This window comes from Sceloporus occidentalis, unplaced genomic scaffold, assembly GCF_023333645.1.
Source record: "Sceloporus occidentalis isolate IW3139 unplaced genomic scaffold, rSceOcc1.0.p SCAF_11, whole genome shotgun sequence".
In the NCBI taxonomy this organism is placed as follows: Eukaryota; Metazoa; Chordata; class Lepidosauria; order Squamata; family Phrynosomatidae; genus Sceloporus; species Sceloporus occidentalis.
In genome coordinates, this window is record NW_028316991.1 from 182,010 (window position 1) to 324,197 (window position 142,188).

Below are 142,188 nucleotides of genomic sequence, written 5' to 3' on the forward strand. Positions count from 1 at the left end.
ACATTCTTAGAACATATGGGATGTATAAATCAGAAATTGTTTCTGGGTACTGGATAAAATGGCCAACACTAACTTGGGTATTAAAAAACAGGATTTCTGGTTTCTCAAAATATGAATGCCTTGAATGTGGAGAAAAAGCTATTGATATAAAATAAAGATTGTATTTGTACTAAACTTATCACATTAAACACTGTTAGGAGAAGGGGAAAACTTGAAATGAACTGAAATGAAAAGTATTAAAGAAATGCTAAAATATTTTATTCTATTTAGGAGAGGTTGTAGAGATAGTAATGCAGGTTTTTTGTTAATCTTAAAATTCTTTAAGGTTGGTTCTGAGGGTTTTCAAAATTATTTTTTGCATATATGGTGGCAAGCTCATTTGAACATGGCCCTCCGCACCTGTTTCTGTGAGTCTAATTGAAGGGGTTAATTCCCGTTTTGTAGTGGGCTCTGCTGCTGGTGGTCTGCCTGGAAGCCCAGGCAGACCAGCAACAGCAAAAACGAGCCCCCAGAAGTCCTTTGATCAGTCCTGTAGGACTGATCAAAGAGACTCCTCCCCTACAATCTCCAGTCTATGGGAGATTGTGTCCCAGCTGCCAGAGGCAGCTTCAGGGACAGGGAGACAGGGTTCTTTGGTCTCCACATGAGTGTGGAGACCAGCCCCCCCACCCCCTCCCTTGCTAACCATGCATGAACCATGCATGTGAGGCCTTGTTGGAACCGGGGGATGTTGGTGAACACAATTTGGTGTTTTTTTCTGCAGTTGCACATATTCTATACAAAATATAATATCAAATCTAAAGCAACATTGCAACATATGCAAAAAAAACAAAAAATATAAAAATACCTCAAAATTTGGCAGCAATTGGTGATAAAATCCCTGTTTGAAAAGTGTCAAAATGACCCTAGTTGTACACCTTGACTTATCTACTGTTCATAAACATATAATTTTGGGGGGATAATCAGTATCTGTGACAACTATTGCAGTTATTAGACTACCATGCCAAATTTGAAAAAAATTACATTTCAAAAACGTGATGCATGCCTTGCAATATTTGCCCTATACTGGTCAAAATAGATAAAAATCCTGGCCATGTTGGGTGGTTTCCAAATCAGGACAACTTATTGAATATATTTGGGATAATTTTTTCCCATTGGTTCAATGTGTGTACAATTTGTATGTATACAAAACTGTAAAAAAATGCGTTTTTTCATTTCCCCCCTCTTTTTCCAGTTTATTTCAAACAAAACAATGTACTACCCAGCTTAATATGAAAGCCCTACTTGTGCTGAAAAAAACAATATATGATTTGTGTGGGTGCACCAATTGATAAGAGAGAAATTACAGTTGAAGAAAGACATGGCAAAAACACAAAAACAGCTCCGGTCCTTTAGCGACACCCTAGTTTAAAAATCCCGGTCCTGAAGGGGTTAAAAGTAAAAAATATCTTGCCATACAATTTTTTCTGGCTATGAAATTGGAAGTCAGAGAAAAAAATGTTTTTGTACGATGGAACATACTTACTATATGGCAAATAAAAAAAGTTTACCAATATACCAATTACATTTACCAATGTATTATTACCAAAATGTCTCTGTTTTTGAAAGAAATTTTGTCAATGAACCTCTCACACATGCTCTATGGGATGAATGGGCAAAATTTCCTACAGAAACATTCCAAAATATTGTGGAACATCTTCCCATAAAAGTAAAAGCTGTTATAGCTGCAAAAGAGGGACCAACTACATATTAATGTCTATGCAATGTCATAAAAGTCCTTGGTGTAATGGTCAGGTGTCCCAATACTTCTAATTAGACCATCTCGAGAAATTCGGGTTTAAAATATTATTTTGTAGAACTTATATAGGGTTGTGTGATCTTCTCTTTCAACTCTGACAGCTGTCTAAAATGTATCCAGAACTATAAAACACTACCAATAATCTTGATATAACAATATTTTATGATATTTTGAGCTTCTCTATGATTAAGCTATAAAATAGTTTCTAGATTCTTCAGCCCAAAAGATGCTTTCTCCACCAAGAATCAGCCCTCATCCATAGATGAAGGAGATTTGTGTGGATGCCTAAGCGTGCTGGCCTGGACATAGTGTTTCAAATTGGGAAACCCCAAATTTTATTTCTATATAGGAAATTTCTGGCTATTCTAGGCTTTTCAAGCCAATTTCCCCTTTTTCTTGGAACTGTTTAATCCATAACTTATGCTGTCTGATTGGAGTCAGCTTTGGAGTGCTGCACCATTATTTTGGTTTTGTTTGCTGTTTGATGTGTGCCTCTCCATAATATATATTATTTGATTCATAAATTAGGTAAACCTGGTGCAGATTATATAAAAAGGCAGGGGGCAAGTACACTGAACTATACATCCCTAATTCACCATTGGTAAAAGTATAGCAAAAACAGCTGGGATTAATAACAAACATGTTCCTACTACCATTTCTGACACATTTTAAAGTAGCTGTATCTAGGGTAGTAAAATATCAGGGGTTCAAGTCCACACCAGCTTCAATAGAAATATGGATGAAGATGAGCAGATTGTTTATGATTTTGCCCTCTTAACTTCGTTTCTGAAATAGAAATATACTTTGATATATCATCTTAAAATTTACTATATAGAATTCAGAATGCTGAAAGGATGTTACATTGCCACTGTATAGTTGTATTCATCATACTTATATAATTCATACCATACAGACAGCACTCTTACGCTATTATCTTGTAAATCACTGACAGCAAAATCAACATTTCAAGAATATTAAATGCACTTCAGAAAAACTATTTTTAATATTGGCAAAGGCCGATTCAACTTTATCCTTCTATTTATTACTTTATCTTTTTTGTAGATGATAGTCCTTGGTAAGAAATGTGTCTCCCTCCTATTCCTTTAGTAAAGCTTTGACAACAAAAACAGAAATAGTAAAAATAGTAAAATCATCAGTCAACATAGAAAAAAGTTTAATATAACAGAATGAAGGAAGGGTGGCAAAATGTTATTTTAATGTTTATATATAACCTTTTTAGGTTGTTAATAGTAAACTACAACCATTATTATCATCACAAACATTACCATTATAAATTATTTATTTATTTATGTTTATTTATTGAATTTAGGTGAGTGCTGTATGATCGGATGTCGGTATGTTGGGGATAAGTACAGGGCCGGCCCGACAATGGAGCCGAGTGGGGCAGCCGCTCCAGGTGGCACTTTTGAAGGGGCGGCACTTTGCCGCCCCAAACCCTTTTTTTTTCCTTTCTTTGTAAAGCGAAAGAGAGAGAAAGGGGCGCCGAGTGGTTTTCGCTTACCAAGCTGTCAGTACCCGCTCGGCGCCCTTCTCTCTCCTCTGCGGCGAGTCTTCCTGTTCGGTCTCGGTGCTGGCTTGTAATGCTGAGTGCCGGAAGATTTCCGGCGCTCAGCATTACAAGCCGGCACCGAGACTGAACAGGGAGATTCGCCGCAGGACTGCTGAAAGGTAAGTACAAGGGGGGGAGGAAGGGTAGATAATATGGGGGGGGATAGATAATGGGGGGGGCGGCAGGGACGGAGGGAGAGGAAGGGTAAAAAAGGGGGGGGGCGGCATTTTAAAATTCGCCCCAGGCGGCATTTTGCCTTGGGCCGGCCCTGGATAAGTATGTGCCATTTTAAAAAGCACACTAGCATCATCTTACCCATCTGCCACAAGGAATTGTGAGCACTGACCTGAGCAGGTTTTATCAACCATGTCGCACTTTTTCATATTCCTAGCTATTTAATAGCAGCACGTACCTTATAATGCACATGTATAGTGTTTCTGAGGGGATTTGTCAGTTCAGAATTGTATTTGTCACATTTCAGCATGAGTTAAACAATATTCTTACATACTGCTAGCCATATGGGAATGCAGGTTTTAAGTAATGGGATAAACCAACTTAATGTTATGTGTATTGCATAGTGGACAATCTGCTGCAAATGGCTGGGGTATGATTACTGTGATGCAGGATCTTTGGGCAGAGGACTGACTTATATACATACAGTATTAATACATTGTTATTTGCTCAGTGGCAGAGACTCTAACATGTGCTATAGTGAGGAATACTATACATTGCCCTTGGGTAACACTCTTGTTACAGGGAATCATTCTATTCCCTTTCAGCCCAAAATAGCAATAGTATGAATAAACTGTCAAAATACATTACGCTTAAACACACATATACAGTACACTGCTTTTACACACACATGTACACTGCCCATGCACACACACAAACACTGCCCATTAAGACATGCCGGCCCTCACACACACACAGGTATGCACTGCCCTTACACATGCTTGCCAGTACAGACACATGTACACTTCCGTTACACACACCTACCCACATGCATACATATGCACTGCCTTTACACACCTGCCAATACACACATACGCATATACACTGCACTTACACAATGCCTATATACACATATACACTGCCTGTACTCACCTGCCAATACACACACATATATACACTTCCCTTACACATGCCTGCCTATACACACATATATACTGCCTTTACACACTAGTGTATACACCTTTTACACTGCCCTTACACACGCCTGCCCATACACACATACATACACTACTCATAAACACACATATACACGGTCCATACACATATATACTGCCTGCACATACACGCCTGCCCACACATACACATATACACTGCACTTACACACCTGCATATGCACAAAAATTTCCCCGGGGCTCCCCAACTTCAACAGCTGGGCTGCACCATCATTGTCCCTTTGTTACATGTGCTGCGTGAACTAAGGTCACCATGGTGACCATAGTGTATATAGGCTTTTTATAAGGGAGATTACTGATCCCAAGGAAAGTGGCACTTATGGCACAATAGGGTGATCTGCCCCCCGTTATGCAGCAGAGGAACTGCCACCCTAGGTCTAGTTGGCCTAGCCAAGAATACACCACTGGGTATAGGGTGTACTTTCAAATTTTGGGTCCCCCAAATATTGAGTTTAATAGAGCACACATGGCATGGCGATGCTTGCACATAAATAACAATAAAAGTTTAAGAATATTCCCTATATTACATAGATGCTGGAAATTAGCTCTTCCATAGATATAATCGTATTGCATTGCATCTGAACTACTTTCAGGTCTGTGGATTTAAACAACAGTAAAACAGACCATACCTTGTATGTCACTTTTAATTCAGAATTGCAAGCTGAAGTGTACAAAGCCCTTCATCTGTTTCCATGTATTTAAGTTGCTTAACTGTTTTATTGTTTAGCTTTCAGTCATGTGACTTGGACTTATGACTTCATCTTTGGGTTTTTCTACATATGTCATTTGTTACCATTTATATAACTTGGTTTCTGCATGTGAATTTTATTTTGGTGTATTTTTGAAATTCATGTAGGAAAATGTCAGTGGTCATAGATTGGTATTCTCAAATACCTACAGGCTTCTTGCCCTATTCCCTCAAATGTCAAAAATATTTGGTTCCAGTATCAATCAAGTAAATCTATACAATGGGAAATAAAATCACACCAGCACCAGAGGTGTAAAAATAGAAAATTAAATTTAAAAAGAGAAGGATTAATGAAGGTAAAATAAAAAAAAGTTAATAAGTAGATAATAGGTGTATAACAAAACACTTGGCATAAAAATATCAAAAGTGAACCTGATACCCACAGAACCCATTCTTCCTCCTAAATCCCTATCCAATTCCCAGAGAGATGGAGGGGGTTACAACTAAAATCATTGAGAATATAAGCCTGACTCTGCCCCTCACCCCCTGCTAACTGGGGTGAGGGGGGTTTTAAAACCATTTGGAGAAGTATGGTATACCTCTTACTGTACTGTAGGGTACAATGGCTTGGATAATGATTATAGTAAAAAAAATAGTAATAATTCTAAGAAGCCCTAACTGCCCCCAACCTTTAGCGCCCAAGGGTAATGTAAGACTTCCATCCATGTATTAGGACCACTGGGGATTGAACCAGCAACTCTACTTTTCGTAGGGTGCTATACCCAATTACTAGACCAGTAGCTGGCTTTGGGGCTGCTGGTCTTTGCCTCCCTATTGACATTGACTTCTGCTTGTTATTTTGGATTTGACCCTTTGGCATGGACTTTGACTCTGAACTAGCTTTGCCCCTTTTTTGATTTTGATCACCTGGATTTTGACCTGTTTGACATGTACTTTGACATCTCTTCATCCCCATGCTCCAGACCCCACCTGCAGTCTGCACTCTCTCCAGATGCCACCTACAGTCTGCACTCGCTGCAGACCCCACCTGCACTGCAGACCCCTTGGTGTCCCAAAGCTAGTGGCTACAGATGGTGCCAAAGAGAAAGCCAAAGTCTAAGGCAGACAGCCATTTGCCACTGGACATAGCAACACCCATCTGTCTTGAGCACAGTCCCAAGGCCTATCCTGCACATAGACCCCCACCTGACCTGGCACCTGGGCCCCTGACACCATACACACTTTGGAAAGTAAAAATTGTCGCTCAGGAGCATGTATAAATACTCTGGTCAACCAGTAGCCTCAAATGTTTGAAGGAATTACTGTATACTCCTAGGACTTGAATGTGCACTTAAGGCTGTGGGGCTCATTCAAGTCAAAGATGACTTATACTTCATTATATTAGATAAATATATGTGATTTACCCTGTATTATTTCATTTTTGTATAAATTGTGAGGATTAATGGCTTCATAGATTATCCCTGGATGGACCATCAAAAGGTAAGGGGCAGGAGGACGTAAATGGGTTTGCATGGTAAGGGGGAGGCATTTTCTACATTTGCCTATTGGCGGTAGAGTTAAGCTAAATTGAGCCAAAATGTTGAAAGACATTAAGGCGTCGCATGTAATATTAGACCATGTTTCCTTCTGTGTGAGCTATAGTGCACATGTAACTAAGACATTGAAAATCAAAAGAATTTTATGTAGTTAAAATGTCCCTCAGCAAAATTCGACATATAATCTGCTGGATTTATCAAAATCCTTCAACGTTATCAAAAAAGTTTGTAGTTGTGCCAGAATGGTTTTAAGAAAAAAAATAAAATTGTTGAGATTGCTCTAAGGTGGATTAATCTACTTAAAATGCAAAACAAGAAGGTTAATTATTAACAAATGGAAGTCTTCTTTGATACCATCCTGGTATATATCCATTTTTGTTTTTCCAATATCACAAAATCAGGTTTTTAGAACATTTTATACGCTGGAGCCACATTCGGTCTCTGGGGCCGGTTATAAAATAAAACACTTTATAAAATATTACAGAGTCATGATATCAAAAACAGCACACAGACACGCTCCGTGACCCGGCTAAACTGCACAGGAACCTTCAATAAAGATCTCCAAAACATTTTCACATAACAGAATACTTTGTATAAATTGCCCTCAGACAACCCGACCCAGAGTTTCACGAAAAATGTCTGCCTCTGCCCGGGGACAGGAGGTCCGGGGCAACTCCAGTTAACCTGGCCCTGTCACAGTTGCCCTGTCACACTGGCCACATTAATAACTTTAATTTGGTGGTTTCCATAACCTGTAGCATTGAGTGACTGTCTGTTTCTCTACCCCTTCCCTGTTCCATATATATACATAAAGAACAAAAATACATAATGTTTTTAAATTACAAAAAAGGTACACTTTAGTTTAAAGGGGTGGTGTTAGAAGCATGACGATGGGAATATTTTTAAAACTACTTTTTATGCTTTGTTGTAATCTAATGATGGTTGTTTACAAGTTTGTAAGAAGTATATTGTAATTACTTAAATGATTTTATGTATTAACATGTTCTATGTTTGTTATATATCATAGTAAATTTTAGGGCTTTAGAACTCTGACACACACTAATACCAACTAAACATTATTAACAGGGACTGTCTCTCCAAAAGAGTGACACTTGAGAGGTATGTATAAATGACCTTAACATTTGTCCTGAGCGCTTGTTAGCCTATTTTAACCCTCTGGCGACAATTGATGTCACGTCACGAAAAAACAGTTAATGACAATTGATGTGCCTGGCACGTCATGACTTTAAACAGATGGCGAGGCATTCAGCAACACCAAACACTCACCCCAGGACACTCTGGAGAACAACCGCCACTGTGAGAGATTTTGCCACTCGCAAGATGGTGGCGTCCTTTAAAAAAATAAACAAGTTTCCAAGAGGGTCTCTCCTGACCCTCCTAGGAGCTCTGTGGCAGGATGACCACATGTCAAATTTACAATTTGAAAAATGCACACAAATGTGGCCTTTTAGCCCCCAAACAACCCAACAAACCCATGTATGTGTGGTATCACTGTAGTCTGTACAGTACACTGTACTGTACTGAAGATGTTGCTGAACACATATTGGGGTATTGTTTGACAGTGACATACAAAGAACTGTAAATTCATACCTACAATGTACCTACATTGTACAATAAGTACAATATGTGTGGGAAAAATACACACAAAAAATACTACTGCAAATTTCAACAAAGGCTGGTGGTAAAATGTGTGCATGGAAAGAGTTAAAACACCAGCTTTTGAAATGCCATGGGGTGTCTAGTTTTCAAGAATATGTTGTTTTATTAGGCACATTGAATTGGCCAGGCTAAAATAAGTACCAAATAGGGCATGGGCACAGGATCACCAAATGTCAAAGTTCAACATTGAAAATGCACATGCTCCAAATGTGGCCCTTTTGCCCCAAAATTGCCAGGTAAACCCATGAATGGGTGGTATCACTGTTCTCAGGAGATGTTGCTGACAGTGGCGACTCTAGAAACAATATATAGGGGGGGCACACAAGATACCACAGTCAAACTGGGGGGGCATTAATAATTTCCAAAAGTAATGTGCTATGGAATTATACTTTTGTTATTGGGCTAAAATAATACTTGATCATTCAACATGGGAAGCCTGAAGCCACAATTGAGTGCGACTAATCCTTGAAATAAATATTATAACACAATAAATAACTTTTCCACTAAATGATTTCAGGGCCTTGTAATGTTTTGTCCCCTGAAGTCACTACAACTTCAGGAGGGCATTTTATCTCTGGATAAATCTAAATTAAATAATTCCTACTGTAAATTAAGTGCCAGGAAGCAGATGACCAAACACAAACACCAACACAGGCTCTGTCACACCGACACCCAGACACACACACCAGGACAGGCTCTGCCACACCGACAACCAAACACACACACCAGGACAGGCTCTGACACACTGACACCCAAACACACACACCAGGACAGGCTCTGACACACTGACAACTGAACACACACACCAGGACAGACTCTACCACACAGACACACACATCAGGACAGGCTCTGTCACACCGACACCCAGACACACATACCAGGACAGGCTCTGCCACACTGACAACTGAACACACACACCAGGACAGGCTCTGTCACACCGACACCCAGACACACACACCAGGACAGGCTCTGTGACACAGACACACACACCAGGACAGGCTCTGCCACACCGACAACCAAACACACACACACACCAGGACAGGCTCTGCCACACAGACACACACACAACAGGACAGGCTCTGTCACACCGACACCCAGACACACACACCAGGACAGGCTCTGCCACACTGACAACTGAACACACACACCAGGACAGGCTCTGTCACACCGACACCCAGACACACACACCAGGACAGGCTCTGTCAAAAACACACAAACAGCAGGACACAATCTACGTCACAGACGTCTACATCAGGATGGATTTTTTCACACTGCATTGTCGTTTATACCCCCCTTAGTGTTTTTGCCCCTTGTGTATTGATGCCCCTGCTGCCCATATATATTAACATTAGCCCCAGTTGCCGATAGCAGGTATAGATCAACACATTAACACACAAACCAAGCTTTGCATGTATAGATCAACTGAAATTCACTTGTGATCTCACATAAACAGAATCAGAAATACAAATCCTGTATTTGCTGGTATACAATAGTATATGAAACGTAGCATTGCAGGTATAGATCAAATAAATACATGGAAACAGCATTGCAGGTATTAATCAACTGAATAAGACATATTAACCCTGTATTTGCAGGTATACATAAATAATGTTTGGAAACATAGCATAGCAGATATGGATCTACAGAATAACACACAACCCCAGCTTTGCAGGTATAGATCAATTGGAATTCACAAAAAAACACGTAATTAAAAGGTATATTTAAAACCCCCTAAATTACACGCATAGATCACAGGTTGCATACCCCAAAGCCAGCCCTGGCGTCCACACTGCAATCACACTCCTATCATACTCAGGCAACCAGTAAATGCTGGTACCTAGGCATGATGGGACTGTGCTTGCTGTTAGCAAGTCAGCCAGTACATGCTGGTACAGGGTGGCTGTAAGTGATGTGTAGACCCCATACTGCTGGCAGCATCAATACACAAGGGGGGCAGCTAGCTAGGTTTCAGCATGTACTGGCTGACTTGGCATGATAGGAGTGTGATTGTTAACAACAATCAAAGTCCCATCATGCCTAGGTTCCAGCACTTACACATCCAACCAGTAAATGCTGGAACCTAGGCATGATGGGATTGTGATTGCTGTTAGCAATCACACTCCTATCATGCCAAGTCAGCCATTACATGCTGGTACAGGGTGGCTGTAAGTGATGTGCAGACCCCATACTGCTGGCAGCATCAATACACAAGGGGGGCAGCTAGCTAGGTTTCAGCATGTACTGGCTGACTTGGCATGATAGGAGTGTGATTGCTAACAGCAATCACAGTCCCATCATGCTTAGGTTCCAGCATTTACTGGTCGGATGTGTAAGTGCTGGAACCTATGCATGACGGGACTTTGATTGCTGTTAGCAATCACACTCCTATCATGCCAAGTCAGCCAGTACATGCTCGAGGCCCGCGGGCCGCATGTTGGACGCCCCTGCCTTATCACTTTCTAACCCCCTCTCCCTCCCTTATCACTTTCTAACTCCCTCTCCCTCCCTTATCACTTTCTAACCCCTCTCCCTACTCACTATCTACCCTCCCCCTTTGTAGTTCTCTCACCTTTTGGTCCAGCTACGGGAGCACGAGGCTTCTGTCTTCGTTCTCTGCTGCGGTGGCCGCTGCTTCACTGCTGAGCGCCGAAATATGACGTCATATTTCGGCGCTCAGGATGAAATGCCGGCACCGCGACGGGGGTAGAGGCCTCGTGGAGGAGAATGGGGGGCGCCGAGCGCCAATTGCCCCCCCTTGCCCCCCTGTAGCGACGCCACTGGTTGCTGAACACATATTGAAGTGTTTGGCAGTGTCATATACCAGGAGCTGCAAATTCACATCTGAAGTAAAATGTGTATGGAACAAAAAAAACACAAAAAAAAATTACTACCACAAAGCTTGACAAAGACTAGGATACTAAGATTTGAAATACCCTTGCGTGTCTAGTCTTCAAAAATATATGATTTGATAGGGTAAATTGCATTGGCCGGCTTCAAAGATGTCCCAAATAGCAAATGGTTTTGAAATAGCAATGCTACTTGTATTTATTGCCCTGTAATGTGGGGGGAAAAAATAAAAACATAAAAAGACTGGGTATTTCTAAATTATTTTTTTATAGTAAATGACAAGCTAAAACAATTGACAAAATACAATCTAAAAAAAAGCCCTCCTTGTCCTGAAAAAAACAATATATAACTTGTGTGGGTTCAGTAAACAGGAAAGAAGAAGAGTACAGCTAAACATGAGCACTGCAGAAATGTTAAAACAGCCATTGTCACAAAGGGTACAAAAAATAAAATCAGCCATTGTCATGAAGGGGTTAATTATCACCAAAAGGTTGTGCAATACTCTGCAAAGACCATTCAAAGACTGCAAAAAAGCTGGCTTCAAGAATGTTCAACTACTTGGTCTGACCCTTACAGAAACACAGTAGCCAGAAGTATTAAATTTTTACTAAAAGAAAGAAAATATGAACCATGTTATCATATGATAATCACATGTCATGTAAACCACATGTTATTGTAATAGTTTAGTTCACTAAAACATTATATGGAGCATTCAAGCAGTTCAACTTAGATAGGTATCATTTAAAAATATTACAATTAGATATATTAAATATTTTTAAAAAACCTATTATACATCCACATTTAGAAACACTTTCTTGAAGTGTTGTAAAATAATCATTAACCCTCTGCTAAAGCCAGTCGAGCCACCTGCTGCCATTTGAGTACATATTTTTAACTTGGCATGTGGAGGGAACATACTTTTGTAATGACAGAGGTTTCTCTCCCAGTGCTTCATTTCCGACCATGAAATAGATGCTTGAGAGGACTGGTGAATAAAGAGACGCAGATGGGGGATACCAATGCAAAATAAAGCTAAGGCGAGGGACAGAATAAAGCTGGAGAGAATGGTAAGGAGGACAAGGCAAATGCCATCTAGCTGAGGGATAAACAGTCATAGTTTGATACACCATAGGTCAGCTGACCATTTTTTACATATACCAAAGACAGGGCACTCTGGTCAATTACCATTGTCATTTGTCAGAGGAAGCTACTTATAAATGCTTAAATTAACATGTTTCTAGTATCTATACCATTTTATTTAGCATGGCATAAAACTGACAGGTACAAGCTCATAAAAAAAATTCAGACAAGTTGCAAGAAACACCAATAATTCTGTATTTAGAGATTACCCAATCACATTCCAGTTGGGATACAGATCAAACCCCCTATTGGTGCTTTAGGAAGACGGGATTGAAAAAACTAGAGGTTTGAGGTTTGTCAAAGTTGACCCTAGTTTGAATGGTACATACACCATGCTAGAAGATGTTCATGTTACATAATGAATGTACTTTCAATGTTCATAAAAGGGAAGGACATACATGGTAAATCCTGGAAAGGTATGGTTTCCAAGCATATTATTCATATAAATGCGACTGTACAGAAACATTTTTATCATTTGATATTTAGAACATGATTTTTATAATTTATGGTTTTAATTACCGTATAAAACAGGGGTTCTCAAACTGCGGCCCTCCAGCTGCTGCAGGACTACATCTCCCATAATGCTCCTTCAGCTAAGGGGCTGGCTGAGGAGTATGGGAGATGTAGTCCTGCAGCAGCTGGAGGGCCGCAGTTTGAGAACCCCTGGTATAAAATGTCTACAAGATGGTGGTTCCATTTAATCCAAATACACACAAAAGAAGAGGGCTGCATCAGTCTTGAAGCAGAAAGGTGATACCAGGACCAAAATAAAAATAAAAAAGTGGGGCTCCACTACAATAAATAAAATACAAAATTGTAGTGCAACTATTTCAAAATAGTGCTGACGTGATTTAGTTCTAAAGAACATTCTTAAATTACCATTAGTGTATACTAGCTAAGGCTGAGTAGCAGGTCTAGGTAGGAAACAACCCTCAGCCACAGTCGCAGCGTTATGGGCTGGTTACAAGAACATTGGTTGCAGAAGTAGGTCCTTGTGGGGTGGCTGCAGGTACTGCACTCTGTCAGGCCTAGGACAGCATCCAACCTTAAGTACAAAGGTATTTTTTCAGTAACATACTGTAGCTCTACTGCTATGTTTATATGATGAGTGGAATAAAAATGTCACAAACTCTGAAGCAAGAATCAATTATAAAAGCAAGGCATTTCTAGTTGGTAATAGATGCTTACACACACCTATGTAGTAGCTCTATAGAGATTTAAAAAAAAAATCACGTCTGAAAGGGCTGCATTTGAAATCCACTTGACTTTTGGTAAAGTTTTTAATACATATACTGTAAATCCACCTTGGTTCACATTTTTTGAAAACAGATTAGAGTAAATTCCTTCCATTTGGAAACAGTTACTATTTAATGACTTGACATTTCACAGGATCCTTGTATGTTTCTGATTAAGAAAATATTTCACTGCTAAATGATAAGAGCGTTAACCCATATATGTTATAATAAAGGTAATTTGGGCATGCATTCTATGTAAAACTATTAATAAATGGTCAAATATCCATGATCTCATTTGTACAATTACTTGCTCTATATCTTATTGTATAAAAACGTATTAATAAATTGAACAGCGAGTCATAGGCGTGTTGCACTAAGATGAAACAAGTCATCAAGAAGTGGCAATTCTAGCAAATGTTAATGTTTTATTTGTAAAATTAACTATTTGAATACCCCAGCATGACAACTTGTATAGCTTCACAATTATTATTTAAGGGGAAAACATTACAAATTGCTTACACCTGAATGAGGGGTTGCATGTATATTTCCTAGTATATGACACACTGCATAAAATTTTAAAAACTAATTTTGCCAAGTATATGTACCCCTTGGTAATCATCAAGTTGGATTGTGTAATCAGGAAAATTATTTTTTTTTTAAAAAAGTGTCCCTCTTTCACATTTTGAAATGTTGGAAGGTATGTATATGTGTGTATATACATACAAACCCATAAATATACATCCCGCCTGCCCCCGCTTACCTCCCATTGCTCCTGCAGCTTCCTCTCCGGCTGCTCACACACTGTGACGTCACGTGACGGCACGTAACCCCAATACACTCCTGTTGCCCCGTGCCGGTTCAAAATAGTTTACAAAGGACCACACCGATTCAGGTCAGAAGGGCCCTTTCTAAACAATTTTGAAAAGGCAGGGGAAGAAAGGAAGAAGGGGTCACAGCAGTTTCGCCAGTGATTTATACCTGTTTTCTAGATTACATGATTTTTGGCAAATCTATGTTATTAAATACGTACATTTTAATGTGGAATACCAAAAGGTGTGTACATTTAAAGAGAATATGAATTTAAACCCTCTAACAATCTTCTGAAACAAAAATATCTTTGATTACAATTATACATATTTAGCTATAATCTCAGCACATATTTGAACTTAATTTATCATGTGAGTATAGTATGTCAGGAATTTTTTTTGCAGAGCCTTCTTAAATACACCATGACAACGATTCCTCTGGAATTCTAAGAAGCTATTTTGATCTCTTTGAAATAAACGTATAGAGAAATTAACATGAAAAGCACATTATATAAAGCAGAGATGACACGCTTACTTGGGAGAAAATGTCAAATTGCGTTTGCAGACACCTACTGAGGACAGGATATTTTTCCAGATGAAAATAAAATGCATACAATGTACAGTATTATACACTACAGGGAGTAACTAAAAACCACAGTGCCTTGTGTGAAAATTGCCCTCCAATTTTACCAAGCAACATTTCCTACAATGCCACCTTTGCCCTAAACTGCTTGTGAGCGCCACCTATGCCCAAAACAACTTGTGAGTTCCTTTGCCCCAAACAGCTGTTCTGTGCCATCATTGCCCTCAAATAGCTTTACTGTGCCATCATTGACCCCAAACAACTTGTCTATGCCTTCTTTGCCTGCCCTTTCAAAATACACTGAGACACACAAATAACACACTTACTCATACTCACTAACACACAAGTACACATTAATTCTAACACATACTCCATCTCACCCCACATACACATCCATGCTCACACACAATTATACATCCACGCTCGCACACACAATTACAGATTTATGTTCAAACACACAATTACACATCCATGTTCACACACACAATAACACAGATGCTCACATACCCCCTCCTTCTTGCTCCCGCCCCCTTTACCTTTCACTGCTCCTGCAGCTTTCTGTCCGGCTTTTCGCACACTATCTCCCCATGCCTGTTCAAAATAGTTTAGAAAGGGCCCTTTCAACCTCTATAAAATTTTGAACTGGTAAGAGGAGACAGGAACAAGGATTTGCCCAGGGTCCCCCAAGACACGGGACCCCTGTAGTTACGCCATTGATACACAACATGCATACACTCTTGTAACTCACAGACGTATACTAACCCAAGCATTTCAAGGGCTCACAAACAGAACTTTCTGAGGCTGACCAGAGAAGGAGGTATAAACAGCCCTTGGGCCGCATGTTTGACAACACTTATTTAAGGCAAAAATAAACTTAATCTTTCTGCTTCATTTGACATGGTTGACCACACCATTCTACATTTTCTTGGCATCTGTGCTCTGACTCACTCATGGTTTCTGTCCTCCTCTTTCCAACTTTCATGGCGTTCCATGTCATCATGAAAAATTGGCTGCAAAGCCCATCATGTTTACATTGAACATCATAAAGAAAGTATCAGTCCGCAGTGCAGGGGACTTGCATGGATGGATGCCTCATCTCTGATGTCATGCATGGGATCGGACATTATTGAACAGCCAGCCACTCCTCCACCTGCAAATAAAGTCAATAATATTTAGACACAAAAAATATACAAATAAAAAATGCACTGCTCCCACATATTTTTTGAGAAATGCCAGCCTTTTGCTTTCCTTGTGCGCCCGGTTTTGTGGATTTCAACTCGCATCACCCTCAAACAAGCTGATGGTAAAGGTGATGGGAGTTTTGGCCCACAAAAACGAGTGCACAAGAAAAGCGAAAGACTGGCACACTTGTGAAAATATATGTTTTGTTATCTAAACTATGTATAGTGTATTATCATTATCATTTTATTTTCTGTATGTGTGCCATGAAGTGCACCCTGTAGATTTAAAAATATATACAAAAACCTATGAATGTGGGGTATTGCTATAATATGGTAATCCAGCTAAATACATGTAATATGTGAAAATAAAACTAAGAAACATGGAGAGGTTGGTAACTGACTTGTTGTATGATAAGTGTCATATAACGGAAAAGCGGTCCATTAACCAATTACCTGTCTGGCACGTTATGGCATTAAATACATTTAGAATGTGATCAAAGGTCACTTTCTTCGCTTAAACGTTGTTGTTGCAATGCCTCAATGTCGAGGCATTTAGCAACATCGAAATCTGCAGCAAGGGCCCTTTGTGGCCCCTACCTGGGGCAACAACATCCCCCACATATACACTATGATGGTGGGTGACTAGTTTAAAGAACTTAGGAGGCGATCAACGATTGAAGCTTAAATGATAGCGCCCCTTAAAAATTAAAGTAGTTTCCAAGAGGGTCTTTAATCTGGGCTCCCCTGCAGGTTGAATACAGGTACTGCATTCAACCATGCAAGTCAATCTAGCTTAGCTTTCTAATCATAATGTGATTAGTAAAATAGAAACAAAAATAGAAAAAAAATAAAAAAATTAGAAATAAAAAGTCAAAAATTAAATAAAAATGTGTCACCATCAGTGGAACCATCCAGTTCCCCTGATGTCATTTTTTTGTACCCTTCGTGACAATGGCTGTTTTAACATTTCTGTCGTGCTTGTGTAATTTTCTTCTTTCCCGTTTACTGAACCCACACAAGTTATATATTGGGTTTTTTTCGAGACAAGAAGGGCTTTCTTTAGATAGATTCTGCTATTTGTCCTGATTTTAGAAATACCCAATGATTTTATGTTTTTTTTGTTTTTTTGGGGGTTTTTTTGCACGTTATGGAGCAATAAGTATAAGTAGTGTTTTGCTATTTCAAAACCATTTTTTTCCAAATCTGGTAATTCTTCCACCAAGTGCTATTTTGGGTATCTTTGAAGCTGGCCAATGCAATTTACCCCATCAAACCATATATTTTAGAAAACTAGACACCCCAGGGTATTTCAAATTCTAGTATTTTAAATCTTTCCATGCATACACTAACATACATACTCAAACAGACACTAGAGAGAGAGACTCATACAACATGCATACCCAAGCAGACACACACTAAAAGAAAACACACATGCATTTACTAACATGCATACCCACACAGACAATAACATACATACAGCTCACTTATACTACAAAGCCTCAGCGTGTACGTGATGCTACCCCATGGAAGTTAGAGACTAACTAGGCATGTCTCTGTCAATTGCCTAGTTGCTCCCCCCTGGATCCACCCATGACAGACCCCAGGGGACGGCAAAATTATGTTTTGCCTAGGGTGGCAAAAATCCTTGCACCAGCCCTGGGTGTAGGTGAGGTGGTACATAGAAGGGAGTTGAAGGTGGAAAAAATGCATCATGAGTTGGAAGAAAGGGAGGATATGAGAATGGAACAGTAGGTTTGTTTCGCAAGAGAGAGGGTAGAGTTGTAGCATAGCCTAAATTTGTACTGAATAAACTCTTCACTACATTTTGAATACCAATGTTGCATTCAGCAACATTCTGCATTCTGAAGAAAGCCGGTGTTCTTAGTATGTCGATGTTGCAGGACAAGACAGGGTTAACATTGAAGGTAGGAATGAATTGTGCAACATGGCTGGTCTTCACTGATCTGGGGACTGAAGATATGAAGGATTTCATCCCTGAAGCTGCCTAATGCGTCTGACTTCAAGCAGTGCAGTGTTTCCAGCTGCAGAAAGCCACTGATGAGGGAGGGGTGCCACAGCATACAATGTATGTGGCTGGCTGTAGAGATACACTTTTCCAGCTACAATTGCAGGAAGTATGTTAACTCTCTGGAAATACCTGGATTTCTGCAAAAAAGCAGTCATTAAATTTGATATGATTTTAAGCTATAGACACATAGTTTCAGCTGCTTCAAATTGTCTTTATTTAACATGCTTTGTAAACAGTCATAGTGCAGGGTGGAAAAATTCTGTGAACACTTGGATTTAACCTCAACAAAACTGTCCTGTAGATCAGATGTACACAACAATCAGGGACATTTTTGAAACATTCCTCTTTACAAAACTTTTTTGGTTCAGAAATAGTACTGGGATGTCTGGCATGAATTGTTCTCTTGAGGTTATGCCACAACATCTCTATTGGGCTGTGGTCAGGTAGTGACTGGGCCACTGCCAACTCCTTATTTTCTTCTGTTGAAACCATATTATTGTTGAATTCTTCTGGTAGTTTGGGTTGTTGTCCTGTTTCATCACCCAAGTTCTGTTGAGCTTTAATTGGTAAACAAAAGGGCTTGTCTTGTATTCATTTTTGTAGGAGGCCTGCTTTTTTGCGAAAATTAACAGTGCTGAAATGTTTCCATTGATAAACAATTTTCTAATGGACATCAATGCTTTTAGATATACTTTTGTAAATCTCAGTGTTGTGCTTTGTGCAAGTCACTATTTGTTTTAGAGATCTCTTTAGAGAAAAAATGTTTTTATAGGGCAGGACAGCTCTCACCAAAACTGCCAATTTCTTCTCATTGATTGAACTTTTGTAAAAGTCATTATGCTAGGGTTTCTCATACATTTTCTACCCTTCACTGTGAAAGTTTACTTGGTGTGTTCAACAAACAAAATAAAAATGTATAATTTTTGGTGTGTTAGTAATAGTTGAAGCAGACTGTGTGCCTATTGTTGTGACTTGAGTTGAAGATGCAATGAAATGTAATGATCAATATACACTATATGGACAAAAGTACTGAGACATACCTCTTAATTTTTTAATTCAGGTTTTAATCAGACCCATTATAACAGGTGTGTAAAAGAAAGCACCTAGCCATGCAGTCTGCATTTGCAAACATTTGTGAAAAAATGGACTTTGCAATAAGTCAGTTCGTGAAATTTCATCAATTTTCAGCAACTCACACCCGAAGCAGAAGACCACACACAGTCCCAGAGCAGGGTCACGAGTACTGAGGCACACAGTGCCTAAAAGTTTCCAACGCTCTGCTGATTCCATAGCCGAAGAGTTTCAAACTTCCACTGGCATTATCATCTGTTTGGTGGGAGCTTCATGGAATGGGTTCCCATGACCGAGCAGCTGCATGCAAACCTCACATCATTAAGTGGTGTAAAGCATGCCGCCACTGGACTCTGGAGCAGTGGAAGCATATTCTGTGGATTGATGAATCATGTTTCTCTGTTTGGCAGTGTGATGGGCAGATGCCAGGAGAATGTTACCTGTTTGACTCTATTGTGCCAACTGTAAAGTTTGGTGGAAGAGGGATAATGGTATGGGGCTGTTTTTCAGGGTTAGGCTAGGCTACCCAGAGGGCTTACCTCAACCCCATCAAACACCTTTGAGATGAACTGGAACAGATTGCAAGCCAAGAATTCTCGTCCAACATGGTGCTTTATTTTTTAGTACTTTTGAAGCTAAATGTAGCATTAAAAAACAGATCTGTTTGATTTTTTTAACTAGAGAGAGAGAGTAAAACTAGAGAGTAAAATCAATGTTTTGTATAATTGGAATATTTCCTTTTAAGAGGAAACCTGGAAACCCTGCTATAGTACCTTTTGAGTGTCTCAAGCAGGAACACATGTGAAACCTATCTGTTAAAATACAGTAGTACATACTGTAAGGATTCATAAGTATACAACTTTAATGGATTGTATTGTTGGCCAGGGGCATAACTGGAAACCACGGGGCTCTGGTGTGAAAATTCCCCCCAGGCCCCCCAACTTCAACAGCTGGTCTGTGCCATCATTGCCCCTTTCCAACATACAAATTACACACACTTACTCATACTCACTAACGCACACTCCATTCCCATACACACACAAGTACACCTCCATGCTCACACGCACACAAGTACACACCCATGTTAACACACACACACACACAAGTACACATCCATGCTAACACACACATGTACACATCCATGCTTGCATATATATATATATATATATATATATATATATATAAACACATATAAATACATCCCACCTCCCGCCCCGGCTTACCTCTCACCGTTGCTGCACCTTACTGTCCGGCTGCTCAAACACTGTGCGAGCAGCCTCTGTTTCAACGTGGTCACGTGACCCTGATATGCTCCTGTATGTCTGTGCAGGTTCAAAATAGTTTAGAAAGGGCCATTCTGACGTAAATTTTGAACAGGTACTAGGATACAGAAGAAGGATTAACAGGGGTCGCACGAGGCCGCCTAGAGGTGACCCCTGTAGTTACGCCAGTGTTATTGGCTATTATCAAGAGAACCATTCGATTTCGCACTGGAATCTTCCCTTTCTCACACCAAGGAAAATAAATCAGCACTGGAGTTGATCGTGGCCACCACTGCAGCTGGTTCATTCTCTAGGTTCTTCATATATTTTACTCTCACAATCAGTTTTGCTGCTTATTTTGGAAGATGTGATTTCCCAGCAGTTCCCATGAAAAAATGATATATTTACAATCACATTATGCCCTGTAAATTAAACTTTTCATGGAAGCACAATATTTTGAATATTTGTTTGACTCTGCTTCCAATGTGCATACTATGTTAGCACAACACTAATTGATTTGACAGTTTTGACAATATTTCTTTGTAAGATTTTAAATTATGTTTTAAAATAGTATTGTTTTTAAATATCAGAAGAAACTAGATATGGGGGTTGACTAGGGTCATTGAACTGAAAACAGAGTACAAAGAGTCTTCATATCATGATTTTGCTCAAGAACTTGCGCATGCTTTGCATGAACAAAAGCAGCATTCTTTTATTTGCTTTTAGCTACTAATTTATCGTAACGCCATATATACTTATTAGCATTTTAGGAGAGTATTAATTCTGGAGTTTGTGGGAAATCTGGTTCACTTCACCTCTCCCCAATTTGCATTTGTATAATAGAGAGACAGTCTCCATGAGCTGAGCTCATGCTCCATCATATCTGGATAAGAGAGCCCAATGATGTTCAAGTAAACTCCTAATACATTATACAAGCACGTTGCTTCTCTATTATACTATATAGTGAAAAGACAAAGAATTGAAATTATTAATATATGGAAAATAATAGGCAACTAGTGATCTGCACATGGCTAAGTGTTGTACAAATAATAGGGTGCAATGATATCACTAAATTGTAATTTGCAACAACCATTATTAAAACAATGCCTATTGACATCAGCGTGAAGTTCTGTGATTAATATACTTTAATTAACGATAACCCCCTCAAGAACAGTGGCATACCAGGTACGTCATGGTTATAAAATGCCATGCACAATCGTGGAGATAGCAAGGTTGCTGCTGCTGTCTGCCCAGACTGTTTCTTCAGTTCACATAGGAGTGTGGAAACCAGCCCCAACCTTCCCCTGTTGCCCAATCGCTCTCAGGGAGCATTAACCCCTTCAATGCTGAGATTGTGTCTATAATACAAATAAAGAGTACTGACCTGAAAGTCAAACGTGCTTCCAGGTCAAATGCTGTCAGTTAAGGTTCTGCTGCAGTTCAAACAGCTGCACAACCAATCAAGGGTGGACTGAGGATGATCATAACAATTGGAGTGATCTAATCCTTTATAACTGGATGCCACTGGATGATAGGGTGACCATGTTTTTTTCCGGCCATTCAAGGACACAGTATGAAGCAGATGAGATCACACATATAGGTGTATATATATATATATATATATATATATATATACTGATTCACATACGCACACCGTCACATACACATAAAATACATTGTATATATGTATCTCGCATACACCCTGATTTACATATACTATTATATAGTAATTAAGAAGCCTTGGGAGTCATGTTGATTTCAGATTTAATAATATACATACACTCATTAGACATGAGTAGATCTAGAATGTTAACCCCTCTAATACCAGGCATGAGTGCATTCAGAGTATTAACTCCTCTATTACCAGACATTACACACAGTCACACAAACAGACAAACACAGTGACAAACACAGTCACACAAACAGACAAACAAGGTCACACAAACAAACACTGTGACAAACTGACAAACAGTCAAACACACATACCTGGTGCTGGCTGCAGCTTACTCTGAGTTGGTGTGAAGGAGGGGCTTCTGAACTCTCAGGCAATCAGGGTATTGTCCTGGATTGAGGCTGCCCGGGACCCGGGACTTAAAGTCCCATTGCGGGACTGTCCTGGGCAATCCAAGAAATGTGGTCACCCCACTGGATGACCCCTGCCCTAGAGAGAGAGGGGCCACACACAAATTATAAGTAAAAAATAAAAAATATATTATTTTAACACATAATTATTACTACCTGATCACTTATCAGTGACACTTTATTGGTCTCACTGATCAATGTCAGTGGCTTAAACTTTTGATCAATTTTCTTTTAATTTTACAATTTAGATTTGTGGTCGTGGTGCCCCACTTAGTGAAGTAAGAGTTTTTAAGATCCTGTAAAAAAAAGTTGAAACCTCTTTGCATTCTCATGATTTGAGGTTATCTTGTTACCGTTTAACTCACATATGTCGTATCTACGTGCTCAAATTATTAAATAAAAAGTGTTAAAATATCCTTAGTAGTCTGATGTAAATCTGATGGATTGTAACTTGCATTGGCATTTTTGATGGATGTAACCTTTTGTTGTATATTGCTCAAATGGGATTTGACGTCCCCTGTCAAAAATTTATGAATGCCCTTAGTAAAATACTTTGGGATATCAACTTTCAAAAAAATCTACTGTATATACTTTTATATTTGGCATGAGAAAAATCCTGTAGTAGGATTGAAACATTGCCTTAGTTCAGGGGCGTCCAACCTGCAGCCCTCCAGCTGCTGCAGGACTACATCACCCATAATGCTCTTTCAACTAAGGAGCTGGCTGAGGAGGATGGGAAATGTAGTCCTGCAGCAGCTGGAGGGCCACAGGTTGGTTGCCCTTGCCTTAGTTGGAGAAATAAATAAACCACTATAACCAAGTCCTGAGTTTAATCATTATTTTTTTCCCATTGTGGTTGGATTGGGTGGACTCTACCTTTTTCTGATACTTTATTATGTTACCTGCTTACCTTTAGGTCCCTCTCTTCTGTTGTCATGGACAGAACAGTGTCTCAAACGCTATTTCCTACCTTGGGATTTTTACATTTTTCCAAGTGCATTATTTTACATTTAGCAATATTAAACTGCCACTGCAACATTCTTATCCATTCTTTTAATTTACCATATGGATTGTTCCATCAGGAATGCCTACCCTGTTGCAGAGTTTTGTATCGCCTACAAAAATTATACCTCACCATCTTGCCTTCATCTCATCTGCCCTTGATGTATTTGAACTTTTTTCTAGGCTTTTATTGGTTATGGCTATGTGGGCAGAATGTACAAGCAGTACTAGGAGTCTCCATTGTACATCAGGATATGTAAAGGGAACATAACATATAAATAAGAAAAGTATCACTCAGCTCATGACAATGTTCCTTAATTCTCAAAAAATATGTTAGAGGAAAAGACATGGAAAGTCTAGAAAACATGGAGTCTGTAAGCATCATTGGCTAACTTAAGTGTATCATTTACAAAATTTGCTCTAGCTCTCTGGTAAGGAGAGTGTGACTAAAGCTGATACTTCTTTACCGAGTTTAAGATGATTTCTGTTACATGTGCTATCAGTGGACTATTATTCTTTGTCAGATTATTGAGTTATGTAAAATTTTACATTTTCTACTCACTGCTCTTACTCTAATACGTAAATGTTTTGTTAATCTATGCCCCCCATCTCATTTAATTCACATATTTTAACAACCTGCATCTCTCATAATGCCACAGCAGAGACTAATGTTATTTATTATAACGGATATGTTTTATATACGCTCAGCAATAATAAAATTATGTGAGGTTTACATTATATATGTAGTATCATGGGTGGCAGACAACAATGATAAAGTGAAGGAATAAATATGTTGTCAAAGACATAACGTACCTGTAGCCCTTTATGATCAATTAAATCTTAGATTGTTCCCTGATCCGAAGATCTATGTCTCACGTTGAAATATATCATGCTATATATACTTCACTGCATTGTTCAAAATGCTGTCTTGCGTGTACACTCATCACACTTACCATATGTTAACTGTTTTAGGTTCTGCATTACGGTAATATTAAATAGATACAGTATGTCTACTGTTTTAGCAAAGTAAAAACGAAATGTTATAGCAAAATCAATACTTTCATGCCTATAGCCTGTATAGCCTTTTCCATTAAACTAATAATTAAGTGGAATTTCATTTTAAGACTATAGACAATGTGTAGCTAAATTGAGAGCTGTTTGTTTGTTGTAACTATATTCTGTCATCAAAGATGCCTTTGTGTTATAAAATTGTTTAATTGATGGTATCCATAAATATCTAAGGTTTTAGTCTAAACTGGTTTGAATAAAAAGAAGAAGAAAAAAGAAAACGTTAAATAATTTGTTAGAGTGATTCATTTGAACTAAAGGCCAGATCCAGCCAACTGTGTGTCTTGAGGGCTTCAGAATTTTTCTTTTTTAAATAATATGCAAAGTTGTGTTGCTAAAAGCATTTAAGAAAAATACTTATTAAACCGTTAAAACTCTGCCAGAATAGCAGCTGAATGTGAGAATCCTGTTTTAGAACAAACATTCAACATAATAGTAACAACATAACATAAGGCAATTTCAGGTCATAACAAAGAAGAACATTGTTCACTTAACAAGTCTTAATCATATACAGTCATGCCACCCCTATATATTTGCATACATAGTTAAGTATATCTTATGTATCTTCTTGGCCTTTTGGCTAAGATCAAGTGTAGTTCCTCTTTGGGAAGGGGGGGGACTATGCTGATCCTCTGGCCTTAGGGTTCGGGATAGCAAATGGAGCCCGAGGTGGAATTGCCCCGGCAGAAATGCTGGAGTCACCGTGTGTGGTATTGCACGCCACTGCACACGGTGAGCGCACGTTCTCACTGGCGGCCTACCAGCACTACCTTTTCCCCAGGTACCTTCTGGTCCTGGGGTTAAGTCTTTATTTTTGAATCTGGCAGGCCAGCAATGGCCTGTCCCTAAATTATTTTTCTTAATTTATATATTCACTTCGTTTTTACACGAGTGCCAATTAATTTACCCCCCTTTTGGAATTCACGGCTTTCAAATTCACGGCTCGGCCCTCACTATTCTATGGCACACGATTTTGTACTCACGTTTTGGACACTATTTTCTTTTTAAGAGGCAGTGAAGCCTGGACTTTGCTGGAGGAGGATTGGGTGCCTTTTGGCCCCTTACTCCCTTCCAAAAAAGCCAGCAAGGAGTCTCACTCTTCGGGGTGAGACTCAAGATCCGACCCTCCCATTGGGGGGGGGTTGGAATTTGTCCGAGTTCTCCATGAGGGAACTCGGTATCGTAGTCTGGCTTCTGCTGCCTTGTGCACAGAATGTGGCACCCAAAGGAGCACGCACCTCGGGCTTCCAAAAAAAAAAAAAAAAAATTATGTATCTTTCTTAAACCTACAACATTTTAATTTTAAACATGACGTGCCCTGATAAGGTAGTCTAACAAGAAAGATGGAACATCATATTTCTATTCAAGGTTTGGGAATTCTGAGCCATCAAACAAATATGTAAACCAAATTTTCTTTCAGTGACTTCATAGAGTCCTTACAGAACTTGTAATAGCTTTGTTTGACAGAATTTCCATTTTAAATATACAAAGGTTATAAAATGAATGTATGACAAGTGATCTAAAAAAGTTACTGTAGTGTGTTCATTCTAAAAGGATGAGTATAATCCTAGCAGTCTGGCATATTCTGTAACACATTTGTTATGGAAATTCAAAGCACTTGACTCCCCTTACTTTTAAATGCCATTTAAATAATACCACCCAGATATTGTGAAACATTTCATTCTATGTTTTTACAGTAGCAAAATTCAATGGTGCTTTTTAAGTTTAGAATTAAAATGACATTATTTATCAAGAGCAGTGATTATCAAACAAATTAGGCACGGAGTCTTCTTTTGCTACAAGCTGTGGATGTCATAATCACAATATAATATGCATGTGTGTATTTTTTGTTGGAGCTTAATATCGCAGATGCACTTTACTATCCCTATGAACCTGTGACTTGGTGACTCAGAATTATCTTGTATTCATACAGAAGCATGGGGAGTGCTTTCCTTGAGTTTTCCTCTTCATCATGTCCTCTAATTACACTTTTATGGTCCATACCTGCTTCGAAACTTTTTTGTCTTAGGCAATAATGAAGGCCTATTAAACCCGAAGCATTCTCAGGCTCTTTATTTCTCAGTTCACAGTCCACTCAATGGGGTTTACACTAAAATGAGAATTGGCAGGAGAGTTATTAGCACCTGCTGCCTGGTGCTCTGACTCTCATTTATACATCTGTAAGCATCAGTAAGTCCTTCTGTCGCCAAATGGAAAGGTTTAAGCACTAGGGAAAAGTCGTAGGATTGAATAACCCCTTTAAATGGTGGAGGTCATCTGTCCAACTGTGTTGGGCCTCATACAAGACTATCGGTCTCCATCTTGTAAACCCTTCACAAAGCCATCGCCACAAGATCTAGCGTATTTCCAGAACAACCTCCTTTTCCACTAAATTCCAGCTTTACCTCAGAGCTATACTACACTAGAGAATCCTTCATACAAAACAACACCTGGGATATTTGGTATGCCAGGCAATGAACAATACTGTCTCTGGAAAGCCAAAAGACAAGATGATTTCAAATTGCAGAAAATAAATTAAGGTCAATGTAATGTAATTATGTTTTTGAATTATTGCTGCCATTGCAACACTGTGTCATAAGAAAATGTAATTTAATTAATCCTTAAATGTTCACCATTATCACTTTCGGTAGTTAAGGCATTGTTCTCAAACTGCATTTTCAAATTATGTTCCATAACTTACGCTGCAATGTCTGCTTCAGTTAGTTAAAATTTGCCACTGGTGTTTGATCCTATATTCTATGTATTTATATATAAAAAAGGAAAGCCTGTTTGGTTTCTCTCTGTTCCTTAGCAGGTCGAAAACTTAGGTAAACACAACATCAGATGAACAACAACCATGTCATGATTTATTCAACACAATTAAAGGCAACATTGAGAAGTAATGTGTGAAAAACTAAGTACACCTTATGATTCAACAGTTGGTAAAACCACCTTTAGCAGCAATAACTTGAAGTAATCGTTTTCTGTATGACCTTATCAGTCTCTCACATCGTTATGGAGGAATTTTGGCCCACTCTTCTTTACAATGTTACGTCAGTTCATTGATCTTTGGGGGCATTTATTTATGCACAGCTCTCTTAAGGTCCCGCCACAGCATTTCAATCGGGTTGAGGTCTGGACTTTGAAAACACCTTGACTGGACCATTGTAACACCTTGATTCTTTTCTTTTCCAGCCATTCTGTTCTAGATTTGCTGGTGTGCTTTGGATCATTGCTATGCTGCATGACCCAATTTCAGCCAAGCTTTAGATGTCGGACAGATGGCCTCACATTTGACTCCAGAATACTTTGGTATACAAAGAAGTTCATTGTAGACTCAATGACTACAAGTCTCCCAGGTCCTGTAGCTGCAAACCAAGCCCAGATCATCACTCCTCCACCACAGTTGTTATGAAGTGTTTGTGCTAATATGCTGTGTTTGGTTTTCGCCAACGTGGCCCTGTGCGTTATGGCCAAACATCTCTCCTTTGGTCTCGAAGTCATGTGGTTTGTTCAGATGCAACTTTGCAAACCTAAGATGTGCTGCTGTTTTTTAGAGAGAAGAAGCTTTCTCCTGGCAACCCTTCCAAACAAACCATGGTTGTTCAGTCTTTTTTTCTAATTCTACTGTCATGAACTTTAACTCTTAACACAGGGACGTCCAACGTGCGGCTCTCCAGCTGCTGCAGGACTACATCTCCCATAATGCTTGTTAACTGAGGCCTTTAGAGTCTGAGATGTAACTCTAGGGTGTTTTTTGCAATTTCTCTGAGCATTGCACGTTTGGCCTTCGGGTGAATTTACTGGGATGTCCGGTCCTGAGAATATTGGCATCTGTCTTGGAAGTTGCCAGTCACTCTTGAATAATCTTTCTCATTGTAGAATGATGGATTTTAAATTGTTTGGAAATGGATTTATAACCCTTCCCAGATTGATGGGGAGCAACAATTGCTTCTCTAAAATCATTGCTGGTGCAGATTCTCCTTGGTATTGTGTTAACAGACACACCTGAATGCTCCAGACCAGCAAACTGCTAAAACCTCGGATTTCATAGAAGTGCTCACAATTAATCAAGGACATTTGATTAGCAGCACTTAGCATACTTAGCATCTTAATTCCTACGGAAGCAGTAAGGGTATACTTAGTTTTTCACACATGGCTTTATGTTTGTTGAATAAATCATGACACCCTGTAATATGTCATATGTTGTTCATCTGAAGTTGAATTTACCATTTTTTGTAGACCTGCTAAGAAACAGATGATTGTTATTATGTCATGATATGTAAAACCATAGAATTCCAAGAGGGTGTGCTTTTTTTCCACACAAGTATAATACTGTATTAGTCATGAAGAAGAGCTCAACGACTTTAAATGTGCCACTGTCATAGGATGCCATCTTTAGCATAGTTTATTACATTTCTGACCTGCCAGATGTGCCCTAGTCAACTGTAATTGATATTATTGTAAAGTGGAACCATGTAGGAGTTACAATTCCAAAATAATGCGCCAGCGGGGACAAGGGTAAGTTACAACTAAAAACAAACCAATCCCGTTCCCGGTATCAAAAATACCCTTATAATAACCCCACCCTAAAACATAACTTTTATTAATATGTTTGTTAAAAGGTATAACCAAAAAAAGATTTTTAAAAACACCAGTGTCACCAGTCCTACCATGAAAGGTATACGTCACTGTAACATAAGGGCATATGCCCACAGTTGTGTAACACTAATAATATCAGATCATATATACTGTTGATGGCTGCAGTCCTAACAACAGAAATAATTGAATTATGACCAGTGACACAGGCTTATTAAAAACTCAGACGAATACCCCCCCCCTGACATGTTTCGCTCCTCAGAGCTTCATCAGAGGTCTGGGCTAATGGCTCTAGGAGTTACTCACTGTAACTTGCTGTGGGATCACTCATTACAGAGTTACAAACTGCACACAAGCCATAGATCAATAGATACAATGCCAAGCACACCACCATTGCATTCTGCAGCAGGGGGAACGTCTTCTTTGGAGTGATAAATCACGCTTCAATATCTGGAAGTCTGATGGACAAATCTGGAGCCGACTACCTATTGGAATGCATAGAGCCTACTGTAAAGTTTAGTTGGGGGGGGTAAAAAGGGTAGCTTTTCAGGGTTTGGCATAGGCCCTTTAGTTCCAGTGAAGGGTAATGTTAATGTTACAGTATATAAAGACACTTTAGACAATTGTATGCTTCCAACTTTGCGACAACAGTTTGTGGAGGCACTTTCCTGGTTTAGCATGACTGTGCTCCCCCCCCCCCCCCCCCCCCGTGCAAAGCCAGAAATACATGGTTTGTGATGTTTAATCCCTTAACCTCATTGAACACCTTTGGGGTGAATGAACGTTGGTCACAAGCCAGGCCTCATCCAACATTAGTGCCTGATCTTACAAATGCTGTTTTGGCTGAATAGGCACACATTCCTACAGACAAACGAAAAAATATTGTGGAGGTTGATATAGCTGCAAAGGAGGGTTTGCAAACCCATATTAATGCCCTTAGGTTTGGAATGGGATGTCTAACATACTCATATAAATATGATGACCAACTTATACAAGTTAATTTCAAGTGTCCATATGCTTTTGGACATATTTTGTATGTTTCACATGTAGTCCTGTAGCTGGAGAACAATTTTCTTATTCTACAATAATTCCCCTTATGTATATCTTTGTCATGAGGCATGTACATTACAATTTCCAAGAACTTATTTTCGGCAGAAAAAGGGTAGAAGATTTGAAAGTGATGACAAGAGGTTCAATTGTATTCAAATTGGGGTCAGGGATACAAATGAAGCAGAACAATTCATGACAGCATTTTTTTTTGGTGGAGTAGAAATGAAGACATAGGAAATTTAACATTAAATATGCACTTTTTTATATGTGATCCTCTTTTCCGTGTTACCAGTGGATATCACAACCGTATTCTCGTAAATAGAGCAGCAGAAAAAGTCAAAGAGAAAGGTGAAACAAAGCACCCTTGGAAATTAGGCGATTACCCTTCTGATTTAAGAAAGTTTAAAAACACATTTTTTAATTTAGGAAGCCAGTGGCAATTACAACTTTTCTTCACTGAAGAAGCTCTGTTCAATACAGCTGTCTACACTCCTCTGCCTAAGTTTGGGACTTTGGCATTCAGACGCGTTCAGTCCTATACAGGAAGCCCATCCATTATAACAAAATTCAGCACATACATTGTGCAAAAAGTTTCTTTTTTTTGGAACAAATGTTCCCTCTCTCCCATTACTACCCTTTACATACCAATAGTAGCTTGTACTCTGCGGGGACCCTCTGAGGAAGCCTGATGGTGAAAGGCGTCAGGTTTCCTGTTGCGTACAAGGGCTCCACCCATTTGGTGTATTTGGTTATATACATTATATTTTAACACTGTCTTATATATTTATTATTATATTAAGTCACCCTTTTATTGCATCTACCTGCCTCTTTTGTATTATATTGTACTATAGCAGTATCATCATCTTTTCCTTTTAAGCGCTTTCACCAATAGTACTCCAGTGGTAATTACAAAGCTGACATTATTCCATGGTATTATAAAAAAGCAAAAACAGAGCCTTCTACTAATGAAGGACAAACATGAGTTTTATGTTATTGAGAAATGTCAACATGCACAGGGACAAAGGATATAAAGATATTAAATGTTTTTCAATAATTTGATGAACACATAAAATTAATCCAATTCAGACATCATACAATGTTTCTTGAATTCATATGGAAGATACTTTTGGATCACTTTTTTCATTTGTCAGCTATTTGTATTCAATTAATTGGCACACATATGGCAGTGTGTAGCATAAAGCAAACAAATTGCAACTTTAGTGAATGTTGCCAACTTCATCGATACGTACAAAGTCACTGAAATGAGGCCAGAGCCTGCATACAAAGCAGATGAAAATGAAGAAAAATGCTGAGATCTTTCCGAAATTTGCGGGCCTCTTCACTCACACTCATTCTTGCTCACTCTCCCTAATGCTCTCTGCCTAAGGTGAACTTCCTGATTGGAGGATGAGGGGGAGAGCATGTCAGCAGAAAATCCGCCATTTTAGCAGAAGTTTGCACCAGGTTATGTCCGCGGAGATGCAGACAAAGGTATAACAAAGAAGATGAAAGAGAGAAAAGTGAAAATAAAGAACAGTAAGATGTAGGAAGTGGAAGGTAGGGAAACATTTAGAGTGAACCAGAATGAGCATGTGTCATGATTAACTCATATAATGTAGTGGATGCATGGAAGGGTAATCCAGCAGAGGTGGTTAGTTTCTTTGTTTAAGCATTCAATGAGTTAATCTGAGGTTGATTTAATGTGTTTCTTTGTGCATGCCCTCTGTATCTGTTCTGGCTAGAGGTGTCATCTTCCCAAAGGACTCTGTGGTGATTCAGGGCCTAACACATAAGGATCCTCAGTTATAGGAATTCCATTCCTATCTTAAGTGGAGGGGTTTCCATCACCTTTACTCCACCATAACTTATTGGCACATCAAAGATGGGACCTAATTCTTGGGGATGGTGTCATATAATTGGACATGTGGTCAGAGGGGTGTTTTCTTGAAACAGAATCTGATTTAGGGGCAATGTAACGACCTCAAAGCAGAACTCCACGATATTCTGTGATCAGAACAACATCATAAGAAACCATCTGGATTTAAGGAGTTCCCACAGGCCTACTTTTTGAAGATACTTGTGAGTGAGGGTCCTGTGTTTTAGTCCCTTTGTTTTTAAGAACTGTTTGCCTGTTTTATTTTTCTTTTGTATGTCTTGTTTTTTATGTAATTGTGGCACTGTGTAATCTTTGTCTTTTTGTTATTAAGTTCTACAGGATATATATATATATATATATATATATATATATATATATATATATATTGTTTGCCCGGGGTGGGTTGATATATATATAGAGATAAATGTTCTAATTCGGATTTCTCACGAATCCGGTATCAAAATCGTGAGTGGTGGCAGACTACCTGGGGGGATACAGGCAGGATTTGGGGGTTAATTTGGTGTAATTTATGCCTTGTTAAGGGGTAAAGTTAGTAAATCCAGAGGCCTGGTGCTATTAACCCCTTCATGCCCACGCCCTCCACACAGACATGGCTTGGCAAGTAGTCCTGACCGTGACAGCATGTAAGAGTGTGAGCGAATGAGAGTGAATGTGAGCACCGGGCAACAAATTTAGTTCCTGAATTAATGGAACTAAATGAATGGGCAGGGAATATAGTTCAGTGTCTAAAAATGAATGAGCCAAAAATGAACCAAAGAAATTTACGCTATTTATATTTTTCTTATTAATTATAACAATGATACAAGGGGCCAGTTAATCAATTAGCACACTCATCTCAAGTACACATTTACATACCTATATAAATTGTAAAGTGCATATAATTATTACTATTTTAGATATAAAAGAGAATAATAAAGAATAATCTACGAACATACAAATTTTGGAAGAAATGGCACAAGCACCAGTACTAATGGTAAATTCGGTTGGCTGTACATAATTCCGAAGATTTCAAATAGCTGGAGGACACTTTATTTTTAAGTAGTGGCTTTATAAAAAGTATTTACGTGTTGTTGTGACCTACTGATGGTAGTTTTAAAGAATATTGTATGTTACTTATATAATCCCCACCAAACATACTAGGTTGCTAGGAAAGAGGGACATCAGGAGAGGAAAGAGGGATTAAGTCCCAAAAGAAGGACTGCCTTAACATGAAGAGGGACACTTGAGAGATACGAGTCTAGTTAGATCTGTTACACTGAAAAGTACACTAAAAGGAATAACAAGTTAAACAGAGATAGCATATTGTAACATCACTTACACTACAGAAGAATAATAATAATACATGTGTACTTAAGGCGGAAGACCAGACATGTCGGAATTTAGAAACATGAATAAAGATGGGATGTTAAGATGCATACCAGAGCAAGTCTATGCATTGTCCCAAATTTTCATAGACATCTGCTGGGCGTAAATACCACCTAGATTGCGTTAACTTTATGGGGCGTACATAAAGCCTACTGCTGTTAAGATAAAATGTTTAATCTTACCTCCCTTTATGGTTTAGTGAATAAACATCATAGTCAAGTAAGGATGCAGAAACACCAGTGCTATGTTAATGGATTACAAGCTTGGACGCCATTTAGTCTGTTTTATGTGGTTATTGTCTTTGGTTATATTAAACAAAATTGTAATAACATACAGTTGATACATAATTTGTTTTCCTGCTTTACACGGAGCTTGTTTTATTTTGAGACATACTCTTCTAATTTCATTCATCTGGTCAAATGTTGTTTATGCAATTAAAACATGTGCCATATACTCCCAGGCATATTCAACATTAAATAGAGATTGTAACATATTTAGATGGAAAAGTGGTCAGGACTATATATGTGTACCCAAATAATTCAATTTTGAAGTTTATGATCATTTAAGATATTCATTTTATCACAACAAGACTTTGAGGTCTATTCCCTACAGTTTGGTGGAGATTTTGCAGGAGAGTTTTGTTCCTTGACTTTACTACACCTTACGAACGGCCAACCCCTGTGAGCTTTTGCTGCAGGAAGAGCTTCTTTGGCCCTGTATAATATATATTTAAATTAGTTACATGATGCATTATATGGGACCAGTTCAAACTGATCACATAATGAATAATCAAGTTAGGCCCATCAAACCATCATCAACTCCATAGTCAACACAAGCTAAATGGGCTGTATTGATGTATATTAGGTGTTTCAAATACTTACATTGACAGCCATTATATATTCTTTTGTTCACATGTTTTACTTGATGAGTCACATCACAACTTATTAATTACTCATTGAAAGTAAAATGTAGATACAATGATTCAAATCTCATTTATTTCCCAAATATTTGCATTAGGCCTACTATTTTTATTAAAGTTAAACTAAAATTTGTAGGCATTACAACTTTTACACGCCAAACTCAATGACAATATCAGAGACATTACCTCCCTTCATTTTCAGTTTTGCTAACTGGGCCTGGAATGGTTCAACTAGTGTAGATTTGCTGCTGATATTACAATTACAAATCTGTAGTGTACTGTCGAATTAAACAATTCGATAAAATAATTGCCTTTGAGTAACAAGACACATATTTTGCTTTGACCTACCATTTATTATTTAACAAGGAGCAAGATGTCCAAGCTTAATAAGTACTTAAACCAGGACTGAAAATTAACAAAAGGTACAGTATGCTAGTCTTGTGTGCTACCTAGAATATACTGCTTTTAATATATGACTAGCAATTATTTACTATTTTAGCAGCTATTTCTGGTTGCCCAGATTACATTTGAAATATATTATATACAGCATATATATGCAACATTAATAAGTGTGCCTCAATTAAAATGTGACATGTGCACACCCAATAACTTCCTGAAATAGATTTGAGGGGTAGGGCTATACAGGGTGGAAATGGTCAAATACCATTCACTTGTTTGTTGAAAGAAAAGGGAGAGATGCATGTGTGATGTATAAAGTAAAATATGGACAATAAAATTGTTTTATTATATCTACAGATTACATGTATTTTTTTCTTTAAAACACAGATTTTCCAACATTTACAGGTTTAAATCTTTATTGTTTTAAAATTCTACATGTCTTTTGCAATACAATAATTTGTTACTTAAATACGGTTATTGTACAATGCATTTTTTTTTTGTTTTTTGCATTAAAACTCAACCATAAAATACAAGTTCATCAGTATGATTTGTATAACATAATAAAAGACCATTACATGTAGTCTGGTGCTCTATACATTCTTCCCTTCAGAATGTCCTAAATAAATCATTCAAAAGTGCATTGGAAATTTGCATTAAACAGCCAGTCAAATGAAATATATATTTTCCATTTTTGTAGTTTTTATTTTATTTTTATACATCAAACAAGCCTTTTTTAAATTAATGAGACAAGTTCCAATAGATATCTTAGTTCTTCAGTCTGCCAAACTCATATTTAAGAAATTATGATTATCAGCATGCCATGAACACTCCCCTTCAAATAGTTGTCAAATTTATACATATTATAAAGGATGTGTTGAAGAGTGCAAGTACTTTTTAATGTTTCACAAAGAGACTAATGCTGGTAATAATGGCAGCTAACATTTAACATCTAAATACAAGCTAATTTATATTTAACAGGCATTATGCATGACAAAAAACCTAAAGCATTATGCACATCATATGTCTTTTGGAAAATGAACTCATCTTGTTCCACGTGTTAGAAGTTGGGGTTTTAAAAAAACAAAACGGGGCAGATATGCAGAATCCTTTGATTAAATTTACAGTCCTAAGACATAACCTTTAAAAAAAGTAAATGTACAAGACCAGTGAGAACAGCTAATCAAGACATGGTATAAAAAGATGTCCTGTTTTTCTTGAGCTATGAACAGGTATTGAAGAACAGGCCAAAAAATACATATGTCACAGGGTAAAATGAGGGCAAATTATACTTTTTTATTCCATGGCACTGCTTTCACTCGGTAGAACTTTGTACCCAGAGGAACTTTAAATCTGTTTTGTGCCTAAAGGAAAAGAATAAATTAACTTTAATTAGAATGAGTTTCATAGCTACATAAATTATAATCTAATAAGTAAACAAGTCTAAAAAATAATCTAGATACATACAATTATATAATTTTTTTATGCACTTAAATATACTGGTAATGATAAAAAGAGGTATTAATTAAAAATCTCATTTAACAGTAAAATAACCATTCAAGGAGAGAATTTATGTGGGTACAGAAAATAAGAATAATTTATATTTTCTAACCAACACCTTGTAAGACCATTAATTTTCGAAATATATTTCAAGGGACAGTTTAATCTATCTGGTGTCCCCATTAAGTACTGGGATTACATTAATATAATCTACTGTTTTATGTAGCACCATCATACATTGTAATATGGATTCTATAACACAAGAAAAAAAGGAGCCTAACCTGACCTAGAGGTTGCAGCCCTGGTACCACAGCTGCCCTCCACCTGCATGGTGTAGCTATACATGTCACTAATTGGCAATAAAATCAGCCATTATCACGAAGGGGTTAAAGAATTTACTTTGTGCATGGCATACTCATCCCAAAAGGCAAAAACATGTTAAAGGGTAGGGGTTATATTGCTGAAGAGGACTGCATCATTATTTTATTATATACCTTTTTAGCTTGACAATATTCTTTTTCCATCACCTTTCCAAGGACCCACGGTCTTCTAGTTGTGCCAGAAGCTGCAGTTGCAACAAAAGAAACAAACGTTTAGAGTTGTGTGACTCCCTTTGACATTGCAAACATTTTTATTCTTTTTTTTCCCTTCTACAGGCTTTCTCCCCATTTAAGATTTCTAGTTAACAACTTAACAGATATTTTTTAATTCCCTAAACTATGGTAAAGAAGCACATTCTAAATCAATCAATCTTTGATAATCAAGCATTAAAAGTAATCCTTGTAACAGTAAATCTTGTTTAATCATTACCTTATCAATTTTAATATATTTTACAGTAATCCTTATCTAATCTTTAATCTAATCTTATCTAATCTTTAACTATACAAACAGCATTAGGAAATACTACTCAAGTGCTGATCAATACATAGCCAAGGCAGGTAAATTACCAATATAGACTTAAATGAATACTTAAGTTTAACATATGTCAGTTGATTATGTTTTACGTGCTTAATATGTTCCCTTCTGAAACATGTAGTTCTGAAACTAGGGGTTAAGCTTTCCAGTGTCATTCTATTGTGAAAGGTCAATGCTTGTGGGCTTCTACAAGAAGTACTGAGGTAGACAATATGATTTAACTATGCATTATGCAAGGCCAGCTTTAAAGGAGACACTCAATATGGTTGGCCTTTTATAATTCACAGTAAAGTCAGGTAGTTAAAATGTTCAACTCTCCTTTATAGTTCCATTGGGGATAATGGGGATAAAGGAATTTCAATCTTTTTACTGGAAAAATGAAAATATAAATACACTCACTGGCCACTTTATTAGGTACTCCTTGCTAGTATCAAATTGGACCCCCTTTTGCCTTCAGAACTGCCTTAATTTTTAGTGGCATACTTTCTACAAGGTGTTGGAAACATTCCTCAGAGATTTTGGTCCATATGGACATGATGGCATCACCCAGTGGCTGCAGATTTATTGGCTGCACATCAATGATACGAATCTCCCATTCCGGCACATCCCAAAGGTGTTCTATTGGATTGAGATCAGGTGACTGTGGAGGCCACTGGAGTACAGTGAACTCATGTTCAAGAAACTAGTTTGAGATGATGTGAGCTTTGTGGCATGGTGCATTATCCTGCTGGAAGTAGCCATCAGAAGAGGGGTACACTGTGGTCATAAAGGGATGGACATGGTCAGCAACAGTACTCAGTTAGGCTGTCATGTTTAAATGATGCTCAATTGGTATTAAGGGGCCCAAAGTATGCCAAGAAAATGTCCCCCACACCATTACACCACCACCAGCCTGAACCATTGATACAGGGAAGGATAGAGTCATGCTTTCATATTGTTTATGCCAAACAAAATCTGAATGTCACAGCTGGAATCGAGACTCAACAGACCAGGCAATGTTCTTCCAGTCTTCCATTGTCCAATTCTGGTGAGCGTGGGCAAATTGTAGCCTCAGTTTCCTGTTCTTAGCTGACAGGAGCAGCACCCGGTGTGGTCTTCTACTGCTGTAGCCCATCTGCTTCAAGGTTCGACGTGTTGTGCGTTCAGAGATGATATTCTGCATACCTTAGTTGTAATGAGTAGTTATTTGAGTTATTGTTGCCTGTCATCTCGAACAAGTCTGCAAGTTCTCCTTTGACCTTTGACAACAAGACATTTTCGTCCACACAACTGCTGCTCACTGGCTATTTCTTCCCCATTCTGATGCTTGGTTTGAACTTCAGCAAGTTGTCTTTACCATGTTTACATGCTTAAATGCATTGGGTTGCTGCCATGTGATTTGCTGGTTAGCTATTTGTGTTAACAAGCAATTGAACAGGTGTACCTAATAAAGTGGCCAGTGAGTGTATAGGTGATGTACAAAACGAAGATTGTGAACAAAATGCTGTAAAGTAAAAATGCTTTCAAAATAGAAACAGCGTCCACTCCAGCATTTTGAAGTGTTTCTGTGGGAATCGTATGCCCATTCATCCAGTAGAGCATCTGTACAGTTTCCTATTTATTCCAAAGGTGTTTGATGGGGTTGAGGTCAGGGCCCTGTGCAGGCCAGTCAAGTTCTTGCAGAACAAACTTATCCAACCATGTCTTATGGACCTTGCTTTGTGCACTGGGTCACAATCATGCTGTAATAGAAAACGGCCTTCTCCAAACTATTCCCAAGAAGTTGGAAGCTTAGTATTCGTATGTTGAAGCATTAAGATTTCCCTTCACTGGAAGTAAATGGACCAAACACTCAACGGTCTGTAACTTTACACGGTCTTCCGCTCCCAGCCAGACCCAGCTAAGCCAGGCTCTGGAAACCTCCCCCAGACAACATACAAAGGTCCAGTCAGGTATTGCCTCAATTGTCTCAAGGATAGTCTTCTTCGGGGCCTCTGCTTGCCCTGGGAGCACAATAGAACTTCCTCTTTCCAGGCTCCAGGGGGGTTGAACACACAACATATACATATGTACATATACATATACACACACACATATATCATGCAAATTCAATTATAAATAAAACTTTTTTTTATTAAAAACACAGCTTGTCTGAAAAAGTTACAAACTGCTTTCTTTTTTAATAACCTTAAGTACCACGTTACTTTTTAATATACATTGTTAGCAGCATGAAATTATTTTACAACTAACTAGTACAGCTTTGGAATAGATTCTATGTTGTTGCACCTATTTTCACAGTAGTTGCATTCGACAACATAGACCTTACTAACACATATCTCTATCCATAACGTCCTATTATAGGGCAAATAAGGACATACAGTTGATTAAGTTTTACCTACAGGACATTTACATTTTATCTTCCTGTATATCTTAAACCCCCTAAGATGCTGTATGTAAAATATCATAGGTGGTAACCCAGAAACTACGAGTTTGTATGACTCATAATCACCAAAAGTCAGAGAATTATGAGCATTAGCAATTGACCACACTAATTTTAAGCCAGCAGCATTTTTGTCTTGTGAAATGATACATCAATTTCAACTGAAAGTATTCTGTACAGTTCCAGTTTATTAACAAAAACAGATGAAGAAAATGGGTAGTGCAATTTACAACATGAAGAGATGCGAGCGTGAGAACAAGACTCCTCTTTCTTCACTGGTTTTCATTACCCATTACAAACTATATTCTGTATCTTTATGTAAGAGGAGAGGATCATTAGGTATATTACATACTGAGAATTGCAGGGTAAAACCCTAAATTCCAGACTGTTACCTTGTAAAAGTGCTCATCCATATGCCAGATCAATTACTTAAATTATTAGTTTGTGGAATTCCTACAAATTACTTTAGCGCTTTTTAGTTCAGTGTATATCATGTTGCAAGACATCTGCTGTTACACAATACGACTTTACTGGACTAAGAAATCTCTGAGTTTTCTATGATGATTGTTATGTAAATTAATAATTTTAGCTAAAATAATGAATTCAATGATTTCTGTCCATGAAACAATGAAGCATGTTTTGATGATGTTTTGATGTTTTCACATAAAACAACAGGCAAATCCCCTACAGGAATATTCAAAATAATTTACTTCTGTAATTGCACAAAACGGAAATAAGTTCAAACAAAATATTGCTAAATTATTTAGTTGTGTGTTATATTGTGTATGTATACACACAGTATATACACACAGATCAGCCATTATGACCACTTGCCTAATATTGAGTAGGTCCCCCTGTTGCCACCCAAACAGTCCTGACCTGTCAAGACCTCTGAAGTTGTGCTGTGGTCCGAGACAGCACAGAGACGTTAGCACCAGATCCTTTAAGTCCTGTAAGTTGTGAAGTGGGACCTCCATGTATATATACCGGTGCCATGTGTTCTCCAGGTAAGCGACGCACATGCACCCAGCCATCCATGTGATGTAAAAGAAAACATGATTCATCAGACCAGGCCATCTTACGCGATTGCTCGGTGGTCCAGTTCTTATGCTAACATGCCCATTGTAGGTGCTTTCAGCAGTGGCCAGGGTCAGCATGGGCACCCTGACTGGTTTGTGGCTACGCAGCCCCAAAAACAACCAACTGCAATACACTGTGTGTTCTGACACCTTTCTATCAGAACCAGCATTAACGTTTTCAGCAATTTGAGCTACAGCAGCTTGTCTGTGTCTCTGCCCCACATGCATCAATGAGCCTTGGCCACCCATGATCCCATGGCCAGTTCACTGCTTTTCCTTCCTTTGGACCACTTTTGGTACGGACCACTGCAGACTGGGAACACACCACAAGAGCAGTTTTGGAGATGCTCTGAACCAGTTGTCTAGCCATCACAATCTGGCGCTTGACAAAGACACACACTTACTTACACTTGCCCGTTTACACTTGTGCTTTCTGTTTCTAACACATCAACTTCGAGGACCAAATGTTCACTTGCTGCCTAATATATCCCCACCCACTGACCGGTGCCATTGTAACACGATTATCAGTGCTATTCACTTCACCTGCCAGTGGTCATAATGTTATAGCTGATCGGTGTATATATGAGATTATTGGACATCACATTTCTAAACCATGGGCATTTATATGGATTTGACCCCACACACACAAAATCTTCTGGCTTTCCAGATTTTAGAGTGTGTCTGTGGAAATTTGCACCCATTCAGCTGAAAGACTATTTGTGAGGTCAGGCACTGATTTTGGACAAGAAGGTCTGGCTTGCAAAAGGATTTCAAGAATTCTACTGGTATCTGCCAAATCCAGACTTGTCAATCAGACTTCCAGGTAGTAAAGCCTGATTCATCACTTTCCTCAATTTCTATTGTCAGAATTCAGTGGCAGTGTGCTTTACACCACTCGATGCTTGGCACAGCACATAATGATCTTAGGCTTGTGTGCAGCTGTTCGGCCACAGGAACATATGTTTTTGAAGCTCCCAACAAAGCTTGTGCTGATGCCGCTTCCAAGAGCAGTATGGAACTCATTGGACAGGTGATTTTTATGCATTATTATTATTATGTGCTTCAGTGCTCTACAGCCCCGCTCGGTGAATGTGTGTGGTCTACCATTTCATGGCTGAGCAGGTGTTACTCCTAGATACTTCCACTTCACAATAGCTTGTTGCAAAGGTAGCATCCTATGACGGTGCCATGTTTGAAGGCTTCAGTAAAACCCATGCTACTGCCAATGTTTGACTGTGGAGATGCCATGCCTATCTGCTGTATAAAATACAGCAGATGCCATGCCTATCTGCTGTATTTTATACACCCAGTAGCAATGGGTGTGGCTGAAACACTTAAATTCAATAATTAGGAGGGATCTGTGCTGGTCCACCGTAAGTGCCATTATTGTTAAGTTAAAGCGGTAACAACCACTTGGTTACAAAGCAGTAGCCCACACACACTGACAGTGGACTCTGTCCATGGTCAGTGGGGCTGCCAAGCAGTGTATAAAAATCGCCTGTCCTCTGAACCATCACTGACTACAGAATTCAAAACTGGTTCTTGAAGCAATTTCAGCACAAACACTGTACATTGAGAGCTTAATAAAATGGCCCATGGCTGAGCAACTGCACACAAGCAGAAGGTCACTATGCTCAACATCAAGGGACAAGTGGTGTAAATCATACTGCCACTGGACTCTGGAGCTGTTGAACCGCATTATCTGGAGTGATCAATCTCAGTTTAATATCTGGAAGTCTAACTCTGGGTTTGGCAGATTTCAGGAGGATGTAATCTTTTGGAATGCATAGAACCTACTGTAAAGTTTGATGGAGGGATAATGGTCTGGGTTGTTTTTCAGGGTTTGGGCTAGGCCCCTTAGTTCTAATTAATAATAGAGCATACGTTTGTACTATAGACAATCGTATGCTTAAAGTTTGGGGCACCAGTTTGGAGAAAGCCTGCAAAAAGCAAGGTCCATAACGATTTGGTTTAACAAGTATGGTGTGGCCCGGCCTTAACGCAAAGTTTAGGTACTTTGACGTAGTGCCAGGCTAAGCTATATGGTATAACGGAATGCACAATACTTAGGTTTAGGTGTTTTTTCAATGGTATTCACTGGGTATGCACTGATTGCTTGCATTGTTTTGTGTACATATTGGTCATTATTATTTAAGTAGAAACCCAGGAATATTTATGTATATACCTTTTATGCTCTTTAGGCTTTGCTCCCCTTCTGTATAATTTTGTGTGTGCACATTTGCAGGTTCTGACAAAATCTTAGGGTTTAGGACCTTACCTTGTCTCACTAATGATGAACATTTATTTTTTTTTTGCCCATTGTAAATTTTGTTTAAGGCAGTAAAAAAAATCAAAAAAAAAATCAGCCCACACAAAGGTAACACATATGTTTTATGGCCGACACTTACCACACTCACCTGGTTTAAGATCCAGTGCAGAAAGTGACTCTGAATGCAGAAAATACAATGTTGGGCTGACTGTAAATAACACATAATTGTCATGGCGTTCATCCAAGATAATAAGAACCAAATCGCCAACCTGGAAGCTGAAAGGCAATGCATATATTCAAATCTTAAGACTGGCATCATAACCAAATGTATGTTCATATTTTCAAAAGCATTTAATATTGGTACATTTTATCTCTATAAAAAAAGTTTGTATTAAATTTAGCCCCTTTTTTGAAGGGGTACAAGAGAGAAGATAGCGTAAATTGTACAGAAACCAAACCAGATGTTACTTAATAGTCTCTATCAATCATACAATTTGAAGATAAAATGTAGATAAAATGGTAACACGTGTTAAACAGCCATGTTATAAGGTTCTGAAGAAAAAATGGGCATAAAGAAAATAAATTGCTTGCACAGTAACAAATTTTTTTTTATTCTAATCTGGTAGAAAAAAAAAATTCCTTTAAATTTGGAAATACTATGGAATTTTTCCTACACACACCAAGTGTATTTAAAGAAAGAAACCCCCCCCCAAAAAAAAAACCCCACATCAGCACACTTTCAGACACAGACTAGTATACACAAAATTCTATTTATATATATATATATTTTTTTTTTAATGTCCACCTTCTGCAATTTAACATACAATTATTGATCCTTAGTTCCTGATCCTTATTATACAAACAAAATACACTAATACAGTTTGCTACATTTCTCTTCTGCGTATAAATGATTTCATACTATTTCAAACCTCAGATTTAAGACTCAACAATCTAAACCAGGTACACATATTTTATTGGTGTGTGATGGTTTCCGATACACAAGTAATTTATTATTCTAATAAAAACTTCAGGTCTTGTATGCAGTTTAATGGTTTATTTAGAATGTGCCACTGACGCAAAACTGTACACATTTGTTTTTAAAGCTCCTTCGGCATGTTGTTACACAACATGCACTGGCACATTTCACTGCGTTAATCTACCAGCTAAAATTACTGTAGCAGAACTATCAATTCACTATACATCTGTGTTTTATGCATTATGACATAGTTAAATGTTGGTAAAATCTTTAAACCATTTTTACAAAACTATGTAAAATTAAATTTACTTTTTTTTTAATGGAAAGAGAACTCTGATTATACCTCAACAGTTACTTACTAGTATGAGTCTTTTAGGGTCAGGCTTTAACATTGCTTTGTACAGATTTTTGTCTATTTGAAGTGTAAACATTTTGGGGTTTTGTTTGGGGTCCAGCAATAAACTACAGCCAAGGTCAGAATTTAGGACTAAACTAGGCATTAATCATGTGGTTGGGTGCGCAAGTCATTTTCTGGACTTAATCTCTTACTATGCTACACAATGCAGCTTAAAATAACAAACATATACTTTAATATATACTATACTGTCTGCATTCCACTATAAGTCTCTGCATTTCAATTAATTCACCTTGTAAAGAGTGCATACATGGACATTTTTATTTCTTTTGGCAATGGCCTCTGGTACCAGTACTGGAGCAGTATTAGGAAAAAAATACTAAGCACTACAAACTTGCTATGAAACACGGAAAAACTGTTGAAAACTGGATCGTAACACTGGGTTTTCGAAATGACCAGCGTCTGCTTTGTTCAGAGTAATCGTATTCACCATTATCCAATGGCCATCGCGTATTTAGGGAGGGTGCCTTCATCTGGGCAATGTCTAGATGACCTGGGTAAACTACTGAATAATAAAAGTACATGGCTCTAAGAAAAATAATTAGTATTCTGTCTCATTGCTAATTTCTTATCAAAGCTCCTTCGTCTTAATGGTTGCTTTGTTGCATAACCATGTAAGGTGCAACATAAACGCCTTTAACTTGTGGGTAATCTTCTTCAGGCATACAAACAATTTTGAATGCACATTAAGAACATTAAACTAATTCTGAGATTTTTCAAATACATATTTTGCATCCTAAAGAGTCAAATGATTGATTATCAAAAGGGATTATAGAGTTTTATGATTGATACTTTATCAATTTTAATACCATCCTGAAATGCATTTGAAACTTTTTGGTTTAGTGACTACAAGTAAAAAATCTGATTTGAAAGGATTTAGTAGTAATGAAGAGTGTATATGTTACCATAAAGCAGACTGCCGGAAGACCTTGTGGTAAATACTTTTTGCTGCTAAGTAGTCACTGCACGATCAGTCTCATGACCAAGAGATCAGTCACAAAGGAGTTCAGGGCAAGGCTTCAGACATTAGAATATGTCATAAACAACACAAAGATGCTAGAGGTGGTCTTTTGCGTGATGCATCAGAATACAAGATATCTTTATTTTTTTTAAATGCTTTACACATTTACTAGCATCATCAAATATTGACTTCCTCTAAGGGAAGAGCCCCAGGGAAACTCTAGCGGGAAAAAAAACAGCTTTTATACCTCACATGCTTGCGATGTCATACCACAAAAAACATTCCTGCTATGCTTGCATGCTTAATAGGCAGACCAAGAGGTTCATAGTGAGTCTGCAAGTGACAACCCCAAACTATATATGGGTCCCTAGGTGCTGGCCTAGCTGTCTGGTAAAGGTCCTGTCAAATATGCACATGCTTTTAAACAGTTAAATGGCACCAAGGAAAACTTACTCTCGGATTGCAATTTTTTCCGAATTTCGTGGAGAAACTGAAGACATACTTTGAGACATCTGAAACAAGAAACAAAAGTTTTCAGGATATTGTTATATATTGTTATACCGTATTTGTAAATGCTCTGAAAAATACCCCTCGTCTTATATTCGAAGTTGTCTTATAATCCAACCTCAAATAAAGGTCTGACTATAAGACTAGGATCTAGATCCCCTGCAGGGGACCTGGATCCTCCTCTTTGGCAGCTGTTAGACGTCTGTGTGATGTGTGACATGACCTTATGTTGCTCCATCACAGAAACCCCAGTGGAAGTGCTGGGTAGCAGCGGAGGTTGTCTCCACGCATCGCACATATGTTCAATGGCTGCCAGAGAGGAGGAATCCCCGCAGAGCTGCCAGGGACCTGGCAGACAACCTCCGCTTCTGCCCGGCACTTCTGCTGGGGCTTCTATGACGGAGCGCCGACATCACATGACCTTTCCGGTGCTCAGTCAATGAGGCCCTAGAGTAAGTGCTAGGCAGAAGTGGAGGTTATCTACGTGGGGGAGGGTCAAGTCTGGGAATTCTTTGGTAAGTCTGGGGGGGCAGAGTGGCAAATAGAGGGCTATAAGACATTTCTGAGGGGCAGATGCATATCAGGGATGCAGAGTGGCACATATAGGGGGTATAAGGCTTATCTGGGAGGAGTGGCAAGTAAAAGGAGCTAAAAACAAAAACTGCATTTTTCTCAATCATAGTTTTTATTAAACATGAAAAAAGTTTACATGTGAATAATAATATACTAGTTAAACAGTTTTTCTATAAGGTAGTCATATATATTCAGGCCTTTTCTTTTTTTTCCTAAATTAATATTCAAATTTTGAGGGGTCGTCTTATAATCGAGCAAACACGCTATATTTTATGTTCACTTGTAACATTTACATTTTAGTGTCACACAGGTTATTCCTTGCAGAAGGTTTTTCTTGAAAGCATAAAAAAAACTTGTGTTGACTATCTTAAATGATTACATAGTAAAATTGAATTCTTAATACTGACACATTTTAACCAAACACACTTTAATAACATAATACCTATTTGACATATGTGTAACATGTCTTACTGGCCATCATATCCCTTTTCTATCAACATAAAAATGAATCATATGATTTGGCTAAAGTGTTATAGAAATATACAATCTTAATGCCTAAACAGGCATACTGCTTCAGTCACTTAGCTCTATATATCTCAAATTTATATACAAGCTGATGGTTTAATGGTTGCAAAAACCCTTGAGTTTCTCCAGTATTAGAGACTATGGATCTGGTGTGTCAAAGGAAATGAATCATTAGCAGTCGTGTAGTTATGTTTAAGCTGGAATCAATGGAACCACAAGTTAGTAAGTATAACAATTGTTGACTTGCTACCCAGCTGAGCATTATACACCAGCTATTTTTTTTTTAAGTACCCTAAGATTACTCAAAGATGTTTGGAAACTGTATGGCCAGCTATCAAAAACTGACTGCTGGTCACATAGCCGAAGACATATTTACAATTAATCTGTCATGTTTTTTTTTAGAAAGTTCTGAGGTTGAGGCACACAGAACACATTTTTTCTACCTACTTGTCCTTGGTCTTATGAGAAGGATAGGCTTATCTCTATGCATGTGACATTTTTTGTTTTTCACTATTATCCAGATTAATACACCTTTTGCATCCAGTAATTTCCTTTGAGAGAAGCTGCAGCTTCCCGCCCCTCTGTGCTCTCACGTTTTGTGCCAGTGATTGAGGTGTGGAAATGGTCACTAAAATTCTTGGCACCAATTTCACACTCATTCGTGGCACAATACACTTAATAGCCAACACTCTATATGATTGGTCTAATGATCCACACTACTCGCTATATTGGAGGGCAAAAACGCATTTACAATATACATTTTTGTTTAATTCTCCTTCTCGTCTTTGTCTGTTTTGGGGTATCGTATTTGAAGTATGTTTTGTTTAGAACCACAGGAAACCTGATTAAAGACAGCAATGTTTTCTATCCATTCATTGTTCATGGTCATTGTTCTTATTCATCATTCTCACAGGAATAGTGGAACATGATCACTAAAGAAGATGTCTAGTTCATTAAAGTATAATATAAAATGGTTTTCTGATAAGAGAAGGTATCACTCACAGGTTAGAGTACCATGTGTATGTATAGATGTTTTAGAAGTGATATAATCATTTTATTTTTTTGTAATTATTATTATTTATATAGTGCCATCATATTCCGCAGGGCTGTACAATGGGTAGACAGGACGTAATAAGTAGTGCATAACATAACAATTTGACTTAAAGAAGCAAGAGGCAAGGAAGGCTCTGCTAAAAACAGTTTACACAAGCCAGTTAGTGACACAAGCTTCCTGTCACTAGAATGGTTGAAGTATCTTTAGACAAACAATTTCTTGGACCATTCTTTCCCTTATATCGCTTTGTGACTCCCGAGCCCTAGTCACTAGTCATAATCTTACATCCCTCCCTTGGACTCCCTTGTCCTAACCTCTAAAGAATTAAAGGAAAAAAGACTGATAAAATTGATGTCTCTAAAGCACAGTAAATGCAAAAAAATATGATTTTTATATTAAAAGTATTTTTATAGTGCTACAAAATTCTAAATTTTCAAAAAGAAAACTGAAACAACCTCTTCATTTTCATTCCCACCCAGCTATCATGCAGTCCTGGTTCTTTTCAAGACATGCACCATATGATGGTTGTTACTGTCTTGAGCAATAAACTGTTCTGCCACTATTTTCTTGTTTATGTAATGTGAAATGGCCATCTGCTCCCAGAACTAAACTTTTTGAAAGAAATATAACATCATACCACCTTTTACAGATCATATATAGACAAGAACAGTCACGGTAATTTTAAATATTTTAGCTGTTTTGAAAAAATATGAAATCCCAAAACCATTTTAAGACAAACTAAAATGTTAGCTCCTCAAGGAGCTTTTTTAAGGATCAGTTTACAGATCATGGGACTTGCAAATAGTATTATTTAAGAAAGAATACATAAAAAAAGCTTGTAGATCATCGTGCAGAATCTGTCAGAAGCAGATGTGCATATTGCTTTTGAAGGAAATCCAAGCGGGACTTATATAGGGTGGGGAAAGTTGAAGTATCTCTAGATTATACAGAGGCCACTATTTGTTTAAAAACCACAGCATCATAAGATGTTGAAATGATTGTTCAGTAACATGACAAAATCAAAACAAACAATTTCTATGTAAGTAGTTGTGCTATCCACTAAATACATGGGTATCCTTTTATTTTAATTGCAATATACCACGCCTCTCAAATAACTATTATTTTTGTTGATCTTGTTTATTGCCATCAAGATCTTAAGAATGTGTGATTTTACATAATAAAAAGCCATTATGTTTGTCCACCTATAAAAATGAGTGTTTAATAGAGAACATTTGCTACGAGGAAAGTTAAAGACCAGAAAGAAAACCAGCAGATTTTACAACTTAACAGGGCTCTAAAAGTCTCTCTTATTTCTTAAGGCTATAAACTCAGCAGTGGATTTGACCTTATCTACGGTAATTTCACAGACTGTTTGCATTTTGACAGTAACCTTGTGCCGTGTGTAGCAAAGCAGTTATTTGTAAAGTACATGCTACACAGGGCCAGTTGTTCGCATCCCGCAAGATAATCGAACCTTGGTCATCCTTGCATCACAACTAAGTTTACTGCACAAAAGTTTGTGTCTGTCACTTACATACATTTTTATTTTGTTCTCATTTTGGTATCAAATGATATGTGCAAACCTTGGAATTGCACTGCTTGCAATAGGTCTATGGGTTACTACTATCTTTATGTGTGCAGGGGGAGCATTCTATAGCCATGCCCACTCCCTGCCTAATTTCACTACTATGCAATACTGTCTGGGGCTAACGCAACTACAAGGTTGGCTAGGTGATTTCTATAAACTTTACAAATGTCTTCTGCATTTCCATCTGTTGCTCAGATCACTATGTGTTGTCTTAAGCACTTCTTCTTTGCATATTTAGAACACTGAACATGTTAAAATGATGGAATACCTTTTGCATTTTCATCCATCTTTTGGCACACTACCAACAGTACATAATTTAACCAAAATATCTTGCTGCATGTTTAAATAATGTACCCCATTTTAGGAAAGAGAGGAACACCAGAAGACGACCTTCATTTTGCCATAAGGTATGCTAGCAATAGAGATGCGATTTGGAAAAGTATAATATTTCTAGTAGACTTGGGCGCCGGCCAACTCTTCGTCTTTGTGTGTGGGGGGGAAATCTTTGTATTCCATGAATATTCGCCCATTTCTGTGTTCGGTTCGGGCGAATATTCATGTAAATTCTTCGTGTTCGTTTTTTTTCCCACTGGTCTCCCCGCTCCAATAGATTCACTCGTACGGACCTTTAACACCTGACGGCGAAACTCCGCCTCTCCCTCTTCCAGGAGTTAAAGGTCCATGCAAGCAACTCTATTGGTCGCGGGCAGGGAGCTCCTCTGGCATCAATCAATGAAGGAGCTCATACAGACATTTAACCCACGGTGGCGAAAATCCGCCTCGGGAGACCATTGGTCTCCCTGATCCAAGAGTTAAATGTCCGTATGAGCAACCAATAGAGTTTAAAAGTTGATGCCAGAGGAGGCCCCTGCAGGGGACCAATAGAGTCACTTGCAGGGACCTTTAACTCTGTGTGCGATCCTATGGATTCCCGCTCCTGTTAACCCCTGCTATGCCACGTAGACAAGGTAGGCTAGAAGAGGAAGGAACCAGGAAGATTAGTTAGGAGATACTAACGAAGACAACGTTTTGCCGCCGCCATGTTCGTTTCTTCGGTATTCAGCCTTGGTGTTCGTTTTCATGTTCGCCTAAACATGAATGCACAAGTCTAATTTCTAGTACACATTATAGCTGACAGGACTGGTTTGTGGTTTTAAAATATACATTTTATTTATAATGGTGCCAGACTGTATCTTTGAGTTTCTGTGACATGAAATACACAGATTCATCATGTTGGTCTCACTGGCAGCTAAATAAAGATAAAGCAAATCTAAATGTGTGACATTTCTAATTGTGGGACTACTCATCTAAAAGTTATTTTGGCTATTTGACAGATTTTATAATTTCAGAGGCTTTTTTTATGTATGCATTTCAATTCACTTGCTACATATCAAAGCTATATGATTATATTTCCAGTTTATTTTTCTGTCTTACCAGTCTCTGATTTAATCGTTTATTCTCTTCTTCCTTCAGTTGTAAAGTCTGAAACATAAAATATTTCTCATTTAGTCATATTTTCTTTAATATTTACACATTTATTACAGGCTTATTTGCAGTGGGATCAGAAAATAAACCAGTAACTTTGATAGACAAACTGGCAAGGACTGCAAATTAAGGACCTATGTCTGTAGGTGTGACCCACCTACAGACATAGCCTAAGAACATCAGTGATTAAAAGGGCAGTAATACCCTGAATTTTGTCTCCAAGCAAGGTAAATGCCCTTTTTATTCACCCAAAGAGTAACATTTACTCAAAAATGCTGCTCTCTTATTTTTTTCCAATGTCTGCCGTTTACGGACTGCCAGTGTTTTTTGTTGGGTTCAGGACTCAACACAAATGAGCTTGCTTAAAAAAAAAAAAAATACTCACTCTTTCAAGCAATATTATCTTCTGTTTTTCTTCTGATAGCATACCATCACTAAAATAGAAATAGTCAATATTTTATTTTCTTACAAATCAAGTAAACAGCTTAAAACTAAATTATCACAGATATATATCTAATCAATATTTATTAATGAAAATATAAGCTAAAGACTAAAGTAACTGTCTTTGTTTATAGTTTTTATATTGTCTGTGGGATAAAAAATTAAAAATAAAATAATCTGTGTGCTTTGAGAGACCATAAAGCTTTTTATGCACATCATGTGGCTTTAATTTAATCATCAACATAATAAGGCACATGGATAAAAAACAGACATGTTGCATTAAATATATTTCTTCCACTGCACCATACTAAATAAGATCTTCATGTAGAAATGTTTGTTCTAGACTGTAATTTACATTTAAGTACTAGACTTTTAAAAAAATAATACATGTAGTCATAGGAGACTTTAGCACTGGAGATATTTTTTTGGTCTGTTTATTACAGTATGTAAATACAAACTACTTATATAATCTTATTGACAACTACTTTAAGAAAAAATGTTGATAATATGATGTGGATATTGTAATATTCTGTGTACTACATTGGTTATCTCATCATGTAGGGTACGGATAAGGGAGATTTAATTCTTCCCTCGATGAGATGGTATGGTGAAGGCTGTATGCAGTTAACTGCCCTCAGTATGTGTGTGCACCTATAAATAAGTGTATTTACACAAAACACGGGGGGTATATAATGTTTTATGACTCCTTGATGTATGAAATATTTTAGTTTAGTTTTTTTGCTTTTCATTTTTCTGCTGTGTCATGTTCGGTGGTCGCTGTGGCATGCAATTTTCATCATGCACCATGATACTGACTGTTTGATGACATAGTAGCTGTAGACAAAGTATTAACATCCCCAGAATACACTCAATGGAAACACTGAAACACATTAACGTTTATAAAGCATTACAATTTAAAATATCAGGCCCGTAATGACTGCTCGTACTTACTGAACAGCCATCATACTGGTTTCCAAATTAGTTTCAAGTCTGTCCTCGTCTACCACAGTACCATCATATACAGGTCTATCCAACTCAGAAGGGAGGTCAGGTGCAGGGGAGTCCCAGAGTTCAGAAGCTGCAGCTACGTGAGTGGAACACACCACATTACTGTTGCGTAGCCTGGCAACTTCTTCTTCAAGCTTTTTCTTCTCTTCCAGTAAACAGGCTCTGTCTTCAGATAGTGTTTCGATTAAATCTAGATATAAACATTTAAAGCAGAAGATTCGTTTCTAAACAGGAAACAGGCGCAATTACCGTATTTGCTCGATTATAAGACGAGGTTTTTTCCAGAGCAAATGCTCTGAAAAATACCCCTCGTCTTATAATCGAGGTCGTCTTATAATCAGACCTCAAAAAATGTCTGCGGGGGCCATGCTGCTTACCGGGCTTTGGTCCCGAGCAGCAGCTCTGCTACTAGCAGCCGGAGAACAGGAAGCTAGCACAGTCCTCACATAACTCTACCTCCCCCCTCCTTCCTCTAGGGGCGGGGCCAGAGAAGTTGCTCGCACAGCCGGGCCCCTCCAGAAGTCTGCGAGTGGGAGATCTGCAGTTTAGGTAAGGGGGTGGTGGGGGGGGTTTGATCAAGTATGTGTGATTAATGGAATGAATGAGTATTTAAATGTTTGTGAATGAGTGTGTGTGTGATAGCATGGATGTGTAAGGGGGGTGGGGGTGGTAGCATGGCATAGGGAGGCTGTAATCACACTACTATCATCCCCAGGTTCCAGCATGTACTGGCTGCCTTGGCTTGATAGGAGTGTGATTGCTGTTAGCAGTATATATATATATATATATCCAGAAATGCATTTTAACCCCCTATATGCCACTCAGCCCCATGATATGCCTTTTAACCCCCTATATGCCAGGTATAAGGCATATCATGGGGCAGAGGGGCATATAGGGGGTTAAAAGGCATATCATGGGGCACAGTGGCATATAGGAGAGTATAAGACATTTCTGGAGGCAGAGTGGCATATAGAGGGTTAAAAGGCACATCATGGGGCAGAGTGGCAAATAGGGGGGTATAAGGCATTTCTGAGGGCAGAGTGGCAAGCCTGGGGGCAGATGTGCATAACTGGGGGGGGGGGGGGCAGGTTGGCAAATAAAAGGAAATAAAAAAATATATATTTTTCTCAATCATAGCTTTTATTAAATATGAACAAATAGTTTACATGAATTAATATTTACTAATAAAACTTTTTTCCTGAAGGGTAGTCTTATATTCAGGCTTTGTTTTTTTCCTAAATTAATATTTTCATTTGGGGGGGTCGTCTTATAATCGAGCAAATACGGTATAACCAGAGGATGCATCTCCTCACACATATGTTTGACACTTTGGTTGTTGAAAAAAATACTGTCGCAACTGATATAAAGTAAGCATATACTGTTATTATGCCTAAGAAATAACTAGCAATTAATTTGTTTTAACCCTGCCATCTGTCTAGATAGAAATTCTCTATAGGTGCAATATTGACTCTTGACTTTTTAGTTACTCTTATCTTTTTTTAATCTTGGAGTGCCCCCCCGTATCTAAAAATAATCAATGAGGCATACAGCATCTAATGTGTTAATAAACTCATCTAATGAGTTAATTGCGAAAGCATTCTGGCTTTATGTAAGTGTAGCATGTCCTCTATTCTTGGATTATAACATGGCTAACATGGAAGTTAAAACATGGCTTTACTAAGCCACTAATGTATACATTTATAGCCATACACTTTGTACTTTGTATTTGTTTAGTATGAATAAAATGTCCTGGAATGTGCGCAAATGCTAATCACTTTTATGTGACTTTTTTTTTTTTTTTTTAAACAGAGAATGCCTTCACACAAATTTACCAAGAAAACACAAGAACAATCTGGGCACACGGGTTGATGTAATTCTGATTGTTTGGTTTAACCAATAATCTTATCACTGTATAAAAGAGGAAATGATGTGCAATTTTCTACATTGCTAAACAAAATGACTCTCACCTTTATCTCTTTCCTGCTGTTGTGTAACAACCTTTAATTTCTCATTCAGCTCACTAATAATTGTTTCCTTCTTCACTCTTTCCCTTGTCAAAACTGTATTAAAATTAGTCTGTAAAAAAATAAAAGACAGATATGCAGGGCAGGGTTGTTTGATGGTAAAATTGTGTTGCAAAATCCCAAAACTAGACAACTGTTAACATTTTAGTATTTTGTGTAGGTATACTAAATAAGAAAGAAAAACTTTGTTAGTACTGTAGTATAAAATAGCATTGGTCCTTAAAAGGTTAAACGATTAAGATGACATTTTTCCTAAGGGTATTAGAATGCAAAATAAAATGATAAAAAATGGGCTACAATGAAAATCACAAACTAAATAAGTGGGAATCAGATATTATACATTCATTTAATCTATGTTCTTTAGACTGAAAATACATATTTTTACAGTACACATCACGCATGAGTATGGTAGACATCTTGCTAACACTAGTAGGGAGGTGACGTGGAGGCCCTTGGTAGATACATTTCTAACTTGTCCATAGTTGATAAGCTTTTAGATACATTCCAAGTACCTAAACAGCAGAAATGTCTAACATAATGCCATTGTGCATATCACAAAGTCATACAATGAGGTGCACAGACACACCAAATAATATGGCAAAGCGCTATATGTTACCACATACATAAGTTATTCGCTTTTATAATGTATTGCACACAAGGCAATCATACATTACCTGTTGTTCTGCAATTAGTGATATCCTGATGTTTTCAATCTCTTCACTCTTTCTTCTTTTATGCTCTTCGAGTTGCTCAGCGAGCATCAGTTTCTCTTTCTGAAGCTTTTCCTGAAGTTCACAGACCAAACTCTGTGTACTTTCCGATGCTGTATGCCCAATATGACTTATAAGGAGGAAATAAACACAAATGTTAGTACAGATCCCAATCATATACTTAACCTAAAAACAAATAACAAGTAAGTAAAACTATACCTTGAGAAATAACCATAGGTTAACATTTATAGCTGTTATATAGATTGACTTTTATGGCTGCAATAAGATATAGAATATTTGACTACTGGAAAACTTGAGTCTTTCACCACTACTTAAGGCACTGTTGAAAGTTTGAATTCCATTAAATTTAAATTGTGTGTGCTACTGAATTACAATTAATTTCAGATATAAAAAAGTAGTTCATAAAAGTCATCTCTCTTCATTTGTATCTATACCTGTGCAACTGCCTTTCATGGAAAGATATGTGTATAGCCTTATACACTGGCAAATTTCTATTAAATTAGTTACATTATGGTAACTAGTGATAATAAATAAAAAAAACACACAGTAGTAACAGAAAATGTTTATGATAGGCCACCTAAGAACCATGTAAGCCAACGTCAATATTGGCCGACTATTATCTTGGATAACTTACGGCCAAAAAAATAATACCTGTAAAAGCTGTTAAAAAATATCTAAACTTCAACTCAACACAATACTAGAACAGTGTAAAAAAAATATACACTCTTGGTACAATGACACATATATTACATCTTATAATACCCCTTACTTGTTCCTGTTCTTGGTAGCTTAGAATAATTCAGAATGACTAGATGAGCTTTCTTTAAACAGAGGACAGCTACAGAAAATGTATAGTGTGCCACAGTAAAACTGCTTCCAAATATGATGCTTTTTGGTTATGTCTGTAGCGCAAGGTTTTTGAAAGTTAACAAAATAAATTGGTTATTTGTTGGGGGGGGTAATGTAACGTTATTTGGATGTAATAAGGAATGAGGGGGTGATTTAGAGGTATTAGTTTTGGGCACAATAACAAACTCAAGAAAAAGCTTTGAAAAATAATACAATTTAATATAAATGTTTAAAAATATTTTTGTGCCAAGTAGCATTTGCCAATATGTTGCATAACGGAGAGTAGAATTACACCACACATGCAATCCAGTAAAACAAATGGCTGCATGGGAACAAATATTTCCTTATAATTGCCAAGATTTCTGAAAATTCAGACAAGCATTTGGTAGGTCAGGGCAATGCAAATTTATGTTGAAGTTTTTATCCTCCCAGTTGCTTGATTTGGATACATATTGTTATATTGTCATATAAACAAGCTAAATTATGGCAGAACATGAAGCAAAGTTGCCAGAAAAGCTCCCTTCCCTGGCATACGAAATGCTCTTGGCCTTGAAGGGGTCAGTAAGTTAAGGTCAAGCAGTTTAATTTATGTCTGGGTTTGGATGTTAAAATAGTTGAACAGATAGGCAATGAAAGGAGACAGAAGGTTGTAGTTAGTGGTGTAGGTTCAAAATATGTTCTTGTTACTAGTGGGGTACCTTAGGGATCAGTATTGGGACCCAGTACTTTTTAATATTCTTATTAGAAATATTACAAAAGTTGCGTCTTTGCCAGCAACACAGGAGACATTCTTGGAAGAACCTACCAAATCACAAATTATTTAGAAGTAAATTAAAATAATAGTCAAGTGTGTGGCAGCTGCATTTGAATGGTGCACTTGAGACCAAAAGTCTAAAGTTCTGGAGACCATCTCCAAAAGGATATTGACATACCGTATTGGAGTTAAGACAAGAACTACTAAAGCAAGACTCGTCAAATCCCTGGCACCTAGGAGGTATGCTTGGTACTGGTATATCAGGCCTACTCAGGCTCCCCTGCTTACCTATAGGTGGGTGCTGAGGCAGGTGTTGTGGGCGAGCGGCACCCATATTATGTGATCTTGAAGACAGATTGCACACAGTACAGACAGTTTTGAGGAAGTAAGAGAGAAAAGGGGAGGGGGGTATGTATGTGTGCTGTAGTGTTAGACTTCATGTGTATGTATATAGGCATGCCCCCCAACTGTCCAGGTTTACGTGGGACAGTCACAATTTTGGGTCTCTGTCCTGCTGTCCCGCCTATCCCATCCTCTGTCCCGCTTTGCAGTGTATATGTGTGTGTAAAGGCAGTGTATGTGTATATGTGTGTTTATGGGCAGGTGTGTGTAAGAGTCCTGGCAGGGAGGCTAACATTAGCCTCTTTTTCATTAAAAAAAATCTCTGCTGCGGTGGACTATGTCACGGTCAGGACTACTTGCCAAGCCGTGACTGTGTGGAGGGCGTGGGCATGAAGGGGTTAATAGCACCAGGCCTCTGGATTTACAAACTTCACCCCTTAACAAGGCATAAATTACACCAAATTAACCCCCAAATCCTGCCTGTATCCCCCCAGGTAGTCTGCCACCACTCACGATTTTGATACCGGATTCGTGAGAAATCCGAATTAGAACCTTTATCTCTATATATATATCAACCCACCCCGGGCAACTAACATATATATATATATATCCTGTAAAACTTAATAACAATATGGTAACGTGTTATCGTCTCTTAGGGTTTGTGGATATCGATACTAGAGCCCAAAGACAGACTTGGATTATGAATATTTTAATAACAAAAAGACAAAGATTACACAGTGCCAGAATTACAAAAACAAGACATACAAAATAAAAGTAAAACAGCAAACAGTTCTTAAAAACAAAGGGACTTAAACACAGGACCCTCACTCACGAGTTTCTCCAATAAGTAGGCCTGTGGGAACTCCTTAAGTCCAGATGGTTTCTTATGATGTTGTTCCGATCAGAGTATATCATGGAGTTCTGCTTTGAGGTCGCTGCTTTGTCCCTAAATCAGACTTTTGCAAGCAAACGCCCCTCTGACCACATGACTGATTATATGACACCATCCCCAAGAATCGGGTCCCATCTTTGATGTGCCAATAAGTTATGGTGGGGTAAAGGTGATGGAAACCCCCCACTTAAGATAGGAATGGAATTCCTATAACTCAGGGTCCTTATCTGTTAGGCCATGAATCACCACAGGGGTCCTTTGGGAAGATGACACCTCTAGCCAGAACAGATACAGAGGGCATTCACAAAGAAACACATTAAATTAACCTCAGATTAACTAATTGAATGCTTAAACAAAGAAACTAACCACCTCTGCTGGGTTACCCTTCCATGCATCCACTACGTTATATGAGTTAATCATGACACCTCCCCCTTTAAGATGGTGGACAGAGGAGGTCAGCACACGCTGATCTACTATGTCTGCCTAAATCCTAGTCTCCCCCTGACAAGACAAACTGTCAGCACGGGACTCCATCTGAGCAACTTGCTAAACTTCCCATCTACTCTATCTGCCTGAAGAGAAGGGTTGTGATAGATTATAACAGTGAAGTCACAACCATACAAGCATGGCCGTAACTCCTGCAAAGCACACACCATAGCTAAGCACTCTCTGCCAACCCTTGAATAAGCCTCTTCCTTTGGCGATAACTTACTCGGATGTTTTAAGGCCTCATCCATTTGTTTCTCTGCCCTGGTTAGGATAGCTAAACGCTGCCCATTCCCAAGCAAGACAGCAAACGGGTGTCCATTGTCCTGGGCTTCCTGTGTGGATCCCAGGCTCTGCGCTTCACCTACACTCACAGGGCTAAGGGTTTCTTGCTGACTGGTCAATGTAGCTGTCTTTTCATCAACCTTTACTATATTATCCTCTGTAGCTGTTGCCCCAGCATCTTGCTGGTATGCCACTACAGCTACAGGGGAAATATTCTGCCCCTCACACTGCCCACTCAGTGAACACACAAAAGGGATATCAAGATGTGAATTTTCCTCCCCCTCCTCCTTATCTCCAGACTGTACAGCTTTAGGGGTCTTAGGCACCGTGGAGAAACTACCCCCTTCCTGCCTCTTAACCTCCAGCACTTTAAGAGTTAAATGAAGCATTTCCTCTGGAGCATGAAAGCAGGGTTTTGGCTGTTGACACACAGATACATCACATTCCATATATCTCTTGTTTTCCCTTTGAGGAAAGTCAGTAACATGAATATCCGCAGACACCCCTATATCATGTATACTTTCTCCTGCACCCAAACCTAAATACTCAGGTGCTGTAGGCACGGTTGGCCACACATCCCCAGTCCCCTTTAGTTTTTCAGGGATAATACCTTCTGGGCATACAACTTCTGAAGACACTTTGGCCGAAGTATCCCCAGCATGCCCGAATCCCTTGGCTACCTGATCACCCATAGTAACACTATGCTTTTCCGTATCAGGGGGCATTGAACCAGAAGAGCCACTACAGACTCCCTGTTCCTGAAACTCTGCCCCTCCAAAGGTCAAACCACACTTTTCCCCTAGAGCTTGCTCGCTAGGTGTGGTCCCTTGGTGCACATCCCCCTTCATCCCTTCAGGAGACAGGATCCTGGGTGCTGGTTCAGACAGGCATACCTCTACCTTCTGGGCTCCCTCCCAGCTACCCACTACTCCCAAAGTTTCAGACAGTACCTTAGGTTGGACAGGGCTCTCTACCAGCCCTCCAGGTTTGCAGGTTTCCTCAACTGGTGCATACTGGCAAACAAGTCGACCCAGATCCTTGCCCAGCAAAACATTAACAGGAATATCCTCGGATATCCCCACCTCCCGCAAACCCTTGCCCACACCCCACTCAAGGTACACACGTGCCACTGGCACTGCAGGGCGCACCCCGCCAATTCCATGGATGGACATGGTCTTCCCAGGGATAAGATCCTCCAACTTTACCATCTCAGGCCGCACCAGAGTGCAAGCAGCCCCCGTATCCCTGAGTCCCATAGTCACACGGCCACCTACAGTTACTCTTTGTAGGTTCTCTTCTTCATTCCCCTGAAACCTGGAAACAAACAAGACAGCTGGGTGTTCCCCAACTGTTACACACTGCAAATTGTCTCCTTGTGCCTCCTTTGGTCTAGCCACAAATAAAACAGGTGCAGCTCCCCCAGCTGTACCTCCATTTCCATTTGTCCATGGAGATGGTCTCTTAGAAGGGCAGGTGGCACACAAGTGCCCAATCTGGTTACACTGATAACACCGGCGGGTATCCCCCTGGCCCGATGTGGCCCCTGCTCTGTTGGCTAGGAAAGGTGTTGGTGATAATCTCCGGGCTGGCTTAGGAGTTGGTGGCTGGTAGGCTGCTCCTTTCCAGGTAGATGGTCCTTGTGATGCTTGTACCCGCTTTATTGTTGGAGTACGGTTGTTGGCATAATCGTTAGCCAGATCTGCCGCCTCTGCCGTGGTTTTAGGTTTTCTGTCCAGAATCCACTCTCGGGCCTCCGGACTTCGTGTCCTCAGGAACTGCTCCAAAATCATCAGATCCTCCAGAGCCTCATATGTAGTAACTTGTAGGCCTCCAGTCCACTGCCGGAAAATAGTCCGAAGCTGTCCCGCATATTCGGTGCAACTGTCCGATGTAGCTTGCTGCATCTCTCGAAACTTTTTTCTGTAGAATTCAGGGGTGAGGTTAAAACTTTTTAACAAGGCAGATTTTATGGCCTCATAGTCCTGATCAACTTCCATTGGTAAGGAAGCAAACACATCCAGGGCTTTCCCCTTCAGACGTGGGGTTAAATACTTTCCCCACTCTTCCTTGGGCAGCTGGTACTGCCGGCACACTTTCTCAAATCCTCTCAAAAACACATCCAAGTCAGTGTCCTTTTCCAGCATTGGAAAGTGTTCCAGGCGAGGTCGGTTAGCATATCCATCTCCGTTAACTATGCTTTGGGGAGACGGACTATATTGCTTTAACCGTAGAAGTTCCAGCTGGTACCTCCGCTCAGCTTCTCGTTCAGCAGCTGCCCGCTCCGCAGCTCTCTCAGCAGCCTCCCTCTCTCTCTCTCTTTCCGCAGCCTCCCTCTCTCTCTCTCTTTCCGCAGCCTCCCTCTCTCTCTCTCTTTCCGCAGCCTCCCTCTCTCTCTCTCTTTCCGCAGCCTCCCTCTCTCTCTCTTTTTCCGCAGCCTCCCTCTCTCTCTCCTTGTACTGCAGAATCAGGTTGAACTTTAGCTGAGGATCCACGCTCCCCAGATCTTTTAGTGCCACTTGTAACTCAGAGTCCATTACACTCAAGGCGTTAACTTTATCAGGAAAACATCCTTGATCCACAGGCTCTTCCAAAATCACATCTGCTCCAATGGCCTGCTCTGCACAGAGTTTATCATATTCCAGGAGATCCAAAATCAGCTGCTCTTTGCTTTTGCCAAAAATTTGTATATTCCTATCTTGACAAACCAGCTCCAGAGATTCTTTTGGCTGTCGTCGATATGCCTCCATAATGCAGTATGGTAGAGAAAAATAAAAGGGAGAGGAACGAACTGTTTTGCACTGTATGTCTGTAATTAGGCACTGAGTAATGTCTTTGGGAAATTACACAAAACCCATGTAATTTCTTCTAGTACTAAAATCACCAAACCGGGCAATATAAATAGCACTAAAAAACTCTAGATATCCCACCGCTGCCACCAAGTTTGTCACGGTCAGGACTACTTGCCAAGCCGTGACTGTGTGGAGGGCGTGGGCATGAAGGGGTTAATAGCACCAGGCCTCTGGATTTACAAACTTCACCCCTTAACAAGGCATAAGTTACACCAAATTAACCCCCAAATCCTGCCTGTATGCCCCCAGGTAGTCTGCCACCAGAGTGAGAAATCCGAATTAGAACCTTCATCTCTATATATATATCAACCCACCCCGGGCAACTAACATATATATATATATATATCCTGTAAAACTTAATAACAATATGGTAACGTGTTATCGTCTCTTAGGGTTTGTGGATATCGATACTAGAGCCCAAAGACAGACTTGGATTATGAATATTTTAATAACAAAAAGACAAAGATTACACAGTGCCAGAATTACAAAAACAAGACATACAAAATAAAAGTAAAACAGCAAACAGTTCTTAAAAACAAAGGGACTTAAACACAGGACCCTCACTCACGAGTTTCTCCAATAAGTAGGCCTGTGGGAACTCCTTAAGTCCAGATGGTTTCTTATGATGTTGTTCCGATCAGAGTATATCATGGAGTTCTGCTTTGAGGTCGCTGCTTTGTCCCTAAATCAGACTTTTGCAAGCAAACGCCCCTCTGACCACATGACTGATTATATGACACCATCCCCAAGAATCGGGTCCCATCTTTGATGTGCCAATAAGTTATGGTGGGGTAAAGGTGATGGAAACCCCCCACTTAAGATAGGAATGGAATTCCTATAACTCAGGGTCCTTATCTGTTAGGCCATGAATCACCACAGGGGTCCTTTGGGAAGATGACACCTCTAGCCAGAACAGATACAGAGGGCATTCACAAAGAAACACATTAAATTAACCTCAGATTAACTAATTGAATGCTTAAACAAAGAAACTAACCACCTCTGCTGGGTTACCCTTCCATGCATCCACTACGTTATATGAGTTAATCATGACAGACTACTCTTCCAATGATGCTCAGCCAGCATTATGGTGGACACCTGGCTGGCTGAGAATCATGGGAATTTTTGTTCACAGCTAGCATCTGCAGCTTTGCTGTTGCAGCACTTCCCATGACGCTTAGCCAGCATAATGAAAGTAGTATGTCTGGCTGAGCCTCATGGGAATTCAATTCAATGTGTTGGTTATTTTTAATATGCATGACTTCTGACAAAAAACAAAGTGTGTTTTAAGTGGCGATGCAAGTGCGACATTGTAAAGTGCAATTGCTTCTATCGGTGAGTTCTGCGAGATTTTACATTTTGAAATGTTGGGAGGTATGTATATAGGCAGTGTGTGTGCGTGTGTGGCTGTTGAATAGAGTGCGGTGTTAATGTGTATGAGCGTATGGATTAGTATTAACATATATTTGCCAAATATTTAATACATTGATTAATACTAGGGAAGCACTGACATATCGGTGGCCGAAATATATCAGACGAAAAGGGCATTATAGGCAAAATGCCGAAATAAAAAAAAAGACGGCTGAAACTAATCGTCCGCAGGGGCTGAGTTGCTTACCTATGTGTTGGCCGCACAGTATGCAAGCAGCATCTCGGCCAGGAAAAGTAGGAACTGAGCGGATTCACGTGAATGCACATCACGTGACACTGCTCGGTTCCTTCTTCCACTGGGGGCTTGGCCAGAGAGGTTGTTGGAGAGGAGTGTGACTGTTAACAGCAATCACACTCCTATCATGCCCAGGCATACCTAGATTCCAGCATGTACTGGCTGACTTTCCATGATAGTAGTGTGATTGCTGCTAACAATCATAAGTAATATTGTTATTGAAATCACACTCCTATCATGCCCAGGTTCCACCATGTACTGGTTGCCTGGGCATGATAGCAGTGTGATTGCTGTTAACAATCATATATTATTATTGTTATTTCATTTCTGTCCCATTTTGGTGTGTTACTTACTTTTATTAAAAGTGTGGCTGTTTTTTTTTGTCATTTTCGGTTTTGGCCAAGTGAATCCTGAATTTTCGGTTTTGGTCCACAGTTTTCATTTCGGTTCATCCCTAATTAATCATTTATTTAACCTTTTTTGTATTACTTACATATATTTTGTGAGATCATTACAATGAACCATCTTTAAAACTGGAGATTTTTTGGTTTAATTATGAAATATATACAGCCCCAGGTGTTTATTGTGGTTTTATGCACAGATCTTGTCTAAATTATATGTATGGGTCCCTGAGGTAGAGCACTTGGAGAGCCAATGTAGCAGACTGGATGCCCAAGCTGGGTTTGCAGTATCCAGTCCAGGACTTTGATGAAGCCTACATCAGGCACAGGTGCTAGCATTAAACCCCCCAGGCGTCTGACAATCACAGAGACCTTGGTGGGGACAGGGCAACGAGAGGCCCTGACAACATCCCTTGTGCTAAGTGTGGCATTACCTGCCTGGTTTCCAGACCCTGGCTTGGGTGTGTCTGGCAGGGAGATATAGTTAGTGGGTGTTTAGATTGGTCACTCAGGACCGAAAATTATAGCCAGAAAGAGATTCAATGGAAGCTAGGCATTATTTTGTGTTAGGGATATTTTGTGTTTTGCACCAGTCAATAAATCAGTTTACTGTGCTTAATTTCGCCAAAAGTGAAATTTATGGCCCTCATGCTGCAGGGTTTGTCACAATAAACAATTGTGTGAAAAAGAAAGTACTCCCTCTTTGAATTCTATGGTTTTGCATATCAGGACATAATAATGTGTTGCTTTTTTAAATAAATCAGGACATGCAATAATGTGTGTGTTCATCTGAGGTGGTATTGGCCTAATTGTTAGACCAGCTATGGAAAAGATGCTTGTTATTATGCCCTGATACGTGAAACCATAGAATTCAAAGAGGATGTACTTTCTTTTTCACAGGTCTGTATATATATATCAAGGTGTGACTGAGTCTTTACATCAGGAAAATGGTCAGACAAGATGGGCCAAATGTTTTGTTCTGTCTCTACGTCTCTTATGATTAAGGTAAAGGCTGATATGAAAAATGGAGAAAAAATATTTTTGTATTAGCTTCGAATTGATAGAGCCATATTAACTGTGAATTTAACGTTACTTTAAGGGACATTGAAAATTAGGAGAATAACGTCATATATTCATCATTGTAACTTTATAGAAGAATAATTTTCAGGAAGGACAATAACATTCATTCATCTGTACCAGTATTCCATGACTTCAACAATTTTTGCCACCACATGTATGTTCTAGAAAATACGCTTAAAGCTCGCAGAATATATTAATATTGAATTATAAAACATTACAATGACTTCAGCCTTCTTGTGAAACATGTAGAATATATTTTATATTGCATCATTCTTTTAATAGGATCCAGCCCATTGGCATAAAAACTTCAAAGATTTATGACCAGTCATGAAAATATTGGACTCCACTGCATCATAGCTACAGTAAATAGTCTCACGATGTTAACACTGCCGGGACATAATAATGTTAATTAGTTAACATTAAGATAACATAAACTAAGTGAAAAGAGCACAATGTTAATGAAGAATTTCAAACTAAAAAAAGCACATTGCTTGTTTTGATGCATATGGCAAACAATATCTGTTATTTGTTAAGTGTCTGACAGATACCAGTTCAGTCTCTAATAGAAATATCTGAATACATAATCTAGCCAAAAAGATGGCTAATTGTTATAAAAATATAAAGAAAACATTTGTTATCTTGGCAACAATATCAAGGCAACATACCTCAGCTTTGTTCCTAAAGTATGCAGACAGTTTATTTAATGTCAGCTCCAAAATAATGAAGTGTTTAAGGTTAAAATAGGATGGGAATAATTTCATATTAGATCATTACTGTTTTCTCTTTTACCCACACACTTAGTTTTTATTTTAGTCTTACAAAATGTAATTTTTCATTGCAGGCAAATAAAAATAATTAATGTATAATTATAATTAATTTAATACATATTAACACATATTTGTAATCATACCACAGCCGGTCTGTATCCCTACCTCTGGTTTAATTGTTGCTCAAGATGGTGCACCTTTTCTAATAAGTCTTTTTCAACAGTTTGTCTTTGAACCTCAACATCCTTAAGAGCAAGACGAACAGCTTCTTCTCTTTCACATGCAAATGTTTGCAAAAGCAACTCCTTTTCTTGCTTTTGGGCAGACACAATTTGTTCTTGCTCTTCTTCAAGCTGTTGGATATGCTTTTCATATTTAGTCTTCTGTTCATTTAATGACAGTTCATGTTGCTCTGTTTGTTCCTCCAGAGTTTTCAAAGTATTGTCTAATTTGCTTCTTAAGTCAATTAACTCTTCACTTAGTCGGTACTCTGCTGCTACTGCCTGCTGATGTGCTGAAGTCAACTTATCCAAGTCAGCTCTCAACAAATTGGTCTCTGCTTCATGCCTATACAAAAGTTCTGAAATACATTGGTTTTTCTCACTTGATAATAGAGTTCTAAGATCTGCTAGCCCCACTTCATTCTCTTCATTACGAACTTGTATTAAGTTATTTAACCTAGCGATCTCCATTTTTAAGACTTCAGTTTGCTCATCAACTTTGTATTTCAAAGCATCCTGTTGCTGAGCCTTGCTTTGTTCCAACAACAGTTTAACTTCATCTATTTCTGCCTCTTTTAGCGCTAGTTCAACCTCCAGTTTACACTTTACATCAGAAAGATCAGAAACTTTAAGATTTAATTCTTGCCGTTGTCGCTCTTGCTCTTGAGCTGCTGCTGTACACGATTCTTGCAACTGTTTATTTTCTAGAATGAGTTTTTCTAAACAACACTTATGGTCACTTTTTACTTTTTCTAGCTCCTGTGTATGCCTTCGTTTTAAATGATCTTCTAGTTCTTTTAAGTGTGTTTTCTCTAAATTCTGAAACTCTTCCTTAAGAATTCTGAGTTTCTCCTCGTTCTCAGCGTGAAGTTTTTTGAAATCTTCTAGTGCTGCTTTCCGTGATTGTTTCAGCTTTTGAATTTCACAAATTTGTTCCCTCGTGGCATTTTCTAATGTTATCATTTTCTGATCCTTTTCATTCTGTAAACATAAAATTTCTTCATTTTCATTTCTGATCAAAGCAAATTCATTATCTTTATTTTGCAGATCCTCATTAAGGCCTGCAAGGTCATGCTTCAACTTGGCTAGTTGTTGCTCTTTGTCATGAAATTCTTCTTTTGACAACTGAAGTCTTTTCTCATATGTTCTTTCTACTAATTGCAACTCTTCTAAATGTGCCTCCTTTAATGAGGCTTCAATGGAAGCTCTTACATGCTCAGATATATTCAGAATCTCAACAGAAACTGACTTAATAGCATTAGCAAAGTCATTTTTTTCCCTCTGTACAAGCATTTTTAAATGGCAAAGATCTTCCTTAAACTTCTTTAAATTGCCTTGGGATTCACGTGTAGCAGTTTTACATTTTTCTACAAAGGATTTTATTGTTGCACTTTCAACGCAGTCCTCTTTCACCTTATTTCTTGTATCTTGCATACGTCTGCTGTCAATTGCATTTATAACTGACGAGTATAAAGACTCCACCATCATTTCAGGACTTTGTGTATCACTGATGTTGGGCGACACAGGGTTTTCCTCAATAACAAATTCATTAACCGCAGATAAAAAATCTGATTCTGGACTATCTCCCAAGGAGTCTAAGTCTAAAGAACCCTGTTTAAGTGATTGTTCGATATTAGGATGGGGGATAGTCTCAAAATCAAAGGTATGAGCATCGATGCTGTCTGGAGACAATTCTTCTAAAGGCCCTGGAATGCCATCAGGAGGACAGATGGGACCATGAAGATTGAGGGATGAAAGAGTTTTGGTTGAGGTAGTAGTTGTAACTTCTGTTGTAGTTTCAATCCTTGGTGTAGTTACAGATTGTGGAGACAGCTGACCATTTGATGTCTACAAAAAGAAAATGAAATACAGAAATATGTTACCATAAGATTTTCCCACCAACTATGTAAAGAGCATGCTTTAAGCCAATTGAAAGTTTCAGTCTCTGTACAACCCTATAAGTAACACTTTATACAGTATATACCCCCCTTCTCATATACTTTCTGCAATATAAATAAAATCTTCCGCTAAATCTTGTTCTGCTAAAATGAACTTAATTCCATAGTAATTTGACAATGATGGAATTTGGACAAAAAGGCAACCACCTAACGCATTTCCTGCTTCAGACTATTTCACGGTACCCATAGCTGACAAGACCTCGTGACAGATAACAATATTTGCATGGTTTACAGATATTTGTCTAAGTTGGGAATAAGATATACACATACACATATACATGGTATCATGGAACATGATTTTGATAGGAATATAGATCCTTTTCAATGTAATTTTTAATATACTAGAGTACATTTTTTTTTTTTAATTTATAAAGATCCCAGGTAATTAATAAAAACATACCTTTTGTTCATTTAAAAGATCTGTAATGGTCTGTGACATTTCATCCAAACTTTGTGCTGCTTTTACTAGGTTGTGAAGAGCACGTACATGTTGATGCAGAGGCTCAAAATCACAAAGTAATGGAACCCTTAAGAAAATATTTAAGAATAAATGAATGTAAAGAAATAACTTAAATACTGATTGTATAATTTGTATATGGCGTGCAGATGGAAACAGGCTAACAAGTACAGTTTTTCCATGCAAATCAACGCAATTGGTTTGACCGACACAAGGTTAAAAATATTAAACTCTGGTAAGCAGATGTATAATTTATCTTTTTTTCTATTGTTATTAATCACATGTAATTACCTGTAGAAAATAGTATAATACATACATACAAAAATGTAGTGATTAAATGCACACATTTTGTTTTAGATCACTCCCAGATGATTTTTCTTGATGAAACTATTGAAGCTGAAATAGGGATTGCGGACACGCAAATTGTAAATCTTTTTTTCAGAAACGATATGAGAATAAACTTGTTTTGCACAATATTTCAAATGCCAGACGTCAAATGTGATGTTTTTGAATGTAACCCTAATTTAATAAGATTTATTTCTATCCAGGTCAGCACCTGCTTGGTCTGATGACTCACCTATACAGAGCCATGCATTGTCAATAAGGATATAAAGATGAAAAATGTATTTGAAAAGGAGCATTGAAACGGGAATTAACAGATCAGAGAAATGCTTCATTTCTGTTATGTTTTGAGAAAAAAAAAAGATGGACAGAAATGGTTCAGGTGTGACGTTATCATCAATATCAGGACAAAGAACAATCAAAGGCTTGCCATTGTTGTGCTAGGTGAGAACGGTTGTAAATAACCTATGTCATCATACTTGTAGGATAATATAGTCCCGTCCAGCAGACTATTTAATAGTGGAAGCTAATATTGCTGTTATGTGTATAATGTTACATTTGATGGCAATTGAAATTGAACACAAACTTCAGATTTTTATTTCTTTGTATGCAACCATTGTGAAGCTAAATTTGCTTAGATCTGAATTGACTGCATTTTAAAACATCCTTTTGTAACATATTATACACACAGATTATTTTTTTATCTACAGCTGTGGATCTGGCCTCTACTATATTTTAAAAAACATGGCACACTCCAAAGATGATGCTATTGCAATTTATAAATAAAGGTTTAGCAATAAGTTCTACCTTTAGCAAACTGTTATGCATGCTACATATTCCTTGAGGTGTTTTAAGGGCCATCCTGGGGCTCAATGGTGATCAATAGTATTAAAAATGACTGGTCTGGAAATACGTGCACTAGATTTTAAATAGGTAGTATAATTATACAATCAATACGTGCAAATTTAAATATCAAAATAGATTAAAAATACATTACATTACATACACATCCCTCTGACAATGCATGTCATGGACGGCTAATTCTCAGTTTACATGAGCTACCATACAAATAAACATAAGCTCTTTGGATCGGAAATGCAATAGATAACTAATATAACTAATGTCCCATATGCCTTACACTTAATTAAAAGTTCATTTGATAGTAAATGTTTCTTTAAAGATGCAAAATAAGGTCTATACGGGTCTATTTATTGCAGCAGTTCTGCTTTCATGATTTATTGCTTTGAAAATAAAGTTACCTGAGGAAAAGTTGTACTTCTGGAGGGCAGAGAGACTGCAAAAACTGAAGGTCATTTAAAGATATATCAGGAAGCTCACTGTCAAATCTCCTTGGCTTTCTTGTCTATGTAAAATCAAACAAAAAAGGAATACGTAGGTAGTATAAAATACAAAAAAAAACCCAAAAAACATTAAGTAGCTTTTAACTCTTAAACGAAATGTGTGCACAGCATTTTAGACATTCTAGCACCTCTAGTATGTTATAGACAAAAATAAAAAGCGTATGCTTGGGTAAGTGGGGGACAATTATTTTTCATACAAATATCAGTAAAAATGAAACATACACAAAATGACGAAGGCCAAGACTCAAGTCCTCTGAAAAGACGATTCCGTAAATATGATTTACCTGTAAAAAAAAAAAATACATTTAAAAAATATATTACAATAAAACCAATATCACTTTACAATCCAGTATGAGAGAGAGAGATAAAGAGAGATGTTTTTACTATTGAGTGTCTTAGATGTTCTAATGCAGAGATCTCTAAATGTACATACAAGAGCTACTTAAAATCATGAGTGCTACTACAAAAAAATTACAGTTTCAGGGACTGATTATACAATTATTTTTTTTTTAATGACATTTTTTTAAGTTAGTTGATTCACGGTACAGATACACACTATGGTCACTACTCAACAGTAGTCAGAAAACTGAAGCTTGCAAGATACCTGGTGAAGACCCTGTTCCGGTGACACGTGTCCTGTGATTGCACGTTAAAGAAGATACACTACGCGCTCCAAATTAAAGCATATATGTTAAACTGAATTTTAAAATTTTAAGTAGTGTATGCTTTTTGGGATGACAATTGTCCTTTAAGATTTTCATGCGATAAAGGATAAGTACCTACATCATATATTAGGGCATCAATTCCTTTTATTCTTAAGTACATTTTTGTTAGGGTGTTGGGAAGCAGTAACATGGGATAATACTTACGAAACAATTTCCCAAAATAATCCCTTTTTGCCTTCTCGGTTTCGTATAAAGACTTTCCATCTTTCACTAATGCATTTGCCCACTGTGGTAGGGAAAGATTAAATACAATGGTTTTCTAACATAATCATATATAACATGGTCACTTAAATTGAGAATAACCATTGTGCCAACACCCTTACCTCTCTGTAGTGTTTTATAAACATCTTTCGTCTCACCACTTCAACTACTGCCAGGCAGTACACTTGAGGAACTGTACTAAGTGCCTCAACTATCTTGACTCGTTCCATAAGTTCTGTTAAAACCCTGAACAAAGCCTGTAGTTTTTCTCCATCTTGATCAGCATGAAGCATTACGAAGCAGCACCATCTGCAACGCAACATGACAAGATAAATGAATCTAAACATTAGGAAATATGTATTTTGCAGTCGGGATTGATTGATAAAATTTGGACAGCAAATATTTTCTAAGGTTTATTTAGCCGTATTGGTGATGTATACACCACTTATTTAGACATAAACTAACCAAATTAAATATTTAGCGAGGGTGAATTATTTTACCAAAGCTCTCAATCCACATATATACACAAACGTAACCTTTAATATGATGTACAAATCTGTAGTTTCAGGTTCCATTAAGATACATAATAGGTAAATGCTATTTAACCCCTTAAGGACCGGGCTCATTTTTCGTTTTGTACCCTGTGGGACCGAGGCTGTTTTGACACTTTTGTGGTGCTTGTGTTCAGCTGTAATTTTCTCCTCACCCATTTAGTGTACCCACATAAGTTATATATTGTTTTTTTCAGGACAAGATGGGCTTTCTTCAGATACCATTATTTTGATCGTATCATCTTATTTACTATACAAAAAATTAAAAAAACATGGTGAAAAATTGAAAAAAAAACACATTTTATGACTTTTATTTGAAAAATCTTTTACTCACCTAAAAAAGCAAGTAAAAAAACTAGCTAAATAGATTCTACTACTTGTCCTGAGTTTAGAAATACCCAATGTTTTTATGTTTTTTTGCTGTTTTTTGTAAGTTATAGGGCAATAAGTACAAGCAGCGTTTTATGATTTCCAAATCTTTTTTAACAAATCTGGTCAGTCTGCCTCCATCTCCTCTTTGGAACATCTTTGAAGCCGGTTAACTCAATTTAACCCATTCAAACCATATATTTTTGAAAACTAGACACCCCAGGGTATTCCAAATGCTGTTATTTTAACCCTTTCCATGCACCAATTATAGAACTACACTTTGTCAAACTTTGTAATAGTAATTTTTTTTTCACACAAATTGTACTTTAGTTATAGATATACAGGTCCTGGTATATGCCACTGTCAAACAACACGCCAATGTGTGTTCAGGAACATCTCCTGAGTGCAGTGATACCCGACATGCATGGGTTTGTCGGGTTGTTTCAGATTTAAAATGCCACATTTGGGAAGTGCGCTTTTTTTCTCCATTTTGGTCAGTCTGTACCTATGCCCTATCTTTGAGCTAGGCCACTCCAATTTACCCCATCAGCCATTTTTTTTATATATTAGACACCCCTTGGGTATTTGAAGTGCTTTTATTTTAACTCTTTGTTGAGATTTTTGAGAAATTTTAGCACTTGCTCAAAATAATAAACTTTATTTTTTAATTTAATTTTATTTTTTTAATACTTTTTTTATATTTTTTTTTACACATTTTGCTGGTACTGGATGGTTCATCTAGTGACATCACTGCATAATTATTTTTAAATGTTAGCACATTTTTTTTTATTTTTTTTTTCCATTTTTAATTTTTTTTTATTTTTTTTGAATATTTTACTAATCACATAGTGATTAGAAAGCTGGGCTCCATTGACTTGCATGGTTGAATGCAGTACCTGTATTCAACCAGCAAGTGGAGCCAGTTCTCTAGAGGGTCTGGAGACCATCTAGCGAACTTTTTCGTCTTTATTGTTTTATTTCCCGGGCCGCCGCCATCTTGCTTGATGGCGAAGATCACCGGCAGCGGCGGCTGTGACCGCTCTCCGGAGCGGTCACAGCCCACCCAGAGGTAAGTGTTTGGTGTCGCTGGATGCCTCCTGATCGAGGCATTCCAGCGACACCATTTAAACGCTTTTAAAACTGGCGTCCGCCGCCATACAATGTATGGCGGCTGTTGACGCTCCGGGGAGGGGCCAGACATGGCCCCCGATGCCGATCTCGGCCTTGCTGAATGCCTCGACATCGAGGCATTGCAGCAAGGCCGTTTAAGCGAAGAAAGTGATCCTTGATCACTTTCTAAGCTTATTTAATTTTTTGACGGTTCAGGACCGTCAAAGGTCATTTAGTGACCTTCTTGTTATGACGGTCCTGAACCGGCAAAGGTCGCGAAGGGGTTAAAAAACTGAAAGAATGCCAACTTTGTATAGTGCTAAAGACGTTTCTTGCCAGTTGAAACTCATTGACACCAAGGACGGACACCAATAAGGATGTACTGTGTATAGAATTTTTTGTATAAGGCATCGTTAAACTCCTGCTTAAGTTAACTTCTATGAGCAAATCCAGGTCAGCCATCAGGGGGGGTATGGGAGGCACCAAAGAAATATTAACACTAACCCATCCACTGGGTGCAGTATTTCTTGGGTGCCCCCCTGTAACTAAAACTGATACATACTAACATGCAAACTCACGCTAACACTGAAGACTGACTACACATACTCCTTTGACATCAAAGTGTGCATAAAGGAGGATCATAAGACGGGGTGGTAGGTGGTGCATTGGTGGAGCAATTGTACAAACAATGGGATTGACATGGGTCCCCAGGCTTTATGTCCTTTTCACATTCCCTAATAATCCTCAAACATTTTAAGTTGTTAATAGTAAATCTGCAGGAAATTTGGCTGTGTCTGTCTTTTTTCTTCCCTTGCCTGTGTCCAAGACTAAAACATTGTTTTCATAGCACCATTCTTTGTTTTGAACCATTTTGTAACAGTTATAGCCACAAAACTCTCTCTAGCTCTCTAACGATGTCTGACATGCCTTTGTAGTGGTGTTGCTATTTAGTGAAAATCAAAGTCATCATTCGGATGGAATTATTTTGAAGATTCTCTGCAGAACTCAAAAATGAGTCCCATTTTCGCCCTCCATGTCAAATCCATCGCATTTTTCTCAGGACCTTGCACCTTTTTGATCTTTGTAAGCTACACATTTTTGCTGTCATAGGAGATTACACATGCTTTAAGCAAATTAAAGGTCTTGTGTGCCCATATTAGAAATCATCACTACTGCAGTTCTACCTTAGACTACACACAAACTAAGCAAGAACAGTTCTCAGCAGTGTGAAAAAAGTCCTCTCAACAGCGGTTGCAAGATTTATTGGTTTGTCTTTGTCTGCCCATTCTAGTTTTGTCGTACGATTTGAATGTACGTAAACAAGTGCTGTGTAAAATATTGGTGGTACATAAATAAAAGATAATAAAAGTCTATAATAATCAAGTGAGTTTTAAGATTACTACATTTCTGACATTAAACGCAGACAAGTTAATATTCATAATGTGTGAAAAGTATATATTCTGTAGAGCTAGTGTAGGCAAATAAGATATATACTTACTTTAATCGAACTTGTAAATTATTGGCGAGCTCCTGTTTGGCAGTGGTACATTTTTGTTTAATATCCAACAGTTTCCTATGGTTTGTTAACATGATCATCAGTTGATTTGCATGACTCAAACATAAATCGGGTAACACAGAGGGGTCCTTCAAGTTTTCAGCTCGCTTCTGATTGGCTAAAAATCCCTGTAAAAGAGTACATTCCTGAAGTCTCCTTGTATTTAGAAAGCAGCTGTTACAAAATAGCTAGCTATGCTCTGAACATTGTTCAGCAGTACTCAAAGACATATAGATAGCATAAAGAGAGAGAGAAGGAGAATGTTATGAAGAAGTGTTATATAGAAAAGCAGTGCTCGTGCTTTCGAAATGCACCCAAACACAAACATAATTGTTTTGTCACCAAAACGCTCTGGAGCTTACCCTGATCACATGGGGATAGGAGAAACGGATATCAACTAAATATCGAGGATTGACTTGCCTCGAACCGTGGATAGTTATATGTTTAATCATACTATCAAGTTACAGATACGAGCAGCAGATTTTATGTGCTACTTTTGTTTAAATCACATACCGATAGGAGTCTCGTTATTAATTTCACTATCGATTAGCTGAATCGATTTTATCGAATATAAGATGTTTTTTTCCAGAGCAAATGCTCTGAAAAATACCCCTCGTTTCAGAGTGACTATAACACTAAGATCCAGATCCCCCGCAGTTCCACCATAGAAGCCCCGGCAGAAGTACTGGCCAAAGGCAATGGAGGGTGTCTATGTGCAACTTTTGCCGGCGATCATCCTCTCTGTCAGCCGGTGGGTGTCTGCGTGATGTGCGCAAACAACCTCTTCTACTGCCGGCACTTCCACTGGGGCTTCTATGATGGAGCACCGGCATCACATCACCTTCCAGTGCTCAGTCATAGAAGCTCCAGCGAAAGTGCCGGCCAGCAGCAGAGGTTGTCTTGCGTGCCCCCACTAGATACCAAGGAGTCTGGGGGGTAAGTCAGGGGGGGGCAGAGTGGCATATCAGAGGCACAGTGGCATATATGGGGTCATAAGGCATATAAGGGGGTATAAGGCATATCAGGGGGCAGAGTGGCATATAGGGGGGCAGAGTGGCATATCTTGGGTATAAGGCATATCAGAAGGCACGGTGGCATAAGGCATATCAGAGGGCACTGTGGCATATAGGCGGTATAAGGTATATCTTGGGGGGTAGAGGGGCATAAAGGGCATATCTAGGGAGGGCGGAGTGGCATATCAGGGGGTATAAGGCATATATGGGAGGTAGTGTGGCAAGACTGGGCTCAGATGTGGATAACTAGGGGGCAGGTTGGGGAAAAAAAACAAGAAATGCGTTTTTCTCAACAACAAAAAAAATAGTCTGCTGTTTGTTAACATCCAGTTCGTTAATTAAATTATTTTAAATAAACAAAAATTACATTATTTTTTATCCGATTAATCGAAAAAATAAACTGCCAACTAATCGATTATGAAAATAATCGTTAGTCGCAGCCCTACAATAGTTTAAACAAGAACTGATGACAATACATATATATTAGTGGTATGCATAACAGACAACTAAACAGATACAAGCAGCAACATGTTTATTGCACATACTTTTGCCAAAAACAAGCATTAGGTGGACAAATTTAGGACAACCGTATTAAAAACTGTAAGTTTAGAATATCGACTATGGGGTTGATTCACTAAAAGGAAAGTTCACAGGAGAGTTGTGCTTTCAACTTGACTTCACCATATATAATGAAGAGCTAGCCCCAGAAATTCCAAGTCACACATGGGTTTCCAGATGTGCTGTCGAAGCTCTTTTTAAGAAACACAAAGAGGTGGTCGACCAAAAGAAACTTGCAGCACACGAAAGACACATCATGCTTATTTTCCTTTGCAGTTGGAAGATGTCCAGCATTGAGATTAGCGTAAAACAGTGGGACCCTAATTCACTCATTTACAGTACGGCGAAGTCTGGTCAGAAGTGGCCAAGAGACTTAACTATTCAGGAAAGCATAGGAATCAGGGTGCAAAAAACAGCAGCGGGTGCTCTGGGCTGAAATATTTGGCTGTAGCAGAAGGTAGTTTGTTTGCCGAAGAGCTGGAGAGCGGTACAAGAATGAGTGTTTGCAGGCAACAGTGACACATGGTGGAGGTCCCTTGCATGTTTGGGGCTGCATTTCTGCAAATGTAGTTGGGCATTTGGTCATAATTAATCCTGACAAGCACGGGCAGATACTTATCTATTGTGGAATACCATCAAGGGGGGCATCTGATAGACCCCAAATTTATTCTGCAAAGACTCCTGAAAGTGATGGTATGGACCCAGAAGAAAGGGGAGAGGGGGAAGAAGAAAAAGAGAAGGGAGTGGAAAGGAGGGATTATTACAATCCACTCAATTTTTCAAAGAATACTAAATGTGCAATGCATTCTGTGAATCTCAATTGAGTGCCACTGCACATTTAGGTGACTATCACAATTTGTAAATTAAATGTTGCATCATCTAGGTGCTTGCAGGTCAATAATCTGAGACTTTACGTTCTCAGTCTGGCACGTTTTATCCAGACAACAGGCTTATTTTAAGGACTGGTGCACATTATATATGCACCTGTATAATTGTGAATATAATATAGTGGCAGGCAGCAATGTAGCTTACAAAGCCTTATTCAGTAATACCACCATAGAATAAACATTACTAACCTTACAAACTATTCCTAGTTTATATGTATGACATTTAAGCCTAAAAGTTGTGACAGACTCAAATGTTTACATATATCAAGCATTTACTGTAAAAATGATCGTATTACTTCATCGTTGAAGGGAACATAATTAAAATATTTTCCACCTGTGATCTATCACCCAAGTTAATCCCAGATACCATGTACTAGCATTTCATTGTAAAAATGAGGTAGCTACGGCATGTTTTCATCCCTTGCCATACACAGTATCTCTGTTCCTACTCAAATAAAACAATAGATACAAGTTCTACATTATTATTCCAATGATTTTAGTAACCTTCCCCTATTTTATTCGGGGATTTTATGAAATCTACCACATTAATTATGTATTATACAGGACTAACAAAGATCTTCTGGAGAGGCTAGGAGGGGATGGTCCTTAACAATGCATAGTGAGGGAGCCGAATCTCCAACACTCCAATACTCATCTATATGTTTCTGATTCAGTGACTAAACCAAATTGCAAGAGTAGTTCAGACATGCATTGTATTTTGGTTACCAACTACCAGCTTGAGCGACCCTGCTCAGTTTAGTTCAAATGGAACTGAAAGCACATTACATGTCTCAATACGAAGATACATGTGTCAATCAGAACCATGCCATGAGAACAGGAATGGCAAAAAAAGAATAGAGAGGAGCTGCATGAGCCTTGTTCACCGATATAAGCCTCTGAATGAGATGTTAAAAGCCATTAATATGATTTCCAACTATTCAGAAAGACAGCATGTGATAACACAGGGTCAGTTTCAATGCATTGCTTCAAAGAGGTATCCAACAAGGCAAACAGCTACTTTGGTTACTTCATATAGTGGTAGATGAGTAGTACAGTATTCCAGCAGAAGTGGTAGAGGTTAAAATAGGGAGAACATTTACATATGCATAAGATTAGCCTAAAAATAGACTGAGAAGGTATTTCTTGCATATGAGACTGGTTTTGTAATGTACTATGTAATGTGAACCTTTAGGGTTAAGAATCTAGAGGTAGATACGGTATATTGTTTTCGTTCTCAAAGATTATGGGTTTCGTAATGGGAACATTAGGGGTTAGGTGACTTTTCTTGCAACATCTGGAACCCTATGAGTAAGTTATACCTTTTCACTGGGGAAGCTATTGGGGAAGCTATTGATTGTAGTATCTGTTCAGTTTTGGTACAAAGTTTCATGATGGGGGAACTTTGTTTTTATAAATAGATGATGCTATTTCTTGATAAATGTCTGTCTTGCTTTGTGACTGAAATGTTGATCATCAACAATGGTTGTTTAATGAAAAAAAAACATGCGTAGCCCTTAGTTTCAGCATAATGAATAGATATAGCTCAAACAAGTGAAAAGGGAAAGAAACCAAAGACACTCCCAAATGGCAAAAAATAAACCTTCATCAGAGATTTTTCCCTTTTTGGCCAAAACATTTGGTAGACCCTTGTTCTCTTTCCCTAATCATTATATATAATATATATGTTTTTTTGGTAATATTTTGGCATGGTTTAGACTTCAACAGGTAATGTTGTCCATTCCTTTGTGATTACATGCGTCTCTATATGCTAAAATCTAAAAAAAAAATAATAATAATAAAAAAAGCCTGTATAAATTTGCAATTATCCAATACGTGACACGCTATTTTATAGAAATGTGCGCTCCGGCCACTTTTTTGTGTGGTTGTTTGTTTACATATACACATATTGTGGATATAGGAACACAGCTGTGTGATTATGAGACATATGATTATGTACGCATTTATGGAAAGTGTTGTTTGCCCACTTGCGTTCATTATTTTATCCCAGCTGATGGTGGTCCTGCTCAAACAAGTTTACAATCTAGTCCTATACTCTGAAATTAAGGTAATAATAGTTTTTAAAAATGCTGCTTTTTACAGCACTGAAACACTTTACCATAAAACAAAAGCATGCTGATCGCGTGACAGTAAAAATCTAAGGCTGTAGTTGAATGTGTGTGAAAAACTACTGCATTTAGCTTACAGAGAAACAAAATGATGAGATTCAAAGCATGTCTATTTTCAAATCTTATGCATATTTCATGGAACAGGAATACCCTAATAAAGAACAGCATACTTTTTTGTAATTTGTAATATGGCTTAGAAGCATTTACTATGCTCATCTGTTTCCATTATGAGATGGCAGGAGCAAAGAAAGAATAAACAAAGGTAAAACATTTAACGTCAATGAAAATAAAAAATGATTTCCAGTCCCAGGTTATATGGATAACTGTGTGTTATATACAGATACTTTTAGAAATCAATGTGACTCATACATCATCATTTGACGTCAGTGCAAAAGACTTAGTGGATCATGAAATATTCTTCCTTCCTTACCACTGAACTACTAACTTCTTCGTTTATCTGGTATTCTGGCTTGTCTAGACAAACCATGCATTCTACTACAATATAAGATCGATATTTTACTGCATAATGTAGGTATGCATATTGAATATCCCCCTCTACAATTCCAGTGTTGTTCTGACCTAGTATAAGCATTTAAATTAGTCACTTAGACTTCATATGGAAAATAAGGCAAGTCTCTTTGGTCAAGAATTCAACGCTTCAATACAAAAAAAAAAAGTACAACTAGAATATAATGTTTTAAGATAAGAATACTACCAAAAAAAAAAACAGCTTTATGGGAGATGAAGAATGACTATGATAGAGATAAATTAATTGGAGAAACCAGGCGAATAATTTTCCATGAATCGATCAATAGTTTTTGTCCCATTTACGGTTTTAGAATCACAATAACAGAACACTTGAACAGTCAATGAGTATTCCAAGAAACATGCTTTTGTAATATGTTTTGAATATAAAATATGTAGCAAAACAATGTCATAAAAAGACCCCTGTGACAACGTGGAGCTGCATGCTGAGCGTCCTTATTCTTCAGGGGTCATGATGAAGGGGCCTCCCCTGCACCTTCAGGATTGGTAGGTGGCAGAGTCATATGACTGCCAAGACGACCAATCGCAGAGATCACAGCCAGTATGACATAAACCTTGTACACAAACACTTGCTGTCTTTCCCCTCTTTGCCTCACACTGAACTGAGAGAGAGACTAAGACCGTTTAGAGGTTGGTGGGTTTTGTGTTCCAGGTGGAGAAAACAAACTCAGAAAGTGACTGCCGACAAGAACCATTCAGCCCATCCAGTCTGCCCAACCTCTGAATACTTTCCTTAGTTCCTGGTCTTATCCTTTATCTAGCTTAGCCTTATGCCTATCCCGTGCTTGCTTAAACTTCTGCTGGAAGTCTATTCCATGCATCCTCTACCATTTCAGTAAAGTATATTTTCTGATGTTACCTTTAAACCTTTGCCCATCTAGTAGACTATATATTCTTGTTGTGTAGTATTTCTTACTTTACATAAACTCTCTTCCTTTATCATGTTGATTCCCTTTAAGTATTTAAACATTTCTAACATAACCCCTGTCACGTCTTTCTTCCAGGCTATAGATGTTAAAATTTTGTAGCCTTCCCCGGTTAGGTTTATCTTGCAATCCATGAACCATTTTGTATATATACAGTATTAGTCTCGTAGTGGGTGGGGGTTAGTAGAATATGCAATAAGGGGTGCTAGGGGGTTTCATCTGGGGCGGTAAGAATAGGAGGGGAACAATATAAAAATAAAAATATACTATTTATGCTAAGTTTGTATTATAGTTATAATTATATATTTATTATATTTTGCTGTTAGTTTTATATAGAAATATTGACTCAACTGACTTTATTAAAAGCAATATATAGTTTATTTAGGTACAATAAAAAAAGGGAAACTTCTGGGTTAACAAGCATGCCAAAGATGCCAGAAAATTTCTGGTCTCCGGAGGATGTGGGAGACAAATATACTTGTTTTTTAAGCGGTTACTATACTTATATTTGCCAATTTACATCATTAGTACTAATCCAGGGCTTCACAAATTTGTTGTGAATCTAGGCGCCAGCTAAAAAAGTTAGGAGCCAGGATTTTTTTTAAACAGTTGGTTAGGAGTGATCTGATCATCATCAGCCCACTTACTAAACTCACAGCATTTGACCCGGAAGCACCCTGGAATTTCAGGTCAGTGCTGTTATTTTATTTTTTTTTTAAATCATTTTTTTTTATATATATATATATATATATATATATATATATATATATATATATTTTTTTTTTAACGCTTTCAATGCTGATGTTCCATTGGAGCACAGCATTGACTGATATTTAGTTTTTAACAAATGTTAACCCCTGCAATGCCACGAATGTGTTATACACAATTGTGGAATTGAAGGGGTTAACGCTGCACTATCGCTCTCATGGAGCGAACAGGCAGCGGGGGGGGGGGTGTTGGGGCTGGTCTCCACACTCATGTGGAGACCAAAGAACCCTCTCCCCCTGTCCCTGAAGCTGCCTCTGGCAGCTGGGACGCAATTGCTGGTCTATAGACCAGCCATTGCAGGGGGAGTCTCTCTGATGACTGCGGCAGGCTTCCATGCCTACAGGAGCCATCAAAGGGCTTGTGGGGGGCTCATTTTTGCTGTTGCTGGCCTGCCAGCAGCAGAGCCCTGTACAAAACGTGAATTAACCCCTAAAATGCCGCGATCGCGGCATTGAAGGGGTTAACGCTGCCCTGTCGCTCTCGTGGAGTGATCAGGCAGCAGGGGGAAGTTGTGTCAGGGCCCCACACTTGTGTGGGGACCCAATCAACACTCAACCCCCTTTTTTGTGGATGTAAGAGGCTGACAAACTCCTAGGCGCCAGGACAAAATTCTGAGTCGCCATGGCGACCTGGCGCCTGGGATTTGTTGAGCCCTGTACTAATCACACAATAATACACGGATGACAGTGGGTCTGTTCAAATATTCTTTTTTTTTTTATTCAATGAAATCAGCATTTTAAAAGTAATGACAGTCCATGCAGAATTTATTGATTAAGCCCTTCAGCTTGGTTTATTTATAAACCATGTAACAAAGTAACCCTACAGAGTACCTTGAGATGTCATATGCTTCACACTTTAGGCAAAGGGAAACAAAACTATATAATACCCACATTATTAAGATACAATGCAAGAAAAGCGCACTGAAAGGGAATAAGGTCAAAACAGCATTATCCTAAGAAATGAAACCGCACTTCCACAAAACATAAAGAATACACTTACCTGAGCAAGTTCTTTTTGTTCATTAACCAACCTACTGCAGCTAGCAATCATTTGATCCAGTGCATAAAGCCTGTCTTCGAGCCCTTTGATGGCTTTCATATTCTGATTATCCAGTTTGGCAACAGTTTGACGGCTTTCTGCCAAAAATTGCTGAATTATTCGTGGGTCAAGCTGGAAATTACAAAGAAAGAGATAAACATTATATATAATATATGGACAATATAACAAAGCAACTCCACATAAACATTTTCTTTCATTGTGTGTAAGCTCGATGACAGATTGGTCTCAATATTAAACATATATGCTCCAAATTCAAGACAAATACATTTTTTAAATAGCACTCTACAGAAGTTACAAGAATACATCCAAGGAACTTTCTTGTGTACGGGGGACTTTAATTGTGTAATTGATCTAGAATGGGATAAATCAAGCAAAAATCAAAATAGACAGAGTCCCCTAACCAGAGCTTTTTGAGATACACTGGGAAAGTACGGACTATATGATGTATGGAGAACCATAAGACCTTTAGCTAAAGACTTCAAGTTTTTTCACACAGACATCAATCATTCTCTAGGAAATATATTTTGACAAAAGCTGAATTTGTGAAAGAGTGTAACAAAATTAAAATAGGAAACATGGCATGGTCCGATCATGACCCAGTATATCTCGAAGTTAATAGAAAGTATAATAAAGGAGAGTTGACTTGGAAATTAGGGAGACACTCCTGACAAGTAAAGGAAATGTTGAAGAAGTATCCTGGATTTTATCTCAGACAGGAGGCTCCTATTATGCTTTATACTTTCTTTACTACTCACAGCAGTAAAAAGGTTAACAAACAGGTTAGGTAGAGAAGAAAAAATGACAACCAAACATGACAGGTACAATATGCTGAGAATTAAATAATAATATGAATAAACAAGTATAAGACAGGTGTAATCAATTAGTCCCTCCTCTTTCATTGCTGCTCCTTCAGAGAGTTAAGTATCTTGTCAACGTGCTCCTCAATATTACTCTTATTTTGCACATATCTGATATATATATTTAATATATTTTAATTAAATTGTGTACTTAATTCATGGTTTATCCCCCTTATTCAATTCATACACCTTTTACACAGTTTACAGGAGGTAACTCCCTCCTCTGTTCGCCCTTCTGGTGACTTGCAGGGACCCCCCTTTTTCATATTTCCCCTTGCTCATTATTCACACCATACCGCTTCCACACTTTGCAGTCGTTTTTTTTTTCACTCCCTCTCCTCTCCCCGGTCTGATCCTGCATTGTTTTAACACTGCGGTTAGACCGCCATCTATTCTACCTTCCCCTGCATTCATATCTCTTGGTCTTTCGCCTCCTTGCGGTGGCCATTTTTGCTTCTCCTTCCAAGGCTCCTCTGCGTCACGTGACGTATGAGCCCTCCCCGCGAGATTACCTCAGTTGGTGCCCAGCTGACTCGCATTCCCGCCCACTCCCTCAGAGCTGCCAAGTTCTTCAGCTGAGTAACATACATTGTTGCAGTTTGCTCAATCCTGTGAAACAATTTACACACAGTGTTTGCTTACCTTAAACATTATCTACACTATCTACACTAATTCATTTACCATGGCTAACAAGGAGCTAGGAAATCTGTTCCTGAAGCTGTTAATACCATCACAGGTACTGCTATTTCTGAATTTCTGACTATTACTGTGTCCAATGCCTTTATTACGGCTATGACTTCCATGCAAGATGTCTTTTCTAAGTCCGTGGAGTCAGCCCTCGCCATACCCAGAGAGAGGCACAGAGAGCCTATTACCCCAGAGGTCTTTTGGTCAGTTGAAGAATCTTCCTAAGGGATTTCTAAGTCAAAAAGGCATCCTATAAGAGGAAACATCAGTCTCTCATCCAGACAGAAATCTCAGATCTGATCAACAAAAATGGCATCTTCCCAGTTCCCCACAACTCTATGGGTTTCCTCAGCAATCTTTTTCTTGTGAAAAAGAAAGATGGAGGTTACCAACCAAATCAACATTTCAAAATGGAGGGAATACATTTCTTTTGGGACCTCTTGCTAAAAGACAATTGGATGATAAAAATAGATTTAAAAGACACCTATTTAACAGTCCCCATTCATTCGGACCATCAGAAATTCCTTTGGAAAGGCCAAAAATGGCAATTCACATGCCTTCCATTTGGCCTTTCTTCAGCACCTTGGTGCTTCACAAAGATTCTAAAACCTGTAATCGCACTCCTCAGGGAGTCTTATCATCTACTTAGACGACATTCTAGTAATGTCACAAAACCTCAATGCCATACATGTCTACATGACCTGGACTTTATCCATTCTGACAGATCTAGGTTTTATTATCAACGAACAGAAATGTATCCTCCTCCCTTCGCAAGAAATAGAATTCTTAGGTTTTGTTATCAATTCCACGGAAGCTACTCTCAGCCTTCGTTCAAAGAAATTAAAAATCATCTGCAACGAAATAAATTCTGTTCTCAACAGACAACTTATCTTTATCAGATCATTAGCAAGCATAGTAGGCCTCTTATCAGCTTCTGTACAAGCCATATTCGCGGCCCCTCTTTATTACCGAGCTCTTCAACATCTCAAGGCGAAACATTTGAGAGAAAGGCTAGGGTATTAAGACAAAATCCCCCTCAACTCAGATGCCAGAGAAGAACTTTTTTGGTGGCTTCATCAAGTACAATCCTGGAACGGGAGAGCGATTTTCAGATCCTTTCTCAACATCGTTATAGAATCAGACGCCAGCCTCGTTGGCTGGGGCGCACGTTGCTGAACTTCTTCAACTGGAGGGAAATGGTCTCTATGGAGTCCAACATGCATATCAACTATCTGGAATTGTTGGCAGGCTCCTTCACTCTGAAGAGTTTTGTCAAACACAAGGCCAACTGCTGTGTCCTACTCAGGATGTAACAGCAGTTCAATACATCAACAAATTGGGAGGCACGAGATCGAAACCTTTAGCAGATTTAGCCAAACAATTTTGTCATTTCTGTCTAGACAACAATATTTCTCTGAAGGCAGAATACCTCCCTGGCTAATCCAATACTATCGCAGACTGGAATTCCCAATTCCTTGTCGATTACAGCGATTGGCGACTCCATCATCCAACATTCAAATAGATTATCTCCCTAAGGGGTCCCCTTCAGATGGACCTCTTTGCTTCACGCCTCAACCGCCAACTGAAACACTTCTTCAGTTGGCGTCCAGACCTGGAGGCTCCTGGAACAGACGGATTTACAGCAATATTCTATAAAAAATAATGATGAAACAACTCTCATCACATCTAACTAACCCTTTTAACGAATGCTTGGGCAACTTTATTTCCAATCCCAAAACCAAGAATACAAAGGTATCTAATTTTAGACCTCCATAATAAATATAGACATGAAGATCTATTCAGCTATACTAGCCGATAAATTAAAACCTGCCTGTCCATTTTTAATTCATATGGACCAAACTGGCTTTGTAAAGGGACGTCAATCCAATGATAACGCACAGAAAATAATTGATTTAGTGGAGTATGTTTCAACCAATACAATTCCTTCATTATTCTTAGCCTTAGACACCGAAAAGGCTTTTGACAGAGTAGGATGGATCTTTCTTGAGGAAGTTCTACGTTGTTATGGCTTTGGTGATAAATTTCACCGGCTCTGTGATGACCTTATACACTAAACCTATTGGTAGAGTAATAGGTCAAGGGATAAGTTCTAATTGGTTCGGGATAACTAACGGCAGGGGTGTCCTTTTAGATATGAAGGGAATTAGGATCGGTGATCTAGAAAGCAAGATCAGCCTATACGCCGATGATGTTTTGCTGTCCCTTTATGTCACAGAAAATTCCTTGGTCTCATTGATGGACAAAATTTTAAGTTATAGTAAATTCTCGAATTATAAACTGAACATAAAAAAGACACAAGCCGCGATATTATTTATCCCAGATTCGGTGAAACAAACTGGTGGAGAGCTATGGCTTTACCTGGGAGACTGGCAAGATTGATTATCTAGGGATTGTCATCCCATTTAAGATTTCTCAAATTATTGAAATTAATTATTCAGGATTACGGCAAGATAGGAGTAGACAAATCAGGGAATGGAAGTTTTTTGTCTTGTGGTTAGGAAGAACGAATATTGTAAGAGCCTATAGCGTTCCTAAATGTAAATTGGATTACATTATTCCAAAAAAATATTGAGAAATTCATATGGGCAGATAAAAAACCTTCGCCATAAATCTTATATGTCCACAAAGATAAGGGTGGGCTAAATGTGCTGTATTTGGGAAGATACGTTCAAGCTAGTACATTATCCCATATGATGAAGATGCAATATAATCAAAGCAAAAAGGAAGACTGGTTTTATATTAAACAAGAACTTATTGGCACGTCAAATCTAGAATGTATGTTATGGTTGCATTAAGATAAATTGGATGCCTTAAAAAGTGAGATGACTATCTCTATTTAAAGTAGCCTGGACTTCTGGGATAATATTTAAGAAACGTATAGGAATGAAAGATAAAATTCTAATACCATCGCCCTTAGAAGCACTATAGAAGAATATTCCCCAATTGTGCCTTGAAATTGTAAGATAAAGGACATCTCGATTTCTGAAAAAAGAAAATCCTTCACCCAACTCTCTAAAGCAGTGGTCCCCAACCTTTTTGGCAGCAGGAACCGGTTTTGTGGAAGACAATTTTTTCACGGACCGCAGGCAGAGGGGTTTTGGGTTTGATTCAAGTGCATTACATTTATTGTGCATTTTAATTCTATTATTATAAAATTTTAAATCTAATGAAATATATTTGCAACTTCCCCGTTTGTCTTTCCATCCATAAAAAGCACATAACATTGTGCCACTCTGTCCCCCAGATAAGACACACTGCTCCCCTGATGACACTCTGTCTCCTGATTTGCTTTATGCCCCCCAGATATGCTTTATGCTCCCCTAGATATGCCACTCTGCTCCCCCGATATCCTTTATGCCCCACTAGATATGCCACTCTGACCCTCTAACCCATGCACCCCCAGACTCCCTGGTGCCTAGTGGGGGCAGCCTATGTACGTCTGCGCAATGCACGTAGACAACCTCTGCTGCTGCTCGTCAAGTGTCGGCAGCAGTGGAAGTTGTCTGCACTACTAGACCTTGCTACTCTCCCTCCCAATAAAGGAGTCTTGGTCATTCAATGCTTATTAGCCATGAAAATTGTTATCGCTAGGAAATGGAGACAACAGGAGGCAGTTCACATGGAGAATATCATTTATCATCAGATAAATTATCAATGCCAAATGGAGCGAGGTTACTTCCAAGCACAATTGGGAATTCATAAATTCTACAGAATTACAGAATTTGGAAGTCTTGGTTGGGGAAATACTCTACTGTGTGATTACATAGCTTACAATGTAGTTTACAAGGTAGAGAGAATCTAGTTCCACAGTGAGAATGGTGTGCGTGATTGTATATGTTTGAAGGTGTAAGAAGGGATCCAAGGACACTAATGTTTAGTTACCCTGGTTTCTCTTGTCTTTGGTGGTAATGTCTATTTTACAAGATACTAACTGTTGAAAGTAGATATATTTATTAAAATGCTGTAATATTGTAATAAAGAAAAAAAAAACATTTCCTTTTTGATAATGCTTTTAATGCATCAAGCTGCTAATTAGCAATTAGTGGGGGGGTGCGGCCTATATACAGGCCAATACGGTATATATAATAATTTTATAGAAAAATAATATTTACAAATAATTATTAGTAGCCTATATTCGGGGGTTTAGCGCAGGGATGTCGCTCTGGGCGCCGGGTGGGTGTTTTTTTTTTCATTTAGCCCTGCTGCGGATAAGAAGCCGGGTTAGGATCGAGATTCACAGCAGTGCTGCAGGGGACCTGGATCCTATTCTCCGGCAGCCGTGGATGCCTGCGCGATGCGCGTAGACAACCTCCGCTGCCGGCCGGGGCTTCTATGGTGGAGCACTGGCGTGACATAACCTTCCGGTGCTCCACCATAGAAGCCCCGGCGGAAGTGCCGACAGTGAAGGTTGTCTGCACGCATTGCATAGACATCCACCAGCGGGCCCGCTAGACACCAGGGAGTCTGGGGGTGCATTGGTAAGGTGGCACTTCTAGGAAGCAGAGTTGCATATCTGGGGGCATAAAGCATATCAGGGTTTATAAAGCATATTAGGGGCAGAGTGGCATACAGGGGGCAGAGGGGCATATCTAAAAGTAAGGTGCATTATGAATTAAAATGGCTATTGGTTTTCTGTTTGTATATAACATATGCTGACAAACTGATAGACGTGAAAATTTTTAAAATGCATGTATTCCTGTTCATTAGATAAAATACTGTTTTACCATTACACTGTGTATTTTTTCATTAAAATATTTTATTCTTTAAAATAGCACCAAACTTTAAGGGTGCAGCCTATGATCGCCTGTGGCCTATATTCGAGCCAATACGTTATATATAAATATAGGGCTGCAACTAACGATTATTTTAATAATCGATTAGTTGGCCGATTATTTTTTCGATTAATCGGATAAAAAAATGCAATTTTTTATTTAAAATAATGTAATAAAAAACGTACAATTTACACTTTCAGCTCTTTATTGCAATGGCCTCTCGCTATTCACCTTCTTATTTTACTGACATAATAATAAAAGCTACAAGAACCCAAACAGTGTTTCTCAAACAAGGTTTTAATACAAAGTTATTAGCAAATATTAATTCATATGTTAACTATTTTTCATATTTAATAAAAACTGAGAAAAAAGCCTTGTTTATATTTTCTTTTATTTACCAAACTGCCCCCAGTTATGCATATCTGACCCCCAGCTTGCCACTCTGCCCCATATATGCCTTATACCTCTTATATGCCAGAGATTCCACTGTGCCCCCGATATACCTTATACTCCTTATATGCCAGGGATATCCAACTGAGCCCCCTGATATACCTTTTACCCCCAGATATGTCTTATGCCCCCCTGATATGCATTATAACTTCCACTATGCCACTCGCCCCCATTTATGCCTTACACCTCCCTATATGCCACTGTGCACCCTGATATGCCACTCCGCCCCCCATAAATGCCCTGCACCACCCTGAAATTCTCCCTGATTCACCACTCTGCCTCCCCCAGATATGCCACTCTGAAATTCATTATACCCCCCCATACACCACTATAACTCACCCATACACCACTCTGCCTCTTCTCCCTCCCATACATCACTCTGCCTCCTCCCCCCTCCCATACTCCACTCTGCCTCCTCCCCCCTCCCATACTCCACTCTGCCTCCTCCCCCCTCCCATACATCACTCTGCCTCCTCCCCCCTCCCATACTCCACTCTGCCTCCTCCCCCCTCCCATACTCCACTCTGCCTCCTCCCCCCTCCCATACTCCACTCTGCCTCCTGTCAGCAACGGAGGTTCACAAGACACAAGGGAGCCGGGTAGAGAGGCAGAGTGGCGTATGGGAGGGGGAGGAGCCAGAGTGGTGTATGGGAGGGTGGCTCCCATACACCCCTCTGCCTGCTCCCCCTTCCCATACACCACTCTGCCTCTCTCCCGACTCCCTGGTATTTTGTGAACCTCCGTTGCTGACGGGCACTTTCACTGCAGCTTCATAGAAGCCTCAGCGTAAGTAACGGAGGCTGTCTGTGCGATGCAGACCCCACCAGCTGACAGAGAGGATGATCCTCTGCAGGAGACCTTGATTCTCTGTCAGCCGGTGGGGGTCTGCATCGCACAGACAGCCTCCGTTACTGCCCTTCACTTACCCTGAGGCTTCTATGAAGCTGCAGTGAAAGCGCCTGTTAGCAACGGAGGTTCACAAAACACCAGGGAGTCGGGAGAGAGGCAGAGCAGTGTATGGGAGGGGGGAGGAGTCAGAGGGGTGTATGGGAGGGGGGAAAGAGACGGAAGTGAGAGACCGGCCGACAGTGAGGGGAATCCAGGTCTCCTGCAGCGTTGCGGGGATCTGGATTCTAGTGTTATAATCCGATCTCTGTTTGAGGTCGGATTATATAAGGATAAAATCGATAAAAATCGATTTGACTAATCGATAATGAAAATCGTTGACAACGATTTTCATTATTGATTTTATCGATTAGTTGTTTCAGCCCTATATAAATATATAATTTAAAAGTATCTTATAATAGTATCAATAAGTGAAACAAGTATTTGTTCCACTTCAAAAAACATTACGGTTTAACAAATTATCTGCTTCTTGCTTAAATGCACAAAAAATAACTCTGCTTTCAACAGGTATATCCCTATTATGTTATATGAAATTACAAGAAATCAAACTGTATATGTCCATTAACAGAAATCCATTCAATAACATACGGTCCTTTTCTATTCAACATTGGGAAAATAACTTTCTCCTGTTTTTTTCTGTGTTTGTTTTATCTGTCTTCTGGTGCAAAGACAGACAACTTTTTTGGCATTGACAAAAGTTATCATCAAGTGACAAATTAAATATATACACCACCATGTCCTACTTACTAAACATTAAAATGTTCTCAAATTCCAGCACAATCTGGCTTTGATCTACTTAACCCATGATTAAACCATTATGCCAGTCAAAATTTGCATTTGCTAAGGGTAAGTTGTTTACTTACAGTGGAAGAGACACACACAAATTACAGTGTCTTTTTTCAGTCAAATAATGTAACATGAATAAGAAATGACTATTTATGTACATGATGTATACGTCAACTGCCTAACATGTACAAAATACAACACAGTCAAGTTCATCTTAGCATTTTCTAATAAACTCATGCAATTTATGGTTTTTCATTTTCTCCTGCCACAATGATCAATAGATAAAACCAAATAACACAATTTACTTATAAACCAACTTAATTTTTTATAGGACCATTCATACCAGCTTTTATATGTCATTATCTAAAAAGATTTAATTAAAAATCCATTTTGTTTATTTTAAACAACCCACTAAAAAGGCATTTTGGCCCCTGAATTCTGTTAACTATTCCTCCAATGCCCAGACAGTTAGTGTAGATGATATTAAGCTCACTGTTGTTTTGAAAATACATGCCCATTGTTGCTCTGTAAAAGGATGAGAAGAGCAAAAAATACAGTAATATATAATGAACAGTAAAGAAGGAAACCTACTATGACATATTTTTTATAGTTATATATATGGGTCCATCATATCAAGCAATGTATGTCAATTTAAGATGTTTTTCCGTTTGTGTTATTTCTGTGCACGAGTAACCAGATGAGGGCCACTCATTTGGCAGATCCGGTCTTTTAGCCCCATGAAGACCAAGGGTGTTACCTACCCAACAGTGCAGGGCTTAGACAATGAAGTAGTGCCTTCTTTTGAGACCACAGAAAAAAATGTAGCAATTTGTGGAGCTAATATGTAAAAAAATCTATGCTAAAACAAACACTTTTAAAAAAAAAATTATTTCCCTTAAGATTTCCTCCACAGGGTAAGTGGCACTATTGAACAATAACCCTAATGGATGTTCAGAAACATCTCCTTATTATGATAATACCCAACATGAGATCTGTCACTGTGGATCCAGCAACGCTACTTCAAAAAACAACAAACGTATTAATATGTGCTAAGGTGATCCTGACAACTTTTTTTTTGTGAATGTTAATGGGTTTATGTGCTGCCATGGGATTGATACTTGTGGCCATGTGCTGCACAAGTGTAAAAGTGTAGCATGAGGCCATGTATTCAAGTGGCGGGCCACATATATGTAATTTATTGGCAGTTGGCCTTAAGGTGTCAGATCCAATTTAAATATCAAGTCTGGCTCTGTGAATTACATAACAGAACTTTGACCAACAATCACCGTAACACTGGCAGACTAGATGGGTCAAATGGTTCTTATATGACATCAAAGCCTATGTTTTAGCCAAAACACAACAGTAATGTTCGTCATCACAGCTGTATGACGCATAAGTACAGCTTTCCATAGGAGTCAAAAAGAGAAAAGAAAAAGTATACTTCGGTTTAAAGTATGTTCTCAGTTTGGGGAAGGAAAATAAATAAAAAATAATATTATATGGATATTGTCTGTCAATGCTAAACTCAAAATATAACAAGATACAAAGATGTTTAAAAACTGACTAGACAACCAAGGATTACTCACTAAAATTGGAAAACTCAAGAGCACCCAAATATTTTGGCAATTGGTAATGCTTCAGAATCCTATAATGGTTTATTAAAATTGAAAAATTGCTTCTTTTTTAAAGTAAAGGTCAACAAGAATAATCATTATCATTAGTTCAGAATACATTGGGAAATTATTAGGAATAAATAAACCTATGTAGGTACCATTGCCATATACCTGGTCAAACTACACATCCTGAAAACTCTTTCATATATAAGTTTATTATGTATGGCTCCTATACAATCCCTTCCTTTTTACAAAGGGATAATTTATTTTTTTTTTAGTTAAAAAAAAAATATTGATAGAATATATACATGTGGGTGCTTGAACACTGAAAACTTGTAACGTGGTCTACACCATGGCATCCGAATAGCTGTTCAGTGTTAGCTGGAGAAAAGCTTTCTGATGTCCTAAATTAATTGTTTATATTTTTGTAATGCTGGTTTTATAGTAATTTACTGATCTAATTGGCTCATTACATCAGAAAGTGTATTGTTATTTCTATGTCCATACAATACTTTTCAAAACTTATCTTGAGAAGCTCAATATGAGAAATTGTATCATTTGTAATATCATAATCCTATCTGTACTGAAGTTTATTGTTGGACTACCATTAAAATGCTACATAAAATATAAGATACTAATTTACACACTCTGCAAACATCAAATTGTGGATTATTAAAATTTACTTACTCTGCTCATTGAATCAAAACATTTTCTAACCAACGACTCCACGTCATTTGGACGATCCTGTACATTAATCCAGTCCAACAAAGAAACGTTAAAGGAAGGGGGATCTTTTGAACAATCCCGATCCACATATTCCCTATCCTGTGTAGGAGAATGACTGTTTTGTTCATTATCATTGTCCTCTACTTCCTGGGTTGGATGTTCTGTAGACTTAGAAAGTGAGGCAACCATGTCCATATTTTTCAGTTTAGTTTCATCATCACGCTGTATCATTTCTCCTTCATTTCCTGGTTCATCAGAATCTCCTTCCGTCGAGGATATTAGCCTACCTAAACAGATCCTGTAGCTCTGTCGAGTCAGGCACTCTAGCAGCGGAATCTTGGCCATGATAGAGACAGCTGTCCCTAAACTTGAAAGTAAAGGAATCACAAAATATAGTTAGAGATATGTATGTCTTATCAGTTTTCACAAATTTGGCACACAATTGGCATTTTAATATGGTATAAATGTCCTTTTTATGCGTTAAAAAATGATGATTATTCTAGAAATCACATTTCATGCTTGCATTTTTAAAATATAATTCATGTTGAGTAATCCATTATCAGATTTGTGCAGTTCATGGATGTGCTAATTTTATCAATGTGCCTAATAAACAAGTATTTTTATTTTTTTGTCTAGTTTTCTTTATAGGGAACGTCCCCCAGCTAGAGAAGAATGCCTATTAAAATACTCTATGAATTGAAAATATGTATATAAATTACTTTACATCTTATTTCTTTAGTAAAATCATGCGGTATATGTGTGCTAATGTTAAAAACCTAGTTCCATGTCATGTTGTTATTTAAGTGAAATATGATCTGCATACCAGATGTACACCCCAATAAAATCTTATTATGAAGCAAATACACAACATTATTCTATACAACAGAGGCACTGGTGAAATGACTCATATTTTGTATGAAGTTTAATTAACTCCCTAAAATGAAGTTTAAAAGTTATGAAATAAGTGCATGGGTGCCAAATATTCTTTTTTGGCATTACACAAACTTACTTGGTTAGCTTGAGTTTTATGTCATCTATTGACTGTAGATATTTTGAATATGCATTCTCAAACTTTAAAAGAAGCTTTTGGTATGAATGCGTGCAGTCTTCTAAGTTGGCCATAATAGCAGCCCAGCCTTGGTGCTGTAGGTGCTCATCATGCACCAGGCCTTCACAAAAGGAACACAGCTTCTTGGCAATCTCATACATTTCCTGTACAAAAGCATAACAGTACAGGTCACCATGCAAGACAAGCAGGAAAAGTCACAACATTTTGCCATGGCCTTCTCAATTGTGTCATGTGCAGAAGGGAAGATCCACGGTACCCATTACTACTATCCTACTACAACAGCATATCCAGGAAGAATGGCTATAGAAGAAACAGCAAGTACAGTAATAATCTAACAAATGCAGGTATATGGAAAAGCAAAAGAAATATCTATTCTAATATTTGTTTGGTTTCACCTAAAATATTTGTGTTTTCTCTATAGTAGAATGTCTGTGCACATCAGAACTACTTTTACTCAACACTCAACTGCTCACCTCCTCTGGCAACACATTATTTTACAGATATAAAAGTTTAAAATGTGCAGAAATAATAATAATAACAAATATAAAAGATTACCATTAAGATTCTATATTAGTACTAATGTACCCAGCTTAAAAAATGTAGAGAAAAGGCTGATGTGTATTGCTACCATTGTTAAAGGAATCATTTACTTCCCTCGTGGCCCTTTTAAAAAAATAATGCATATCAAAGTACTCTTTAGTGTAACACATCTCCTACACGGAAAGGCGCAAATGCATATGGGATATTCTTTAGAATACCTACAGCATTTGCAAAGGAGACACACATCTACAATATGCATTAAGGTGCATATGATGGCTGGAGTATCCCTTTAAATAACTGCATGAAGAATGAACACAGACTAGATGAATGCTTCCAAAAACACACAGGATGCTTTCCAAAAATGAGATAAATTGCTCTATATTGACTTTTAATATTGTGTTTGTGGAAAAAAACCCAGCACATTGAGCAACAGACAAATCAGAATGTTTTTTTCACAAAACAAGCCTTTGCTACCAAACAGTTGTGGATCTCCCACTGTGGATCTCAAAGCAAAAGGTCTATATTGTACAGAACTTCATGATATCCCACCACAGCAAGCTGCGTTCTTGAGGCCACTGTGTGAAATACAGCAGGCATCATAAGAGATTCCTCCACTTTCAACTCCATTTCATTTTCTGCTGTAAATGTTGTCCTAGGTATGATTGGAGGGCGCTCACAAAGGATCATCTCTTTATTAAAAAGGAAAATTGGATTGGTGTCCTATTGAAGAGAGAAAAATACACATTTATGAACACATGAGCACATTAACACGCAACCACACGAGTGTCTAACTTATGACTCTGCCGTTTCAACATCATAGGATTTAAGTACAACTCATCATCTTTTTATTGTGTATGAGTTATTAGTGAAAGCCATAAAAGGGATATTTTACAGGATGTGATGACTGCCATATTCCTAAAATTAAAGAGGTGATACATATCTTGACCTTGCCACCTAACCAAATACTAAGACAAGGATACTCACGGTACCAGCACTGTAACTACAGACCCTTCTGTCGGGTGCCATACATTCTCCTCCATTAACAACAAGGATTTGGTGGTGAACAGCAATCTTATATTTTGTCTGAATAGCATGTTTAAGATCAGTCACCCTAGGTGAAAAAAAGAAATAGGTTTTGTAAAATATTCAGAATGCACACACTCAATAACATATTCAAAACTCCAGATACCCACACACATTCATATAAAAATCCATATTAAACAGTAATATAAGCAAATATGTAATATTAAAAATACTTAACCAAATCATAATCCTATTATTAAGCATACTTCAGCAATTACAAAAACAAGCAAAATTTACATTAATATTTGCTCTTTATCAAGGGATAAAATCTCAAAGTACTCATTTACGAATGTGACATTTACAAGGAAATCTCTGAGAAAATCATGTACCCTTGAGATTTACGCTATGAAAATTCTTCAGAACAGACACCCACAAAATACTACCAAGTCGACAAGCATGATTATATAGTTTTTAAACTGTGCCTGAGCAATGCTGAAGAACAAAAAGGACAAATACATCCAATATAACAACTAAGCTTTATTAAAAGAGCACATGACTACTGAAAACAAGCAAACAAGAAGAATTACAGAACTACTGTTATTTGCACAATAAACCTGCATGTTAGCGAGGACCTTGAATGTCTGCTAAAATAGCACTGACTAAAATTGGCTATGTTATATGGTGAATTTTGTTAACACTTTTAATGGTTCCACCAATCTGGGCAATGCTGTAATGCAATAGCAAATGCTGCAAAACCCATTTCCACTGAAATCATAATTTAAATAAAAAACAGCAAAATCAGCCTTCACCAGTTTATTATTATTGTTTTATTTATTTAGCACCAACAATCTACGCAGCACTTAATGCAATACATATATCCAAGGGGTAGACGTACAGTGAAGACAAACCGATACATTCGGTGGAGAGAGCCCTGCTCACACGCTTACAATCTTGAGGGAATGGGGTGACAAACATAAGGCACAGAGAAAGGGTGAGAGGTAGTGTGGTGGTTTTATCATTGACAAGGAGTGAGCTTTCAGATGTTTCTTGAGTGTTGGGAGGGTGAATGCTGAAGGTTCGGTGGAAGTAGGTTCCAGAGATATGGGGCAGCCGAGTGAAATCTTGTAGATGGGAAAAGGAAGAGGTGATGAGTGAGGAGGAGAGCCTTAGCCCACGGGAAGGATAGAGTAGGAGAGTATTTGCTTATGAGGGCAGAAATGTATGGAGGGCCTTATATGTTAGTACCAGGATTTTAAATGTTATTTTTCAATGTCCCTCAGTGAAGACTGCAGTCTCTCAATCAGCCCATGGGGAAAGTTTTAATATGGTTACTAAATTCAGTGTACATCAGCTCTGTTCTAAAAAGTAATTCACATGGCTATGGGAGGATACATCAAGACAACAACAAGATGGAGACTCTCAAATACAGCACAATGGAAAAATCATAAAGGTAATTATTAACGGATATGTAAGTGTATTAAAAGATGAGAAATGTATTCTATAGAGATAGAAAAATCATAAAATTAATATCATTGGGTATTTATGAGTTAATTTTTCAATAATTGTTTAATAGCAGTGATCTGACAAACGTGTGTGTGAGTTTCCATGGTAGGGACCAGGTCAAGGTGCCCACAAGCTAATACAAGTTACACAGTAAGTTTCAGTAAGCTTTGCTTAGGGGATTTTTTTTTCTTTTCTTATAAAAAACTTTTTTTTTATTACCATCACCACATAGCCTTAACAAATGCATTCCAATATTTAAAAAATATATATTTGTAATCAACAGGAATGTTGTTTACAGAAACACCAGGGTGTGCATGTGAGATGAGCGGCTGTACAACTAAAAATATAACAGAAATTCCTCCTTTAAGCTACACCCCTTACCAACAACAGGAGGACTGTCCCAGAGAATGTGGAAACACTATATTCTGTTGCTATGTAATCATGTTTAAAAAAAAATAATAAAAAAAAATTACCAGAATATCCCACACAATTTTGAAAATAAACAGTAAGTAATCAGCTTACTTACATGTATTGCATTTTTTTTTTAAATTAACATGCCACTACTAATGGTATAGTAAAGCCAGCCCTCCATTCACTATCATATGGCAAAATTGTCTATGCTTATTCTAATCTGCACCGGGCAAGGGTCTTAGCCATGTCCCATATTTCCAAGATGCATTAGTAAAATAGATATATGTTAGTCTGTTGCTGATGGCTTTCCTCTCTCTTTAAAGGTATTTTATTCTAAATACGCTACTGTTCACAAGTTTCAGATCACTTCTTGTTTGTGAAAGAAAAGCAAATATTGTCAAGTGAAATAACGTCAAATACACAGACGTACAGTGTAGACGTTATTAATGTTGTAGATGGCTATAATAGCTGGAAACGGCTGATTTTTAATGGAATATCTTCATAGGCCTAAACCTATTGCAAGGAGAGCACATAAGGAAAAAAGGTATATATAAAGTAAATCTTTATTACACAATATGATTTAAATACATAAAAAAAAAAAATATATATATATATATATATATATATATAATATAAAAGCATCTCGGCACCAAGACACATATAGGAAGGTACATATGAACAGAGGCACAAGACTACAGGAACTAGGATGGAAATACGCATGTATATGAAGGCACAAATAAGAAACAGAAGCGATAAAGTGAAAAGAACACATGAAATAACATACAGCAATGGTACATCAGTGCTCAAAAGTTACTAACCAAACCTAGAAGAAAGGCTGAAAACAGCAAAAAGCCTGGTAATGAATGGTGCCAAGTCCAAACGTACCAACCCCAACGTACGTTTCGCTACAATGAGCTTCGTCAGGGATTATTTAAATCATATTGTTTAATAAAGATTTACTTTGTATGTACCTTTTTTTCCTTACGTGCTGTCCTTGCAATAGCTTTGGGTGTTTATATATGTACAGTGCACGTACCTCTACCATCATTGGTAGTTTGTTCGTTTTTGGTGATGATAATCTTCATAGGCCTGTTCCAATGGCACGTCGTGCTCGCTAATCCCAGTTTTTCATTTTAAAAGCCTAACCGCTCATTAAGAAACCCTTTTGCTATTATGTTAGTACAACTAGAAATTTCCTGGTTTTCCAAGAAAACAGCTAAGTGGCCCCAAATTTTTGCATGATAGTGTAATTATCTATGATATTTTAATGCACGTGATAAAGAGGTTCCTTTAAATTATTATGGAATGCTACAGAATTGTCATATGCCCCTTTCCCAATCCCTGCTATTTTCCATGCAGGAGATTGTGAGAAAAGCCACAGAGAGGCCAGGAATCATATTGAAAGAGATTTGGTGGTTAGGAGTATACTACTGAACTGAAGCAAGGAGACCATTCCTCAAAAAGTAACATCTAACAGAATGTTTGGCATTGGTCAGTTTTGTGGTCAAGAGAAGACTGAGAATGGAGAATGGATGGAGCAAAATACTGGAAAATACTTCAAGAAAACCTGCTTTAATCCACTAAGAAAGGGAAGCACAAACGAACACCAACATTAAAGTAGCTCAAGAACAAAACGGCGAATTGCTTAGAGTGGCCCAGTCAAATTCCTGATCTTCTATTGTGGAGAAGGGTGGCTATTCCAAATATTAATATGTGAGGGTTAAACACTAATGCAACCAACTTATTTTCTTTTCTACTAGTAAAAGTTGATCATCTTCTTCCGTATATAAGCCTTAGTATAATTGGGATTTTATATATTAATATATTACTTACGTCTGAACTGCAAGCTCTGTGTCGAACGTAAGGGTGGTTCCAGTGTTCACCAGGAAAACATACAACTTCATGATGACAGCCTTAGGTTTCTGTGGTTCTTATTTTAGACTTTGGTGTGCTCATTTAGACACTGTGAAGAAAGGTTAAACAATGTAAATGAACAGGCCTTGGAGGAAAAAATTGACATATTAAATAAGATTAGCAATAGCAAGTACAGTGTAAAAAAACAAACAAAAGCAGTTGAGTGTACCGAGAATAAGCATGCCAATTCTACTCCTGTTGGAGCTTATTTACTCACAGATCATGAACAATTGAGACTAATCTATATGTAAGGGGATCTAAACAGTAATATAACCTGCAAAGGTCCTACCACTACTTTAGAGTTTAAGCAAGTTTTAGTCTACATAAGTGCTAATCTTGGGGGTAATTTGTGTCACAACCACTGGAACTGCAAGAGAGAGCTTGATGCGAAATCAAAATCAGGTTTTACAAATTATTCTCAGGAGGAAAATCCATGGGAAACTCGCACTGCCCAAGTTACGATGAGGTTTCCTCAAACTATACAACTCTTTTAAAGCTTTTACATTAATTCCTTTGGTCCTTGATGGAATAAGAAAAGATACTTTTCTGTTAATTAGTTAACTTTTGGAGCTAGGAGTGGTCACTTTTCTTGACAGGTTTCACCAGGGATAATGGTCAAGATGGTGAAGTTAAAAATATAAATAAAATAACCACACGATCAACAATGTACTCCTCTGTACAGTACAATTTCCAAATATAGCGAATGCTTTGCTAAGAAAGCAGAAGCACTGAAGAGTTACCCGATTAGACTGTGAACCAAGATTAATCCTTTCAAAGTATAAAAACAGAGTTATTACTTGTTAATTTCCAGATCGCCCCACTAAATCTATTAGGACATGCTTCACCAATTAAATATGAATATTGGCTTAAAATGATCTGTGACAGAGATACTTCAAAAGATTTAACTACATTCTCAAAAAGCATGCCAGGTCAGATTCAATAGCAAACAGAGTAGTTTAAGTGAGAAAGAAATGGACATATATTGTTGCATTTGTACACCATGAACAAAGTGCTAACATTAAATATTTTCCCATGAAATCATGTCTTTCACATAACACCCAAGATAATTGGTTTACTGTAAAATGTAAAATTTTAGCTCTGTACTCAGAATTTAAATGTAACATGCAACAGGATGAATCATAAAACCACCAGAAAATGAATTTCATGCCCGAAAACACTTTTATAGTCATAAACACACAGTATTGTTGCTGGTCTCAATACAGAACATTCTCAGTCCTGACTCTATAAACAGTTTTTATATTAAAACAAAAATGCTGCAAGCTAAAACACATTTGTTATTAATTTTTATTCTGCTTTGGTACTAAAAAAAATGTGTGGTCTTGGCATATTGCTATACCCTAAACTACCGCACACATAAGCCTTCCTAAGCTGTGATATCTGTGCCACACTTGGTAATTAAGATCATGCTTCACTTTTGATCTGCCTACTCAGAAAATCCTTCGTCCCATTTTAGACAATTTCCCTATGCCTGATGAATTGACGAATAGCATCCCTTTTCTACTATTGTTTATTTCCATACTTCTGGAATACTGCATTTCACAACCCATCTCTGTCCGACATCTGCTTTCCTCAAAAAGGAAGTATTACCAGATACAAGAAGATCATGCATTTGCATGCATACTAAAGAATACTATTTTCTAACTAACATGCATTTACAAACTCTTTGAATATCTGTTGTAGGGATTTGCAACTTGTCACTTTTGAGTTGTAAAGAAGGCCATTATCCTCTGTTGCATCAGTCATCAAGTCACCAATAACTACAAAGGCGAGAGATGATATTCTGCTTGTGGTGAAGAGCTGTCGTGAAATTCCACCAATTTTTGTATTACTAGTATGACACTTTTTTTTAATACTGTGTTGTTTTTGGTCTTAAAGCGTTATTACTTAAACATAATATTATTATAGAAATCTGGTTATCTCAGCCAAGCCTTTTAAACGGACGCACTGGTTCCTTATCATCGTGGTGAATAATAGAATAGCTCAGTCTTAATCACCCAAGGTGACACAGAGTTACCTAAACAGAACATTATTCGCATTGCCTTAAATCAAGGGGCGTCCAACATGCGGACCTCGAGGTGCGGCCCACGTGAGATCGGAAGCCAGGGCAACCGAGATCACAAGGCCCCTGCTGCTTACCTGTGGGATGGTCTTTTGTACTGCACAGAGGAAGGGGACATCACATGACTCTGCTCCAGTCCTGCTTCCTCTGTGCAGTACAAGAGAACGCAGAGGGAGGCCACGCCCCCTGCTGAAGTCTGTGAGCACAGTCGAGAGAGAGGCAGTGCAGGTAAGAGGGTGGGGAACTCTGATCTCTGACAGCCGGGGAAGGTCTGTGCGATGGACGCAGACAACCCCCACTGCTAACCGCACCTCCTTCCAGCTGCAGCAGAAGTTGTCTATGCGAATCACGTAGACGTCTACCCGCTGCCCGGACAACACACCGGGGAGTCAGAAGCACCGGTAAGTTGGGGGCATAAGAAAGGAGGATCCAGGTCCCCTGCAGCGCTGTGGGGGATCTGCATCTTAGTGTCATAGTTAGACCTATTTAAGCATTTGCTCTGGAAAAAACCTTGTCTTATAATCGAGCAAACACGGTATATAAATGAATGAGTGTGTGTGTGATAGCATGGATTTGTGGGGGGCATGGTACAGGGTGGCTGTACAGGATGGCTGTAAGTGAAGTGCAGACCCCATACTGCTGGCAGCATCAATACACAAGGGGGGCAGCTAGCCAGGTTTCAGCATGTACTGGCTGACTTGGCTAACAGCATTCACAGTCCCATCATGCCTAGGTTCCAGCATTTACTGGTTGCTTAGGTATGATAGGAGTGTGATTGCTGTTAACAATCATAATATATATATATATATATATATATATATATATAAACATTATTAATTTTTTTGTACAATTTTGGTGTGTAACTTACTTTTATTAAAAGTGTGGGATTTTTTATTATTTTTAAAAGTGGGGAGTCATTTTTAGCTTCGGCTAAGTGAACCCTGAATTTTCGGTTTCGGTCCAGAATTTTTATTTTGGTGCATCCCTAGAATAAATAGAACTATTTCATTTTTACTTATCCAGAATCCTAGGCCCAGAAATCAGTGAGAGGAAAAGTAAAGGTTTTGTGTCATTTACTTTATTTTAATCTGCATATTTTATTAAAGGCTAAAAATTACAGTGAAAAATGAGTGCGGCCCTCACATGTATACAATTCTGATGAAGTGGCCCACTGCAGAAAAAACTTGGACACCCCTGCCTTAAAGAGTCACGTCCCTGTAACGTTTGAGCAGGGAAGGTCACCCAAAACATCACATACAAAAGCTTACTTACAGATCTGCAGGTAAAGAAGGTATAATGGAACAAAAGCAAATAAACCAACTTATTATCAATGCTATAGAACATTACTGTATACAACACATTATATGTTGAAAGAAAAATATTTTACATACGTCTGTATAGAATATAAAACATTTTTCCAGTGTATAAGCATAAACTAAAACCTCAAGGAAAACAAATTCCGGTATATTAAACTAACGGATAAATTCTCTGTTCAGTCTTTATATAATCACAAAGCACTTAAATAGAAACCAAAGAGTTTCATCATACAGAGATAACACAGTTTCAGTGTAAATGTGATTAAGTAGTTTTGCTTTATTGCTACAGACTGCTGTAGACCTCAAACTAGTTAGTTAAGATTAAGGGCATCCCCATTCCACCAATTTAAAAAGTATCAATTTAGACAAGAAGCTAATTTCATTAAAGGATATAAAATAGCTTTTATTTCTTAAACTATCCCATGTCATACAACAATGGCAATGGGCACTCTGCAAAACATAAAAAAATATTGAGTATATGTTGTACCAACCAACACACTAACAAATGTCTGATTGATTTTTTTGAAATTCTACTTTAATGTTTTGGCTGATATTTTTATGTCACTGACATACACAGAAAAGATATACAAATGCTTTCTGCATGGCCATATGGTTCAATAATTGTGCGAGAGAACAAAGAACATCATGGGCACGGACAAAGCCCACTCGGAGACAAGTGAGTGTAAATTGTACCTACACATTGGGTAGCAATTTCATAGGCAGAATGTACAGTGTACAATGTACAGTGTAACATACAATATACACTACCTACAGCAACCCAGATCATGCACAAGTCCACTGTGACATACAAATCAAAGAAATAATCAAACTATACCTATCCACAGCTTCTACTAAAGACGTTAAAAGTAAAAACAGACTTCCAGGAAACCGTACATATTTCTTCATTACACATCAACACACCCAACAGATTTGAGGTTAGAATCTATGGAGAAGATTACAGGCCGTTATTAAGAGACACATGATTACATGAGAAAATGAAGAAGAATTTATGACTCGGTTACTTATTAGTATGTTAGAATACCAGAATACTGAAAGAAAAACAGCTACGGATTTTTGAACTAAAACGAAAAAAAGGGGGCAAAACTTTCATTTTCTAACTCCAACAAGTAAGCCATGCTTTCTCAAGTCGCCATACAGTACAGGACTCTAACATGTACTAAAAAAAAGATGATTTTGGGGACTAGATTGTTCTTTTCTTTTATCAGAAGACAGGTAAGCCATATCAGGAATATATATATTGTTCTTTCTTTCTAGAAGTGCACTTTACAGACAGCTTACCACAGGGCTCGACAAATCCCAGACGCCAGGTCACCATGGCGACTGAGAATATTGTCCTGGCGCCTAGGTCAGACCCTGACCAATGTGCGGCCGCTTAAAGCGGCCGGCGTGCACACACGGCGGTCTTACCACCTCACCTTGCGGCTGCACCACGTGAAAGTTGGACTGTCGACCCACGGACCAGCCGGGCGGGCTGGCAGACCAACGTTCACGTGGTGCAGCTGCGAGGTAAGGTGGTAATTTTTTTAGGCGGCCAGCTTGCAAACACCGTGCTGCTGAGTGAGGCTCTTCGTCCCGTCCCTTTCAAGAGGTGTCGCTCAAGGGGGCGGGGCTCACAGAAGAGTTCCTCGTGATGGGGAGAGGATCGTCACGTCGGAGGAGAGCGGGGAAAAAAAAGAAAAGCGAGAATGTAAGTGTTTAAAAAATATAAAAGGGGGGTTAATGACAAAGCAGTGACAAATACAAGGCATGTTCATGGCCACAAAATGCCAAGTGAAAAACCATATAGAACATTTGGTGTGTCACATAAGAATATATTAAATTATCTGCATAACTTAAATGCCCATGATGTTTGGGTCTAGTCTTTTTTATGTGTAAATTTAAGATCTGTTATTTTTGTCGTTGAAAATAAAACCTTGTTAGTTTAAAAAGAATCCTGGCTCTTAACATTTTAAGCTGGCTCCTAGATTCAAAACAAATTTGTCAAGCTCTGGCTTACCAGATCATTAAGAGAGCTGACATTTTACTTTTTCACTCTGAAAGCTTTTTGATTACTATTGCAACAAGTTATCACTGCTTGCTTTTTGCGCCACATGACAACTACGTGGCCCAGCTAACAATGATGAATTATGCTAATTGGGGGGGGGGCAATTAAGTGTTCTAAGAAGATTGTTTCCAATCAAGCATTTAGCTACAACATTGTTGAAGCCGGCAAAGTAGATGGTACACATTTCCATCCCTTTTCCGTGTGATTACTTTATATTTTTGTAAGTGTGGCAAGGAGCATGGCAGCCGCTCTAGAAGCTGTAGTCATCTGGTTCAATTCTACAATATTTCCTTCAGACATGATCACAAATGAAGTTAATGTGATCCAGAGTCACAAAGTAGTAGACTGGAATATATTTTTTTTCTTACAGGGGAAGGCTTTCACAACCATCTTAGTCTAATGGTTGATTCCACCACCTTTAGGAGACAATTTAACTATACATAATGACAATAAATGAGCAATGTTTAGTCACAAGTGACTCCTGCAAATAAATTAAAATAAGAGCTCACATTTTTATTCTGTATGTGAAACGTTTATATTGTCTATAGAATACTTAGAAATGTGTGTCAGGTAGGTTTTTTGTTACTTGACGCAAAAGAGCATGGGTGTTTCACGGTTCCTGATTTTCCCAGTGTAATTTACACGCGGTACATCCAATGTTTCATACAAGGCTAAACTGTGGAGGTTCACATCCACAGATATTTCTGATTGGAAACTATTAAAATTCAAAGAAGGGGAATGCTTAAAGACAAATCACAGGGATATCATGTGTGGTGTCTACACTGAAGATTGTAATTACAGTGTGATTGAAATCATAGAGATTTAAAATATTGGCCAGGAAACAATTTGCTAATTTTTGGACACCCAGGTAAACTTCCAACTACAAGACATGCTGTAATCATATTTGCTATTCCTATACCTACGTGAACGTCAGATTTGATGACACGTGTGGCATGAATTATCGGATTGGAATTTTGATGAATGATATTACTGATGCAGGCCTGTGATTAGGTATTATTGTGCGGAAGATGAAACACAGGTTAACTATGTCTGAATGTACTAAATATATGAACATGTTTATCTATGTAGAGTTGAGTGTACTGGAACTGCCCAACACAAAATGTGCATATATTTTTTGTCCAAAATTTGGAAAATATTTGGAGTTTAATGGCGTATGCTCTACAGCACAATAATTTTAGTATTTATAAATGTATTCCGACCCATTTCTGTTATAAGAAATGGGCATGAGGTTACCCTAAATAATAAAATTAAATTTATTCTATTGATCTGAAAACCGCTGTATCTCTGTAGTTGTTTCCTTGGGCTTGGGAAGACACACAGGTAGACAACCTCTGTTGATTTTATTTCTCACTTACAGAAATCAATCAAATATTTCAGGGCTATTTAAATTAAAATCTGTTAACTGCATGTAGCCCAATAGGCCTTTCTATAACCCCACCTTCCGTCATGTCATCTTACAACACAGCTGTTAGTAAACTACATGGCTGATCATCAGGACATCTACGGTATGACTTGAAACACAGTATCCGTCTCCTATTGGCTTTCAATACAGTACCGCTGACACAGAACAGAGACATAAGACAGCTAAACCAACAAGATACTTCCAAGAGGGCAGAAGTTACAGCAGACCATTCTTCTACAAATAAACATATCATAATATTATAAAAATTAAAAAGAAAACTACACATTTTGTAACTATATAAAATTGCTAGGAAATATAGAAATAATGTTTGATAGTTACGGACGTTTTACTTTCTTTTTTGCATAAAATGTAAACATACATGCAGCCACAAAGCACATTGTCATCTTGAAGAAACGTATGCTTAGGTGGCTTTTTTTAGTAATACTTTATATCTTTTATATAACACTGTCATAAGCGGAGAACATGAGATAAAAACAAATAAACTACTCAAGAAACATTACAATTATATATATATATATATATATAATAATTCTACAAGTATATCACATGTTTTTAGCAATGCTGCGAATGTATTATCAGGATACACAAGGAGGGCAATTAAGCTAATATGGCCCTAATTTACTAACAAATGATTTAATTCTATGAATATAGGTATAGTATATTGCCTGTGGTGATAAGGTTATGCCACTATAGGTTTGGACAGGCCTGGGGTGTTGGTCTGAGACATATGTTATAGGTTGGGGTATTTCACTAACCGCAGGGCAGGTGGCTACCGTATGCCTGCGTACCACGTTAAACTGTTGCCTGCTTCACTGTGATGATAAATGCAGTGGCTGTCAAAGGGGCCCATAGGCTAGGGGAGGAGTGGACAGCCAGGGAGCTTGAAACCCCAACAACCCGCTGCATCCGGTCGGGTAAATGTGTCCCCCTTCCCTTTATCCCACACATCACACTCAGGTCCCGTCATACCCGGTCAGTGTCTGGCTGACAGTCAGGAAGATCCCCTTGTTATTGTTGTTGTTGACGACTCAGCATCGCACAGGCAGCTTATTTCCGGCGGCGGGTTTAGCATCGCGAGAACGAGAGGAAATCTCGCGGTGTTCAGGACATTGGAGCGACACGGAAACGGGTGATAAGGGAGGGTAAAGGAAACAGTAGACGGAGCGGCGTCATTGGCTTGGCACGTGACGGCTGCTTACTTACCTCGCTCTGTTGACATATGGTTTGGCGGACACCGTCACAGTGCTGCAGCGTAGACAGGGCTGGGCGGCTGCGGTTATGCCGCTGTTCCTGGGTGACAACTCCCATCAGTATAGTTGCAGCCCAAGGTCAGCTGGTGACCGGCCACTGTACGTTACACGTTCTTTATTGTTATTTTAAGGTGCACTTTTTGTGATCACTTACAAATCTATTCATAACGGTGGCAACTATTTAAGCAAATGATAGTGGAAAGCTATTCTTTGTTCTCAGTGCCGCTGAATAATAATATATGGTAGGCTGTGCATGCCCAGTGACCTAGCCATCCTGACTGTTGTGTGAGAAAACAAACTGGGGTTTATTCACTAAAGAACGTCTAGAACTGGCAATTTCTCAAGACAACAAGAAGGTTAGAGCCGGCCCTGTAAAATGCATTATTTAATATGTAAGGGGCATACCTGGGAACGTCACAGGTCAGACTACCACCTCCTTTAGGTAGAGTATTATGTTAGAGGTCTGGGATTTTTGTGTATGGGGGGATGTATCTCCAGATATACAGTGGCCTCCACTTATATTGGCATCATTGGTAAATATGAGCAAAGAACGCTGCTAAAAATGTTAAATATATGTGTGGCACAATTACTATTATTATTATTATTTATTTAATAGTTTGTGCTACATCCCTTTCCCAAGATAACAGTTCGGGTCTTCTCCTATAATGCCTGATGAGGTTGGAGAATACATGGCAAGGGATCTGGGACGATTCGTCCGTAAAGAAAATCTATCCAGATGCTTCAAATTTCAAGGTCGACACTGGTGGACTCCCTTCTTCAGTGGACCTAGGGAGTTCAAGTCAGGGGACTGGGATGACCATGGTAGGACCTTGATTTCATGGTCAGTAAACTTTTTTTGTGTTGATTTTGATGTATGTTTTGGATCGTTCTGCTAGAAGATCCAACCACGGCCCATATTACGCTTTCTGGAAGTCTGTAAGGTGTTCGTGTAACATCTGTTGAAATATGATAGAGTCCAAGATGACATGTATCATAACAAAACGTCCAGGTCCTCTGGCAGAAAAACAGCCCCAAAACATTGAACAAACACCATATTTCACAATGAGCATGAGGTACTTTTTCATATGGCTCCCTATCTGTGTGCGCCAAACCCACCTCTGGTGTCTATTGCCAACAAGCTCTATTTTGTTTTCATCTGGCTATAGAACCCAATCCCATTTGAAGTTCCAGTAGTGTCTAGCAAACAGAAAACGGAGTTTGGTTTTGGAGAGTAGATGCTTTTTTCTGGAAACCCTTCCAAACAACTTGTGGTGATGTAGGTGACGTCGGATTGTAGATTTGGAGACACAACTAATTTTTGCAATTCTCCAGCTGTAAGATATTTTGGCCACTCGAACTATTGTCCTCTTCCAGTTGACTGGACCTTTTTAGTAAATGAAATTCTCAAAGGGGGTAGTGGTTGCGCTTCAACAATAAAAAATAGAAAAAAGAAAAGCAGCACAATGGTGTAGTATGTTTGTACTCCAGGTATATATAAGAATAAGATAAAAATGTGGTGCTCACAATTTTTTTGAGCTATCCTAGCTCCAAAATGCATGAATGGGCAATACAATCCTCGCCTATGAAATAGCAGCAATGGTGTACTCAGGTGTTGGTTAAAATCGTGGTTAAGAGCAATTTAAAGGTTGCTCTTTCCTATGATCGCCACCAAGGATATTGGAGCAGCAAGTGTGCTTCTTGATAAAAAAGAAAATGATTCCAGGAGCAATGTAAAAAGGTTATTTATTTATACTTTACAGAATAAAAAGTATAAAATAATATAAAATAGCACATTACGTGTTTCACCTTTACAAAGGCTTTTTCACCCCAAGGTAATTTAAATCATTCCATGCACTAATTCTACCTCCACCATTTGTCAAACTATTTCTGGTAGTAATTTATTTAGTGGTTTTTTTCATACAAATTGCACATCAGGTGTAAATTTATAGCTCCTGGTACATGTTATTGTCACACTACATCCCAATATGTGTTCAGCAACATCTCCAGAGTACAGCGTTACCACCCATGAATGGGTTTGTCTGGTTATTGGGAGGTAAAATGCCACATTTGGGAAGTGTGCATTTTCAACTTGGGACTTTAACATCTGGTCCTAGTGCCCCATGTCCTATTTGGGACATCTTTGAAGCCAGTCAGTTCAATTTATGCCATTAAATCATATAGTTTTGATAACTAGACACCCTAGGATATTTCAAATTGAGTATTTTAATCATTTCCATGCACAAAATTTATCAAATTTTTTGTGTGTCTTGTTTCACACACATTGTACTTCAGGTATGAATTTATTGCCGTGTTATATGTTAGCCTCTTAACTTCTTAAGGACCGGGCCCTTTTGACAGATGCTTTTATAATGCTTATACACTGTTTGTGTTTACCTGTAATTTTCAGTTAGTGTACCCACACAAATTATATATTATTTTATTATAATGTATTTGTTTTTTGCAAGTTATAGGGCAATAAGTACAAGTAGCATACTGTATTGCCATTTCAAAACCATGTTTTCCTAATCTGGTGATCCTTGCTCCAATTTCCTACTTGGAACATCTTTGAAGCCTGCTGTTTTAATTTTCCCCTAGCAAACCATATATTTTTGATAAATTGACACCCCAGGTAATTTCAAAACCTGGTATTTTAAAAATTTCTATGCACTAATTCTACCACTAGCATTTCTCAAATTTTGTGTTAGCCCCTTTTTTGTTTTTTTTCACACACACACATTGTACTTCAGGTGTGAATTTACAGCTCTTGGTATATGTCACTTCTAAAGAACACCCTATTATGTGTTTAGCAACATCTCCAGAGTACAGTGCCATGCATCGGTTTGTCAGGTTCTTTGGGTGCTAAAAAGCCACATTTGGGAGGTGTGGATTTTTTTAATTTGGAATTTTGACATTTGGTCATCCTGCACGTATGTCATTATGACCATATATTTTTGAAAACTAGATACTCCAGAGTATTTCAAATGGTGGTATTTTAACACTTTACATGCTAGGATTTTTGAGAACATACAGTGCCAGTGTAGTTACTCATAGTGTGTTGCTCATAAAAAATCTTTTTTTTATGGAAATGGAGTTGGGGATTTGGTCAGAATGAATGGTCTTCTTAATACTGAGACATACAGGCTGATACTTATCCATCATGTTATACCATCAGGCAGGCATCTGATTGGCCCAAAATGTATTTTACAGCATGACAACAACCCCAAACATACAGCCAAAGATATTAAGAACTATCTTCAGCATAAAGGAGGACAAGGAGTCCTGAAAGTGATAGTATACCCCACAGAGCCCTGACCTCAATATTATAAGTCTGTCTGGGATTACATTAACCGAAGCAACCAAGGCTGCCTAAATCCACAGAACGCTGGCTAGGTTGTTCCAAACATCTTGAAGACCTATCTTCTTAGTTCCTTAAAAAAAATGTGTCAATATAACCTAGAAGAATGTATGTTTTTTTAAGGCAAAGGGTGGTCACATCAAAGCACTGATGTAATTTAGATGTTTCTTCTATTCACACACTTTGCATTTTGTGAAATGATAAAAATTGCCGTATTTGCTCAATTATAAGACAAGGTTTTTTCCAGATGCAAATGCTGTGAAAAATACCCCTCGTCTTATAATCGGGGTCATCTTATAATCAGACCTCAACTAGGTCTGACTATGAGACTAAGATCCAGATCCCCCGCAGCGATGCAGGGGACCTGGATCCTCCTGTGTCCTCCCCCACTTACCGGTACTTCTGAGTCCCCGGTGCTTGGTCCGGGCAGCGTGTAGAGCTCTACGCGATTCACGTACACAACTTCCGCTGCAGCCGGGAGGAGGTGCAGTTAGCAGCGGGGGGCAGACCTTCCCCGGCTGTCAGAGATCAGAGTTCCCCGTGATCTCTGACAGCCGGGGAAAGGTCTGCGTGGGGCTCAGAAGCTCTGGTAAGTTTGGAGGAGGGAGTGTTAAATGGGGGGCATAAGGCATTTCTGGAGGCAGAGTGCTCTGTGAAATGCCTTTTAACCCCCTTAATGCCACTCTGCCTCCTGAAATGCCTTATACCTCCCTATATGCCACTCTGCCCAATAATATGCCTTTTAACCCCCTAAATGCCAGAGTGGCATATAGGAGTATACGGCAATTCTGGAGGCAGAGTGGCACATTATAATCGAGCAAATACGGTAACTGCTAGCATCTATTTTTTAAAGCATTCTTACAGCATTTTTTCACAGCTTTGTGTATGTACAATATATATATATATATATATATATATATATATATATATATATATTTCCAGTAAATATGCTGTAAAAGTTAGGTAAAACTTAATTCCAGAGAACAGGTAGAATTTTGCAAGTGTGCTCTATTAATGCAAGTTAGATTAATAGAAGAGAATGAGCAACACAAGGGTAGACTTGGGAATAAAAAAGTCCCTAGTATTTTAAGGGTACTGGGTGCTAAATAACACTTCTGCACACTACACTGCATGCATCACATGTATCTAACCAGTGGCCACATACTAAAGGACCCAAACAGATATAAAGGTATGTCTACAGCTTCATTAGCCACCTTGTAATTGCCCGGTTTGCCAGATTGCCAGTCCAGGTCTGAACACTATTCTTTATTTCCCAAGAGACCAATTATTGGCCATAACCAGGCAGCAGCACGTACTTCTGCCTGTGAATCATAAGAGTCATTGTACACCCAATCCAGTCATTTCTAGGTGATGAATATGCTACCATGCCATATCATTTTGAGGCTCAGCTGCTCTCCAGGGTGTTTCACACAGACATACATGGAGACTGCAGGGACTTCACAATTTCAGAAAAAGGGACAGACATGGCAATATATTTTTTGGCATTACAGTTTTTAAAGGGGTTTTTAACTCAAATTGATATTATACAAAATAGCTCACTAAGTGATCAGGCACATGTGAAACAGTTACCAGACCTTTCTGCAAAGTATTGCTACTTAAGTCCTGCATTTTAGAGAAAGCATGTAATGATGGTTGCAGAAATACACAGGATAAATAAACATTAAGATATTTGAGACAGGAGATGAACTCTTGCTTCTTGGCATATTCAGTTAATTAGATTTCAAATCGCAATCACTGGCTGGAGAATTCTAAGAAGACATTAATGCCAGTCTCTTGTCTGCTACAAAACAAACTTATGCAGATGATCATATACAAGCCCCATAACATTTATGTATGCGTTTTTGTTGTATTCTATGTGTGATCGTCTCTAAGGAAAAGTTTTACAATCTCTTTAGTTTGAATTGTAGATATTTTTTAATGTAATGAACTTTAAAGAAGAATGCAGCATGATATATATATATTAGTCATTTATTTTTTTTCACAATTTTCTGTTGGTAAATGCTATACAGGTGACATATGATTCTATTATTCCTCTAATCTGAAGGATCAACTCTTACCTCCTATTTGGGTTTATCAGGCTTTATTAGACCCGTCACTTGTGGGCATTACACATCTTGACACAAAGCATTCAGCTTGGATCAGATGTGATTTAATGAAATCCTTTGGTCAGTGAGTGTCAGATATACAAAATGAGAAACCTCAATCAGGTAGTGACTGGTGCAATAACATGTAATGCATCAAAAACAGAATATAAGGTGAAAAACAGTAAATTATATGGTTTTACAAACTCCACGTTCAATACTACATGGACAGCTCCAGTAACCTGTTTTAGAAACGCATTATAAATTTGTTTTAAAAATTGTGGTGTGAGGTAGACTTGGGCACCAGGGGGCTCTTCGTGTTCTTCTTCGTGCTCGTCTTCGTCAATAAAAAAATCTTCGTATTCTGCGAATATTCGCCCGTTCCTGTCTTCTCTTCGGGCGAATATTCGTTTTTTCTTAGTTTTTTCCGGTTAAGGGGTTAATACGGGGTTAACGCGTACCGCAGCAGCTCTGGTGCCAGTAGTTTAAATGTGCGTATCAGCAACTCTATTGGTCGCCAGCAGGGGGCCTCCTGCTGGGGACCAATGAGCTCACTACCATATATATAGCTAATATATTCTCGGGCAGAATATTATGCTACTCAGTGTAAAACCAACAGAGGGCAGCATTCTGTCCGAAGATATATTAGCCATATGTGGCAGTGTGTTCATTTTCATTTATTAATTATTTAAATAAAATATATCCCCATGATCCGCTGGTCTCCCCGCTGCAACAGTTAAATGTCCGCACTCGCAGACATTATTTCTGTCGAACTTGCAAACTCTTTTTTTCTATTTATTTTGGGGTTTTTTTTGTATTAAACCATTACACGAAAGGATCATGGGAATATATTTTATTTGAATAAATGCAAATGAACACACTGCCACATATGGCTAATATATGTTCGGACAGAATGCTGCCCTCTGTTGGTTTTACATTAAGTAGCATAATAACTGGATTTCTTTCAAGCATATGGAACAATGCTACTTAATGTAAAACCAACAGAGGGCAGCATTCTGTCCGAACATATATTAGCCATATGTCTTCGGACAGAATGCTGCCCTCTGTTGGTTTTACATTAAGTAGCATTGTTCCATATGCTCGAAAGAAATCCAGTTATTATGCTACTTAATGTAAAACCAACAGAGGGCAGCATTCTGTCCGAACATATATTAGCCATCTGTGGCAGTGAGCTCATTTGCATTTATTCAAATAAAATCTATTCCCATGATTCTTTCGTGTAATGGTTTAATACAAAAAACCCCCAAAATAAATAGAAAAAAAGAGTTTGCAAGTTCGACAGAATTAATGTCTGTGAGTGCGTACATTTAACTGTTGCAGCGGGGAGACCAGCGGATCATGGGGATATATTTTATTTAAATAATTAATAAATGAAAATGAACATACTGCCATGGCTAATATAACTTCGGACAGAATGCTGCCCTCTGTTGGTTTTACATTGAGTAGCATAATAACTTTGGATTTCAAGCATATGCTACTTAATGTAAAACCAACAGAGGGCAGCATTGTGTCCGAAGTTATAGTAAGTTATTTATGTAAGTTAAATGTCCGTACCAGCGACTTTGTTGGTCGCTGGCACTGACATTTAACTGACACAGCGGGGAGACCACTGGTGTCCCTGCTGTGTCAGTTAAATGTCCGTACCAGTGACTTTGTTGGTCGCTGGCACGGACTTTTAACTGTTGCAGCAGGGTCCCAGGTTGATTTTTTTTTTTTCGGCCTAGCAACTAGTGGTAAGGGGCCGTACGAGTGAGCCTATTGGTCGCTTGCACAGCCCTTTACCCTACGGATTTCTGCTCCCGTTATCCAACGCAGCATCGCAGGGGTTAACGGGAGCGGAAATCAGGAGTTAAAAAGGCCGTGCGAGTGAGCCCTATTGGTCACCTGCAGGGTCTTCCTCTGGCATCAACCAATTGGTTGATGCCAGAGGAAGACCCTGCAGGTGACCAATAGGCTCACTCACACTGCCCTGTAACACCTGATGACGAACCTGCGGATTTCCACTTCAGTCAACTCCCGCGATGCTGTGAAGATAAGGTAAGTTAGATGGGGAAGGGACCGGGGAGAATAGTAGACGAAGGCGAAGATTCTTCGTGTGTGAGTCTTCGTCTTCTCTTCTTCATGTCTTCGGAACGAACACGAAAACGCACTCTTCGTGCTCGTTTTCATGTTCGCCCGAAGACGAATGCACAAGTCTAGTGTGCAGTTTGTTTTGGAGCAAAACTTGGAAGCTCAAGGTATGTGGCATTCCATTGCTACTGTAATAGGGTATAAAATATAGTAAAAGTATACCAACTGAAACTACATACTATGTTAGTTTCATCTGACAGCAACACTAAAAAAGTAGTCATTTCCCACTTTAATTGTTAAAAGAACCTGAAAAAGAAATCTGAGCATCTCTTTTCCATTTTTAAAAAAAAGTTTTTAAAAAATACGGTTAAGAAAAGTTTCACCATATTTAAACATGATGCATGTAACATTTATCAATATAAAAAACTTTACTTTCCTTAGTGATGCCAACTAAAATCTGAAAAGAAGCTAGCCAGCAGGGAAGTGGTTAAGATTGTACCAGTGCTCCCAGTGCACATTAGAAGGTACCGTTATTATCATGCCAATCCTGTCTACCTAGTAAAAAAAAAAAGACTTTGCTCACTTTCTGATACCCCGATCCCGGCTTGTTTAACGGACTTTGCTCATTTTCTGATACCCCTGACCCTGGCTTGCATACCGGACTCCGCCAAATATTTACCTTCCAGTGGTAGACAATTTAATGATGTTATATGGACCTTCACAAACTTCACCACAGACACTGGTGTCCATGGGCGGACCCAGTTTCAAAAATTTTGAAAATTGCTACATATTAGCACAACCTTAGAAAAATACCTGATACCTGATATTTTAAGTAATAGCCATCATTACACAGCAATGAACCTTTTTTATGTATTTGTTCACCACAATTATATATATATATATATATATATATATATATATATATATATATATATTGTTTGTTCTCATTTTTGTATATTTATCATTTAACAGTGTAATTGCTTCTACATCATGTGGTTGGGTTTTAATTAGATACCTCTGCAAAATAATTTCAAATTTTCAGGAAATGTATGATAACTTAGAGAGAACATTTATAATTCTTCCATAACTCTTTAAATTCATTATGTACTTACATCGTTATTGGTGTTGTTTAATTGGGTTCCTATAGGGATATTATGAAATATAACTATGACTAGGCCTTAAAATTGAAAGACATTTATTTCACCTGTGTAGCCCCAATTTTAATATTCTAGTGGAGAAAAAGTTCTAACTAGTTTAAAAAAACCAATGAATTTAAAAAAGTAGTGTGGCTCACATTATAATTATCTTAACACAATGGATGATATAAATGATCAAGTTTAGGCACTGATGACTTTTTTAAATATAAGGCTTAATGGAATGGTATTTGGTAGCATAGCTTGAGGGTACAGGGTTACAAAGCTCTGTTTGTTCCACAGTATACCACAATAGTACTAGCCCATTAGCACCCCCATAATTATGCATACAAAACTTAAATGCTGAGTTAGGCATCTATCATTATCTATCTAAAATATATTAATAGCTGATATATATATATATATATTTTTCCTTAGATGTAAATTTGGTATAAAACATAATAATGAAAAAATACAAAAGGAATTTTATAGAAAATTCAGCAGACTGATCTAAAGTAATGCAATGCTTTTTCATCTTTTTGAATTGTGTCTTATGTCTTTAAAACTACAATTGAATGTCCAAGCAGTCCTAGAAATAAAATCTTTTGTCATGAAATCCGCTCCAATTGAGAATTTCTTAGGGAATACTTAATTGTCATATGACATCTGGACTAATTTTTCAGTTCGATTTTGGCCCATTCATTTTTGGGCAACGTATTACATTTCCTGCCCATTCCATTCAGGTGAAAATTGAGGGGCATTTTTAATTCGGTGCCCACATTCGCTTTCATTTATTCTTATTCACTCTCTCACACTGTCAGGCACCACCAGGATTCAAACCTGCAACCCTGTGGATTCTGGGTTTATCACCTATCCACTACTCCACCAGGTGAATCTTGGACTGCAGTGTCCTTCTACCTCTCCTTGGACCATGCTGTTCCCTAATGCTCTTGAAATACCTGCCCCTCGTTTGGTCAATTAAGGCTTAATATAAACCAGGCATCAGCTTAGCCTCATTGCTAGAGCATTGTGTTCCTGGCCCTGTATACTGAGCTACTGCTTTGCTGCATTTGATCTGTCTCCTGTGTATGACTCTTGGCTACGTCAATGATCCAGTTTTGTGTACCAGACCCCGGCGTGTTCCAGACGTACCTACCTGTCCAGCTGCTTCCAAGCCTTGTGTCCTGCCTGAGGGCTTCCTAGCCGTCTGCCCTGCCAGTGGGCTTCCTAGCAATCTGCCCTGCCAGTGGGCTTCCTAGCCGTCTGCCCTGCCAGTGGGCTTCCTAGCCGTCTGCCCTGCCAGTTGGCTTCCTAGCCGTCTGCCCTGCCCGTGGGCTTCCAGTTTCCTGCCTGTTTTTCTCCTGCTCTCTCTGAACACCTAAAGATGGCGCCTAATAGAAAATCTAAAGCTAAAGTAGCGCACAGCCCTGAACTGGACACATCAGCCGGCCTACATCCATGTTCTGAACCTGCCCCTGCATTGAGACTCCTACCTGATCCGGCACCGAGTGTCCTGACACACACTCTCTAAATGTTTCCCTACCTTCTTTTTCCACTTCCCTGATTGGAGGATCGGGAGAGAGGATGTCACCTAAAGTGGTGTCATTTTGCTCTAAGGTGAGCTTTGGCTAAAATCATGTTGCTTTCTGTGAAGTCCTCTCGCCTGATTTCAGGATTGGGGGAGAGGACATCACCAAAAAATGATTGGTGCTAAAATTAGCACTGTATTTTCCCAAAAATCCTGACATGGAAGAATTTAAATAAAAGCATTTCAAATACCCAAGGGGTGTCTAATTTAAAAAGATTAATGGTTTGATGGGGTAAATTGGAGTGACCGGGCTCAAAGATAGGGCATAGGCACAGACTGACCAAAATGGGGGGGAAAAAGCGCACTTCCAAAATGTGGCATTTTAACCCCAAACACCAGACAAACCCATACATGCGGGGTATGACTGCACTCGGGAGATGTTCCTGAACACAGATTGGGGTGTTGTTTGATAGTGATGTATACCTGGAGCTATAAATTTATACCTAAATTACAATTTGTGTGAAAAAAATACCAAAAAAAAATACTACTACAAAGTGTGGCAAAGGCTGGTGGTAGAATCTGATGCATTGAAAGGGTTAAATACTACCATTTTAAGTACCTTGTGGTGTCTAGTTTTCAAAAATATATGGTTTGATGGGGTAAATTGTAGTGGCCGGGCTCAAAGATAGGGCATAGGCACAGACTGACCAAAATAGGGAAAAAAAGGCACACTTCCCAAATGTGGCCTTTTAACCCCAAACAGCAGTCAAACCCATGCATGGGTGGTATCACTGTACTCGAGAGATGTTGTTGAACACATATTAGGGTGTTGTTTGATAGTGACGTATACCTGGAGCTATAAATTTATACCCAAAGTACAACTTGTGTAAAAAAAAAATACCAAAGAAATACTACCACAAAGTGTGGCAAAGGCTGGTGGTAGAATCTCATGCATGGAAAGGGTTAAAATACTAGCATTTGAAATACCTTGGGATGTCTAGTTTTCAAAAATATATGGTATGATGAGGTAAATTGAATTAGCCGGCTTCAAAGATGGTCCTATTAGGACATGGGGGCAGAATGACCAGATGTAAAAGTTCCAAGTTAAAAAATGTGCGCTTCCTAAATGTGGCGTTTTACCTCCCAAACAACCCGACAAACACATGCATGGGGGGTATGACTGTACTCGGGAGATGTTGCTGAACACATATCGGGGTGTTGTTTGAAAGTGTTGTATACCAGGAGCTGTAAATCCATACCTGAAGAGCAATTTTAGCGATAAAAAACACAAAATAAATTACTACCACAAAGTTTGACAAAGACTGGTGGTAGAATTAGTGCATGGAAAGAGTTAAAATTCTAGCATTTGAAATACCTTGGGGTGTCTAGTTTTCAAAAATATATGATTTGATGGGGTAAATTGCGTTGGCCGGCTTCAACGATACCCGAAATGGCACATGGGGGGAAGAATTACCAGATTTGGAAAAAATGGTTTTGAAATAGCAAAACGCTACTTGTACTTAATGCTCCATAACGTGCAAAAAAAACATAAAAACATTGGGTATTTCTAAACTCAGGACAAATAGTAGAATATAATTAGTAGGTTTTTTCATTAGCTTTTTTGGATGATTAAAAGATTTTTGGGGTAAAAGTCAGAAAATGTATTTTTTTTAAAAAAATTTCATAATATTTTTTTATGGGAAATTAGATAATATGATCAAAACCATGGTATCTGAAGAAAGCCCTTCTTGTCCTGAAAAAAACAACATATAATTTGTGTGGGTTCACTAAATGAGTGAGGAGAAAATTACATCTAAACACGAACACCGCAAAAGTGTTGAAACAGCCTCGGTCCCAATGGTACAAAAGGTAAAACACAGCCTGGTCCTTAAGGGGTTAAACAGTGCTGGATGTCATTGATACAAGGCAGGATGGATCCCTGCTTTCATATTGTTAAGACCAAAGTCTGACCCTGTCATCTGAATGTTGCAGGTGGAATCGAGACTCATCAGACCAGGCAACGTTATTCCATTCTTCCATTGGCCAATTTTGCTGAGCCTGTGCAAATTGTAGCCTCAGTTTCCTGTTCTTAGCTGACAGGAGTGGCACCGGGTGTGGTCTTCTGCTGCTGTAGCCCATCTGCTTCATGGTTCGATGTGTTCACAGATGGTATTCTGCATGTCTTGGTTGTAACGACTAGTTATTACTGTTGCCTTTCTGTCATCTCAAACCAGTCTGCCCATTCTCCTCTGACATCAACAAGGCATTTTCATCCACACAACTGCCACTAGATATTTTCTCTTTTCCGGGCCATTCTCTGTAAACCCTAGAGATGGTTGTGCATGAAAATCCAAGTAGATCAGCAGTTTCTGAAATACTCAGACCAGCCCGTCTGGCACCAACAACCATGCCACATTCAAAGTCACTTAAATCCCCTTTCTTCCCCATTCTGATGCTAGGTTTGAACTTCAGCAAGCTGTCTTGACCATGTCCACATGCTTAAATGCATTTAGTTGCTGCCATGTGATTGGCTGATTAGCTATTTGTGTTAAACAATTGAACAGGTGTACCTAATAAAGTGGCCAGTGGGTGTGTACATGTAGTTTAATACCTTATCATTTAATTTACATGCCTGTGCTCAAGCCAGGATATTCAAATTTCTTTGTTTATGGCCTTGAGAGACTGGAGTTGTGAACCTCTGCTAAAAATATCATGGTGTATATTTGCTAATAAACATGCAAAAAAATCTTAAAATCAAAGAAGCCCAGGTTGCATGTATGCATGTGCTTCCCATTAAGTGCCAATGAAGTAAGCAGTGTTTAGGTATATACAGAGTGCATGAATGTATTATTCAAAAGCAAGTTTATTTAAAAAGTATGCAAAATCAAAAGACGCATGAGCAAAAAGCAAATCCGTCCCTGACATTTTAGCATTCTCAATGTCCTTTTTACCTGAGTTAGGGATAAGCTAGAGGCTTAAGCTAAATTTTGCTGGAGGCAAGTGTTTAACCTATTAACAGATTGTGGACCAGGAGGCCACCCAGTAGTGTGTAATTTGGGGATTTCACTGTGTCCGTTCCATTGTGTCTTGGTTCAGTTGAAAATAATCATCTAATACTGTATATTAAAACTACAGTTTAAAAAAATAATTCTTGAGTTTAAAGACCAACAGTGTAAATACTGACACTGCAAGGCAATATGTGAAATCCCCTTGTACAAATGAGAGAAAAATGTCCATGTTATCATAAAATATGTGACTGTTTATATGCATGCTTTATAAAATATATTTCTCAGTATAAACAGAATATAGTTTATGAATTATGAAAAGTATTCACAAACTATGCGACAGAAATTGCCAGATTCTGCTCAAATGTTTTGACATAAACTTGTTGTACTCTGCCATCTAGTGGAAAGTTGTACAATACTATACCGTACATATTTTGTTTAGAATTTAGCATTTCATTTGTAAGTAGTTTATTATTCCATATTCCTTCTCAGGGCTGTGCAATTGGCAAACACAACTTAAAAGTAGCCTAAAAGATTTAGAGTTATAGTTAAGTAGTAAAACTTGAATAAACTTTCATTTGTCTGCTTTATTTATATGCAAATGATTTAGCTAAACAGACAGGAATGGAAAGTGGATCTCTTAAATATCTTCATTCCTTGCTAACAACTTAATTAGGTATTATATTTCAAATTTGCCCTGCTATTTTACAAACAAATTGATGATCTATAAAGGTACTTTGAAAGGTAGTAGAAGTTAATAAAGAAAGGGAATTTAATCAGGCATAGGATAGGCATAAGGCTTTTCGTGCATAACCAAGGACCAAATAAGGTTTGAGATTTTTATAGTAGGAAAAACGAACAGGCTGACCAAATAGGACAAAGTACTTTTTAATGCAAAATGGCATGACTAAAGAAACACAGAGGAGACACTAGGGGGGCTACTGGGGCTGAAGCCCTGAATCTCAACTTTATAACACCCAGAATGGATACTCTGGGGCTAAAACATACATAAGCCCCAGAGTCTTCATTTGGGGCTATTGGTCAGCTTGAGAGATCATAGGCCAAAAATGTATGCCGAGTACTGAGTTATGATTGTGTACTCCGCTGCTCAGCACCAGTGGCATATGTGGGGGGGCAGCCTACAATTGTTCCCCAGGCCAGTCCAAAAGTGTTCACAGAGGATCGGACTGGCCCATTGAGACAGGAGATGTGTGAGCATGTAGGTGTCTGAGCATAGGGGTTTATGTGTAAGGGTGCGTGAGCATAGATATGTAAATGTTTTAAGTGTGAGTATATATGTGTAAGGGTATGTGAGCATGTATGTGTAAGGGTGGGTGAGCATGGATGTGTTGGTGTAAGTGCGTTTTAGTATGTGAGCATGTGCGTTGGCATGAGTGTGTAAGTCTGCAAATGTGAGAGTGTGTATAAAAATGTGTGCCACTGAATATACAAGTTACCAGGGGAGAGGCAAAGGAAAAAAGAATGCCAACTATAATAATGAATAAGAGGAGGAAGAAAGGAAATAAAATATGAGATGGAAAAGAGATTGAGATGAGAATGAGAGAGATGAGGAGAAAGGAGAGAGCTGGGGGAAAGAGGAGAGATAAGTAGGAGGGATAATGAGAAGGGGGGAGATAATGAGAAGTGGGAAAGAGGAAAAAAAGACAATGTGAAATCAGAGCAGCGATAAAAGAAAATAGAACAGATAAATTAAAATGTGATATATAAAGAGAAAGGGTGATCACAGAAAATGAGTCGGAAAGAGAAAGATGAGAAGGGAGAGAAAAAGAGCATAAGAGATAAAGAAAAAGGATGCAGTCTGGGCAAATCCTGTGGGTGCTGGAGAAAATATATGTGTGTGTAGAGTGTGCAGCGACCGCTCTCGAAGCAGACGCCACTGCTTTCAAATCTGTAAGTTCTAGCTCTGGATCTTTTGGAGACCTAGTAACACCCTTCCTCAAATGGTTTTATGGATGAGTCTTTTTTTCCCTGAAATTGGTTATGGCCAACTATAATGCGGCTTAGTCTTAATGCCTACCATAATTTTCTGTTGGGAGTGCAGTGAAACGTTAGGCACTTGTAGCAACCAGTATATGGAATTTCTTAATGTGTTCGTATTGTCTCTGTTCAGCATCACTTAAAAGATCTTTCGTAGCTATTCTATAGCTACTTAGGTTAAATTAAACAGTACCATTCTGTGGTGGGATATATATGTATATACTAAATGAAAGATATTATGTATCTCATATTATTACACGTTTATTGACATCATTGGTCCTGATATATAGTTGTAATGCTTTCAAAACTACTGAGTTTTTTTGGAAAAACACCTAGATGTGCCTAAAAAAATCCAGTATGAGGCACAGTCCCATTTTTATGGGTGCCAAAGGTGGCTAAAAGGAAAGAGATTTAACATTTTTAATGATGTGAATACCTTTTTGGGCATACTTCCTCCATTTTGAAGCTCCCTTTTTATTATTATCTCAGAGGATTTAACAGTTAAATTTAGCCTGTTTTCTCAGAAAATACTAAGAAATACTGTTCAAGAAATGGTTAAAAAAAGCTTGTAGCAGGAGAGGTTAAATGCAACTTTCTTTGTTTATATGCACATATGTTGGATGTATCGTGTTCTTCATAAATAAGAGGATGTATAGTGTACTTTTGTATTATAATGCCCATATGGTACTGGTATCCAAATACACGGGTCTTATTACTGATATTTTTATTAACAGTATGGAAGATGTGAAGTATAGAAACCTGCAATGCAGCTCTGAATGTCCCTGATAACATTGTGCACTCTATAAGAAAAAATGTATGAATGGCTTTTCCCTATTTACTGCATAATATAACCAAAGTTTTTTTGGTGAAAAATGTTACTTTAATTTTCTTTAATATTATGCTGTTAGCACATGGAACCAGGTTGGTTTGGCACATTAAGTATATTTCTTTCAATAAATAAAAAAAAGTAAAAAAAACCCCCAAAAATCTAAAGCAGTTATTTTTTTAACAAAAAACAAACAAACAAACATAAACATGTGATATTTTTAAAATAATGGCTCAGGTTACCCATAGTAGTTTGGAGACGTGGCAAAATCTTTTTTCCTCATGAATAGAAATGTTGACATAAGGGAAGAGCATATAGAATTAAATTGGTCCAATATGTGAGAACATATATTTTCCTAGATTAGGGGGAGTTCTAGCAAAGGTGTGCTTGTTCCAAAAAAAGGAAAAAAAATCATAATTTTACATCTGGGTATATTTGAAGCATTTTTCTATTTTAATATGGTCACGTAACTATATATTTTATAGTTATACATTATGTAGACAACACAACTTTACCTGTGTATGTAATTGAATGTTACAAAATTGTATCTGATATGTTTCTATTTAGTTGTATTTCCCATGTATCTTAAAGTTGATGATTGTTGTTTACTGATGTTGTTTACTACATCTTTTTGTGTAACACTATATTGCTAAATTATTTACAAAATATATAATTTTCAAACATAAATAAAACAAAAGCTTTGATTTGCAGATGGCCATAACCAAACACATATTTATTGAATTTGCATACCCCAAAAATGGAAATAATAAGTACTGCTAATATATAATTGTAGTTCATATCTTTGCTAGTAATCAATCAGGTGGCAAACTGCCTCATGGTATAAAGTACAGACATGGCTTAATGTAAGCTAAACCAGAGCTAATTACAGTAGTTTATTTTTTATGACACTTTTACATGTATTTGGGTAAAAAGATCCACACCAGAGTCAGCTGTGTAAGCAAAAATATTTCCATGAGTATAATATTTATTAGTTGTGTCTGTAGGTCATAATCTTTGCATTGACCTAAAAAGGTACTGTAGTGTACAAGACTTTTCAGGTCATGTCCACAAATATCTAATGTTTTAACCTGATGACAATTTACACTGTTAGAAAATAAATACAGGTTTTATATTATATGATATATATACATATAAATGCTCATGTATGTTGTTTGAGTTCTATAGTTACATATATAGTTACATAGTAAATAAGGTTGAAAAAAAGACCATCAAGTTCAACCCTTCTACCTAACCTTCCTATTCTTGATCCAAAAGAAGGCAAAAAAAAACCCCCAATTAAGCTACTTCGAATTCTGCCATCAGGGGATAAAAATTCCTTCTTGACTCCAAGAGGCAATCGGATTTCTCCTTGATCAAGAAGCTCTAAAATATTAATGTTCTATTTATAGCCCCGTATGACATGCCTTTCTAAAAAATATCCAGACCCCTTTTGAAGGCATCTAGTGCATCTTGTGTCTCTTTTTCTATTTATCATAGATATTTTTTTATATTTGCAATATACTTCTGTTTTTACATGGGGTTTGTTTTAGACTTGAAAAACAAAATTAGGTCTCTCTCTTTTATTCTCTTTTTCTCTCCCAAAAACTGAAAAATGAGTTCAGGGCCCCCCTCATTTTTGGAGATTCATTGGAATGCACAAATTAGGCAACATATTTTTGCAGGATACTGTTTCTCCAAAAGAATGTTTTTTGATTGAATCCAGTTGTTCATCGAAATCCTTTTGTCTTGAACAATTTCTTCCAAGCCTAACCATCTGTAATTATGGATATTATTCAACCAAAATTTTTAGAATTTTGAAAAAACTATTACAATCTGTTGGTTTAAAAATAAGATTTGGAATGAATCTTGTTATAATGATGAAACAATGTTACATCTAAAAAAACCATTTTGCTTCCTATCCACATTTGGTACAGATTTCAAATTAAATGTATAGATATTAATAGGTTCCAAACATTTTAAATAACCCAGTCTCAGATCCACCACAAATAACCAATACATTATCTATATATCAATGCCAGAGAACCAAGTCTGCCCAAGGAGCTCCAAAAAACACTTAAAATAAGACAAAAATTTTAGCATACCATGAGGTAAATTTAAGTCTCCATAATGGTCCCACATAACTGTAAATGATAATTTTCTTAAAAAATATAAAATATGCATATCATATATTATATTATTTAATATAAATATTAACAAAATTTGGATTCTTCGATATATATTCTGATCACTCTGTAACATCTTAAAACATGACCAATATCACCTATGTATAATGGTGTTGAAATTAATTAAAAAAAAATGTTTTGCTATATATTTGATGTTAAAAAATTGTTTTTGTCAATCTTGTACAAAAAAAGACCGTTATCTAAACCTATTAATACATTTATTAATTCTATAATACTTGATATTCCTTGGTTGGATCTTTTTTCTTATTCATTACTTCAGTATTGATTTTTGATTCATTACTTAAAATCAGCTCCGTGAACCGACCCCTTGTCATATAACTATCCATTCAGTGAACCGAGCCTGGCTGTGGCTGACCATCTGTCCTGCATTAACCCCTGGCACACTGTGTTACCTGCCTAGGAATTTCACCTGCAGTTTACCTATACAGGGGTATAGCTATTCTACTGAGCTTCGCTATCTACACTCAAAGCCTATAATATACCTGCCTATACTGGAGCTTCCACGCTGTTGGGATCGTCCAAGTCCCTGTACACTCCTTTTGAGGCTCAACCCCTCACAAGGTGATTAAGGGCGAAGAATTTCTGCAGTGTGTGTGTTCCTGAGATAGAGGCGATGTGACAATTACACCCATGTTTATTCTTATGGGTTAAAGTACCGTATTTGCTCGATTATAAGACGACCCTGATTATAAGACGACCCCCCAAAATCTAAATATTAATTTAGGAAAAAAACAAAAAGCCTGAATATAAGACTACCCTATAGGAAAAAAAGTTTTACTAGTAAATATTAATTCATGTAAAAAAATAAAAGCTATGATTGAGAAAAATATATATTTTTTTATTTCCTTTTATTTGCCAACCTGCCCCCCCAGTTATGCACATCTGCCCCCAGGGTTGCGCCAACAGAAATGCCTTATACCCCCTATTTGCCAGTCTGCCCCATGATGTGCCTTTTAACCCTCTATATGCCACTCTGCCTCCAGAAATGTCTTATACCCTCCTATATGCCACTCTGCCCCATGATATGCCTTTTAACCCCCTATATGCCAGAGTGGCATATAGGGGGTTAAAAGACATATCATGGGGCAGAGTGGCATATAGGGGGTTAAAAGGCATTTCTGGAGGTATATATATATAACTGCTAACAGCAATCACACTCCTATCAAGCCAAGGCAGCCAGTACATGCTGGAACCTGGGGATGATAGGAGTGTACAGCCTCCCTATGCCATGCTACACCACCACCCCCCTTACACATCCATGCTATCACATACTCATTCACAAACATTTAAATACTCATTCATTCCATTTATCACACATACTTGCTCAAAAACCCTTGCTCCCCCACCCCCTTACCTGAACTGCAGATCTCTCACTCTAAGACTTCTGCAGGGGTCCGGCTGTGCGAGCAACTTCTCTGGCCCCGCCCCCAGAGGAAGGAGGGGGGAGGCAGACTTATGTGACAGTCTTCTAGCTTCCTGTTCTCCTGCCGCCGGTAGAAGAGAAGCTGCTCGCGACCAAAGCACCGGTAAGCAGCCTGGCCCCAGCGGAGGTCTGATTAGAAGACGACCTCGATTATAAGACGAGGGGTATTTTTCAGAGCATTTGCTCTGAAAAAAACCTCGTCTTATAATCGAGCAAATACGGTATTTAAATCTTTTAAAACTAAATCTGCAAACACTTGAATATGTGGGCCTTGATCCCACACAATCACTCATTTCCTTTTGTCCCTTGGCTATGCAATGAACTTATTTTTACTGTGGGTGTGCTATTAAATGTTTTTGATCCTGTTATTACTTTGCTATTTCCTGACTTAAAGTTTGCCTTATCCTTGATACTACATTTTTGTTCTTACTGATCCGATCCTAACCTTGTATATTAACTACGTTTCCTACTTACCGTCTTGTACCTGAGCTTTTAAGACTCATCTACCATTATTGACCATGCTTCATTAATGACATTGCCTACAGTTACACTTACTGCATGGTGGGTCCAATCTATGTAACCTTAGATTTTTACCTTAGGAGGAAGATGAACACGACAAATCAAATGAAAAAGAAGACTTGTACCAAGTAGAAATCTCTGTAGCAGCCTCATATGATGTAGGGCTCAAGGACAAAATACTTTAAAAAAAAAAAAAAAAAAAGTCATTATGCCTATAAGAGGCTTAATGAAATTGAATATCTGTAGCAGATGCTAAGCCCCTTTCTTAAGAAAAATTATTAGGACTGTAATTTTACATTGACTTTTGCAGGGGTTATATTGTAGGGTTTTTTTTGTTGTCACCCTCTTTCCATTTGTATGTGAAATAACAAAGTCTCTCAGTCTAGTGGATCTTTGTGTTTTTTTTTCCCAAATCCATTTTACCCCTGTTGTCAATTCACCATTGCTGATGTGATGAGACTAGTCTGGTGCCATTGATGGCAATGATGGCCAGAATGTCCAGTAGACCCTGGTTCCCATTACACTGGTTGCAGCAGGATCTGGTCATAACCGCCCCCACGGACAACAGATTAGTCTAAGTGTTTTGGGTTTTTTACACATACATTTTAATATAATTTAGTGCTTAAACAAACACTATTTTATGTTCAGCAACATATTTCAAGTTTTTAGCTGGCTTTCAATTCAAATTACCCTCATAAAACATTTTTTTCTAAGTAGTCAACCCAATGTATGGGGAGCCCTCTGATTCCTGTTTGCAACACCAATGTCATTGAGGCCATGGCACATATGCACACACACTGACTAACCACATATTGTGCATTTTAATACATTTTGAATATAACAGCGCTCACTTTGAGCATTATCACATTCAATCTGACACCTTGGAGCCACAAACTTTGGCCCCAGCTGTCAAAGGGGAGACCACAAAGAATCGTACTCACGAGAAAACAATAACATCATTTAAAACATGTGCAAGCAACTTGTGACTCCTGGGGCATTTCAAATGTGTATAATATTATGGAAACATGTGTGATTAGATCTAAAACATATGTATTTGTAGAAGATGAAAAAGTGCTAAAACAAAAAGGTCAAAACTAAAAACAACAATACTGTTTGGAGAGATGCTGCAGCTATCGCATCAGATACAAAAGAAACAGGAAATTTGTGAATGCAAGGAGCTGTTGGCTTTGCATTAAATAATTATATGCATTTTCATTGTGTATCTTTTTTGTCATAAATGTGCCAAATATATTACATTGTTCAAAATTAAAGTTAATCATGTGCTTTAATTCCAATCTGTTACGTTTAGCATCTACAGTATATTTCTGGTCCTTCTGCCCATGAATTGAAAGAACTATATATTGATTTGATGCAAATAAACCATATTGATTAAAATATTGATAGTATATGTATAAAATTGTACATGTTCTCCACCAAAGACGTACCAAGTACGTAGTAGTTTCTTTGCCAAAATTCACTCCCGCGTCGTGATGCATGTCAGAATTGTGGAGGGATGGCTGACATGTATTTTAGGGTATCTCAACAGAAATGCTTTATAAAGATTTGCAGCAGTTTGCTGTTTTATATTTGATTTATTTGTTACTATACCAACCTATGCATCAGCTCGGAGGATGTTAATGAACATAGATTGGTGTTTTAAGTTGCACATATGCTGCACAAGAAATGCAAAGCGACAATGCAATGTATGCATATAAAAAGTGAAAAAAAGTTAAAATCACCCTGGTTGAACACCTTAAGTTGTCCACTTTTCATAAAAAGTATAATTTTATCAAAGTAATTGGAATTGGTGTGTGGGGGGCAGCTCATAAACTCTTCAAAATAGGATATGGGCCCAGCAAACTAATATCTGAAAATTCCACATTTTAAAACTAAAATGTACATGTTCCAGTTTTGGCCCCATAGCTTCGCCAAAATTTGCCTGACCTATTCATGTGAGGCATCACTGTACTCAAGGAGTGTTGGTGAACAGAAATTGTGTTTTTAAGTTATTAAACTTCTCCCAACCTGCACATCTAATACCTTCTCTTGCAGTTCCTTTTTTTCCAGGCATAAATATGAAAACTTCTTGAAACTTCTTAATTTGTGTGTGTGAGAAAGTTATATGAGCTTAATTTCTAGTAGAGATGTTCAAAAACATTGTAGTCCTGATTTGTGGAAATGTCCTGTGGAAGTGCCATTTACAATAGTGCAGATGGTAGACCAAAATCAAATGCACAAATTTGGAAAGCAAAATCAAATAAGAAAAGGAATTGTTGCCAAGGGAAGTTAGTGGTCCTCTGAATTATATTTTCTTTGTTTATAACACCATATGATCATCATAATCATATCAATAATTACTCACATATGATATTTGTCAGGTAGGCAAAATCAGAGACGACTTGACCAAGCCTTGTGAGGTCACCTATCCACCGTATATGACTAGGTTCCCACCTTCCTGTCATCTGAACGCCCACCCTTCCATCCTGTTCTATTGCCAACAATGCACATTCTCATGGAAATGTTATAGATGAGCAGGAAGGAAGGAAGGAAGGGAAGAGGCACAACTCTGAGAAGCGCTCAGCAAAAAAATACACAATGCCATAAACATATTGCATGATTTCCATTTCTGCGAAAACAATAGATTGAAGCTTTCAAGCCCCGGGAAAATTTAGCAGCTTGTGATTAAGGAATGACAGTGAGCAGCATTGTGTCAGATGACATGATGATGTGTTCAAACTTCATTCAAATGAAATAATAAGCATATTTATTGCCAAAGGGCATCCATGAAAAATGTATTCATGATATTTTTTTAATACGCAAATACAAAAGCATATGAAAGGATTCATGTTTTCCACATATTTCTCTATACACATGCAAACCTACAGCCAGAGACACTAAACAATAACTTTGTTATACACTGCATGGATTGTGGAATAACGCCATATGACATCTAAAATCATATGCAAAATAAGGTCTCTCTACTCCACAAATATTCAGAACAAAATTTGGACGGCTTTTTTTTTATTTGCAAGCAAAATTTGTTGCCACCAAATAAGTCTCTCTCTGTACCCCTATCTTCACCCTCAGTCCTATCTTTTTCTAAACTCCTAGTTTTAATTTATTAGCCTGCGCTACTGCAGTGGGATTAGCACACCAAAATAACAAACAGTAGCTTGAATAGAAAACTAATGTTGCTTCACTCAGCTGCCCAAAAATATAATATAATCCTCCCTTCAGAGGTTAAAGGATAGGACAAAGCCTTGATGATGGCCAAGGAGAAATGGATTTGTAAGGCACCTGCCTCTGTTAACAAGGCTAACCCACCATCATCATCCTCCTCTGCCCGCTATCCGGAAGAGATCCATGTACAGAGGAGGATCAATTGCTCCCTGCATTGCATGCCCGCCCAGGTTTCATGAATATGAATACTAATTTGGCAGCATCGTTGCGGTAACACAGTTAATGGCCCCCTCAGCCTATTTAAAGCCCCATTATACTCACGGAGGTGCTCAGCTCTACTGTGTATCCTGTGCATGTTGTACCTACTCAGCTCTTCCTCTGAGCCTTATTGTGAATACATGTATCCTGATAATGACTGTTTTAGGTAAACAGACCCTGGATGAGTGACCCTGGATGAGGTTAATGCTTCTACTCTCCAATATCCTGAATCTGGCTGTGTAAAAATTACCGTGTTTGCTCGATTATAAGACAAGGTTTTTTTCAGAGCAAATCGGGGTCGTCTTATAATCAGACCTCAAAGAGAGGTCTGACTATGAGACTAAGATCCAGATCCCCCGCACCGCTGCAGGGGACCTGGATCCTTCTGCCCCCCCCTCCATTTAACACCCCACCACACACACACACACTTACCGGTGCTTCCAATTTCCTGCTGTATTGCCGGGGCAGCGGGTTGACGTCTACGCGATCCGCGTAGACAACTTACGCTGCACCCGGAAGGAGGTGTGGCTAGCAGCGGGGGTTGTCTGCGTCCATCGTGCAGACCTTCCCCGACTGTCAGAGATCAGAGTTCCCCGCACCGGTGCCGGTGCCGCACTGGTGCGGGGAACTCTGATCTCTGACAGCCGGGGAAGGTCTGCGCGATGGACGCAGACAAACGACCTCCTTCCGGCTGCAGCGAATCGTGTAGACGTCAACCCGCTGCCCCGGCAATACAACAGGAAATTGGAAGCAACGGTAAGTGTGTTAAATGAGGGCATAGGGCATTTCTGGAGGCAGAGTGCTCCGTGAAATGCCTTTTAACCCCCTTAATGCCACTCTGCCTCCTGGAATGCCTTATACCTCCCTATATGCCACTCTGCCCCATAATATGCCTTTTAACCCCCTAAATGCCAGAGTGGCATATAGGGGTATAAGGCATTTCTGGAGGCAGAGTGCTCTATACAATGCCTTTTAACCCCCTAAATGCTACTCTGCCTCCAGAAATGCCTTTTAACCCTCTATACGCCACTCTGCCTCCTGAAATGCCTTATACCTCCCTATATGCCACTCTGCCCCATAATATGCATTTTAACCCCCTAAATGCCAGAATGGGATATAGGGGTATAAGGCATTTCTGGAGGCAGAGTGGCACATAGGGGGTTAAAAGGCATATCATGAGCCACAGTGCCATATTGGAGTGGCAAGCCTGTAGGCAGATGTGCGTAACTGGGGGGCAGGTTGGAAAATACAAGGAAATAAAAACAAAAAAATATTTTTCTCAATCGTAGCTTTTATTAAAAAATGTAATAGTTTACATGAATTAACATTTACTGGTAAAACTTTTTTCCTGTAGGGTCGTCTTATATTCAGGCTTTTTCTTTTTTTCCTAAATTAAGATTCAGATTTTGGGGGGTCGTCTTATAATCAGGGTCGTTTTATAATCGAGCAAATACGGTAATGTTTCTGCTCTCCGGTATCCTGACCCTGGCTGTTTAACCCCTTCGAGACAAAGGCTGATTTTACTTTTTGTACCCTTTGTGACAATGGCCTTTTTAACATTTCTGCGCTGCTTGTGTTTAGCTGTAATTTTCTTCTTTCCCGTTTACTGAACCCACACACATTAGATATTTTTTTTTTCAGGACAAGAAGGGCTTTCTTTAGATGACATTGTTTTGATTGTATCATATTATTTACTATTAAAAAAATTATAAAATATGGTGAAAAATGTAGAAAAAAATGACTGTTTCTAACTTTTAGTTGAAAAATCTTTTACTCATCTATAAAAGGTAATGAAAAAACCTGCTAAATAGATTCTACTATTTGTCCTGAGTTTAGAAATACCCAATGTTTTTATGTTTTTTTGCTTTTTTCTACCCATTATGGGGCAATAAGTACAGGTAGCGTTTTGCTATTTCAAAGCCATTTTTTCCAAATCTGGTAATTCTTCCCCCCATGTGCCATTTCGGGTATCTTTGAACCCGGCCAATGCAATTTACCCCATCAAGTCATATATTTTTGAAAACTAGACAGCCCAGGGTATTCCAAATGCTAGTATTTTAACTCTTTCCATGCACCATATCTACCACCAGTCTTTGTCAAACTTTATGGTAGTCATTTTTTTGCATTTGTTTTGTCATACACATTTTACTTCAGGTATGAATTAAAATGTTCTAGTTTATGTCACTATCACAAAACACCCCAATATGTGTTCAGCAACATCTCCTGAGCGCAGCGATACCCCACATGAATGATTTTGCCTGGCTGTTTTGGGGCAAAAGGGCCACATTTGGGGCATGCGCATTTTTCAATGTTGAACTTTGGCATTTGGGGATCCACTGCCCATGCCCTATTTGGTACATCTTTGAGCCGGGCCATTTCAGTGTGCCCAATAAACCCATATATTTTTGAAAACTAGACACCCCAGGGTATTTCAAATGCTAGTATTTTAACTCTTTCCATGCACCATATCTACCACCAGTCTTTGTCAAACTTTGTGGTAGTCATTTTTTTGCATTTGGTATTCCACACACATTTTAATTCAGGTATGAATTAAAATGTTCTCGTATATGTCACTATCACAAAACACCCCAATATGTGTTCAGCAACATCTCCTGAGTACAGCGATACCTCACATGAATGATTTTGCCTGACTGTTTTGGGGCAAAAGGGCCACATTTGGGGCATGCGCTTTTTTCAATGTTGAACTTTGGCATTTGGGATCCACTGCCCATGCCCTATTTGGTACATCTTTGAGCCAGGCCATTTCAGTGTGCCCAACAAAACCATATATTTTTCAAAACTAGACACCACAGGGTATTTTAAATGCTGGTATTTTAACTCTTTGCATGCACATATTTTACCACCAGCATTTTTTCAAAGTTTGCAGTAATATTTTTGTGTGTGTATTTTTCCCACACACACCTACTTTATGTATGAATTTACAGCTCCTGGTATATGCCGCTGTCACACGACACCCCATAATGTGTTCAGCAACATCTCCTGAGTGCAGTGATACCCCACATGCATGGGTGTGTCATTTTTTGGGGGAACTAAAAGGCCACATTTGGTACGTGTGCATTTTTCTAATTGGAAATTAGATGTGTGGCCATCCTTCCCCCCGTGTTAATTGGGACGTTGTTGAACCTGGTCCATTCAATTTACCCCATCAAATCATACATTTTTTAAAAGTAGACACCCCACGGGCATTTAATATGCCAGTATTTTAACTCTTTCCATGCGAGAATTGTTTTAAGCTAATATGCTAATTTTAGGACTTGCTCACAAAAATATATTTTTTATATATATATATATATTTTTTTTTTATTTTTTTTTAAAAAAAATTTAACATTTTTTTTCAACTTGGAGGTTCCCCTGATAGTGACATCAGTGGGAAATGATTTTTACATTTTACTGTTTTTTTACTATTTTTTTCTAATTATTATTAATTTTATTTTATTTTTTAATTTATTTTTACTAATCACACTGTGATTAGAAAGCTGGGCTCCATTGACTTGCATGGTGAATGCAGTACCTGTATTCAACCTGCAAGTGGAGCCAAAGTTCTCTAGATGGTCTGGACTATCTAGCGAACTTTTAAAATTTGTGGTTCCTGTTACAGGACGGCGGCCATCTTCCTTGATGGCGAAGATTGCCGGCAGCTGCGGCTGTGACCGCTCTCCGGAGCGGTCACAGCCCATCAAAAGGTTAGTGTTTGGTGTCGCTGGATGCCTCCTGATCGAGGCATTCCAGCGACACCATTTAAGTTTAGGAGGCGATCGTCGATCGCCTCCTAAACGCTTTTAAAACGGGCGTCCGCCGCCATACAAAGTATGGCGGATGTTGACGCCCCGTGGAGGAGCCAGAGATGGCCCCTTTGTGCCGATCGCGGCGTTGCTGAATGCCTCAAGGTCGAGGCATTCAGCAACGCTTTTTGGGTGCAGAAAGCGATAGTAGATCGCTTTCTGCACCCGTTTAAAGACGTGCCGGTCCTGGCACGTCAATTGTCGTAAAGCACATGCTTTTCCGTGCCGTGCCAGGACCGGCAATTGTCATTAAGGGGTTAAAGTTTAAAGCTGCTGCTCTCTCTGGTATCCTGTCCCTGGCTGTGTAAAGATTAAAGCTTCTGCTCTTCAGTATCCTGACCCTGGCTCTCTAAAGTAAAGGTTAATGCTTCTGCTCTCCAGTAACCTGACAATCGACCCAATATTTGTGGACACCTGAGACTTAGACTGCTTTCGAGACACTGAAATGTTTAACCACGGCTCTCATTCTTGGGATCATGGATGTGTACTTGTGTGTGTGTTTGATCATAGATGTGCACTGAATCTGAATGCACAAGTTTATTATATCAACTACCACAAGGCAGTATGATAAGAAGGATGTTTGTCTAGTACATTGGGCCAAGACAATAGCGTTAAAACACATACAAAGGACAAATATGCAAACTGTCACGTCTGCAATACAGCAGAGCATCCGCGCTGCAGAAATTGGAAGGCGCCTCCTGGCGGAGGTGGAGAGCCCAGCAACGGAACACCGAAGTGTATAACGGACACAGGAGCGTAGTGTAGTACAAATAATCAGGAATAAAAATAATAAATACAGGGGTCAGGCAGAAGAGTAGTCGGGGTCACAAGCAGAGGTCAGGGCAGGCAGCAAACAGCAAAGGTCAAAAACTAGCCGGAGTCAGAACCAATAAATATAAAGCAAATTCAGGAACGCTAGTGAAGGCTATAAGGCACTATCACAGGCAAAGGTGAAGTGCATACTGAGGGTTTAAATATCCCTCTCAATCACAGGATCCTCCTACCCACCTAATTAGGGGGAGGAGGGAAAAAGATAAATGTCACTTTAAGCAGTGACATGAATATTTATGAGTTAGCTGTTCGCGCATGCGCGAACGGCACTCCTGACGTCGAGGCGCGCGTCCCGTCAGGATCCAGTGATCTCTGCGTGGACGCGCGTCTGTCCGCAGAACGGACCTGGCGGCGGCTCTCGCCGACGGAACGAGCGGGAGGCTGGACGCCTCTCAGCTCCCCTACCCGCGGGACAACGGAGGAGGTAACACATACGTCTAAAATGTTATATTAAGCAAAAAGTTGAATCTTAAAGTTTTCAAGCAGGAGACTTTAATATTTTTAAACTTAAAAAAAAAAACAAATCTCTGTATGCCAGTGGTCTGGACAAATGTTTCCCTTGAGAGGCTGGGCATTTTCATTAATTTCTGCACACCTAAGTGTAACTGCTATTCTATGGAAACATTTTCACTTTACCCATGGAAAACTATGTTGATCTCCCCAGCCAGCCCTGGTTGGGGAGATCACACTCTTGCAGCTGCCTCGGCATTCCCCTGAAGACCGGCCCAGGGGAGGCGGCCTTTCCGCTCGCCCCCTCCCCTATAGATATGCTACTGGTTTTTATATGCTTCATGGTAAATCACTTTGCAGGCCCTGACCAGCCCTGCAGCTGCTGATTGCAACTGTGCCTGAGGCGGGTGCCTCTCTCGCCTCACCCTTCCTACAGCCCTGTATATTAACCTCTACCACTTCTGCTAGGAGACTCTTCTATTTATCTACTACCCACTGAGTAAAGTAGAACTTCCTTAGTTACATTTAAGCATCTGACCCTCTAGTTTTAGACCTTGACCTCTTGTTCTAACATTGCCCCTCTTTCAAAAATGCTTGCCTCCTGTACATTGTTAAATACATTTAAGTATTTAAGTATTTAACAAGCCATTTCCCCTGCCCTGTGTCATGTGACTTGTTAGTGTTACAAGGTCTTATGTGTGTTATATTGCAGTATAACAACATGCCCCAAAGTGATTTGTGATGTGGAGGTGGTAGCGACCCCTAAACATCAAATTGACCCCCGCAAACTATAAATTGCTTGAAAGAACACTCATTGGAGATTTCAAAGATACCACAGTTACCTTTCTAAGTTGACCCACAGCAACCACAAATCTTCTAGAGGTGACGTCCTCCTCCCCGATTGGAAGATCAGGCTAGAGGACATCTCTGGAAGCACCACCATTTTGGCAGAAGTTCACATCATTTTATGTCAGTGGAGATGCGGATGAAGATGAACGAGAGAAGATAGAATACGAAGATCAAGAAGACGCAGAAGTGGTTGGCAGAGAAGGTATGGAAACATTTTGGAAGCATGAAAGAGTGAATGAGAATCAAAGTGTGTGGAGAGTGAGCACTGGGCAACTAATTTCGTTCCTGAACCAAAATTCCCCTGGATTTTCATCCGAACCAAATGGCCAGGGAATGTAATTTGTTGCCCAAAAAAGAATGGGCCACAAACGAACCGAAAAAAAAATTCATTCATTTTCACATGTCTGCAAGCTACTTAACAACAAGTGATAAACAGTGTAAGGATGCTGTAAGGATACTGATGACTTTTTATTTCATTGAGTTTTATGTAAAGAAAGAAGTGTATCAGTGTACCAGTATGTACCAGTGTACCAGTATAAATACTGTAACCAGCTGCTGGTAGGATAGGAAACCAAAGGAATGATCCAAAATTTGGCAACAGTGGCAGGGCAAGTGCACAAATACAACAGCGAAGTCTAGGATGAGCCATGGTTAAGGGCAGGAGCAGGCAGAATAGTCAGGAACAAGCCAAAGGTCAATACACACAGAACACAGTAGCAATGATACAAAGACAAGAATACTAGAGGAATAAACTCTTTGACAGGCAACTGGAAGACCGCTAAACTGTCCTTAAATAGGACTCTGCCTTTAGATGATTACAGGGAGGGGACGAAATAGGGAGAATGTTCCTTTAATTTGCACCTTGTGTATGCGCAGTAAGCTGCTGTTTTTTCCAGTCGGCCATCTTAATTGTGATCCTGGCTCCACTAACATATGCTACCTTGGTAACAGCAGAAGATAAGAGGGTGACAGATACATTATATGTATTTTCATGAAATGTAACCTTGCCTCCCGAAATGGACATCTAAATCAGACAAATAATTGAGTACTTTACTCAACTTATTTATCGATATTTCATGTGCTTACAAATAAGGTTAATGAAAAGCACACTTCTCAGGGCAGGAAGCATTTAATGTGTGCAGTTGATGAGATCTCCCACATTCATAATTGATCAGGCTAGCACATAAATAAGGTAGAACTCAGTTACAAGAAGTATGTCTTAAATTACAGAAAAGGGATATCAATGCCTTATGTTACATTCTTGTGCTGGGAAACAGATTCATCATTGCAACAAGGTCATTAATAAAAATGAAATTGTCATGCCCTTTATTCTGAAAACAGCATCTTCTGAACATATAATATACTATAATACATTAATTCATATTCTGTGAGCTCTGCTCAATGCATATGATACAGAGAGCAGATCATTAAAGTATGGGAAAGGATTGGCTGTGCAGGGCCCTAGCACTTCTTAGGAGGTCAAAACAAGACTCTTGTGCATAACTAAGATGGCTGTAGGGATCTAGAAGGAGATGGGAAAAACAAGGAATCCTGTCATGAACAGATGCTAAGATGGTTGAAGACTAGAATGGGTTGTGGAACTTGAAGGTCTCCACAAGGAGAGGTTTGGCCAAAGACCCATTAGATTTACAGGTAATTCTGCATTTTTTAACGCATCCTGCTCACTTGTGCTGACTGGGCTAAAACTTTAGTTAAGAAAGAAAACTTTGTTATTTCTAGCAGTTTGGCTAGTACAATGCATGGACAAATTGGCTTATTGTTTCTCATTAAAAAGTGCCGCTTCTATTTTTATGACAAGTGCTTTCCATCTTCATGAATAATGTTGTAGGTAGTAGAAGTAGTATATACATTTAGATTCCCAGGTTGTTGCTAGAATAATAATAAACAATAAGTACACAAAACAAAGCAAGAATTTAGACCTTACCCAGCGAATACCATTAATCCCTTCATGACAATCATATAATTTACTATAAAAAAGTATAAAATATGGTTGTTGGGTTTTTTTTAGAAAAAAGTACTTTTTCTGACTTTTACTTGTAAAATATTTTACTCATCTATAAAAGCTAATGAAAAAACCTACTAAACCTACTAAATAGATTCTACTATTTGTCCTGATTTTAGAAATACCTTATGTTTTTATGTTTTTTTTCTTTTTTCTGCACGTTATGGGGAAGTAAGTAGCGTTTTTGCTATTTCAAAACCATAATCTCGTAATTCTTCCCTATGTGCTATTTTGGGTGCCGGCCAATGCAATTTACCCCATCAAACCATATATTTTTGAAGACTAGAGACCCCAGGGTATTTCAAATGCCAGTATTTTAACCCCTTAAGGACCGGGCTCATTTTTCATTTTGTACCCTGTGGGACCGAGGCTGTTTTGACACTTTTGTGGTGCTTGTGTTCAGCTGTAATTTTCTCCTCACCCATTTAGTGTACCCACATAAGTTATATATTGTTTTTTTCAGGACAAGATGGGCTTTCTTCAGATACCATTATTTTGATCGTATCATCTTATTTACTATAAAAAAATGTAAAAAAACATGGTGAAAAATTGAAAAAAAAACACATTTTATGACTTTTATTTGAAAAATCTTTTACTCACCTAAAAAAGCAAGTAAAAAAACTAGCTAAATAGATTCTACTACTTGTCCTGAGTTTAGAAATACCCAATGTTTTTATGGTTTTTTTGTAAGTTATAGGGCAATAAGTACAAGCAGCGTTTTATGATTTCCAAATCTTTTTTAACAAATCTGGTCAGTCTGCCTCCATCTCCTCTTTGGAACATCTTTGAAGCCGGTTAACTCAATTTAACCCATTCAAACCATATATTTTTGAAAACTAGACACCCCAGGGTATTCCAAATGCTGTTATTTTAACCCTTTCCATGCACCAATTATACAACTACACTTTGTCAAACTTTGTAATAGTAATTTTTTTTAATTTTTTTTCCACACAAATTGTACTTTAGTTATAGATATACAGGTGCTGGTATATGTCACTGTCAAACAACACCCCAATATGTGTTCAGCAACATCTCCTGAGTACAGCGATACCCCACATGCATGGGTTTGTCAGATTGTTTGGCTGGTAAAAGGCTACTTTTGGGGCATGCGTAATTCAGGTGGTCATTTGGTCATTGTGCCTCCCTCTCCTCTTTGGAATATCTTTGAAGCCGTTTAACTCAATTTAACCCATTCAAACCATATATTTTTGAAAACTAGACACCCCAGGGTATTCCAAATGCTGTTATTTTAACCCTTTCCATGCACCAATTATAGAACTACACTTTGTCAAACTTTGTAATAGTAATTTTTTTAATTTTTTTTTCACACAAATTGTACTTTAGTTATAGATATACAGGTCCTGGTATATGCCACTGTCAAACAACACGCCAATGTGTGTTCAGGAACATCTCCTGAGTGCAGTGATACCCGACATGCATGGGTTTGTCGGGTTGTTTCAGATTTAAAATGCCACATTTGGGAAGTGCGCTTTTTTTCTCCATTTTGGTCAGTCTGTACCTATGCCCTATCTTTGAGCTAGGCCACTCCAATTTACCCCATCAGCCATTTTTTTTATATATTAGACACCCCTTGGGTATTTGAAGTGCTTTTATTTTAACTCTTTGTTGAGATTTTTGAGAAATTTTAGCACTTGCTCAAAATAATAAACTTTATTTTTTAATTTAATTTTATTTTTTTAATACTTTTTTTATATTTTTTTTTACACATTTTGCTGGTACTGGATGGTTCATCTAGTGACATCACTGCATAATTATTTTTAAATGTTAGCACATTTTTTTTATTTTTTTTTTCCATTTTTTATTTTTTTTTATTTTTTTTGAATATTTTACTAATCACATAGTGATTAGAAAGCTGGGCTCCATTGACTTGCATGGTTGAATGCAGTACCTGTATTCAACCAGCAAGTGGAGCCAGTTCTCTAGAGGGTCTGGAGACCATCTAGCGAACTTTTTCGTCTTTATTGTTTTATTTCCCGGGCCGCCGCCATCTTGCTTGATGGCGAAGATCACCGGCAGCGGCGGCTGTGACCGCTCTCCGGAGCGGTCACAGCCCACCCAGAGGTAAGTGTTTGGTGTCGCTGGATGCCTCCTGATCGAGGCATTCCAGCGACACCATTTAAGTTTAGGAGGCGATCGTTGATCGCCTCCTAAACGCTTTTAAAACGGGCGTCCGCCGCCATACAATGTATGGCGGCTGTTGACGCCCCGGGGAGGGGCCAGACATGGCCCCCGATGCCGATCTCGGCCTTGCTGAATGCCTCGACATCGAGGCATTGCAGCAAGGCCGTTTAAGCGAAGAAAGTGATCCTTGATCACTTTCTAAGCTTAGTTAATTTTTTGACGGTTCAGGACCGTCAAAGGTCATTTAGTGACCTTCTTGTTATGACGGTCCTGAACCGGCAAAGGTCGCGAAGGGGTTAATATTTCCATGCACTAATTCTACCACCAGTCTTTGTGAAACTTTGCAGTAGTATTTTTTTGTGTGTATGTTTCCCACACACGTTGTACTTTAGGTAAGAATTTACAGCTCCTGGTATATGTCACTGTCACACAACACCCCAATGTGTGTTCAGCAAC

The 142,188-nt window shown here is 38.4% G+C and overlaps 1 protein-coding gene across 5 annotated transcripts; it reads right to left on the reverse strand.

Moving 5' to 3' along the window:
• Window positions 1-36,294: 36,294 nt before the first annotated feature.
• LOC149305396 (RB1-inducible coiled-coil protein 1-like) lies at window positions 36,295-99,847 on the reverse strand. Of its 5 annotated transcripts, none has more exons than XM_089477319.1 (23): window positions 99,777-99,847; window positions 95,991-96,117; window positions 95,556-95,726; window positions 94,407-94,609; window positions 93,359-93,764; window positions 82,520-82,690; window positions 74,640-74,824; window positions 71,234-71,420; window positions 71,055-71,136; window positions 70,408-70,469; window positions 70,084-70,187; window positions 68,426-68,552; window positions 66,012-67,915; window positions 55,784-55,788; window positions 55,422-55,570; window positions 54,691-54,799; window positions 52,667-52,913; window positions 51,660-51,708; window positions 51,224-51,271; window positions 45,996-46,054; window positions 43,330-43,466; window positions 37,003-37,073; window positions 36,295-36,372 (listed from the first exon to the last, which is right to left on the reverse strand). In XM_089477319.1, the coding sequence occupies exons 1-23, from the start codon at window positions 99,845-99,847 to the stop codon at window positions 36,295-36,297; spliced, it is 4,752 nt and encodes a 1,583-aa protein (XP_089333445.1). The 5 variants fall into 5 exon arrangements, with proteins under 5 accessions (XP_089333445.1, XP_089333444.1, XP_089333442.1 ...); XM_089477318.1 differs by lacking the exon at window positions 55,784-55,788 and adding an exon at window positions 60,217-60,221; XM_089477316.1 differs by lacking the exon at window positions 55,784-55,788 and adding an exon at window positions 61,295-61,297 and having other exon boundaries at window positions 43,339-43,466; window positions 55,422-55,587.
• Window positions 99,848-142,188: the final 42,341 nt, after the last annotated feature.

Coding starts and splice junctions, on each gene's coding strand:
- LOC149305396 (XM_089477314.1), bottom strand. CDS start 99,847: ATGAAGTTGTATGTTTTCCTGGTGAACACTGGAACCACCCTTACGTTC. Junction 74,825..82,519: donor AACAAAAAGAACTTGCTCAG/GTAAGTGTATTC, acceptor ACTCTTTTACAG/GGATTTTTAGCCAATCAGAA. Junction 71,137..71,233: donor TTATAAAACACTACAGAGAG/GTAAGGGTGTTG, acceptor TCCCTACCACAG/TGGGCAAATGCATTAGTGAA.